At 35.2% G+C, this 144,179-nt stretch overlaps 2 protein-coding genes across 2 annotated transcripts; one reads left to right on the forward strand and one right to left on the reverse strand.

Annotated features, from left to right (window-relative positions):
* Positions 1–8,186: 8,186 nt before the first annotated feature.
* LOC148943988 (uncharacterized) lies at positions 8,187–72,898 on the forward strand. The gene is made up of 3 exons (XM_089100921.1): positions 8,187–8,277; positions 15,007–15,195; positions 72,475–72,898. Exons 1-3 carry the CDS (start codon positions 8,260–8,262, stop codon positions 72,835–72,837), a joined length of 570 nt encoding a protein of 189 aa, XP_088957047.1. The 5' UTR covers positions 8,187–8,259; the 3' UTR covers positions 72,838–72,898.
* Positions 72,899–102,566: 29,668 nt separating this feature from the next.
* Positions 102,567–113,278, reverse strand: LOC148943989 (uncharacterized). Its single transcript, XM_089101315.1, has 3 exons — positions 113,181–113,278; positions 108,991–109,087; positions 102,567–102,815 (listed from the first exon to the last, which is right to left on the reverse strand). Exons 2-3 carry the CDS (start codon positions 109,006–109,008, stop codon positions 102,567–102,569), a joined length of 267 nt encoding a protein of 88 aa, XP_088957441.1. The 5' UTR covers positions 109,009–109,087; positions 113,181–113,278.
* Between the last annotated feature and the right edge of the window lie 30,901 nt (positions 113,279–144,179).

Consider the following 144,179-nt stretch of genomic DNA (forward strand, 5'->3'; position numbering starts at 1 on the left):
AAATTATAGACCGAGATCACTTCTTCCAATTTTCTCTAAATTACTTGAAAAAGTTGTGCATGAGAGGCTTTTTTTTGTTCCTGTCTACTGGTGCTTCAACTGGAAGCGGTTCTGTTCTGTCTGATCACCAGTATGGCTTCCGACCTAAACTCTCTACTGCATGTGCTCTAGTTGACGTTACAGAATTCGTGCGTGTTAACTTAGACAAGGGTCGTTGTGTTTTAGGACTGTTTCTTGATTTTTATAAAGCTGTCGACATGGTAGATCATTTTGTCTTGCTGGGAAAACTGTCTCTACTTAAAGTTCGGGGAGTTGCTTTTGAATGGTTTAAATCTTACTTGTCTAATAGATCACAGTTTGTTTGTTATGATGGAAAATATTCTGATCTAGTTTCGGTTTACAAAGGGGTACCCCAAGGCTCAGTTTTGGGACTATATTCCTTTCTTATTTATATTAATGACCTTCCTCCATCTCCCAACCTTGATTTCCACACTATTTTGTTTGCAGACGATAGTAATTCTTTTGTGGTTGCTAATGATCTGCCCTCTGCTGTTGCTAAGGCTAAGCTCCCGCTGAACCATGTGCGTGATTGGTGCAAGCAGAACGGAATGCTGTTGAATAGCTCTAAGAGTAGTATTATTAATTTTTGAACCCGATACCACATGTCTGAACCTTCCCCAACGATCTTTGTTTTTTATGGTACTGATATAATTCCCCAAGTGCTCTTGGGTTAAACTTCTTGGTGTGCACGTTGATTGTTTTCTTTCTTTCAAAACTCATATTTCCTATACACATTCTATAATTTCTCGTCAAGTGTCTATGCTTCATCGCGCCAATCAATTTCTTCCTCCCGATGCAATGCTTTTTCTTTACTATGCATCTGTCCTTCCTTATCTTTCTTATTACTGCGCTGTATGGGGCAATACTAACGTTTCGTCTTCCCATGCTCTGTCCTACAACTGATTTTTTACAGTGGTACAAGTCTAAATGTCTTAGATGTGGTCATCAAGAAGCAGAACCTAAAACTAGTTCATTGAGCCTTCAATTTCTCGCTTCCACCATACATCATATCCTACTTTTGATCAAGCATCAACATGTATGTGCCAGACTTGGCTTCAGAGCTCTGTTCACCAATTTCCGCTGCCTAAAAGGGTATCCTCAGCAGCTCAGAGGTCACCAATTTATAGAGCAATTGCTCTTTGGAACTCTATTGCCAGTGAACTTTCTCTTCTTAAAAACTCTTCTTCCATTTGCAGAAAAATATTCTCTAAGGCTTGAAGTATTTTTGTTTTCTTTATTTGTTTATTCATGTTGCTTTATCTTTTTTTCCGCCTTACTCTGTCTTTTTCTTTGTTTTTCTTTTCTTTTTTCTTCTCTTATTATGTTGAATCTGATTAGAATCTTGTTGTTTAATATTATTATTAACAGTTTAGAATTTAAATAAATTACGGGAAATTTTCAGTTTCGAGAAAATTAAAATCTAAGGTTATTGTGTAGCATTTGCTTGTTTTTTGTTGTTTTTTTTTTATATTTTTGTTGATTTTTCTCGTATTGTGGTTATTTTCGAGACATTGTCCTATTTTTTTCTTCCCTGATTTGCTTTGTGTAGATGATGTGATTGATACGAGGTCCTCTACAAGCTATGCTGCTTGGGACCCCTAGTCCCTAAGTGTATTTATGTAATTATTGTAATATTCAATAAATTGAATTGAATTGAGGCGTCGTTCTGTTAGTACAGCGTTCGACTTCAAATTAGAGTGTCTTGCGTTCGATTCCTGCTTTTTTTTTTAAAATCACGGTTTTGTCCCTTCTATATGATCATTTCCGGCTAATTTCTCTGTTTTTGTAAATGTGATGGACTCATTTTTTAAAGCATGTCCCGGCAAGGTATTTTGTCGAGCATTTTGTTTCAAAAGGGAATAGAGGTCATCCAGTTCATGGTTTGCAACAACATTCTTAGTAGATCACTAAATCTATACCCCAAAAAAGGGCACAATTTTGTCAAAATCCTGTGTGTGTGGGGGGGGGGAAGTTGGAGCCAATTTTCTCAAATAAAGTGGAAATGCCTGAAACACGAAAAAGAAAAAAGCGAGCCAAGTAGTAATAAGAAATTTAAAGATATACTAAAGAAAACTTACCTTTGTCAGTGGATGTTTGAATTATGTAGACTTGTCTTAATTTTGACAATGTTTTTGGAGAAACTAAATTTTAGCAGGGGGAGAGAGAGGGAAGACTGGGGTATGGGGGTAAAACTGAGGTATGGAAAGGACAATTGCCCTCTCTGCCCCATTGCAAATTACCCCCCCCTCTCCTGACCCAACCCCTTGCCACTTAGGGGTTGGATAGGTGTAGGCATGTGGTTCTGAAACCACTCAAAGTGGTATATTCAAAGAAGGACTACTTATTGTTATACTTACTTATTAAAATTATTTACTTGAAACTTCCACCGTAATATTCTCTCCATACGTAAGATTGTGCATCCAAAGAGGAATAAAGACAAATGAAAATAGTTTTCTAGGAGAATTCAGATAATTCTTCCCAAATTTTTGAAATGAAAACAAACTTAAGTTTATAATACCATTTATCGTAAGTACACAAAGAAATGATCGTTTTTGAAATTTCGATTCATTTGTAAGTAATGAATGGCTTTTCTATATAGGGATAGATCAAATAACTCCCTAAGCCTAATGGCACATTTCTGTTGAGCTAGCAAAATTTTCCATAAGCATGCCGATATGCAAACCTATCCGCTTAGTTAACCTTTTGTGTCGAAGCTGCTCGCATAGAGCTACTTTCTTAAGTGCTACTAAATTTAATTTTATAAAACAAAAAATTAAACACATATTTTTTCTTCTTCTTAAAAAAAAAAATACAAAAAGAAACAAAACTATGTTTTGATTTTTTTTCACTCTAAACTTTTTCCCTTCATCTCTTGTACTCTTTTTTCGTTCAGCTCCTTAATAAGGGTTGAGGTGTCCTGTCTCCCCTATACTGGAGATGATTAGAAACTATATAAAAGAAAATGTTTTCAACTGAAACCAAGGAGCAACATTAAAACTTAAAACGAACAGAAAATATTCCGTATAAATAAAAAAGATCATGGCAGTGTTGTTTCTAAATTACATTTTAATCAAAAACGAGCAAATATTAATTTAAAAAAAAGTTTTTTCAAGGAAACTAAAGACCAAAGTTGAAACTGAAAACGAACAAAAGTTTGACTTTCCAGCCTATCTAACACATATCAATAAAACTAGTAAAACAAAATGAACTGGTGATATTTCCCTGTGTTTGTAGGAATACAGAGAACTAGCGCTTTACTGACAACGCAAAACAGTATAGGAGTTCGGTACGATAAATGTAAACCATTTAAGGACAATTTTAACGATATAAAAGTAAAACAGTTTGAGACTGTTGCTTTGTTTTTGTTTCGTATCATTTCTGCACAATTAGCTCAGTTGGATGATTGAATGTAGTTTTGGATCTGAAAAGGACATTTCATGATTTTTTTTTGTAGACAAGTTCGAATTGAAGGTATCTTATTAATATCAAGATAACGGATCCACTTTAGAATTTGTATCACAACTTGGAATTCACCTTTTTTTAGAGAGATCAAATAAAAAACAAGTTTTTTCAACTGAAAGTAAGGAGCAACATTTAAAGTTAAAACGAACAGAAATTATTACGTATATGAGGGGGTTTGCCCCCTTTTCAATACCTCGCTCTTTACGCAAAAGTTCGAATTTTTTTCGAATCACAAATTCCTGAATGACAAAGGCCGTTTAATTAGAATAGATAGCTCTCTTGAAAGTACTAAAAAAAAACTTTAGCGTAAAGAGCGGGTATCGACTATGGGGCGAATCCGCTCATAATACATAATAATTTCTGTTTGTTTTAAGTTTTAGTGTTGATCCTTATTTTCAGTTGAAAACACTTTTTTTTCTATTTAATATCTGATCGTTTCTTAAATAATTCTGGGAAATCCGGCATCCCCTTCATAGAAATGTCCCTTCCCCCAAAGAAACATCCTTCATGGAAAGATCCTCTCAAGTAATTCAAAAAAGTCAAGAAAGTGTTTTCCCTTTTTTTTTCGAAAATAAGCCAAATTTTTTCAGACTCGTAACTTTTGATGGGTTAAACTAATTTTGATTAAACTTATATATTTGAAATCAGAATAAAAATCAGATTCTTTTGATGTATCTAATGGTATCAAAATTCCGTGTTTTAGAGTTTCGGTTAATATTCAGCCGGGTCGCTCCTTACTTACAGTTCGTTACCACGAACAGTTTGAAATACCTGGATTTCCAGAGTTCATGTTACGATTGATATGTTCTTCATTTCAAGTAACACTAGATGAAACCAAAATATTACCTGGTAATTCAGGCGATACCAAAACGCCCAATAACAATACGCCCATAGCAATATGCGTTATATCGGTACGTCCGACACCAATACAGCGTACAACCCTTTCCCCAGGTACTATGGAGGGTCATATCATCACCAAAACTATAGATATTGGACCTATGAACTATTTTGAACAAAATTATCTCAAAATTTTGATTGAATAACTTTGGGGAAGGGGGACTTTCGGGGGGGGGCTAGCTGCCCTCCAATCTTTTTGGAAACTTAAAAACAACACTAGCAAATTTAGTTTCCTTTCGAATGAGGTATTACACATCTCTCTATGATGCTTTGGTCACCCCCTAGTCCTGCTAGAAAAAAAGAAAAAAAACAAAAACGGGAGACAAATCAGTGCTACCCATGCAAAAAAGTGATTTTCCTTGTTGCTCAAGAAAGGGGGGCTGCCTCTTAAAGGTTTTTGACCATTCTGATTCCAATGGTACACTTTTCATTTTGATCTGACGCCATTTTCTAGGGGTTTAAGGATTTATTCGAAATTACCATTAATTTCTTTTCGTAATAAACTTTTAATTTTAGAACCAACCGAAACAATAGTTACCATTCCCTTATCAGCGTCAAATGGCAAATTTTTTGTCACTAGGTAGCTGTTTCTAAAAGCGGCTTTAAAATTTGGTTACTATGGGCGGTGGTTCGCTCTTTACTAGGTTGCAGCTACTAATGCAACCACGATCCATGATAGTGAAGGAACCATTCCTTAGTGAAAGTTTGTCTATTCCCTTTTAACTAAAGTAAGTTATCATCATTCCTTAATAAAGCACAGAAAGTAAGGAATGAACCGGAATATTAATTTTAACGAATCATATGGGCCTATTACCCCCCCCCCCCCCCAAAAAAAAAGAAAGGGTAAAGATTACACTAAAAGAAAAAGAAAAATTGTGTTAAATGCAAAACACATCTCTCAAAAATCGCGTTTTCCCTAAATTGTTTGCTCCAAAATGATAAGCTCTTTTGAAAAAACATTAACCAAAAAATCCTTTATTCATTTGATTTGAAATTTAAAAATTGCACCCAGACCTTGAAAACCCAAGGCAAAGTCAGACACACGAGTTTATTTTAGGGAGACCAAATTCAGTACAAACTCATAAAATAGGTGAAACTTTTCAGAATTATGAAGAGCGTCTTAAGAATTTTAAGATATCCAAAAAGTCCTCACCTATGTAATTGTATGCCTTGAATAGCTTTTATCTATTTTTGCTTTAAATCTGGTAAAAATGCCTTCGGAACCCCGTCACTCAAATAGCTGTAATGAATTCAGGATTTTGACATAAATACGAATTGGTAAGAATGTGCAGAAAGAAAACTATTTTAATTCTTTCAGAATAATATTCAATTTTTGAAAACTTGATCATTTTCCCAAAAAAATACAGTTTAATTCGTATAGTTCACGATTACTTTTCCCTCGCACTAAGGGTCTTCAGGCCCTCTTCACCTTCTGTCCGAAGAAAAATTCTAAATTTTCTTGAATTTCTTGGCACATCTTATTCATATAATCGAATAAATTGTCTGCTCCCCCCACCTTGAAAAATTATTCCCATCCCCTCAAAAAAAGTCAGACATGGCATACCTGATTATACCAGACTAAATTGGTTTCTAATTGTATTACAAAACCGTTATGTGATTTTCTTTTCACAGCAGTAATTACGACAAATCTATTAAACAAATTATGTCGGAGCTATTAATCTAGCCCGTATTCCTAAAACATCTTATTTGGGTCTCCAGATAACTGGGATTTTCTTTTTTTTGTTTCTCAAAATGTTTTCTATTTTTTTTCGTATAATCTTTAATTAATTAGTATTTTCTCATTTGACTTATAAATGGGTTTATTTTAAAGATCAAATTATAACATAGTGACTTTTATATTATCTTCCCGATAGAAAATGTGTTTTTCAGGACACTCCCCCACAAACTCAGGACAAGGGTATTAAGTTATGCCCTGGGGGCATATAAGGTTTTTATTGAAGGCGTTCTCGTAGAAACTTCAAAAAGGTTTTTGATTTGTCAGCATATTTTTATTCCTTCCCTCGCCCCAAAGCAAAGAAGGTAGTGACACCCTTTTCTACATAAGTGCCCAATATATAATTGTTTGAAACTTTATTTCTTGACCCCCCCCTTTCTTTACCGATTCATATTATCAAAGCCAAACTGACATTGCTTGATTAATTCACGCCATTATGCTGTTTTTTGTATCGACACTTTCTTGACGAACCTTGTCATCTATGTTGCATAAACACACCAGTAAACAGATGAATTCTGATGAAACGGCGTAAGAGATACGTTTGAATTCGGATCTCTTCTTGGCTTTGCTTCCCTGGGTTAGATCGAAGAGTGAACTGATACAAATAGGAGGAATTAGTCGAGTAAGAATCTTCCACTTAATGAATTCTTCGGTCATAAAATCAAAATCATTTTCATTTAATTGTTCATGTATCAGGGGAGGGGATAAAATTTTTGAGAGGGAAAACCTTCATCCATCTAAGGTAATAAAGAAGCTTACATTGAGAAAAAACGGAGATATCAGACTTAAGAAGAACCTACGTAATAACGCCCTAGTGAATATATACGAATGGAATGTACCTGGTTTGCCCCTTTCCTCTTTGCAAAATCAATACCTGAACTCTTCCTACAGAACTAGATTAAGTACCTTTTATCCACTCGGTCGGTTAAGTTAACGATTCAAGTGATTATATGAAATATATCCCGGGAAGGCGTTTTGAAGTACCTACCTCTACTCCCTCTAGAGGGTCCTGAAATTTGCCTATATGACATGTAACCTATTTAAATTTTGACAACAAAATTTAACCTTAATTTTTAGTTATCAGTTTCTTTTTCTCTGGCTTTAGTTCTGAAAATGCTATTCCTGCTTTTTGAGTAGAATTTTAAGCCCATATCAATGTTTTTTTTTAATTTAGGAAATGTATTTGCATATCTTTAAAACTTTATAAGATACTTGTGCATTATATTTAACACACCGCTATACACGAAAGAAGTCAAGTTTTGGTTAACGCTAATGAAATAAAATAAAATTGGATGAAAATATATAGTTTAGAAACAAATTGGGGCTATACATTTGGACATTAGGGGGTAGGGGTAAAGCCTAGCATATATTAAATACGTAACCTAACCCAGGTACCTCCCCCCCTAAACCACAAAAACAACAGTTTAAATATTGTAAACGCGCTAAGAAATCACGCTTTGCAATCCATTTATCAAACAAATACCCGTTTGTCTGGTTTTTCTTTATACATTCTATAACGCTGTGTTTTGCACCAGTACCCCTCAGAAACGGGGATTGAGCAAAGTTACGAAGCTGAAAACAATTTTGTTGTACTTCATTTAAGCAGAAGATCTATTTTGCAAGGTTACACTTTTATAACACTCACTTTTAAAGGTTATCAATGGTAAGGACCCTCTAGATGAAGAAGGAGTGGAGATAGGTACCTAGAAATACCTTCCCGGGACATAATTTAGCCTGTTGACCCATCCCTGAAAGTTTCATTTTCCTAACCTAATCTATTTCCAAGATAGCCAAAAGTAGCTAAAGTAAAATTTGACAGAAAAGACTATTTAAACTTAAACTGTTTTTCAAGAATCTCTTAATTCTGCATTGATTGGTAGCTTAAGGACTCTTAAACAGGTCTTAAACCTGTAGAACAAAGCGACTAGTAGTACTCATAGGCAAACAATGTTGGGCTCATCTCTCATTTGAAGTTTTAGAATTTCTGTTTTCTTTTATGATTCCTGTTTTTCTTAATTTTTTACAGGTAAACTGAACCGGAACAACTTCGGAGCATTATCAATTATTGGTATTTCTATCGTTTATTTGGAAGAGATCCATCAAAAATGAGTGAACAGGGAAAGGTAAAGTCTACATTATCATTCAGTCGTTTCAGACACCTAGTTGGTTTGAGTTGATTGTTCAATTCTCAGATTTTCATGCAAAATCTATCAAATGATCGAACAGGGAAAAAAAAAATAAAAGTTAATTTGTGTTATTATTTCGGATGCTAGAAACGAAATCAACTTGCTTGATTATTAGATTTTGAGATTTTAGTCAGTCCTTAATTTGTTCCTTTAATTTCAAAACAGTTTTGAAAAAATTTTTGTTAAAACCATTCTAGCCCCGCTGTCGCTGGTTATTTGGATTGGAATGGGGTCAATGGTGTGACTGCAAGCTCACTCAGAGTTGAACCAGGTTTAAATTAAAAAAAAGTTCTTTTAACTGAAAGTAATGAGTGACATTAAAACTTAAAACAAACAGAATTTATTCCGTATATGAAAGGGGCTGTCCCCTCATCACCTTGCTCTTTATGCTAAAGTTTGTATTTTTTTTTTAAATAGGTTGTGAGAAAGTCAAACTTTATCGTAAAGAGCGAGGCGTTGAGGAGGAAACAGTCCCATTTCATATACGGAATAATTTCTGCTCGTTTTAAGTTTAATGTCGCTCCTTGCTGTCGGTTAAAAAAAACTTGTTTTTTTCAATTCGATTTCTGAACGTTTTTGAATCAATGCCGGTTTTGATTTTGGCTCACCATACATGAATAATTAAAACGAAATCTGTATATTAATTTTTATTTGGTAAAATTCTACTTTAGCTACTTTTGACTATCTTGGAAAGGGGTTAGGTTAGGAAAATGAAACTTTCAGGGATGGGTCTACAGGCTAAAGTATGTTCTGGGAAGATATTTTGAAGTATCCACCTCCACTCCTTCTCCCTCTAGAGGGTCCTGACCTTTGATGACCTTTAAAAATATGTGAGTTATAGAAGTGAAACCTTGCAAAATAGATCTTCTGCTTAAATGAAGTAAAACAAAATTTTTTTTAGCTTCACAACTTTGCTCAATCCCAATTTATAAGGTTTTAAAGATATGCAAATACATTTCCTAAATTTTGGAAATATACTATTTATTTGTCTTAAAATTCTGCTCCAATAACTGAAATTGCATTTTCAGAGCTAAAGCCAGAGTAAAAGAAACTGATAACTGAAAATTAAGGTAAAATGTTGTTTTGTCAAAATTTCAATGGGTATAGACCTGTCATGTAGAAAAATTTCATGACCCTCTAGAGGGAGAAGAAGTGGAGGTAGGTACTTCAAAATACCTTCCCGGGACATACTTTAGCCTGTAGACCTATCCCTGAAAGTCTCATTTTCCTAACCTAACCCCTTCCCAAGATAGCCAAAAGTAGCTAAAGTAGAATTTTACCTTTTATTTTTTTGGTTAAATGGCTTTCTCGAAAGTTGTTTAATTTTATTTACGAACGTTTTTATTAGTAATAAATCTATATAACTTACGAATTAACTTACGTAACGAACTTCTATATTCATAAATTTTTAATACGTATATTATGGTATTCGTCCCCTAGTGAATACATCGCTCTTCACGGTATAGTTCGAATTTTGTTTTAATTCTTTAAAAATGACCCCTTATTCACAAAGGCCGTTAATTAGAATAAATAGCTCTTATGAAAGTACTAAAACATTAGCGTAAAGAGCAAGGTATTGACTAGGGGCAAGCCCAATCATATAAGTAATAATTTCTGTTCGCTTTAAGTTTTGATGTTGCTCCTTACTTTCAGTTGAAAAATTTGTTTTTTTTAAATTTAATTTCTGATGTTTTTTTAAGTAATGCTTCATAGAAATATCCCTTTCCCCCATAAAAATTCTTCCATGGAAAGATCCTCTGACGTAACCCCCCCCCCTCTACTACCAGAAAACACCCCGCCTGAAAACGTCTGTATATTTCCCAATAGCCAATACTAATGTAAACATTGGGCAAAGTTCCATAACTTGCAGTCCTTCCCCCGGAGACTGGGGGGATTAAGTCATCCTCGAAGATATAGTTATTATATTTTTGACCAAGCTGAACAAAATGGCTATCTCAAAATTTTGATCTGATGACTGGGAAAAAATGAGCGTGGGAGGGGGCCTAGTTGCTTTCCATTTTCTGGTCACTTAAAAAGAGCACTAACAAGTTTTAATTTCTGTTCGAATGAGCCCTCTCGCGACATTTTAGGACTACTGGGTCAATACGATCACCCCTGGGGAAAAGAATAAACAAATACACACATCCGTGACCTTTCTTCTGGCAAAAAATACAAATTTTCACATTTTTGCAGATAGGAACTTGAAACTTCCTTATTAGGGTTATCTGATACGCTGAATCTGATGGTGTGATTTTCATTAATATTCTATTACTTTTAAGGGTGTTTTCCCCTTATATTGAAGATAAGGCAAATTTTCTCAGGCTCATAACTTCAGGGATATAACTATACTGGATAAACCTTATATATTTGAAAGCAAAATAAATTCCATTTCTTCTGACGTATATATTGGTATCAAAATTACGTCTTTTAGAGTTTCGGTTACTATTGAGCAGTTTGTTACCATCTGATGACTGGGAGTTTGAGGTTACTATTACAGTTTGTTACCACGAACTGTTTGAAAATGGGTACCTTGAGAAATATGGGGCGAAAAGACGGAAAGCTGGGATGATTTTGGCAATCCAAAAATCATCGAATCAGGAGATCGGTAACGGTGCAACGGCGACCATTGGTCAACATGTAAAAGTTTTTTTTTTGTATGCCTAGCAGATTACCCGGTCACTATTGGACTATGGGGTTTGCTCTACTAACTTTAACTAATCAAATTTGGATTTTTAGATTTCCTTTTAAAGTTTTATACCTTGGAGTTGATAGATTGCTATCTCATGACTCTTACAGGCAAAAAGCGTTGTCAAATTTGACTAATTTCTTGAGTTTATTTGCGTGGTTCAACGCAACAGCATCAAAATGTGGTGCAGCCCTGGATGGTTCTTAATTTAAGACCACCCAAAGAAAAAGAAGAAAAAAGGTTTTGGTGCATAGAAGACGGCCCAAAGAGAAAAAAATTGTTCTTTTTATGCTGTTGGTACTCTAGTCGTCTTTTTTTTTGGCCAACTTGGCCCGTATAAATTTTCGTATTTTTTTATACAAATTATTTTTTTTAATACAATTGTATTTTTATTCTACCGTCACGCTTTGTCTGCTTTATAAACGCTTAAAAGCTCTAATGCAAGTTCATATGTGCGTGCCTTTTGTCGGTCATGTTTAGTGAGTTATGTTCAGTGAGTCTATTTTTAGTTCAAGGAGCTAAGAAACCAAATTGATCATTAATTTATCTAGGTTCTTCTGCATAAAAACATCATGGATACTAAGCCTAGGATTTGGGCTTTTCAGAAGGAAACGTGCTCAGAAAAAAAAAAACCATACTTCATAATATGCAGAATAATTGTAGTTAACACATTTTAATTTTGGTTTTACTATATTTTAACCCTATCTCTATATAGTGCTCATATGGTGCTAGGTGTTTCCTCTCCCCCTGGACAGTTCCCCGGGAAACTTGTCAACGCAAAAATTCTCCTTGAATCCCCCCTGCAAAACTAGTGAAAAATGATACCATGAGAAACTATTATGTTCTTCATTCCAAAGCCGTATCCAAGGGAGGGGGGGGGGGGTATAAACCACCCCTAATTTTTTTTATCTTATAAATAATTAAGAGAACGCATCTTAAAATTTTTTGAAAGTTTTTTTTTGTCCCTCGACCTGAACAAATTTCTCGAAACGCTCTTGATCCTTTTCAGTATAATAGTCGTTCTTTGAGCAGTAAGCCATTAATTAGCTAATGCTTCCGCTTATGAGCAAGTTAATTTTTGTTTTCCTATTTATGGTGGAGGGGGATTGATTTACTGCGAGGCGATTTTTTTGTACTTTATAAGCTCTTTGTTCATCCCTTTTTTTTAATTGCAATGGGTTGAACCGTATTGTTTGTTCAACTTCCTGTTTGCTTGAAGAATCGTGACCGTAGGGGTATTAGACCTCATAATCTGGGGGGAGGGAATGTATACCAAAAAAGTGTAAAAACATAAAATAAAGATTTATAATGAAGATGTTCTGATTTGTGACAAAGTCACAGTCATCTGTAACTCTGATAACGGACCTTATATATTCCTGGACTTAATAGATAAACAATTTTGTACATCCACTGACTTTGCGTGATTAGCACATAAAGGGTTATTACTTTGAGAGCACTATTTGATGAACTAACCCCTTACCAAAGCAGGTCTCACACAGGTTATTGTAAGCCAATTAAGAAAGGCCAATAATCCTGTATTTTTGAAACCTGAGTGACCCTTTGCTTATCTATGAAAGTTGAAGCCGGTATGTTTGATTTCAAAATGTAATTTTTGATTTACAAGAATCTTACAAGCCGTACTTTTTTCTGAGTGACTTCTCCTAAAAAGGAGTAAAGTATATTGAAAATAGTGGCCTTATTTGAGGAGCTAAGTCACTAAGGCTAGGAATAAGTGAAGATGAAAAGGTGACGTTGGATAATGAAAAGATTGATCAAGTGGGCAGCTCCACATACCTTGGTAGTATTGTTCATGCTAGTATTTTCATAACAGTATGCAGAAAAACAGCGTGCATGTAAATACAAGTTACAAAGTGAAATTCAGGAAATTGCCCCCCCCCCTCCGCCTTCCGTACGCCCCTGCATGACTAAAACCAGAGTTCGAGATATATGAGTACATGATTATAAGAGTAATAATGAGTGTGAGTGGTGGGAGCAGTGAAGATTTTAGAAGTAGAATAGCCAAGGCTCAGGGTGTTTTTTCACAATTAAAAAAAGTTTGGAAGAATAGGAAGATAAGTCTCCAAACCAAGATTAGAATATTAGAAGCCACAGTGATGACAGTAGTCAAATATGGCTCTGAAGCACAGGTACTTCGAAAAGCGGATGAAGATTTGTTAGATGTTTTCCAGCAAGGCCGTATCCATGGGGGGGGGGGGTCACCCGGTTTGAACCCTCCGCTCCCAAAATTTTTGACCGAGTCAAAAATTAGTCGAAAATTAGTAAAACCTTAGTAAAAATTAGTCGAAAACCGATTCAAAAATTAGTACCCCCCCCCCTGAACAAAAATCCTGGATCCGCTCTTGTTTTCCAGAGAAATTACTTAAGGATTGTTCTGGGAACCCTGCTGACTGACCGTATTTCAAACAGTAGGCTGTACAAAAAATGTGGTTCAATACCGCTCTCTAGGGCTATAGTGAAAGAAAGGTTGAGATGGCTAGGGCACGTTGTGCGAATGAAGAATGACAGGTTGCCGAAGATTGTTCTTTTCGGCCACAGTTTATAGAATTATCCAGTAAGTTTATCGCAGATCATTTCTGGTCTTCATTCTCGGTACGAACGAAAAGCTCCTCCCACTTCTTTCTGCATTAGCGGGTTAGTTTGTTTCCGATTGTTACCAACAAAGTTTATTATTCGTAATAGCGGGTTTCCACTTGTTTCCGATTGTTTCGCGTCTGACTTGTTTACCCGTGAAAAGATCTGATGCCGCTTATGTTTCTATCTGCAAAAATGTTCTCTGGAGCACTCGCACCTTGGTCCCGGTTTTTGTAATGGGTGAGATAGGGAAAGATCATACTGGATAATTATATAAACTGTGTTTTCGGCCAACCGTCTAGGGCTAAACGGAAAGCAGGTCGTCCTCGTCTGGGGTGGGAGGATGTCATAAAGAAAGATTTAAAGGAAATGGGAACTTCGTGGGAGGGTGTAAAAAGGGAGGCTTTGAGTAGATTGGTATGGAGGAGCCTGCGTAGATTGTGTTGGCCTGAGACGGCTTGGTGCTGCGGTGAGTGTTTAGTTGAGTTGTTAGTAGTAGTAGTAGTAATTTATCGCAGATCATTTCTGGTCTTCATTCTCGGTACGAACGAAAAGCTCCTCCCACTTCTTTCTGTATTAGCGGGTTAGTTTGTTTCCGATTGTTTCCAACAAAGTGCATTATTCGTAGTAGCGGGTCTCCACTTTTTTTTGATTGTTTCGCGTCTGATGTTTACCCATGAAAAGATCTGATGCCGATTATGTTTCTATCTGCAAAAATCTTCTCTGGATCACTCGCACCTTGGTTCGGGTTTTTATAATGGATGAGATAGGGAAAGATCATACTGGATAATTATATAAACTGTGTTTTCGGCCAACCGTCTAGGGCTAAACGGAAAGCAGGTCGTCCTCGTCTGGGGTGGGAGGATGTCATAAAGAAAGATTTAAAGGAAATGGGAACTTCGTGGGAGGGTGTAAAAAGGGAGGCTTTGAGTAGATTGGTATGGAGGAGCCTGCGTAGATTGTGTTGGCCTGAGACGGCTTGGTGCTGCGGTGTGTTTAGTTGAGTTGTTAGTAGTAGTAATTTTTAAACAAATTGAACTCAGTTGTTTTAAATGGTATTTCAGCTCTTGAATAAATAAACCTAAGGAATTTGCCACATAGGGAGGATTATGTTTCAGGGGGGGGGGGGGGAATTAAATATAAAACATTGAAGTAGGTGAACTATTTGAAACATGTATTAAACTATGGAAAATTTCGTATTAATTCTTGATAAGATAATCGTTGGAGTAATAATAAAGAACAAAGTAATATCTTAATATGAGGGGTTCATAAGTAAAATTTATCGATACTGAAAGTAATTGAGAATTGAATTTTTCCCACTCACAATTGAATAAAACGTATCTTTAAGCTTTTGGATTATTGAGCTTTATAATATTTTTTTTTTTCAGCTAAGCCACCAAGAAGCTGGACAAAGAGGTGGTCAGGCAGCTGCTGCAAAGCTTGGTCGGGAAGGTTATCAGGAGATTGGTCAAAAGGGTGGCCAAGCAAGGGCCCAACAGTTGGGTCACGAAGGTTATCAAGAGATGGGTCAAAAGGGTGGTCAAGCAAGGGCAGAGCAGCTTGGTCATGAAGGATATGTACAAATGGGACAAATGGGAGGGGAGGCAAGAAAGCAGCAAATGTCACCGGAAGATTATGCTGCAATGGGTCAAAAGGGAGGTCTCGCTAGACAACAATAAGCTTGTCAGTTGTTTATAAGACTTTTATGATAATTTTTATGTTTTTAATATAATATATAACGCAATTATTTTGATAAGATAAGATTTATTCTTCATTAGATACACATACAATATTACATGTTATTATTCCCCCAAAGGCTCATTGGGGGAATTGCTTACTCAGAGATGAAAAGCAAAAGAAAATTTAAAATGATCACTTACTCAAATGCGAAGGAGAAGAAAAGGAAATATAGATAAAATGAAAACTATAGAAGAAATAGAATAAATAAACTCAATTAATTAATTAGATTAAATAGACTAAAAAATAGAAATAACAATAAAAAAAATAAAAACATAAATAATAATAAATTCTACGAAGCCAAAGAATTTTTAACAATTTTTTTAAACGAACCGAATGAGTAGCATCCTCGAGCTGATTCAGACAATTTATTCCAAGCAATGACACGCCATTAGAGGATTAAAATCTGACCTTATGCACGGAGTAAATGGAACTTGAACATGATTTATCATATTGCGAAGATTCTAATTATTTTTATCAGAGGTAAAAGATAGCGGAACACTTAAGGGCCGGGGGAGGTCACCATGAAGCTGAGAAAAAGTAAAACATGAACATGAGAGCATATACAGTAACTCAAGATCATTTAATGGGATGGCTAATGAATGATTAGTTTCCTGAATGAGGTGTCTAGCTTTATTGTAAACCTTAGAAAGTGGTTTTAACAGCGAAGGGAAAGTTGACATCCACACAATTGGACAGTAAGAAACGTAAGTTTGGATCAAACAGTGAAAAAGGATTTTCAAAATTGATCCAGGAAAAGTATGTAAGTTTTCTTAAAATACCGGGACTCCTGCATATCTTCATTTGAATAAAATCAGTGTGACTTTTGATTGGTTTTCATGAACAAGAATGCCCAAAAAACGACCATATCGGTCCTTCGATCTATGAATTATTCCATTTGGCTGGTGAATTTCTGATAACTGCATGGGGATAGGCCTGAGAAACGCGCTAAAAAATACAAAAACTGGACTGAAAAATTTAGGGTAAGATAATTATCATCAAGTCCAAAGATCACCCTCTCAAACCCACTTCAAATTTAATCGAAGCTCGGATTCGCAGTTTCCCAAAGTGCCAAGTGTGCTGTCATCAGCAAAACAAACAAGGACATCAGAAGAAGGCGAACCGCTATGGGCAAGGGAAGGCTTAGGATGACAGTCTACAGCAATTAATAAGTTTCTGGTCTTTTACAACATAATAAAGGTCGTTTACATAAATCAAAAATAGCAAAGGCCCTAAAACTGTTCCCTGGGGGACACCAAAATTCACTTGCGAGGGTGACCGGAAAAGTGGATCAACAGAAATTAACCTATCCTTCAAATAAGACTGAAACCAAAAAAATACATTTCCCCTTGTGCCAAAATGAGATATCTTCGATAGAAGAAGTGCATGGGTTGAGGAATCGAAAGCCTTACGAATTTCCAGGAATACAGCAGCCGGAATCAATCCCGAATCTAATGCAGAATGAATAAAATTCAAAAGGGTCATACAGGCATGTTCAGTGGAGTGCTTCATTCGGAAAGCCGATTTAAAATTACAAAGAAAACTTTTAGATTTTAAGAAAGTAAGGAGACGAGAAAGCATAGCCTTTTCAAATATTTACTAAATATTGATAAAACAGAAATTGGTCGATAATTTGCCGGATAATTTCTTCGTCCGCCCTCATACAAAATAATAATCAAAGCGCGCTTGAGAGCCTCCGGAAAAACACCACATTCAAATAAAAGATAAACAAGTTTTGCTAGAGGCAATACTATTGAAGGAAGAATAGATTTTACTAACTTAGTAGAATATGGCCCGGATGAGGACGAGTTTTTCCAGCCATTAACAATTTTAGTAATTTCACTTACTGTTACTGGCTCTAGAAAGATAGACTTAACACAAGATGGCCCGAAGTAAGATCTAAAGTCTGGCTTAGGCCGAGACAAAGTAACTGTAGAAGTAATATTCTTACCAATATTAGCGAAGAATGAAATGAATGCCTCTTGGACATTAAGCTCACCCTCCACAGCTCCATCACCAATGACCAGACTCATAGGTAAAGAGCTAGATTGAGAACCGGGTTTAAACACAGAATTTATTACCTTTCAAGTTTTACGAATATCATTGCCACATGCAGCAAAATTATTTAGATAATACAGAGATTTGGCTTTCCTATACAAGGAATTATATATATTCCGGTAGATCTTGAATTGACAAAGACGAATAGCACCTGCTGAAAGTGTAGCGCATTTATAAGCTCTCCAGAGATTATTCTTCCTTCTCCAGCTTTTGAGAAGTCCGGATGTCATCCATGGGTTTATAGGAACAATCCTTTTAGACCTATGATTAGAAGATGATACTTTACAAATGCTAAGAATAGCCTCTTTTATGGTCCCATAAAAGGACTCAAATAAACAAGAAACATCCTTATCATTATCAAACAAGCTCCACGAATTTTCCGCTAATTTGGACCCAAGAAGAGATAACTCTTTCTCAACAAACCGAACAGAATAGGAATCAAACGCCTGAGCCCGGTTACTCTTCCCCTGTTTAAAGCTGAATCGAGAATATATTGGAAAATGATCGGAGATATCACTAACTAAAATTGAGTTTTCCTTCAAACTGAGCGTAGAGAAGATATTGCCAATCAAAGAAGCTGTAACATTAGTTACTCGTGTGGGGATGAATGTAGATGGTAGAACTCCTGCGGCAAGCATGGTTGAAAGAAAATCAACTGAAGCTGAAGAGTTTGAATCTATCAAATTTATATTAAAGTCACCTATTATGATTAACTAACATGGATGTTTCAGTATAATGTCAAATATTTTCTCAAGATTCCAAAGAAACAACGGAACAGCACTACTAGGAGAACGATAAATATTGCCTATTATTCAATCAATACCATTAGATCTAATTTCTCTAGATTGTGACTCGAAAATACCTTCAAAATTCCTCGATAAGTCATCAAGCAAGCAATAATGGAAATTGCAAGATATATACATGGCAAGACCTCCTTTAGCCATCTTGCAGCTATTTATACGTTCCATTTTATAACCATAGATATCCAATAGCCTTTCATTGCCAGAATCCAAAAACGTCTCTTATAAACCCACAACATCAGGCTGTCCATCCGAAATAATTTGTCTCAAATTATCTATTGACGAGGAGAGACCTGAATGTGAAGCTGAAGTGCTGTCAGAGAATAATTTTCTTTGGTAACCTCCTCCCCTCCCTCCAAATCCGAAACATATTTACTATTACAAATAGGGTTTATATAAATCGGAACTTGATTAGCCTGATCTACAGAATTATTTACTATACTAATTACATAAAAAGGATTGTTTTCATGCTCGCAAAGGCAATTCTCATGGCTTAAAATATTCACAAAAGCAGGTTTTACTTGGAGTCCATTCAAAGTCACCAGATGAACCAAAAAGAAATCTTTACTTAAATTGATTACAAAAGAAAAACCTGTCAAAGAATTCCAAATACATAAATAACTATTTGCCCAGCATGTATTATTGCAATGAACCATTAGCACGGAAAGAGAAACATAAAGGAAAAAAAAATAAACAAGTAAAAATAAAGTAAAAAAATGAAAATTAATGACCTGTAGAAGGCATTTACAAATTAAGAAAAATACTAACAAGTCACACACTAATACATTCATGCAAATAGTTTATTTTACGTATACGAGTTTCACCCGGAACTTTGGCTAGTACTTGCCCATGATCAGACTAAACACTTCTTGGGCCAAAGGTGCTGCAAGCCACGTTTAATAAATCGCGACGCTTTTTATTTAGGTTTTCAGACACAAATACATCTGACTTAACCAACTTACTTTTTGCTGCAAACACTTTTCGAGAAATATCCAAGTTTGAAAATTTTACCGGGATGGGGCTGTTTTCACATTCTCAGCTTGAGTAGCAGGCATACGGAATCGATTAGCCTTTAAGAGGTCCATTTTTTTGGAATCTTGCAAGCCCATTATTTGGGATATCACTTCATTAAGATTATCCATGAATTCCACATTGGGGTTTGGTTTCACACCGTAGAAAATTAGGATTTCAAGTAAGGTATCCTGCTCAAGTTGGTCAACCCTGTCTTCTGTTTTAGAAATTTTATTTTCAAGCAAGTTCACAGCATTATAAAGTCTTTAAAGGATTGTTTCAATTTTTTCAAATTTAGCATTATATTCAGGGGAAATAGAATTATAGACTTCGTTAACAATATCTTCAGTAGTAAGGCATCGTGTACCACTGGATACACATGTACTTACACAAGCCTGAGGCATGGATATGCGTGTAGTTTAACCGGTACATTGGTTTACCACGGGTCAGTCACCTATTACTACGAACGTTACTTGCCTTAGCAGACGGGTTTCTGCAAAGTGTTATGGGCTTCCTTGAAAAAATACCAGTTTAAAAAAAAAATAAACACGTATCCATGATCTTTCTTCTGGCAAAAAAAATACAAATTCCAATTAAACTGGTCAAACGTGTTAATAACCTGTAAGTTATAGTTATCTGATAACTCGTTCAGTATCGCATGTATTATTAGCGGTATCAATGGTATTTCATTTGCGTAAAGCTATCTCCATTTGCCAAAACTTTTATCATTCGCATAAAACTAACTCAATTTGCAAAAGAGGTATTCCATTTGCGTAACTCTGCTCTGAATGTTCTTAATGAGGATATAAATAATATAGAATGACATTGTGACTTGACCTAGCTTTACCTCTCCGATGTGGTCTGTATAATACACAAGTAACGTTTGAAAAGTATTGTCAACTTAAAATAGGATCTAACGTTCCCTTCGATCCCCCATTTCTGAGGGGCAGGGGAGGGTAGGAGAGGGGGAGGGGAGTCAATTTTGGAGATTTCTGATAACAAGTACCATTCATTGCGATCGTAGCTCTATGTTGGCTCGTTTTAAGTACTTCATCTTGTCTATTCATTTGTGTTAAATAAAAATCTTGAATCTGGAAAATGAAAAAATAAGTATTTAAACAAATTGTACGATGTTGCTAATTAAAGAATAGTTGGCTACGCTCAGAATTGTTTGCATGAGGGTTCAGTTAAAGAGGTCTCACTTGCACGAGGGTTCAGATTCATGGGGGTTCACTTGCTTGGGGTTCAGTTACACGGGGATTCAGTTACAATGGAACCCACACAAAAAAATGGGGCACACACAAAAGCCAAAAAATGAAAAAATAAGTATTTAAACAAAATATACGATGCTGCTAATTAAAGAATAGTAGGCTACACTCAGAATTGTTTGCATGAGGATTCAGTTAAAGATGTCTCACGTGCACGAGGGTTCAGATTCATGGGGTTCACTTGCTTGGGGTTCAGTTACACGGGGATTCAGTTACAATGGAACCCACAAAAAAACGATGGGGCACACACAAAAGCCAAATTAGCCCAGTGGCCTATGAGAACTCATGGGTTGCATGGAGGGGTGAGTTGCACGAGGGTTCAGTTAAAGGGGGTACAGTTACACGGGGGTTTAGTTAAATTGGGTTGAGTTGCAGGAGGGTTCAGTAGTACGAGAGTTCAGTAGCACGGGGTTCAGTTGTACAGGGTTTCGGTTATACAGGGGTTCAGTTACATGTAGGGTTCAGTTGCACGAGGGTTCAGTTAGGGGTTCAGTTGCATGGGGGCTCAGTTACATGCGGATTCAGTTACATGGGGATTAGTTAAATGCGGTTGAGTTGCATAGTCTCATTGGAAAAAATTGGAGGTCATACTTAAACAGTTCTATTAAGAGCTATTTTTATGGAAATGTTTCATTTTTGAATTGAAACTATGCTTTTCTGACTGAAGATACACATTTGAATCAGAAAATGTGAAAATGTACACAATTGAAACAGAGAAGTGTGTTTTGACGATATTTTCTATAATTTCGTCTGAAAAATAGGAGTTCACGCTTAAAAAGTTCTATTAAGAGCTATTTTTATGGAAATGGTTCATTTTTGAACCAAAACCACGCCTTTCTGACTGAAAATATACATTATAATCAGAGAATCATGTATTGAAGATATTTCCTATAATTTCGTCTGAAAAATAGTTTACGCTGAAAAAGTTCTATTAAGAGCTATTTTTATGGAAATGGTTCATGTCTTTAGCAAAGTTAGCCATGGCTAGTTGAAACTCTGCATAAATATCTTAATTTTTAGCCTAATTGCATAGGTACTAAAGGAAAATTGAACATCTTTTGTGATGTTGTGTTTTTTAGCAAGAAAATAGGAGGTCTTTATCAAACTTAGCCATAGCTAGTTGAAACTCTGCATAAATATATTCATTTTTTAGCATAATTACGTAGGTACTAAGGGAACATTGAAAATTTTTTCTGATTTTGTGTGTTTTCGCAAGAAAATAGCTGGTCTTTAGCAAACTTAACCATAGCTAGTTGAAACTCTTCATAAGTATATTCTTTTTTTAGCCTAATTGCGTAGGTACGAAGAGAACATTGAACATTTTTTCTGATTTTGTGTGTTTTCACAAGAAAATAGCTGGTCTTTAGCAAACTTAGCCATAGCTAGTTGAAACTGTGCATAAATATCTTCATTTTTAGCCTAATTGCGTAGGTACTAAAGGAACATTGAACATTTTTTCTGATTTTGTGTGTTTTTTGCAAGAAAATAGCTGGTCCTTAGCAAACTTAGCCATAGCTAGTTGAAACTCTACATAAATATCTTCATTTTTAGCCTAATTGCATAAGTACTAAAGGAACATTGAACATTTTTTCTGATTTTGTGTGTTTTCGCAAGAAAATAGCTTGTCTTTAGCAAACTTAGCCATAGCTAGTTGAAACTCTACATAAATATCTTCATTTTTAGCCTAATAGAGTAGGTACTAAAGGAACATTGAACAATTTTTCCGATTTTGTGTTTTCGCAAGAAAATAGCTGGTCTTAAGCAAACTTAGCCATAGCTAGTTGAAACTCTGCATAAATATCTTCTTTTTTAGCCTAATTGCGTAGCTACTAAAAGAACATTTTTGTTGTATCTATTGGTATTAATTTTCCGTTTTTTAGAGTTTCGGTTACTATTGAGCCTTACGTGCCTGAAATCATGAATTAGAATATTTAATTAGCTGTTTGGGTTTTCAGACATAGTTTTTTAGATGTTCATGGGTGTTAGGTTCCTGGAGGGTTTTGTGACTCCTCCCTCCAATGAATTGAGATGGTTTTAGGACTCATACCCCTAGCCATAACTCCATTCAACCTTGAGGGAAGATAAAGAAGTTTGATGAAGTATTTGCCTACTTAACAACTACATTAATAACTTTCAAGATGATAGGACAGTATGACACAGAAGTTATCAGTTACCAAGAGTTCAATTACTCCTCCCCACAAAGACTTCCAGGGGGTTTTATGACTCCTCCCCACAATGAATTCAGATGGTTTTAGGACTCATCCCCCTAGCCATAACTCCATTCAACCTTGAGCGAAGATATAAAAGTTTGATGAATTATTTTTCTACTTAACAACTACATTAATAACTTCCAAGATGATTTGACTGTATGACACAGAATTTATTAGTTTGAAAAAATCATCTTGCGGTGTTATATTTGAATTTGCATTTTTATTATTGTCTATGGAACTCGAAGAAATTGACTGTTATCATTGGATAGTGAACTATAACATGTTTGAGTATGATAAAAGCTTGTGGAGTACTACATTACGTCATATAAACAGACTGGGATTCTACGATAGAGTGACTACGCCACTTAATAATGCTGGTCGGGAACTGAAAAATGTTCAGGAGGAAGTCAGTGAAATTTGCAGCTTTTTCGGGGTTGAAGCGCTCTACGTAAAGGGCAATGTACCTACAGATAAAGTTTTAATTCAAAAGTGTGACCCTAGGATTCCACTTTTCAATCTAGAAGAGATTAAGTGTCCTAAATTTGAAGGGGGTTATCACCGTCCTGAAGACGAGGTTAGGTTCTTCGCACAGTAGATACCTAAGAACATACCTGATCGTGATAAATCCATAAGACATGGTAAAAATTATTCTATATCATGAGACCATCGTTTGTGGATGTTTAAGAGTGAACTCCAAGTACTATTTTTATGTAACCATTTGTTATTGTGTTTTTTTTCTCAAAAAAAATCTGTTAATACGTTTAAGCAATAAATATCTTTAAGCTGAACCCGTCTTTATTCTTTAGAATAGTTCTATTGTAAGCTAGTAACAAACTCTTTCCTGAAGTCACCTCTTGGATACACAATGCAGAAACTTCATTTAAGAAACTATGAAAAAATTGTAAGTAAGTAAGTAACAAATTCTTTCTTAAAGTCAGCTCTTGGATACACAATGCAGAAATTTCATTAAAGAAATTAAGAAAAAATTGTAAATAAGTAACAAATTCTTTCTTGAATTCACCTGCTGGATACTAAGACATTTCGTTCAAGAAAATATGACAAAATTCTAAGTAAGTAACAAACTCTTTATTGTTTACATGACTTAGATACACGATGTATAAATTTAATTCAAGAAATTATGAAAAAATTCTCAGTAAGTAACAATTTCTTTCTTGAAGTCAACTCTTGGATACACAGTACGGAAATTTCATTCAAGAAATTATGAAAATATTTGTAAGTAAGTAACAAACTCTTTATTGATTTCACCTCTTGGATATAGAGTACAGATACTTCATTCAAGAAATTATAAAAAAATCGCAAGTAAGTAAATTTTTTTTCTCTTTATCACAAACAATTTTCACTTAGCTACATGATGTAGAAATTTAATTCAAGAAATTATTAAAAAATTCTCAGTAAGTAACAATTTCTTTCTCGAGGTCAACTCTTGGATACACAATACGGAAATTTCATTCAAGAAATTATGAAAAAATTGTAACTAAGTAGCAAATTCTTTCTTGAATTCACCTGTTGGATAAACAAAAAGACATTTCGTTCAAGAAATTATGACAAAATTCTAAGTACGTAACAAACTCTTTATTGTTTTCACGAGTTAGATATACGATGTAGAAATTAAATTCAAGAAGTTATGAAAAAAATTCTCAGTAAGTAACAATTTCTTTCTTGAATTCAACTCTTGGATACACAATACGGAAATTTCATTCAAGAAATTATGAAAATATTTGTAAGTAATTAACAAACTATTTATTTATTTCACCTCTTGGACATACAGTACAGATACTTACTTAAATAAACCTTGAAAAAAACGCTAGAAAGTAGCTTTTCTCTTCTCTTTGTAATCCATAATTGACAATGACCTTAACGATCCTGAAACTCCGATCAAGCATCTATGAAAAAATTCTCAGCATGTATCCCTTTTTGCATAACTACATACTCATGAATTCACAATACGAAAATGTCATTTAAGAAATTATGAAAAAATAGTAACTAAATGGTAAATTCTTTCTTGAATTCACCTGTTGGATAAACAAAAAGACATTTGTTGAAGAAATTATGACAAAATTCTAAGTAAGTAACAAACTCTTTATTGTTTTCACGAGTTAGATATACGATGTAGAAATTAAATTCAAGAAATTATGAAAAAATTCTCAGTCTAAATAGCAAATTCTTTCTTGAATTCACCTGTTGGATAAACAAAAAGACATTTCGTTCAAGAAATTATGACAAGATTCTAAGTAAGTAACAAACTCTTTATTGTTTTCACGAATTAGATATACGATGTAGAAATTAAATTCAAGAAATTATGAAAAAATTCTCATTAAGTAACAATATCTTTCTTGAAGTCAACTCTAGGATACACAATACGGAAATTTCATTCAAGAAATTATGAAAATATTTGTAAGTAAGTAACAAACTCTTTATTGATTTCACCTCTTGGATATTCAGCACAGATACTTCATTCAATTATGAAAAAATCGCAAGTAAGTAACTTTTTTTTCTCTTTATCACAAACAATTTTCACTTAGCTACATGATGTAGAAATTTTATTCAAGAAATTATTAAAAAATTCCCAGTAAGTAACAATTTCTTTCTTGAAGTCAACTCTTGGATACACAATACGGAAATTACATTCAAGAAATTATGAAAAAATTGTAACTAAGTAGAAAATTCTTTCTTGAATTCACCTGTTGGATTAACACAAATACCTTTCGTTCAAGATATTATGACAAAATTCTAATTAAGTAACAAACTCTCTAATGCTTTCACGATTTAGATATACTATGTAGAAATTAAATTCAAGAAATTATGAAAAAAATTCTCAGTAAGTAACAATTTATTTCTTGAAGTCAACTCTTGGATACACAATACGGAAATTTCATTCAAGAAATGATTAAAATATTTTTAAGTAAGTAGCGAACTCTTTTTTGATTTAACCTATTTTATATACAATACGTGTAATTCATTCAAGAAATTATGATAAAAATGTAAGTTAGTAGCTTTTTTTTTTCTCTTTATCAAAAAAAATGTTCACTTGCCTAACCGATATAGAAAATTTAGAGCTCTAATTTTGGAAAAAATTCTAATGCCGTAACAATTACTTCCCTTATATCTACTGATGGATACGCAATACGGAGATTTCATTCTAGAAATTATGAAAAAATACTAACTAAGTAGCAAATTTTTTCTTGAATTCACTTGTTGGATAAACAAAAAGACATTTCGTTGAAGAAATTATGACAAAATTCTAAGTAAGTAACAAACTCTTTATTGTTTTCACGAGTTAGATATACGATTTAGAAAATAAATTCAAGAAATTATGAAAAAATTCTCAGTCTCAGTAGCAAATTCTTTCTTGAATTCACCTGTTGGATAAACAAAAAGACATTTCGTTCAAGAAATTATGACAAAATTCTAAGTAAGTAGCAAACTCTTTATTGTTTTTACGAGTTAGAAATACGATGTAGAAATTAAATTCAAGAAATTATGAAAAAATTCTCAGTAAGTAACCATTTCTTTCTCGAAGTCAACTCTTGGATACACAATACGGAAATTTCATTCAAGAAATTGTGAAAATATTTGTAAGTAAGTAACAAACTCTTTATTGATTTCACCTCTTGGATATACAGTACAGATACTTCATTCAAGAAATTATGAAAAAATCGTAAGTAAGTAACTTTTTTTTCTCTATCACAAACAATTTTCACTTAGTTACACGATGTAGAAATTTAATTCAAAAAATTATGAAAAAATTCTCAGTAAGTAACAATTTCTTTCTTGAAGTCAACTCTTGGATACACAACACGGAAATTTCATTCAAGAAATTATAAAAATATTTGTAAGTAAGTAACAAGCTCTTTATTGATTTCACCACTTGAATATACAGTACAGATACTTCATTCAAGAAACGTGATTAAACACGTTTTGAAACTACATGCTATTTGCTTGCCTTTCCTTGGCACCTTTCCAAACGAAAGGGGATTCCCCACTGGTTCCTATACATTGCAAAAAAGTGAGCAGTACGAAAACTCCACGTTTTCAGCCAGACTGTTTTTTTAGACAACACCCATTTTTAGGGACCAATCAGAGACAGCGGAGGTTGCTCAATATACAATAACTTGATTGGTGATTGGTTACACACCACGACTGCGCATACATAGTGAGAGACATGCAAAGTCGACATAGCTTTATTTCATTTTTTTAAGGTTAATTTAGACGAGGTTACGTGCGCGCACGTAACCTCGTCTAAATTAACGTAACCTCGTCTAAATTAACGTCGCACTTAACCTCGTTTCTTGAATGAAGTATCTGTACTGTATATTCAAGAGGTGAAATCAATAAAGAGCTTGTTAGTTACTTACAAATATTTTTATAATTTCTTGAATGATATTTCCGTATTGTGTATCCAAGAGTTGACTTCAAGAAAGAAATTGTTACTTACTGAGAATTTTTTCATAATTTCTTGAATTAAATTTCTACATCGTGTAGCTAAGTGAAAATTGTTTGTGATAAAGAGAAAAAAGCGTTACTTACTTGCGATGTTTTCATAATTTCTTGAATGAAGTATATGTACTGTATATCCAAAAGGTGAAATCAATAAAGAGTTTGTTACTTACTTACAAATATTTTCATAATTTCTTGAATGAAATTTCCGTATTGTGTATCCAAGAGTTGACTTCAAGAAAGAAATTGTTACTTACTGAGAATTTTTTCATAATTTCTTGAATTTAATTTCCACATCGTATATCTAACTCGTGAAAACAATAAAGAGTTTGTTACTTACTTAGAATTTTGTCATAATTTCTTGAACGAAATGTCTTTTTGTTTATCCAACAGGTGAATTCAAGAAAGAATTTGCTACTTAGTTACAATTTTTTCATAATTTCTTGAATGAAATTTCCGTATTGTGTATCCAAGAGTTGACCTCAAGAAAGAAATTGTTACTTACTGAGAATTTTTTAATAATTTCTTGAATTAAATTTCTACATCATGTAGCTAAGTGAAAATTGTTTGTGATAAAGAGAAACAAAGTTACTTACTTTGGAATTTTTCATAATTTCTTGAATGAAGTACCTGTACTGTATATCAAAGAGTTGAAATCAATAATGATTTTGTTACTTAATTACAAATATTTTCATAATTTCATGAATGAAATTTCCGTATTGCGCATCCGAGAGTTGACTACAAGAAAGAAATTGTTACTTAATGACAATTTTTTCATAATTTCTTAAATTAAATTTCTACATCGTGTATTTAAGTCTTGTAAACAATAAAGAGTTTGTTACTTACTTAGAATTTTGTCATTATTTTTGAACGAAATGTCTTTGTTTATCCAGCAGGTGAATTCAAGAAAGAATTTGCTACTTACTTACAATTTTTTCATAATTTCTTTAATGAAATTTCTGTATTGTGTATCCAAGAGGTGACTTCAAGAAAGAATTTGTTACTTACTTACTTACAATTTTTTCATAGTTTCTTAAATGAAGTTTCTGCATTGTGTATCCAAGAGGTGACTTCAGGAAAGAGTTTGTTACTTGCTTACAATAGAACTATTCTAAAGAATAAAGGCGGGTTCAGCTTAAAGATATTTATTGCTTAAACGTATTAAAAGATTTTTTTTGAGAAAAAAAACACAACAACAAATGGTTAAATAAAAATATTACTTAGAGTTCACTCTTAAACATCAACATACGATGCTCTTATGGTATAGAATAATTTTTACCATGTCTTATGGATTTATCATGATCAGGTATGTTCCTAGGTATCCACTGTGCCAAGAACCTAACCTCGTCTTCAGGACGGTGATAACCCCCTTCAAATTTAGGACACTTAATCTCTTCTAGATTGAAAAGTGGAATCCTAGGGTCACACTTTTAAATTAAAACTTTATCTGTAGGTCCATTGCCCTTTACGTAGAGCGCTTCAACCCCGAAAAAGCTGCAAATTTCACTGACTTCCTCCTGAACATTTCTCAGTTCCCGACCAGCATTATTAAGTGGCGTAGTCACTCTATCGTAGAATCCCAGTCTGTTTATATGACGTAGCTTAGTACTCCCCAATCTTTTATCATACTCAAACATAGTATATTTCAATATCCAATGATAACAGTCAATTTCTTCGAGTTCCATAGAAAATAATAAAAATGCAAATACAAATATAACACCAAAAGATTATTTTTTCAAACCTATACATTCTGTGTCATACAGTCCTATCATCTTGGTAGTTATTAATGTAGTGTTTAAGTATAAAAATACTTCATGAAACCCTTATATCTTCGCTCAAGTATGGATGGAGTTATGACTAGAGGGATGAGTCCAAAGTTCATCTGAAATCATTGTGTGGAGAAGTCAGAAAACACCACGATGACATTGCGGTGAGGAGTCATTGAAATCTCGGTAACTGATAAATACTTTGTCATACAGTCCTATCATCTTGGAAGCTATTAATGTAGTTGTTAAGTAGAAAAATACTTCATCAAACTTTTATATCTTCGCCCAAGGTTGAATGGAGTTATGGCTAGGGGGATGAGTCCTAAAACCATCTGAATTCCTTGGAGGGAGAAGTCATAAAACCCTCCGGGAACCTAACACCCATAAACATCTCAAAAACTATGTCTGAAAACCCAAACAGCTAATTAAATATTCTAATTCATGATTTCAGGCACGTAAGGCTCAATAGTAACCGAAACTCTAAAAAACGTAAAATTGATACCAATAGATACAACAAAAATGTTCCTTTAGTAGCTACGCAATTAGGCTAAAAATGAAGATATTTATGCAGAGTTTCAACTAGCTATGGCTAAGTTTGCTAAAGACCAGCTATTTTCTTGCGAAAACACACAAAATCAGTAAAAATGTTCAATGTTCCTTTAGTACCTTCGCAATTAGGCTAAAAATGAAGATATTTATGTAGAGTTTCAACTAGCTATGGCTAAGTTTGCTAAAGACCAGCTATTTTCTTGAGAAAACACACAAAATCAGAAAAAATGTTCAATGTTCCTAAAGTACCTACGCAATTATGCTAAAAATGAATATATTTATGTAGAGTTTCACCTAGCTATGGCTAAGTTTGCTAAAGACCAGCTATTTTCTTTCAAAAAACACACAAAATCAGAAAAATGTTTAATGTTTCTTTAGTACCTTCGCAATTAGACTAAAAATGAAGATATTTATGCAGAGTTTCAACTAGCTATGGCTAAGTTTGCTAAAGACCAGCTATTTTCTTGCGAAAACACACAAAATCAGAAAAAATGTTCAATGTTCTTTTCGTACCTACGCAATTAGGCTAGAAAAAGAAGATACTTATGCAGAGTTTCAACTAGCTATGGCTAATTTTAATAAAGACCAGTTATTTTCTTGCGAAAACACAAAAAATCAGAAAAAATTTTTAATGTTCACGTAGTACTTACGTAATTAGGCTAAAACATGAAGATATGTATGCAAAGTTTCAACTAGCTATGGCTAAGTTTGCTAAAGACCAGCTATTTTCTGTCGAGAAACCACAAATTAATAAAACAAATTTCTATGTTCCTTTAGTACCTACGCAATTAGGCTAAAAATGAAGATATTTATGCAGAGTTTCAACTAGCTATGGCTAAGTTTGCTAAACACCAGCTATTTTCTTGCGAAAACATACAAAATCAGAAAAAATGTTCAATGTTCCTTTAGTACCTACGCAATTAGGCTAAAAATAAAGATATTTATGCAGAGTTTCAACTAGCTATGGCTAACTTTGCTAAAGACATGAACCATTTCCATAAAAATAGCTCTTAATAGAACTTTTTAAGCGTGAACTCCTATTTTTCAGACGAAATTATAGAAAATATCTTCAATACATGATTCTCTGATTATAATGTATATTTTCAGTCAGAAAAGCGTGGTTTTTGTTCAAAAATGAACCATTTCCATAAAAATTGCTCTTAAAAGAACTTTTTAAGCGTGAACTCCTATTTTTCAGACGAAGTTATAGAAAATATCGTCAAAACACACTTCTCTGTTTCAATTGTGTACATTTTCACATTTTCTGATTCAAATGTGTATCTTCAGTCAAAAAAGCATAGTTTCAATTCAAAAATGAACCATTGCCATAAAAATAGCTCTTAATAGAACTGTTTAAGTATGCCCTCCAATTTTTTCCAATGAGACTATGCAACTCAACCGCATTTAACTAATCCCCATGTAACTGAATCCACATGTAACTGAACCCCCATGCAACTGAACCCCTAACTGAACCCTCGTGCAACTGAACCCTACATGTAACTGAACCCCTGTATAACCAAAACCCTGTACACCTGAACCCCCGTGATACTGAACTCTCGTACTACTGAACCCTCGTGCAACTCAACCCAATTTAACTAAACCCCCGTGTAACTGTACCCCCTTTAACTGAACCCTCGTGCAACTCAACCCTACATGCAACCCATCATTTCTCATAGGCCTCTGGGCTAATTTGGCTTTTGTGTGTGCCCTATTGTTTTTGTGTGGGTTCCATTGTAACTGAATCCCCGTGTAACTGAACCCCAAGCAAGTGAACCCCCATGCATCTGAACCCTCGTGCAAGTGAGACCTCTTTAACTGAACCCTCATGCAAACAATTCTGAGTGTAGCCTACTATTCTTTAATTAGCGGCATCGTACATTTTGTTTAAATACTTATTTTTTCATTTTTTTGCTTTTGTGTGTGCCCCATTGTTTTTGTGTGGGTTCCATTGTAACTGAATCCCCGTGTAACTGAACCCCAAGCAAGTGAACCTCCATGCATCTGAACCCTCGTGCAAGTGAGACCTCTTTAACTGAACCCTCATGCAAACAATTCTGAGTGTAGCCAACTATTCTTTAATTAGCAGAATCGTACATTTTGTTTAAATACTTATTTTTTCATTTTCCAGATTCAAGATTTTTATTTAACACAAATGAATAGACAAGCTGAAGTATTTAAAACGAGCCAACATAGAGCTACGATTGCAATGAATGGTACTTGTTATCAGAAATCTCCAAAATTGACTCCCCCTCCCCCTCTCCGACCCTCCCAAGCCCCTCAGAAAAGGGGGAACGAAGGGGACGTTAGATCCTATTTTAAATTGACAATACTTTTCAAACGTTACTTGTGTATTATACAGACCACATCGGAGAGGTAAAGCTAGGTCAAGTCACAATGTCATTCTATATTATTTATATCCTCATTAAGAACATTCAGAGCAGAGTTACGCAAATGGAATACCTCTTTTGCAAATTGAGTTAGTTTTATGCGAATGATAAAAGTTTTGGCAAATGGAGATAGCTTTACGCAAATGAAATACCATTGATACCGCTAATAATACATGCGATACTGAACGAGTTATCAGATACCTATAACTTACAGGTTATTAACAAGTTTAACCAGTGTTGATTGGAATTTGTATTTTTTTTGCCAGAATAAATATCATTGATACGTGTTTTTTTTTTTTTTTTAAACTGGTATTTTTGTAAAGGAAGCCCATAACACTTTGCAGAAACCCGTCTGCTAAGGCATGTACCGTTCGTAGTAATAGGTGACTGACCCGTGGTAAACCAATGTACCGGTTAAACTACACGCATATCCATGCCTCAGGCTTGTGTAAGTACATGTGTATCCAGTGGTACACGATGCCTTACTACTATCTTCATTGATAATTTCAGAAGCTCGGCGATCTTTCATTGTGTCTGATACGACACCAGATTTGTCATTCATTAGGTTGGACATAGTGTTCATTAGTTCCTCTTGAGTTTCATTTATTGTTTCCTTTAAGGTTGATGCTGCGGAAGTTGGAGTTGACGGCGCTAGGCTAAATTTTACTTTGGTTTTAGTGGGTATAGACAAGTAAGTTTTACTCTTAGTCTTGAAAATATCACGAAATAAGCGCTGCTCTTCAAAAGCCTTATTTACATCTTTATCTGTCCTCGTACCAGCTTCTTTAAAGTGGTAATTCTAGCTGCGGGTATGAGCTTCAGGTATATTATGCACAGAGTGGGTACCGTAGCAAAAGACTAGGTATCTAGCTTGATTTTTCTGGTTTTTGGTGGTTATAATAGCTACTGATGGCCATAAGGGTTATCCCTGAAATTAAGCTAGGACAAGATCGAACTGTTTGAATTTTGCCATTTTACGATCTGTAGTCGCGAGGGGGAGGGGACACTTCAGGTAACAAACTTCAACAACTAAATTTTCCAATTTTCTACCCCAAAGTACTCACGTTTGTAATATGTGCTTTGTTTTTTACAGAAGTTCAACAAATTTCAGCCAGGACTATATCCGATTCAATTAAAAACTTATTTAGCTCTTCACTCTTTGAAGTTTGACAGTGAACTATAACTGATCCAGCAGTTCTATAGTATCGTGAGAGGGCTCGTTAAAACGGAAATTAAAAGTTCTAGTGCTCTTTTTAAGTGACCAAATAAATTGGAGGGCAGCTTCGCCCTCTTCCACGCTCATTTTTTCCCGTAGTTACCCAATAAAAATTTCGAGATTGCCATTTTTTCAGCAGAGTCAAAAACCTAATAAATATGTCTTTGAAGATGACTTATTCCCCTACAATTCTCGGGGGAAGGGCTGCAAGTTATGAACTCTGCCCAATGTTTACTTATAGTATTGGTTAATGGGAAGTATACAGATGTTTTCAGGAGGGATTTTTTCTTGAGGGGGGGGGGAGGGTCGGATGAGGGGGTTACGTGGGAGGATCTTTCCAAGGAGGATGTTTCCTTGGTGTAAGGGATATTTCTGTGAAGGGGGTGCCGTATTTCCCAGCATTATTTTAAAAAGATTAGAAATTAAATAAAAAAAACAACAAGTTTTTTCAACTGAAAGTAAGGAGCAACATTAAAATTTAAAACGAACAGAAATTATTATGTATATTAAGGGATTATCCCCCTCGTCAATACCTCGCTCTTTACGCTAAAGTTTTCTTTTGTATTTTCAAAAGAGCTATCTATTCTAATTAAACGGCCTTTGTGATTCAGGGATTTGCGATTCGAAAAGATTCGAACTTCAGTGTAAAAAGCGAGATATTGACTAAGGGGAGAACCCCCTTACCTACCTAATAACAAATACGTAATAAAAAAAACAAGCGATACGTCTCAAAAGTAATCGAAACTTTAAAAAACGGAATTTTGATGTCAATAAATATGTAAAAAAAATTGGGCTTATAATGCCGATTCAAAGTGTATAAATAAATAAGGAACTAAAAAATTTGGAGGGCAAATAGGCAGCCTCCCCCGCCCTTTTATATTTCTCATTCGTACGATCAAAATCTTGAGAAATCCATTTAGCTAAATATATATATATATATATATATATATATATATATATATATATATATATATATATATATATATATATATATATATATATATATATATATATATATATATATATATAATATATATAAATTTTGTTTTAATTATTCATATATGGTTAGCTAATTTCAAAACCTGCATTAATTAGAAAACGCTCAGAAATTAAACAAAAAAAACAAGTTTTTTCAACAGAAAGTAAGGAGCGATATTAAAACTTAAATCGAACAGAAATTATTCCATATATGAAAGGGGCTGTCCCCTCTTCAACGCCTCGCTCTTTACGCTAAAGCTTGACTCTGTCTCACAACTTAATTTTTTAAAACAATCAAAACTTTAGCATAAAGATCGAGGCGTTGAGGAGGGGGCAGCCCCTTTCATATACGAATAATTTCTGTTTGATTTAAGACCGGATGGGTGAAAACCGAAAATTAGCTATACAGAAGATATTTTGCTGTACAAAAATGGGACGCTTGTCTTTCGATGAATACAAACAGATTTAGAAGGTCGTCCTTAACTTGATTAAATAAAAACAACAAGTTTTTTAAACTGAAAGTAAGGAGCGACATTAAAACTTAAAACGAACAGAAATTATTCCGTATATGAAAGGGGCTGTCCCCTCCTCAACGCCTCGCTCTTTACGCTAAAGTTTTTTATTGTTTTAAAAAATAAAGTTGTGAGACAGAGTCAAACTTTAGCGTAAAGAGCAAGGCGTTGAGGAGGGGACTGCCCCTTTCATATACGGAATAATTTCTGTTCGTTTTAAGTTTTAATGTCGCTCCTTACTTTCAGTTTAAAAAACTTGTTTTTTTTATTTAATTTCTGATCGTTTTTTAGTTAATGCAGCTTTTATTTGCATAAAAATTTTACTTTTCTTTTGCTAAATGGATGTCTTTACAAATTAACTTACGTAACTAACTTCTATATTCGTATATTTTTCTTCTGGAAAAAAATACAAAGTTGCAGATTTTTGCAGATATGAGCTTGAAACCTATGGACTAGGGTTTTCTGATACGCTGAATCTGACGGTGTGATTTTCATTAAAATTCTTTCACTTGTAGGGGATGTTTCCCCCCTCTTTAAAAAATCGAGTAAATTTTCTCAGGCTCGTAGCCTTTGATGAGTAATACTAAACTTAATAAAATTTATATATTTAGAATCAGAATTATAAACACTTTCTTTTTATACATTTATTGACATCAAAATTCCGTTTTTAAAAGTTTCGATTACTATTGAGCAGTATCGCTTGTTTTTTTATTGCTTTTTTTTTTATTACGTATATGTTATTACGTATATGAGGGGGTTGTGCCCGTAGTCAATAACACTCGCTTTACGGTAAAAATTAAAAAAAAAATTTATTCAAAAACCCCTGAATCACAAAGGCTGTTTAATTAGAATAGATAGCTATTTTGAAAGTACTAAAAAAAACTGTAGCGTAAAGAGCGAGGTATTGACTTGGGGGAGAACCCCCTCACATACGTTATAATTTCTGTTCGTTTTCAGTTCTAATATTCCTTCTTACATTTGAGTTGAAAAAACTTTTTTTTTTATATTTAATTTCTGATCGTTTTTTAAATTATTCTTGGAAATTCGGCGCCCCCTTCATAGAAATTTCCCTTACCCCAAAGAAACATCCTCCACGGAAATATTCTCCAGAGTAACCCCCTCCTCTAGTCCCCCCCCTCCAGAAAAAATCCTTCCTGAAAATGGTTGTATACTTCCCAATAACCAATAAATAATGCTGGCAAGTCCGGCGCCCCCTTCATGGCAATTTCCCTTCCCCCATGAAAACTTCCTTCATGAACAGATCCTCCAATATTACCACCGACCCACCCTTCCCTCCCACAACGAGAAAAAAAAAATCCAGAAAACTTCTGTATACTTCCCAATAACAAATACTATATGTTAACAATTGGTAAAGTTCATAACTTTTATCCCTCCCTCTGGGAACTTCGGGGTATTAAGTCATCCTAAAAGACATATTTATCATATTTTCGACCATGCTGAACAAAATGGCTATCTCAAAATTTTGATCGGGTGACTTTGGGAAAAAAATAAGTGTGGGTAGGGGCCTAGTTACCCTCCATTTTTTTTGGTCACTTAAAAAGGGCACTAGAACTTTTAATTTCCGTTCCAATGAGCCCTCCCACGATAGACTAAGACCACTGGGTCGATACGATCACCCCTGGTAAAAAAAAAACAACACCAAACCAAACAAATAAACACGCATCCGTGATCTTTCTTCTGGCAAAAAATGTAAAAGTCCACATTTTTGTAGATAAGAGCTTGAAACCTCTACAGTAGGGTTCTCTGATACGCTGAATATGATGGTGTGATTTTCATTAAGGTTCTACAACTTTTAGGTAGTCTTTCCCCCTTTTTTTGAAAATAAGCCAAATTTTCTCAGGCATGTAACTTTTGATGGGTAGCACTAAACTTGATGAAAGTTATATATTTGAAATCAGCATTGAAATCTAATTCTTTTGATATATCTATTGGTAACAAAAACCTGTTTTCTAGAGTTTCGGTTACCATTGAACCGGGTCGCTCCTTACTTACAGTTCGTTACCACGAACTGTTTGATTCTGCAAAATTTGAATAGCAGAGTTTCTAGCTCTCACCTGATTTTAAAAGACAAAAATCGCAAAAAAGGTAAAAAGCGGACAGATACGTAGAATTTTGTTTCCCTCTCACCATTAGCCTTTAGTCAAGTTGAGGAAAGACTAGAAATAAAAAAAAAGAAGAATCAATTAAAGAAATATATAAGGACGTTTGATAAAACATTGTCAGGAAAGAATACACTTATTTAGCAAGGGCGCCGGTAGAAAATTTTCAAGGGCGGAGGGGCAGACACCAAAATAGCAGTGCTGGTTGGGGGACAGAGAATATATTTCAGGATATTTCTTTTGCAGGAATAGGTTTATTTGTAATTTCTTTTAGGAAAAAACTCTCAAATAAAAAGTGCAATTAAATTGAATGCAAAATGAAACAAAATACAGTAAATTTTAAACAACAAAGATTCCTGGAAAAGGGATCACTATTTAATCAATAATATACGTAATTATTATGCATTTAATCTTAAAAGAAAATCAGATTCAAACAAAAATTTCAAAAAGGTAATGAAATGTGTCGCCGCGTAGATGCTGGATTAGACTCGATAGCTGGAAAAATCAAGCTAGCTACGGATAAATTCCCCAATCAATTAAGTAAAGCGTCTGAACAGTGTATTGCTATCTCCGACACTATGTCCCAAGCCCCTCCCTCTCTTGAACCACAAGTGATATAACAGAAGTTCTCTTAGACTTCAAATTTGATTGTCAGGCATTTGATTCCTCCGTGAATTTTTTGTTTTCAATCATGGTTTGTCCCTTCTTATCATTACTTTTTAGATATCCTACTATTTTTGCAAATGTGATGCACTCATTTTCCCAAGCATATCCCAGGAAGACTCATTTTGAAGCTATTACTCATATTTACGTGCTTTTCATCAATTTTACCATCTATAGGTGCCATACAGCACTAAAAACGGAACTTCTGATGCCACTTCTTGAGTGGAAGTGTTTGGAAGCATAAGACGGTATCATTGCATCGGTTATGGTCCAAAGCCCTTAACTGGAGGTTTATAAGAACCCCTCACATATACTCCCCCCTCCAAACCCCCTGTGTAATTTTCATAAATCCTCTACTCTCCTAAAAAGTAAAAGATTACTGCGAAAACAAAATTAACTAAAACTAAAAACTTTTCAACTAAAAATCTACCAAAAATTAAGCTTGAATGATCAACACTTTTGAATTAAATCTTCAAACTTCACTCTGTGATGAAAGTAGTAAGGGTGTATAAGATTGAAAAGATACATGAAAAGATACATTGAATTGCACAAGAAAACCCACGCCTTTGACACTATACTTAGACATGCAAATTTTAAAAGTTGGCTCGTTACAAAGTGGTCAAGCATGTTATGAAACTAAAGTCAAAGTTTTGTTGCACAAGAAATTTCACAATTTTTTTTTTAAGATGGCACTATATAAAGTGCTCCAACATGTTTTGAGAGTATGCACGAAATTATATAACTCAAGCAAAGGGTTTTTCGAGCCAACATCCGTTTTTTATTTGTCCTTGAGATTCTGTATAAAATGTTCATACATTACGATTTAATTTTCATTATGTTCTAACATATCATAGAAAGTACATTGAATATTATCAACTTTGAAACAATGGATACTTCAATTGTCAACGTGAGTATAGTTTACTGAATTTCTTAATTTATTTCCAAATAAAAATTATTTTACCAGTAAATTCAAATTTCAGGGGCATATGCCCCCTTCCCTCCAACAATATAAACCCATACAATAGTATGAGTATACACGCTAGAAAACGCAAAGTACGCTTTTTTTTCTATTATGTAACAAACACCCATCCCCCACTGCTCTGTTTACGAGCATAATTCTGTAGTTTTACTTATCTCGTTCAAAATGTGCATTTTTCCCAATTGTCTATTTAAGATATTTCGTTTTTTTCCGGTCTAACTAAAGGCATCTGTGTTTGTAATTAAAGAAATGGGTCCCTTTTGCAAGCAAAACTTCACACGTGTCCTATCTGAAAACAAAAGCTCGGTGATTAAGACGGGTTTTGTGTAATTGTATCCAGAAACTCAGAATTGATAGGGAGCAAGATGGAACTATGCCACATTGACTGTGTGTATGTGTGTGTGTGTGTAAATCCTTTGAAATGCGATGCGTAAGTGATGTTTGAACAATGTTGTCAATTTTAAATATGGTCTAGCGTTATTGCGTACTAAAAAAAATTGATATTAAATCATTAATTAAAGAATAGTACACTAAACTCAGAATCGACTTTAGGGGGTAATTTATATTATGGGGAGATGTTTTTGAAATCTCCCTTCCCTCCAAACTAAAATTTTCCAAAATTCTACATTAGAAGCCTTTTTAAATATTTCTAAAGAGATAAGACATAGAGTGCTACAAATATCAGAATCGACTCTATATGGTAATTTATATTATGGGGAGATGTTTTTTGAAATCCCCCTTACCCCCAAACTAAAACTTTTCCAAAATTTTACTTTAAAAGCTTTTTTTTTAAATATTTCTAAAGTGCTAATAGTTATAGCACTACAAACATCAGAATAAACTTTAGAGGGCAATTTATGTGTAAAAGAGGGGTTATTATTTCCTTACTAAATTTTTCTTCTTTTTTAAGGAGGAGGAAGATTCCTACAATTACCCCCCCCCCTGAAAAGAGAACAAGATGGGGTGATACCACATCGATGCAATCTACAAGACCATCCATCATCAGATAAGCTAGCTCTATTACAAGTTCTCTGGACCAGCCAGGAGCCTCTCAGGCCAGTGTCAGCTCTGCACAAACCTCTATGCAACCTGACAGAAAATTCAAGAGGGAATGGATGCTTTCTCATAATGCATCAGCCTCATCTAGTCAAGATCGGGAGGACACTCCTCTTCATGCTTTGCCAGGGACTTCAGATATACAAGTGCAGTCTGAATTTGTAAATGTATGGATTTTAGCTCTACCTTATACGTGATTATTTACTTAAAAAATGCTAAGAGGAATTGAGTTTTGTCGATGGTATGGAAAAATGGTACTGCGCATACAGTCTTCACCGTCACCCAACATTTCAACTACATCCAGCACTTGCATGGTATTATTGGAATCTCGTTGCCCATGAGCGTAAGAGACCCCTATGGCTTCATGTATTTTAATATGATTTGAATTTGACGGATCGCGCACGTCTGTCAGTTTAGCTTCGCAGTCTAAAACATCATATTGCTCTGCAGGAGCGTGTTTTGAAAATTTTTAAAACGTAAGATCGCTCTATCTCCGCTTACTGTCTCCACAGCCTGGTATCCATGACGTTTACAGTGTTTCATGTGTTGCTTTAACTTTAAATCAGAGTGAAATCTTGAGAGACATGTTGGACAGTAATAACACACATTCCCCTTTTTAACCTCCCCCAAAAACCTACTAATATCGGTAATTGGATTAAAATGACCAATTGAATCTGAGTCTGTGGGTGGAGTGTATAGAAGCCACACCCAATGTTCTACTGATTCAATTGAAGGAGCCCGCACTGGAAATAATACACCCTTCTTATCGGAACGCTGGCCCTCCTCAAATTCTGTTTCATCTACTTTGGAGAACTTTGAACCCTCCCTACCATTAACTGCCATTTTATCCAACTTTTTCCTAGATGCATCTTTTTGAAGAGGTCTGTATGCTGCAATTAAAAATGCATACTTGAAACACTGTAGCCTCGTATCGAAACAGATTTTATCCCCCTACACCCCTCTAAATCTGAATGATATTTTAAAACTATAGCCCTCTCCCAAGCCCCACCTCTTACAATAAAATCCTTTCTAAATCTACAAATATTAACATTTAAACTTTCAATAAATAAAACCACAGCTCCACTACCCCCCTACTTATAATTTTCCCACATACTTTGAATACGATTAGCCAAAATTAGAAAAACCTCCCCATAATTTGATAAATACGGGTGAATTGCCAACATCTCTGTGTGCAAGCATTTCGAATAAACCTCACCCGCATTTTCATCTAAAAAAATATTTTTAGTGCTATTGATGCTTTTAAACTGACCCCCACCCCCCACACCCCCATCTGTTGTTAAAGAATGGCTCGAATCTTATTAGTATATAAATGTGTAATGGCCGAGGGATCTGTTATTATATCCCCCGACACTAGAGAGTTGAAGGGATCACCGAATTTGGCGCTGTAGACCTTTGTGTGGTGTAAAGGGGAGGGGGGGGGTAATTGTAGGAATCTTCCTCATTCTTTAAAAAGAAGAAAAATTTAGTAAGGAAATAATAACTCCTCTTTTACAGATAAATTGCCCTCTAACGTTTATTCTGATGTTTGTAGTGCTATAACTATTAGCACTTTAGAAATATTCAAAAAGAAGAGCCTTTAAAGTAAAATTTTGGAAAAGTTTTAGTTTGGGGGTAAGGGGGATTTCAAAAAACATCTTCCCATAATATAGTTTGCCATATAAAGTCGATTCTGATATTTGTAGCACTCTATGTCTTAGCGCTTTAGAAATAATTAAAAAGGCTTATTATGTATAGTTTTGGAAAATTGGAGTTTGGAGGGAAGGGCGATTTCAAAAACATCTCCCCATGATTTAAATACCCCTCTAAAGTCGAATCTGATATTTGTAGCGCCCTATGCCATATCACTTTAGAAATAATTAAAAAGGCTTCTAATGTAGAATTTTGGAAAATTTGAGTTTGGGGGGAAGGGAGATTTCAAAAACATCTCCACATGATTTAAACTACCCCATAGAATTGAATCCGATATTTGGAATATCCTATGTCCTAGCGCTTTTAAAATAAATAAAAAGGATAACAATGTAGAATTTTGGAAAATATTAGCTTGGGGGGCAGGGAGATTTCAAAAACATCTCCCCATAATATATTACCCCCTAAAGTCGATTCTGAGTTTAGTGTACTATTCTTTAATTAATGATTTCAATATCGATTTTTTTTTTAGTATACCATAACGCTAGACCATATTTTAAATTGACAACATTGTTCAAACCTCACTTATGCATCGCATTTCAAAGGCTTTACACACACACACATACACACAGTCAATGTGGCATTGTTCCATCTTGCTCCCTATCAATTCTGAGTTTCTGGATAAAATTACACGAAACCCGTAACGAGATAAGTAAAACTACAGAATTATGCTCGTTAACAGAGCAGTGGGGGATGGGTTTTTGTTTACATAATAGAAAAAAAGCGTACTTTGCTTTTCTAGCGTGTATACTCATACTATTGTATGGGTTTATATTGTTGGAGGGGAGGGGGGCATATGCCCCTGAAATTTGAATTTACTGGTAAAATGATTTTTATTTGGAAATAAATTAAGAAATTCAGTAAACTATATTCACGTTGACAATTGAAGTATCCATTGTTTCAAAGTTAATAATATTCAATGTACTTTCTACGATATGTTAGAACATAATGAAAATTAAATCGTAATGCATGAACATTTTATAAAGCATCTCAAGGACGAATAAAAAACGGATGTTGGCTCGAAAAACACTTTGCTTGAGTTATATAATTTTGTGCATACTCTCAAAACATGTTGGAGCACTTTATAGAGTGCCAGCTTGTTAAAAAAAATGTGAAATTTCTTGTGCAATAAAACCTTGACTTTAGTTTCATAACATGCTTGACCACTTTGTAACGAGCCAACTTTTAAAATGTGCATGCCTAAGTATAGTGTCAAAGGCGTGGGTTTTCTTGTGCAATTCAATGTATCTTTTCATGTATCTTTTCAATCTTATACACCCTTACTACTGATGAAGCCTGTGGGCTAGTTTTAATGGTAGTAATTGAGGGGAAGGGGCGTCCTTGCCCCCTAATTTTTTGCTCCTGCTAAGGTTTTGAGAAACACCTTTTTTTTGTTATTTCATTAAAAAAGGCACTTTTTTTCACTTGAAAAAAAAGGGTGGAAAACCGATAAGTGCACTTCATGGGAACATGCTATCAGGTCCAATTTATAAAAAGTGACTAGGCATAAATATAAGCTTCTAAATGCACCCTTAAAAAGCTTCATAAGTTTTCAACTGAAACTAAGGAATGATGTTAAAACTTAAAACGAACAGAAATTATTCCGTATAAATAAAAAAAGACCATGGTAGGGCTGTTTCTACTTAAATCAAAAACCAGCAAAGATTAATCTAAAAAAACAAAGTTTTTCCAAGGGAAGTAAAGAGCGAAGTTGAAACTTAAAACGGACAAAAATTATTGCTTCACAGCCTCACTTTTTAAACAATAAAACTACTATCAATCACTTTTAAGATCAATCCCTTTTAAGATAAATAACAATTCAGTTTAGGATTGTTGCTTCTTTTTTTTCTCGTTTTTTTGGTATCACTTCTGCACGATGGCTCATTTCAATGCCTGGCTGTCGCTTTGGTTTTAAAAAGGAAATGTCATGATTACTTTGTAGGCAAGTTTGAAGTAAAGCCATCTTGATAGCATTAGGACTATAGACTAGCTTTATAATTTGTGTCATAGCTTGAAATTTACTATTGTATAAAGACAAATAACCATATTTTCAGAATTCATATTATGTCTTATTTGATCTTCATTTCAAGTAATATTAAAGCATATTTCTTACATCTGAAGATTGTTTATTAATAACTATTGATATTATAGCTTATAGTATTATTGAATATTATTCCAAAATGCTACCTGACAAATCAATTCATTAATCTGTATGCTGTTCAATGACTTTGCGGTTACTAAAAAAAAAAAAAATTAATTTTACACTTATGTTTTTAAGATAATTTTAATTGTATATGGAAAGTTACTGATGTCCTAACTGGCGTAAGACTATGAAAAGCTTTATAGATTAGTTTATTGTCGTCAGGCTTCATACTCAATTTTCAATCCCAAATCAATATTCCTGTTTTTAATACTTGATTTTTGTCTTTTCAGTAAAGCGCTAGTTTTCTATAATCCTAGAAACACATGGAAACATAATCAGTTGGTTTATTTGTACTAGTTTGATTTATATACATTAGATAGGCTGTGATGCAATAATTTTTTCCGTTTTAATTTTCAAATTTGCGCTTTACTTCCCTTGGAAAAACTTTGTTTTTTTAGATTAATAACACATATAGAGCGTAAAATTGGAATTGCGTATGGGGCCGCAATTTCTTCGAAGAGAAATCTTAATAGGTTTTCACTGGGTAAAATTTATAATGCTGTCGCGGTGCCACATATATTATATATAACACCATTTCGGAAAATTCGGCGTAAAGAAGATAAATGTAAAATCCGTAGAATTTTCTTCAGATATTTGAAGTTTCTGCTGCAAGTTCCACTGAGAACGAGTAATTCGTACCTGATCCGGCGATACGCAGTAACTGATCCACTTTCTGCAGTTAATCAGTTGCCTCACAAGTATTGTGCTAAGTGGGGGGGAAGCAGCCATTCTTGGCTATCTGTACTCTCGTCACTTTGATTGATGTGTATTTGCTTTATTTGTACCATTAAGTGTATGTCTTTTGTTTTTTTCTTTTTTCTATTGTTTTGTCCATCAATTTCTGTGTTTATGATGGGTGTACAAATAAATTAAACTAAATTAAATTAAATAACAGATGTAGATTTGTCTTTACGGAATTTCCTACTCCTTAGAATAGTTTACAGAAAGAGTAGTGATACTAAAAAATCTTCCTGCCTGCTAGTCCCCGAAGCCGCGCCACGCCAACATGATGGCGGCAAATCTGTGATTTAGTATCGGCGGTGGCACGCCGCCAGGCATGCCGAAATTACTTTGGCGGCGCGCCACCGATCTATGACCGGCGGCTTACCACGGCGCATCGATTTTTCTTATTAAGAATAATAATAAAAATTCCAGTTCACCAAGCGCGTTCAACTTCAACTTGATTTTAGTAAGGATTTTTAAATGGTTGGCTAAAAACATACAAGAACAATGTGACAAAACAGGAATTTGTTTGGCCGTGCTGAAAGTGTTTATGTTCACCGTCGATCAGACCAAGTTGAATTCTCATTTTGAGCCACTAGACCCTGGGAAACGTATGTTGTGTTTATGTTTAACATCGCAATGTTCCTATGAAATCCCGTGTTTAGTCATTTTCTTCTAGTTAATTATTTGGGCTAATGTGTGTATAACTTTCAAAGTTTGAAGTTCAAACATCTCTTGTTCATCAAATACGTACGAAAAGGAAGTGAAAAAACAACAACAAGTAACAACATAAAAAAAACACTGTATACAAGTCAGATACCATTGCTTAACAACACCAAAAATTTTAAATCAGCGGTTACATCACTTCAGTTACAATTGAGGTAACAAAAGTGAGTTTGTTCACTCTGCTTGGAGCCAGTATTGATCTTTTTGCAGTCACTATCAGTCCTGTCGTGCTAAAAAATCGTTTAGCTATTGGTACTGTTAAATCAATTAACTTCTCGTAATTTTAAATTGATTGTAAATTCGTCCTCTTTGGGGTAAAGTGATAGTTTGGTGCCATAAAATGGCAGAAAACTAGACTTTCTCCTGACCCAACATGTATGGTTACATAAAAAAAGAGCTTTCAAATTACGTTCGAATGAGCTCCCTCCCGATTATCTTGGACCTTCGCTTTGATGCAATCACCCCTGGGAAAAAGAAAAAGAAATAGACATACTTCGACAATGTTTCTTCAGAAAAAAAAAACGCGAAACTCCGCATTTTGAAGATTGGAGCTTGAAACCTCTATCATAGAGTTCTCTAATATTATTTTTTTAATAAAGGGATTTTCAATAAGATGGCTCACATTTCTGGGGGTGTTCCCCCTATTTTCAGAAACTAGACAAATTTTCTCAAATTTTTAGGTGTGGGTAACAATAAACTGAAATAATTTTATGTATTTAAAACCAGCATAAAAAGCTAATACTCTTGGTGTAGTAATTGTCAAGAGGATTTTATTTTCAGTTTTGGTGAATATTCGCCCAAGTCAGTTTTTAATTCCAGTTTTTTATCGCAAACTATTTGATAAGATTCTCCTGTCGCAATTTTTTTTAACCTGTTCATTTTATTTAGTTGAATAGGCTAATAAAAATAAAAAGGATCAATTTGACAGCTGGATAATAAGTTTAAATTTAGTTTTAAATAATTTCTTAGACCACACTGCTTTTCCATTTACAAAAAATTAAACAAGAAAACGGATTTTAATTTCTATAAAGCAGTGAATACAACACATTTAATTAAACACAAATACTCCGAATATTTCGGCCCCACATCCGGGAGCCTTTCTCAAAGGAAAAAAAAAATTCTTACATAAACATAAAAAACATACTAAAAAAACAAAAGAAAAAATATAAATAAATAGGAAAAGAAAACTCAAATATTAAATAAACAAACTCCATTCACTGCCTTATACAATAGAATGTTTATATTTACACGCCTTCTCACAGAATATAAATTGACATCTAAAAAAAAAAAAAAAAAAAAAAAAATTTTTGATAGATGTCAATTTATATTATATGAGAAGGTGTGTCAATATAAGCATTCGAAAAAAAAAAAAACTTTTTTTTTATGGATGTCAATTTATATTATGTGTGAAGGTGTTTCAATATAAACCTTTGTTTTTATACTGCAGTGACTGTCGTTTGTTTATTTAATATATGTCAATTAATATTATTTGTGAAGGTTTGTCAATATAAAAATTCGATTGTATACGGCAGTGAATGGAGTTTGTTTATTTAATATCTGTAAATTTTTATTATTTGTGAAGGTGTGTCAATATAAGCATTAGATTGTATACGGCAGTGAATGGAGTTTGTTTATTTAATATGTGAGTTTTTTTTCCTATTTATTTATATTTTTTCTTTTGTTTTGTTTAGTATGTTTTTTATGTTTATGTAAGAATTCTTTTTTTTTAGTTGAGAAAGGCTCCCGGATGTGGGGCCGAAATATTCGGAGTATTTGTGTTTAACTAAATGTGTTGTATTCACTGCTTTATAGAAATTAAAACCCGTTTTTCTTGTTTAATTTTTTGTAAATTTAGTTTTTCTTTCGCTTTTCTGTAAATTTGTTAAATGTCTGAACATAAAAGGGATTTAAGTTCGAGGCGGAGATATGAAAGAGGTACATTCTACATGGCCGGTATAAAATCAATACGTGGTATTTATGCAAGCAGTAGACCCCAAAGCCACTCCAAAAAGTCGGCGGCGCGCCGCCAAAAAAAACGGTGGCGTGCCGCCGAGCTTGCATGAGCGCGCTGACGCCGCCGCTGATTCTATTGGCGGCGGCGTCACTAATAAGCCGCCGCTTTTTTGTTCTATATCTTTTTTTCTTATCGATATTTACCTCCGGGCTTCAACCGTCATCCCGGCTAATCTGTTTCTTAAAAGATTAATACTGTCATCTTGGGCTCGCCATGTATATCGGTTCATAGGAAGAAGAAAAAGAATTTTTTCTTGAAACAAAGATTCTACCCTCCACTTTGAAATTCGGTTCATTTTTCTTTCTGACTTTTCGGATGAAAGAGGTAGTTAAAAGAGTATTGGGCAATTCAGGATGTTATCATATGCAGCGCAATCGCGCTGCCTAAGTAAAGAACGATGTTGGCACAATGTATTATTATTTTTTTTTCCATACCAGGGCACTTCGTATCAAAGGGGTTGTCGTAGAAACTTCGAAAAGGGCTGATTCGATTGGAAATTGGAATGGCTAGTGCCCTTTTTAATAGTTAAATGTAATTGGAAAGCAGCTAACACCCCTTCCACACCCACCATTTCCCCAAACACATCCAATCAAAATTTTAAGATAGCCATTTTGTTCAGCGTAATTGATTTCCAGATAGAAAATATGTTTTTAAGGAGGTTTCTCCCCCACAATCCTCAGGGTAAGGGTTTTAAGCTATGCCCTGGGGGCATATAAGAACGATGTTAGCACAATGCATTATTTATTAATTTTTTTCCTTTAGACCAGGGCACTTCGTATCGAAGAAGTTGTCGTAGAAACTTTGAATAGGGTTCATTCAATTGAAAATCGGAGTGGCTTGTGTCCTTTTTAATAGTCGAAAGTTATTGGAAGGCAACTAACATCCCTTTCACGCCCACCCTTTCCCGAAACACATCCAATCAAAATTTGGAGATAGCTATTGTGTTCAGCGTAGTTGATTTCCAAATAGAAAAATATGTTTTTGGGGAGGTTAATCCCCCAGAACCCACAGGGCAAGGGTTGTAAGTTGTGCCCTGGGGGCATGTAAAAATGATCTTGGCACAATGTATTATTTTTTTTTTCCTTTAGACTAGGGCACTTCGTATCGAAGACGTTGTCGTAGAAACTTCGAAGAGGGCTCATTGAATTGGAAATCTGAGTGGCTTGTGCCCTTTTTAATAGTCGAAAACGATTGGAAGGCAACTAACACCCCTTCCACCTCCACCATTTCCCGAAACACATCCAATAAAAATTTTGAGATAGCCATTTTGTTCGGTGTAGTTGATTTCCAGATAGAAAATATGTTTTTGAGGAGGACACTCCTCCACAGCCTTCAGGGCAAGCGTTGTAAGTTATTCCTTGGGGGCATATAAGGTTTTCATAGAACGTGTTGTCGTAGAGAATTCAAAAGGGGCTCATTCAATTGGAAATTGTAATGGCTAGTGCCCTTTTTAATAGTCGAAAGTGATTGGAAGGCAACAAAATCAAAATTTCGAGATAGTCATTTTGTTCCACGCAAGTTCAAGAAATTATAGCTTTAAGCAGGGAACTCCCCCCACAGTCTTCAGGGCAAGGGTGATAAGTTATACCTGACTATAAGTTTTTATTGAAAGATTTGCCGTAGAAATTTGAAAAAGGGCTCATTTGATTTGGAATCCAAAGGGCTAGTGCCCTTTTTAATAGTCTCGAAAGTCATTTGAGGGCAACTAACCCCCCTCTCACACCAACGTTTTCCCCAAACACATCCAATCAAATTTTCTTGATAGCCATTTTATTCAACGTAGTTTAAAGTTCTGGAAATAAGATTCTTAAGGATAATAACCCCTCCACCCCCACAGCCCTCGGGGCAAGGGTTTTAAGTTTTGCCATGGGGGCATATAAGGTTTTTATAGAAAGCGATGTTGTAGAAACTTCAAAAGGGGCTCATTCAATTGGAAATTGAAAGGGCTAATGTCCGTTTTAACTGCCAGAGGGTACTGGAAGGCGACGAATACCCCTACCCCCCCCCCCCACCCAATTTCATTAATGTTATAAAATAAAATGTTGCCTTAAAATTAAATCAAAATGCACTATGTTAATGCTAATCTCAGCAGTATCCCAAGAACAACTGAGGGTATTATGTTAAAACTTTCGGGGCTACTTCTGCTCTTAAAATTTAACCAAATCAAAATAGCGTAAGTGTATCCAAGCTATCAAAGTAAGTAAATAGATTTTTTTGCAAATGGTATCAAGTTTTCCATTTCAGGTCAACTAGAGGAGGTATGAAACTAAATTAAACACTACTATTTGTGTCCAGATTTTTAAAAGGGCCTATGTTGTTAAAAATTGCAGAAATTTTTTTTCAGCATAGAAATAGCAGACCAAACTATAAATTCTTAAAAAGAACGAAAAGATTTAAAGCATTATTTTCTTTTTCCCTGAAAAGACAATGTCAATATAAAACGAACAGAAATTAATTAAAAAAAATCCACAAAATAAGTTTTTCAAAGAAAAGTAAAGAACTCCATTAAACAAAAAAAGAGCAAAAATAAAATCAAGCGTGAAACTACCACAAATCAGCATCGATAAATAAATGAAACCCAAAACGAACAGAAATTACAATAAATAACCGGGTCAAACTCAAAACGAGCAGAAATTAACATAAGTTGGGCTCAAACCCCCTATACCTTCAGAGCACAACTCCTATAAAACTTCAGAGCACACTGAAGTTGAAGTAGCCTTAAACTTTGACTTGAAACTTCATAACTCGACCACTTCTTTCAGAAAAGAATTTTGGAGGGTTATTCCACGTTGATAAGAAAAGAGGGTAAAGGTGCAGGTTAGTTCCCCCTGTAGTGTAGAGCGCAGGAGCTCTATGGTAAAGGTGCAGGTGTGTTCCCCCTAATAAAAACAACTTATTTCAGCAGATATAAAGAAGAAGCCCATTTGCGGCATTCTGTGGGACCCCAAGGTCCAATGCTAGTGTCAGATCCCGCGAGTGGCAGTTTATGCTCGTCAAGTTCTGGCTGTACAAGTGCCACAAGTTCTGGCAGTGAGGCCACAAGTGCAACTGTATTTTAGATTTCCCAGTTGCAAAAGAAGTAATGCCAAACGGTGGCAGTACTGGATTCAGCCAAGTTGATTCACTTTATTTGTAATGAAAATAGGCTACGTTTGGTGATCTGTAATTACGTATCAGCTACAATGAAGGGGGGTTAGTCATTGTCTAGGTGGGGATTGGGTAGATTCCTAAAAAAGTACTTATTAATGGACACACTGCTTACTCTTCATGAAACTTCAGATAAATGTTAACACAGGTAGAGGGGAGTCAGAATTAATTAAAATGTTTTCCTATACAGCTAAAATATTATATTCCCATATCTACCAGCACAGAGGTAAGTAAAAGCATTGAAAGCCATCCTCAGCCCCACCAGTAAATTTTTTTTGGGGTGGCAAATGCTGCTAGGAACTTAGTTTTCAGCAATTTCAAATGGTAATATTTTTCTTTTTCTATTTATATGAAGTGCTTAAATGTATTTTAAAAAATGAATGCAATGTATTTATCAACAAGAAAATCCTATTGTAGTGGTTGTGATGGCTTCAGTTGTGTAAAAGATCAAAATTCTTTCTCATCCTTAGCTCCTTACTTTTTACTGTTAAGTTTGGCTTTTGTTCAAATTTTAAAATAAAATTTGCAATTGGAAAAAAAAAATTTCAAAGCACTAAAAAACTTTTGTTTAATGAGCAGGGTGTTGAAAAGGGGACAGTCGCCTTTATATACAAAGTAATTTCAATTTTTTTTAAGTTTTAAACATGCTCCTTACTTTAGATGAAAAGTCTTTTCTATTTCTTTAGTTATATTTCATGTGACTGTAGAGAATTAGGAATGCAATACTTTTGGTAACACTGAAAAAGATCAATATTTCAATGATCTTTGTTTGAATTTTTATGTTAATCCAACAGTTCATGGTAACGAACTGTAAGTAAAGAGAAATTATAACGTACATGAGGGGGGTTTCCCCCTCTTCAACACCTCACTCCTTAAATTTTGTCCCAATTCTGTAAAAACCACTTTTGAAACACAAAGTTCGTTTGATTAGAGCAATACATAACTTTTTTTAAAGTGCCGAAAAAATTTAGCGTAAACATCGTGGTGTTGAAGAGGGGCAAACCCCACTCATATACATAATAATTTCTGTTTGTTTTAAGTCGCAATGTTGCTCCTAACTTTCATTTGAAAAATCTCATTTTTTTATTTAATGATGCTTAGAGACAAAAATTTTTCTAAAGGCAATGGAAAAGGTATGCCAATTAAAGTAAAAGCATATAAAAATGAAAAAAATAAGCAATTACAAAACAATCAAACAGTTCGTGGTAACGAACTGTAAGTAAGGAGCGACCCGGCTCATTGGTAACCAAAACTCTAGAAAACAGGATTTGATACCAATAGATACACCAAAAGAATCAGATTTTAATGCAGATTTCAAATATATATATTTCATCAAATTTAGTCCAATCCATCAAAAGTTAGGCGCCTTAAAAAATTTGGCTGTTTTTCGAAAAAAGGAGAAAACATCCCCTAAAAATTATAGAACCTCAATGAAAATCACACCATCATATTCAGCATATCAGAGAACCCTACTGTAGAAGTTTCAAGCTTCTATCTACAAAAATGTGGAATTTTGCATTTTTTGCCAGAAGAAAGACCACGGATGCGTGTTTATTTGGTTTTTTTCCCCAGGGGTGACCGTCTCGACCCAGTGGTCCTAGAATATCGTGGGAGGGCTCATTGGAATGGAAATTAAAAGTTCAAGAGCCCATTTTTAAGTGACGAAAAAAATGGAGGGTAACTAGGCCCCCTCCCACGCTCATTTTTTCCCCAAAGTCACCCGATCAAAATTTTGAGATAGCCATTTTGTTCTGCATGGCTGAAAATATGATAACTATGTCTTTTAGGGTGACTTAATCTCCCGAAGTCCTCGGGGAGAGGGCTGAAATTTATGAACTTTACCCAATGTTAAAATACAGTATTAGTTATTGGGAAGTATACAGACGTTTTCAGGGAGGATTTTTTCTGTTAGTGGGGGCAGGGGGTTGGGGGTTATGTGGGAGAATATTTCCATGAAGGAAGTTTTCATGGGGGAAGGGACTTTGCTATGGGGGGGACACCAAATTTCCCAGCATTATTTAAAAAAAAGATCAGAAATCAAATTAAAAAAAAACAAGTTTTACAACTAAAAGTAAGAAGCAACATCAAAACTTAAAACGAACAGAAAATAATACGTATATGATTGGGTTTACCCCCTAGTCAATACATCGCTCTTTAAGCCAAAGATTTTTTAGTAGTTTCGTAAGAGCTATTTATTCTAATTAACAGTTTTTGTGATTAAGCGGTCATTTTTAAAGAATTGGAACAAAATTTGAACATTAGCTTAAAGAGCAAGGTATTGACTAGGGGGCGAACTCCCTAATATACGTATTAAAAATATATGAATATAGAACTTCGTTACGTAAGTTAATTCGTAAGTTACGTATATTTATTACTAATGAAAGCATTCGTAAATAAAATTAAACAAGTTTCGAGAAAGCTATTGAACCAAATAAAAGTAAAATTAATATGCAAATTTTGTTTTAATTATTCATGTACGGTGAGCCAAAATCAAAACCTGCACTAATTCAAAAACGTTCAAAAATTAAATAAAAAAAACAAGTTTTTTTAACTGGAAGTAAGGAACGACGTTAAAACTTAAAACGAACAGAAATTATTCCGTATATGAAAGGGGCTGTCCCCTCCTCAATACCTCGCTCTTTACGCTAAAGTTTTTTATTGTTTTAAAAAATAAAGTTACGTGACAGATTCAAACTTTAGCGTAAAGAGCGAGGTATTAAGGAGGAGACAGCCCCTTTCACATACGTAGTAATTTCTGTTCGTTTTATGTTTTAACATCGTTCCTTACTTTCAGTTAAAAAAACTTGTTTTTTTTATTTAATACACGAAAACTTAAATATAAACTCCCAGATGTCTGTTCTGTTGAGCAATACCGAAGCGTTGGCCGGATATTTTTTAACAATAGCGACAGTTTTTAATTTGGTTATGACACACCAAAATATATAATGCCTTTAAACTGCTCAATGTTTATAAAAAGTAACACATTATCAAAGTAGTTTGGTCAAAGTAAAACGTTAAAACTAAGATTAAGAAAATCAAATAAAAAAAATTATTAAATATTTTCGATTTAATTTTGAATACCAAAAATCAATATATTTGACACCTTTATACTTCATAACCGTAGAAAATTAAATATTTTTCAAAGTGGCAACTAGGTAAATACAATCACTCCTGGAAAAGACACAAAACGTATCCGTTCAGGGGGAAAAAACTCCCTATATTCCGTTCAGGGAAACATTTCTGATTAAGGTGGCTTCGTATATCAGCTCATGGACACTCTTGCAATGCAAGCAAAAGTTGACGGCATATTTTTACCGAAATTGCCCCTTATTAAGTTGTTTACTATAATCATACAAACTTTCTTGTGCACTAATATCTGCACTAATTACTAATTAACAAATACATATTTAGGATCACCATAAAAAACTGATTCGCGTAAATTACGTTTATTTTAAAGGTTAGATTAAAACCTAGTAACTTTTATGTTACCACCTGTTGATCTGATGTTGTTTGATGTGGCTCCTACCCTGAATGTCCGAAATTTGAAACTTTTGACATTCACCTGTGAATGTCTGGAATACCTCTTTTTCTCCTTGATTTAGTCAGCGTTGCCACTCAACTTTTTCAGTTTAATGCATGTTTTGATGATGACAGGCTAGGTTAGGTGGGGCTAGGTTAAGTTTTTAACCCATTTCTGATGTTTATTACCAAATCTAACCTAACATAATTCAAAATAACCTATCTTTAACTTTTACCATCATAGCTTTCGTAGGACCAAAAAAGCTGACTCGCAAAGCTAATTGAATCCAGGCAGACGGTAATACGTTCACGCCGTTATGCCGTTTTTTGTATCAAAACTTCTTGCCGCCTGTGTTCTAAATACGCAAGTAAACAGATAATTCCGGTGAAACAGCGTAGGAGATACGTTTGAACTTGATAATCTGCTTCGCTTTCTCCCTTTTATTAGATCAAAGAGAGAACTGGTACTAATAGGAACTTAATTAGAAATCAAACGGGTAAGATTCTTCTATTTAAAGATTCGACTTGCCGTTAGTTTATCCAGCTAGGCTATTTGGTGCTTTTGAAATTCTTGTTTGTGGTAATATTCTACTCTAGCTACTTTTGGCCATCTTGGAAAGGGGTTAGGTTAGTAAAATGAAACTTCCAGGGATAGGTCTACAGGCTGAAGTATGTCTCGGGAAACTATTTCGAAGTACATATCTCCACTCCTTTCCCATCTAGAGGGTCCTGAAATTTGCCTGCATGGCAGGTCTATTACCTATTAAAATTTTGACAAAACATTTACCTTAATTTTCAGTTACCAGTTTCTTTTTCTCTGTCTTTAGTTCTGAAAATGTAATTCCTGCTATTTAAATAGGATTTTAAGCCATATCAATACTTTTTTTTTCAAACTTTTGGAAATGAATTTCCATATCTTTAAAACCTTAAAAATTGGGATTGAGCAGTCATAAAGCTGATAACAATTTTGGGTAAAATTCTACTTTAGCTACTTTTGGCTATCTTGGAATGGGGTTAGGTTAGAAAAATGAAACTTTCAGGAATGGGTCTACAGGCTAAAGTATGTCCCGGGAAGGTATTTTGAAGTACCTATCTCTACTCCTTCTCCCTCTAGAGGGTCCTGAAATCTGCCTATATGACAGGTCTATACCCATTGAAATTTTGACAAAACAACATTTTACATTAATTTTCAGTTATCAGTTTCTTTTTCTCTGGCTTTAGCTCTGAAAATGCAATTTCATTTATTTGAGCAGAATTTTAAGCCATATAATAGTTTATTTCCAAAATTTAGGAAATGTATTTGCATATCTTTAAAACCTTATAAATTGGGATTGAGCGCTGTTGTGAAGCTGAAAACAATTTTGTTGTACTTCATTTAAGCAGAAGATCTATTTTGCAAGGTTTCACTTCTATAACTCACATATTTTTGAAGGTCATCAAAGGTCAGGACCCTCTAGAGGGAGATGGAGTGGAGGTGGGTACTTCAAAATATTTTCCCAGGACATACTTTAGCCTGTAGACCCATCCCTGAAAGTATCATTTTCTTAACCTAACCCCTTTCCAAGATAGTCAAAAGTAGCTAAAGTAGAATTTTACCCAATTTTGTTCTACTTCATCGAAGCAGAAGATCTATTTTGCAAGGTTTGACCATTATAACAGATTTTTAATGGCCACCAAAGGTCATGACCCTCTTAAGGAAGAAGTGGAAGTAGGTATTTCAGTTCATGTTTCCATGATGGGGATAAATGTTTTGCAAGGGGAATAATACAAAAAAAACTAGGCTGAATATATAATAGTTTAGAAACAAATTTGGGCTATATATTTTAACCTTAGGGGGAGGGGTTGGGGGAGTTGGTAAAGCATAGCATATATTAAACATGTAACCTAATCTAATTTAGGTACCTCTCCCCCCCCCCTAAGCCCCCAAAAACCAGTTTAAATACTGTAAACCCATCAACAAATCACGCTTTGCATTTCATTTCTCTTGCAAATACCCGTTTGACGGGTTTCCTGTCTGGTTTCCTTGTACAGTCTATAGCGGTGTTTACCATATAATGCACAAGTACCGAAGGACCTTTGTAATAATGACTGTGAATATACGAGTGTGCATAGTTATGACAGATGGGTGAAAAGCTGTCCTATCCTAGCTTGATGGTTCGTCTCGGCCCATACGGATTAAAATAAAAACTTAAAACGAACAGCTGTTATTCTCCATATGAGGGAAGCCCATTCCTGAACCTTTGATCTTCACCGTAGAGTCTTGAAACTTTAACTTATTTCTCATTCAAATCAAAGGGATTTGTGTTTTAGCAGTCTTTCCTAAAGAATCAGGTCAGTCAAATTTTCGTATAGCAGGGGCGGATCTAGAGAAAAATCTTGGGGGTGGGCAGTGTGACAAGGGTGCCAATGAGTAAAATTTTGAGGACAATGTGAAAAAGATGCCAATAACAGGCCAAATTGACAAATTTTGTCTTAAAAAAGTCAAAAAAGTAAAGGGCACCAGAAAAATATTGGGTGGGGGTACGCCCCCCCCCCGACCCCCTGGATCCGCTAGTCTTGTATTTTGTTGAGGAAGAAGCAGTCTCCGCCCCCCATATGCAGAATAATTTTTGTTCGTTTTTAATTTTTAATGTTGCTCTTGTTTTTAGTTCAAAAAGTTTTTTTTATTTGGTTGTTTTTCAAATCCCCTTCCCTCCCCCTATAAAATTTCTCCCGGGAAAATTTCCTGGGAACTTTCCTCCTCAAGGAAAATTCTCCTAATGGAAACTTTCTCCTTCCTGCACAGATTATCCCAAAAATTCCGTTATTTCCCAACAATAAATACTATTGGGCAGATTGCACAACTTACCACACTTTCCTTAAGAACTAAAGCGTGATATGTCATCCCCAAAATATTCACAGCATCGTTTGAATACTTTGAATTCAATGACTATTTTAAAATTTTGATTGAATTTCTGAGCAAAACTGGGCGTGGGGGGAGGGCTAAGTTCCCTCTAATCTTTTTATTACTAAAATTTACCGCAGAACCAAGCCGCCTGACGCCAACACAGCTACACACGCTCTTCCTCCATTCCAATCTCTTGAAAGATTTCCTTTTTACACCCTCAGGAATTTTCCACTTCCCTTAAATGTTTCTTCAAATTCCTCCCAATCTAGCCGCAGAAGACCTGCTTTTCGTTCAGCCCTTGACGGTTGGCCGAAAAGGACAGTCTTTGGCAATCTCTAATCTAAATGGTCACTTAAATGGGGCACTATCATAAACTTGGATTTCCCTTTGAAAGAACTATCGCTCTTTTAGTATAATTGGTTGTGTAATCACCCCTGAGGGAAAAAAACGATAAATTAATATACACGCATCGGTGATCTTTTTTCTTAGGAAAGATACTACTACTAACAACTCACCGCAGCAGCAAGCCGCCTGAGGCCAACACAGATACGCACGCTCATCCTTCAGCACAATCTATTCAAAACCTTCCTCTTTAAACTCTTCCAGGAAGTTTCCATTTCCCTTAAATCATACTTTATGATATCCTCCCGCCCAACCGAGGACGACCTGCTTTCTGTTCAGCCCTTTACGGCTGGAAATTCTATCATTCTTGATCTGCAGAAAGTGCACAAGCTATCAGCTTTGATTCAATCAGGCAATTGTTAGTTGCAGTTTTGTTACTTGCAAACATTCGAACTAAGAATTCGAATATTTGGGAACCTGACATAGAAGTTACAAGGAATACTTGGGAAATAGTTTTTTTTAGGAAAATGGGTGGGCAATGTCAACTCCTTTTTCCTTCCCTTTCCTCTCCTGCGCATGTCTGATTTGGATCCTTAGCTATAGTTATTGATATGACTATAGTTATTGATATGACTATTGATATGACTATAAGTCAACCAAAATTAGAATGAGTTAAGGTACTAGTCAGTATTAGGTTGTCAGCATGGCAAAAATATTTGAAGATTTAAAGCTGTTCTTTGAAATTTGAGTTTCGATAAATATCTTACAATTGCAACCTAATTTTTGGCTCTAGAACCACTTGAATTGTGTATTCCAGTATGATCTAAGATCACTTAAGATTGTTAAGACCACTTGGATTATTAATTTGGATTGTTTATTTACTGAATCTTAGAAAAGAATAAAGCTTATCCAAGTGATCAACCTTATCCATCTTATCGTCTACCATCTTTACGCTAAAGTTTTTTATTTTTTTTTTTAAAAGAGTTGTGAGGAAGTCAAACTTTAGCGTAAAGAGCCAGGCGTTGAGGAGGGGACAGCCCCTTTCATATACGGAATAATTTCTGTTCGTTTTAAGTTTTAATGTCGTTCCTTACTTTCAGTTAAAAAACTTGTTTTTTTATTTAATTTTTGAACGTTTTTGAATTAATACAGGTTTTAATTTTTGCTCACCGTACATGAATAATTAAAACAAAATTTGTATATTAGTTTTACTTTTATTTGGTTAAATGACTTTCTCAAAACTTGTTTAATTTTATTTATGAACGTTTTTATTAGTAATAAATATACGTAACTTACGAATTAACTTACGTAACGAACTTCTATATTTCACATATTTTTAATACGTTTATTAGGGGGCTCGCCTACTAGTCAATACTTCGCTCTTTAAGCTAAAGTTCGAATTTTGTTCCAATTCTTTAACAATGACCCCTTAATCACAAAGGCCGTTATTTACAATAAATAGCTCTTGTGAAAGTACTAAAAAATCTTTGGCTTAAAGAGCAAGGTACTGACTAGGGGGTGAACCCAATCATACACGTAATATTTTCTGTTCCTTTTAAGTTTTGACGTTACTCTTTATTTTAAGTTGGAAAACTTTAGTTTTTTTTTTATATTTAGTTTCTGATTTTTTTTTTAAATGATGCCGGGAAATCCGGCACCCCCTTCATAGCAATGCCCCTTCCCCCATGAAAACTTTTTTCATGGAAAGATCCTCCCACATAACCCCCAACCAACCCATCCCTACTGCCAGAACCCCCCCCCCCTGAAAACGTCTGTATACTTCCTAATAACCAATACTATATGTTAACATTGGGCAAAGTTCATAACTTTCAGCCCTCCCCCGGGGACTTCGGGGGATTAAGTCATCCTATAGGATATATTTATCATATTTTCAACCATGCTTGAACAAAATGGCTATCTCAAAATTTTGATCAGGTGACTGGGAAAAAATGAGCGTGGGAGGGCGGGGGGGGGGGGGGGCTAGTTGCCCTTCATTTTTTGGTCACTTAAAAAGGGTACAAGAACTTTTAATTTCCGATCTAATGAGTCCTCCCACGATATTCTAGGACCACTGGGTCGATACGATCACCCCTGGAAAAAAAAAATAAATAAAATAAAATAAACACACATCCGTGATCTTTCTTCTGGCAAAAAATGCGAAATTCCACATTTTTGTAGATAGGAACTTGAAACCTTTACAGCAGGGTTCTCTGATACGCTGAATATGATGGTGTGATTTTCATCAAGGTTTTATAACTTTTAGGGGGTCTTCCCCCCTTTTTTCGAAAATCAGCCAATTTTTCGCGTAACTTTTGATAGGTAGGACTAAACTTGATGAAAGTTATATATTTGAAATCAGCATTGAAATCTAATTCTTTTGATGTATCCATTGGTATCAAATTTCCGTTTTCTAGAGTTTCGGTTACCATTGAGCCGGGTTGCTCCTTACTTACAGTTCGTTACCACTAACTGTTTGACTATACTTCAAATATAGCTAAGTAAAGGAAAGTTTAATAGAAATATTACTAACAAAATTATCAACTTGGTGAATGTGGAAGGGTTGAGCAGTTGTCTATGATCTAAGGCTATCAATCCAGGGTTGCAAAGCCCACTGGAATTGCAGTGGGTTATGACCAAGATTTTTAGGTTGGCTTAAGATGGCGAATGTTCAGTGGAATTGAATGGAAAAGAGGGCCTAAATTCGCATTGACCCTTTGACACCCACTCTAGCAAATACTTATTATATCTGCAACTTATCTTTTTTGAATATTTTTATAATATAGCCTACTTGGTAAAATTCTACTTCAGCTATTTTTGGCTATCTTGGAAAAGGGTTAGGTTGAAAAAATGAAACTTTTAGGGATGGGTCTACAGGCTAAAGTATGTCCCAGGAAGGTGTTTTGAAGTATCCCACCTACTTCTACTCCTTCTACCTGTAGAGGTCATGACCTTTGATGACCTTTAAAAATCTGTATCATAAAAGTGAAACCTTGGAAAATAGATCTTCTGCTTAAATAAAGTACAACAAAATTGGTTTTCAGCTCTACAACTTTGCTCAATCCCAATCTATAAGGTTTTAAAGATCTGCAAATATACATTTCCTAAATTAAAAAAAAAGCATTGATATGGCTTAAAATTGGATTCAAATAACAGGAATTGCATTTTCAGAACTAAAGCCAGAGGAAAAGAAACTGATGGCTGAAAACTAGGGTAAAATGCTATTTTGTCCAAATTTCAATAGGTATAGATCATTTAAATAGGATAATGTCAGGACTCCCTTAATAAAGAAACAATGAAAGTAGGTACTTAAAAATACCTTCCTTGGACATACTTTAGCCTTTAGACCCATCCCTGAAAGTTCAATTTTTCTAACCTAATCCCTTTCCATGAGAGCCAAAAGTAGCTAAAGTAGAAATTTAAAATATACTCTGATAGACAAAGTCAAAAAGGTGTATTTTCTATTTTTTTCATAGAATTCAATTTGACCAATATTTTTTTTTAGATTTTCATACATATAACGGCATTTTCAGGTGGTACTGATACCTACCTAAAAGTATTGAACTATTTTTCGGTACTGTTCTATTATCTGTAAGACACACGAAACGGCCACTCGAGAAGGTCACTTGAGAAGGACACTCGAGAAGACCACTCGAGAAAAGCACGAACAAACTACGCGAATAAACTATTTGAGCAAGATTTTAAAAATGTGATTGCCTTTGAAACGGGTTTCTCACTTTGTTGAACAATGTTTAAACTTCAGTTTTTTGGGGTTTGGGGGGGGGGGAGATACCTAGGTTAGGTTAGGCTACGTATTTAATATATGCTATGCTTTACCCCATCCCCCAATGTGCATATATATAGCCGAAATTTTTTTCTAAACTACTATATTTTTATCATATTTTGTTTTATTTATTAGCATTAACGAAACTTCACTTCTCGTGTGTCTTCCAGATAATAGAACGGTACCTATTTGTCTTTACAAGTCTCCTTCAGATATTATCAAATATTAAGCCGGTTTCTTAGCAAATCAAGTTGTTATAGACTTCATTCCTTTTGTCAGATTAAATAAAAAAAAAACAAGTTTTTTAAACTGAAAGTAAGGAGTAACATTAAAACTTGAAACGAACAGAAATTATTCCGTATATGAAAGGGGCTGTCCCCTCCTCAACGCCTCGCTCTTTACGCTAAAGTTTGACTCTTTCTCACAACTCTATTTTTTAAAACAATAAAAAATTTTAGCGTAAAGAGCGAGACGTTGAGGGGAGAGCCACTTTCATATACGGAATAATTTCTGTTCGTTTTAAGTTTTAATGTTGCTCCTTACTTTCAGTTTAAAAAACTTGCTTTTTTTTAATTTAATTTCTGATCGTTTTTTAGTTAATGTAGCTTTTATTTTGGCTAACCGTCATTGAATAAGTAAACAAAATCTGCATAAAAATTTTACTTTTCTTTTGCTAAATGGATGTCTTAACAAATTAACTTACGTAATTAACTTCTATATTCGTATATTTTTCTTCTGGCAAAAAATACAAAATTTCATATTTTTGCAGATATGAGCTTCAAAACAATGCTATAGTATTGTCTGACGTATTGAATCTTAAGGTGGGATTTCATTAAAACTCGGTCATCTGTAGGGTATTGTTCCCCCATCTTTATAAGATCGGGTAAATTCTCTCAGGCTCGTAGCCTTTAGTGAGCACTGTGAAACTAAATAAAATTTATATATTTAGAATCAGCATTAGCCTATAAACACATTCTTTTGATACATTTATTGACATCAAAATTCTGTTTTTAAAAGTTTCGACTACTATTGAGCCGTATCGCTTGTTTTTTTATTGTTTTTTATTACGTATATGTTATTACGTAAATGAAGGAGTTCTCCCCGTAGTCAATAACACGGTCTTTACCTTAAAAGTTAAAAAAAAATTTTATTAACAAACCCCTGAATCACATTGGCCGTTTAATTAGAATAGAGAGCTCTTTTGAAAGAACTAAAAAAAACTGTAGCTCAAAGAGCAAGGTATTGACTTGGGGGAGAACCCCCTCACATACGTTATAATTTCTGTTCGTTTTAAGTTCTAATGTTGCTTCTTACTTTCAGTTGAAAAAACTTTTTTTTTTATTTAATTTCTTATCGTTTTTTAATAATGCTTGGAAATTCGGGGCCCCCTTCATAGAAATGTCCCTTACCTCAAAGAAACATCCTCCACGGAAAGATTCTCCAGAGTAACCCCCTCCTCTAGCCCCCCCCCTCCAGAAAAAAATCCTTCCTGAAAATGTCTGTATACTTCCCAATAACCAATAAATAATGCTGGCAAGTCCGGTGCCCCCTTCATGGCAATTTCCCTTCCCCCATGAAAATTTCCGTTATGGACAGATCCTCCAACATAACCCCCGACCCACCCTTCCCTCCCACTACCAGAAAAAAACCCTCCTGAAAACTTCTGTATACTTCCCAATAACCAATACTATATGTTAACATTGGGTAAAGTTCATAACTTTTAGCCCTCCCCCTGGGGACTTCGAGGGATTCAGTCATCCTAAAATACATATTTATCATATTTTTGACCATGCTGAACAAAATGGCTATCTCAAAATTTTGATCGGGTGACTTTGGGAAAAAAGTAAGCTTGAGAGGGGGCTTAGTTGCCCTCCATTTTCTTTGGTCACTTAAAAAGGGCACTAGAACTTTTAATTTCTGTTCCAATGATCCCTCCCACTATATTGTAGGGCCACCGGGTCTATAAAATCATCCTTGGAAAAAAAAAAATAAACACGTACCTGTGATCTTTCTTCTGTCGAAAAATACAAAAATCCAGATTTTTGCAGATAAGAGCTCTAAACCTCTACAGTAGTTTTCTCTGATACGCTGAATCTGATGGTGTGATTTTCATCAAGGTTCTATAACTCTTAGGGGCTTTTCCCCCCTTTTTTTGAAAATCAGCCAAATATTCTCAGGCGCGTAACTTTTGATGGGTAGCACTAAACTTGATGAAACTTATATATTTGAAATCAGCATTGAAATGATTCTTTTGATGTATCTATTGGTATCAAAAACCCGTTTTCTAGAGTTTCGGTTACCATTGAGCCGGGTCGCTCCTTACTTACAGTTCGTTACCACGAACTGTTTGAAAACAATATTTGAACTGCTACTGTTTTTCTTAAGCCTCTTAATTGTGCTTTGAATGGTGGTGTAATAGCTTAAGTGGCCAAATGGGGTGCATTGCCACCATTTGAGCTTCTTTGAGGCGTTTACGTGCCAACTTTTCCAAATTGGCGCACTTTTTTGGGGACAAAGCGTTCCTTTGGCGCATTTACTTCTTTCTTGTGGCGCAACTTGAAATGAAACATCTGAGAATAATGTTGACCCCCTCTCCTTTTAAGTTTTAATTTTTCTCTATTGTATGATTCTTATTAGTTTCTTGTTGTTTACAGGTAAACCGAATCACAGCATTTTTAAACGAAGTTCAAGCATTCTGAATTATCGGTAGTTCTATCGTTTATTTGGGAAGAGATATCCATTGAAAATGAGTGAACAGAGAAAGGTAAATTCCTATTATCATTCTTTTGTTCAGAACACCTAATTAATAAATCGAGTAACTTAAAGGAAAATTTCGTTATTAGTGTCAGAAGCCAAATGGACTTACTTCATTATTAAATTTTGAGACATTAGACAAATCCCTTAATTTTTACTTTACTTTCAAAACAGTTTTGAAGCAACTTGTGTTAAGACCTCTGCAAAGGGCTGACTCGGCCCTTTCGGGGTACCTGCAAGACCAGGGATATTGCGGTTAACTCTATTCCCACTTAAGCATCGGCGCCCCTAGAGGAAATTGTAGCCTAGTAAACGACACATCATTCGCACAGGATTTTGATTATTAGAAAATGGGAACTTCCGGGGAGGGTGTAAATAGGGAGGCTTTGAATAGACGGGGATGGAGGAGCGGTGTTGGGATGAGTTGTTAGTAGTAGTAGCATACCCTGCAGACTTTACCAAGTCACTATTAAACTATAGGGTTTTATCCTACCAACTGCAACTAGTCGAATTTAGATACTTGAATTCCTTAAGTTCCTACTACTGCCCAAGTCTTGTTAAAGTATTGGAAAAGTTAAGATAAAATTAGAATTATACGCTCTTAGTTAACTTGAACGACACTGAGTAAAAAACTGTGGGTCTAGTAAGGTTCCGGGAAGTTGTTTTGTAGCTTTGTTACTACCCCTAGCCATGTAATGACAAAAATTTTGCTGAGACATCTTTGCTTAAAGGGACTCGATACCTTAAAGGATCCCCCCTATGTTATTATAAACTTAGATCTTATTATAAACTAAGATCCTTAAAGGATCTCAATGGATTATAAACTTTTTTCATTTCTAGCCAGTAGTCTTTCTATGACTTGTAGAGCTTGGATAATCGATCCGAATAAACGACAGAAAACCAAAGGCCAATATCTACTTTCCCAGAAATATCAGAAAAACCAGTTAACTTTATACATTTTTTTGTCGAAGACAGGTATTCATACCTAATGAATCTTATGTTATTAGTAATTTGTTTTTATTTAACGTAGCAGAAATTTATTTTTAGTGTTCACGACAAGTCAATCTTAAAAATTCTTGAATAGTTCAGGAAGTATCATTTTAGTAATTTGTAGCTTCGGGAATTTCCTGTTTTCCCAACTACCATGATTGAAAACCTTGCCCACAGATGATGTATATTACTTATCCTCTTTAAATAGACAGCGCTCTGCTTAACAAATAGTAAGGGATTATGCCTTTTTTTTAAATTACCCTCTCATTAGCTTTTCGAGCTGTTCGTATATTAAAGATCCCCTATCGGTTATATCAAAAGCTTTAGGAGTTCCCATGCGTTGGACAAATTTTTCAGTGAGCCGACGCCGAGTCTCGAAAAAGATTTTAGGGGATCTAATTTCCCTATAAATTCTTTTCATCGGTAGATCTTGCCAAAGTGACCCTGTATATTAGCTAGGCTATTAGCTGAACTTAGTCTTCTTCATTCAGGACTTACCGATTTTCCTAAAATCTTTCAAATTTTACAAGGAAGGAAAAAATTGCTAACTTTTAGCATTAAACTCTAAGAATCTAGATTCTGATTTGTTATGAAAGTTTTGTTGGTAGTAGAGGGGGTAGGGCAGTATTAAAAAAAGTTGACTTTGGAAGTCACCAGACTGTTTATTTTTTACGGGTGAAGTGTCACAAATTTAAATAAAAAACGTCACAAAATTTAAAAACTGGCCAGAATCGTCACAAAATTCGATACTATCAAATTTATCGCAATATGTATCACAAGATATGATACAGAATAGCAAGACATGTGACATTTTTTGATAAAGGGATGCCTTTTTTATAAGAAAACAACCTGAAAAATCAGTTAAAAAGCAATATTTGGCACCAATCATGGGAATATGGTTAGGGGATTCAGGGGTAAAGGAAAACAATTCAAGGTGCAATGGTATATAAATATAATGCTTTATAAATATAGCTTAATAAATAAGCTATAATAAATATAGCTTGATAGAATGACAAATCAGCAAAATAGCAAGATATTTTTGATAACGGGGTATCAGATTTTCAATTTTTTGATAAAAAAATAGCTTGGCGAATCAGTAAAAAAGCTATTTGGCATCAAACAGCTGAAGGTCTGGCTTTCCTCTATTAGTCTTTCAGAATTGATTTATTTCTGTCGACGGTTATAGGGTAAAATCGTCGCTAACTTTATATTAATTATTGAGCATTCGCATAGTTTAACGTAAAACTACCAACAAATATGGTGCAGCCTTGGATGGTTCTTAATTTTAGGACAACCAAAAGAAAAACTGGGAAATAGCGGTTTTTGGTGCATTTTGGTTCAAAGAGAAAAAACTGTTCTTTTACTATCTCGGTGCTTCAACATTGTTTCTTTTGATTGCAGAGTGCCTTCTGGCTTCATCTTCTCTTACATTAGTGTCAAAACTTCAAATTGTCGTCCCTTGTGACCGCCTTGATCCTTGCTTGATACTATTCTTTTTTTATTGTTACGCTTTTCATGTGCTAATTTTCCAATATTAAAAAGGTCTTTGATACAAGTTCACATGTGTTTGTCTTTTGTCTTTAGTTATGTTTATTGACTTATTTATTGTTCAGTTAGTCTTGTTTTAGTTTCAAGGCCCTCAGAAACCAAATTGGTTTTTGTTGAGAAGGAAACATGCTCAGAAAACAATACTTTATGACACACAGAATAATTGCAGTAACCAAATTTTCAATGAAATTCTGTTATACTTTACCCCGGACCCCCCATAATGTACACATATATGGGGATAAGCGTTTCTCTGTGAAATCCCTCAGAAAATTTTCCGATTAGAAAAAATCCCTTTTTAAACTTGAAGTGATTGGAGACCAGCCCCTCTTTTCTGAAACTGTTTTTGATGTGTAATCCTTTTGTTGTCCCTGAGGACACCTGATTGAGGTTTTGAGGTGCCAATTTTGAACTCTTTATATGGGGTACTCAATTTTGCCCGCGGAGCAATTTTCCACAAATTAATTATCCGGGAGGAATTTTTGGGGGGGTTTCTGAAAGGGGGAATTTCGGAAGGGAAAACGCCGGCCTCCTAATATGTAGCGCAATAATATATACCCCGGTCTCCAAATATGTAGCCCAATTATATATTTCTTGTTTCAACCCGTTCAACCATGTATAACTCTTGTTTCTACCCTGTAAACATGAATTGTATCAACTCCGACAAAATAAAGAAACGGAAAATCTTGTGGGGAATAATTAATTTGCGCAATATATCCACATTAGGAAGGGAGGTTGGGGATATAATGGAGTGAAATTTAAGTTGAAATCTTCTAAATATAATTATTCTACATATTACGAAATAAGAATTGTTTTCTTAACAGGTTTCCTTCTCAACAGTCCCAATTCTAGGCTTATAAATCATGATTCATTATAATACGTTGAAGTAGGCTATTACGCCAAGTGAACCAACATTTACTAAAAAAAAATTCAAGAACGATTCAACCTCCCCCCCCCCGAATTTTTTTAATTGTAACTTTTGGGGATTGCTGTGTCATCGGAAAAAAAAAGAATGGTAACGCACCTGCCTTGAGATTTGAGCTATGTATAGCAGTGATGGTAATAATTTTTAAATAGCACATTTCTGTCTGCCAGAAAAAAATCCAGAAGAAACTTTCGCAGGGACACGCATTGAGGGAGGGGGTGTCACTTTCCCCATCCTACATTTTATTTAGCCCCTAGATTTTGAGAGGTAAATAGGTAGAGCAGGGCTTTCCAAAAGGAGACATGCTAAAAAGTATTTTTTTAAATTAATAACTTGCTCTTTCTTATGGTTAAGGTTGCTTTTGGCAATTCACTCCCCTTATCCCTAATGGTCAAATATTCCGTAGGGGGGGGGGCGACTATTCTAATCTCACATATAGCCTTAGGCTTTGTCCAAAACTAATAAAGAATAAGATACCATTTAGATTCCTTTTTCTATTCTCCTTTCCAAAGCCGTATCCAGGGGTTTGGGGCTACCGGGTTTGAATTTCTCCCGATATGTTTGCTCAACACGAAATTTGTTTGTCCCTCCCTCCAAACAAATTGCTGGATATGTCCTTGCTTCTTACTGTCCTGACAATTTTTTTCTAATTTATACACTTTTTGCTTAGCTTTTTTTTTAATTGCAACCCCATTGATAATTAATATAATTAGTTCAAATTCCTTTTTGCACGGAGAATAAATAAGGGAGCGCTTTAGGCCTCATAATCGAGGGGCGGGTGTGATGTACTCCAGAGCAGTGTAAAAACATAAAAGGAATTTAATTACAGATTTTAAAAACTAGGGGAACCATGCCTAAAACCGCCACTGATTTGTCACTCGTACCAAAACAGTTTATATTTAAGGGCATAATTAGCCTTTTTTATGGGGGGGGGGATGAGTGGACAAAAATATTTTAAGAAACACTACTGGACAGAGAAGGTCGTATTCACACTGTTGTCAAGATGTTTTTCTCTATTTAAATGTAGATTCTTCTCTAGAGCAGACTCTGAGCTGAAGACCGTAAATTATAGGACCTGATTTATACAAGGGTATAATATTAGTTAAGGTTAAGAATAAATAAGTTTTTCAACTGAAAGTAAGGAGTAATATTAGAAATTGAAATGAACAGCACTTATTAAGTATATGAGGGGGTTGCTCCTCAACACCTCGTTCTTTACGCTAAGTTTGAACTTTGTTCCAGCTCTTTAAGAATGACCCTGAATCACAAAGGCAGTTTAATTTGAATAAATAGTTCTTTTGAAAGTACTAAAAAAATTCAGCGTAAAGAGCAAGGTATTTGCAAGGGACAATCCTCCTCATAATCGTAATAAATGTTTTAGTTTTAATGTTACTCCTTACTTTCAACTGATTTTTTTTATTTCATTTCTGATCGATTTTTGAATAATATTGGGATATCCGACGCCCTCTTCATGGAAAAGTTCTCTTCCTCCATAAGAAATTCATCAATGAAAACATCCTCCCGCGCAACACCCTCCCGCTGACCTCTCCCCCACACCCCCTGAAAACTTCCTTCGCCATAGAAAAATTATCCCTGTGGAAAATTTTGCAGAGGAAACAGGAAAACCAGCAGGAAAATTTGCCCCCCCCCCTTCACCTGAAATATGTATGCATGCTTCCCAATAGCAAATTCACGTAAACAATTTGAAAACTTTGTAAGTTAAAGACCTTTCCCCAGGGGCTGTGGCGGTCATGCTATCTGCAAAAGCAAAGATATTCTGCCTTTCAACTATGCTGAACCAAATGGCTATCACAGAATTTGGATCGGGCGATTTGGAGAAAAAAAGGGGCGTGGAGGGGACCTAGTTGCTCTCCAATTTTTGTGGTCACTTAAAAAGGGCATTAGACCTTTTGACTTTCGTTAGAATGAGCCCGCTTCTGATATTCTAGGTCTACTGGGTCGATACGATCACCCTTAAAAAAAAAAACAAATCAAACAAACAAATACCTAAAACACGCACGCATCCGTGATCTTTTTTCTGGCAAAAATACAATATTACACATTTTTGCAGATAGGAGCTTGAAACCTATACAGTAGGGTTCTCTGATATGCTGAATCTGATGGCGTGAAAAATACTTCTCATTCAACTGCACTTTGATTTGAGCAGTCTTTCTTAGAATAGTGTTAAAAACAGTTCATTTAATTTCTGACCGTTTTTTTCTATTAATGCCAGGAAATCACCGGTCTCTCTCGTGTAAAACTAACCCTAAAAAGTTCTCCCCCTCCATCCCGTGACGTTTCTCCATGGAAATTCTTCCCGCAGTCCCTCCCACAGCGAATTCTCCCTTCAATAAAAGCCCTTCTCCCTGAGACGAGGGGAAGCGTAAGCATTGAACTTTTGAACGAACTTGAATCAAATGGCCATCTCAAAACTTTGTCAGATGTTTGGGGAAAAGGGACGTGAGAGAGGCCAGTTGCCCTTTAATCTTTTTGGCCATTTAACAAGGTCACTAGAACTTTTAGTTTCTGTTCAAATGAGCCCTGTCCCAAATTTTGGAAAAAAAGATCGTTCTGTCCACCCTTGCATGGGAAAAGCAAAAACCAAACAGAGAAAAACAAAACAAAAAACACGTATCAGTGATCTTTCTTCCGACAAAAAATACAAAATTCCGAATTTTTGTGGATAGGAGCTTGAAACCACCTCTTAAACTCGGTTCTCTGATAAATTGAATCCAATTGCATGATTTTCAGAAAGACTGAAATTTTGATGGTATGTCCCCCTTTTTTTCAAAAATCATGCAAATCTTCTCAGGCTTGTAACTTTTGATGGGTAATATTCAACTTAATGAATTTTATGTTTGAAATCAGCATTCGCTCCAGGAAGGGTGCAAAGGGGAAGGCTTTGAATAGATTAGGATGGAGGAGTGTACGGAACTATGTTGGTCTCTGGTGGCTTGATGCTGAGGTGAGTTGTTAATAGCAATAGCATCTGGTGCTTACTTGCAGCTCGTAAACACGAACAGTGAACCTGCTGTGCTCATACGGGCCTTAAAAATCACATTTAAATGACAGTACGGGGGGACTGTGATTCACTCTGTGAACAGTCTCTACTCTCTCGCAAAACAACAAATTCTATTTTATTTAGTAGACTTGTTAGCATATTTATATCGATAAATTATTCTATATTATTAACAATTAAATTGAATCGTAATTAAAATTCTAAAAAGTAGCTTACAATTTATTTGGATTTTTGATCTTCAATTCGTATAAGGTTTGCGGAATAGAATAGCATAGAATTTAGTTTCTTTTTTTTTACTCATCAAGAGAAGCTCGATCTTCTGGTACTACTACCCAATCACGAATAAGTTAAACAACCAAAGGAAACAAGTTCAGGAGTACAAGGAAGAAAATGTTAATGCCCGAAGAGAAAGAAATTACTTACCATAATCATCTGGTAGAATATTTGTTGTAAATTCCTTACTTTTCGCCTGAGACAGGTTTTTGCAAGCCAATTAAGAAAGCCAAATAATCATGCATTTTTAAAACTTGAGTGACCCTTCTGTGTTTTTCTCCTGAGATTTAAACCAGAATGTTTGGATTCAAAATGTAGGGTTTGATTCACCAGATTTTACATGCAGTCTTTGTTTCTCTACGATTTATAAATTCCGGCAACAAAAAAAGGAAGAGTCAAACGGATCGCAAATAGTATCTTTAATTGAAGAGAAGGGGAAGTCCCCCCCCCCACCATATCATTTTGACTCCTGTCTTGATTTAAAAAATTCCCTCGAGTGTATTTGAATTAAAAAACCTTACTTGCGGTTTTCATTTCAAAGAAAACAAAAAAATGACAGTCTTGCCCCCTCCCCCCTAGATTTTGAAAATAAATTCTGTCCGTCTAAATTTTTCCTAATTGATGACATTGTTCACAAGCGGTAATTCAGTTATTCAAGTAAAAGTCATGCATTTTGATGTATTCCTAAGATGTGCGTTGATTTATTTAGTTCTTTAAGTAGTTCATTCTTTTACCAAGTCAAATTAGCAATTAAATGGAGTCAATTCATCCAATATCAAGTATTAACTAAAAGTACTCAGTTGTTGTCAGTTATTCAAAAGGTAAAAGTTGAAAAGGTGTCCTTTTTCACTGCTTGATCCAATTTTACGTTTCTTACTGTCCAATAGTGTGGATGTCAACCTTTCCTTCACTGTTAAAACCACTTTCTAAGGTTTACAATAAAGCTAGACACCTCCAGGAAACCAATCGTTCGTTAGTTATCCCATTGCATGATCTTGAGTCACTATACATTCTTTCAGGCGCATGCTTTACTTTTTCTCAGCTTCATGGTGACCTCCCCCGGCCCCTAAGTGTTCCGCTATCTTTTACCTCTGATCATAATAATTATTACCTTCGCAATATGACATCATGTTCAAGTTCCATTTACTTCTTGCATAAGGTCAGATTTTAATCCTCTAATGGCGTGTCATATTGTATGGAATAAATTGCCTGAATCAGCTCGAGGGTGCCACCCATTTGGTTCGTTTAAAAAAATTTTTTTAAAATTCTTTGGGTTTGTAGAAGTTATTTTTATCTGTTTTCTTCTTATTATTATTATTCATCTTACCGTCTCTTATCCCCTACACATCAAAAACACATTGTCCCCCCCCCGTATATTTGTTCGAATTCATTACGCGTACAGACATTGGGAGGAGGGGTACAGCTAAACTGGTAGCTATTCTGAAACGAATAGGTAAACATTTTCTTAATCTAAATGAATTCAATTTAAAAAAATATACTATTTAGCTAGGACTCGTAAATCCCATCAACACTCTTTTTTTATTTATGATAAAATTAACTCGCTCTGAGTTGCTTAGGGTAGCTAGAAAGTGCTATTTCAGCACTATCTTATTTTGTGTTGCACTGTAGCACGTGCTCAGAGTTATTAAAATAGTGCCAAATTAAGACAAAAATGTAATTTTTAGCCCTAATACAGTCTGTTTTTTACAATAGCACCGAAATTTGGGCAATTGTAGCACTCTAGGAACTAACCGTGGTGACTGTTTATTTTGCCAGTTGTTTATTGTATTGCCAATAGACGGCTGCATTTCTGCCGTCGACGTTTGTTTTACTGAACGTTTTTTTTTCTACCGCCTAATGTGACCGACTTAATACTATCGTATACACCTCAAGGAAATGCTCGGTGAAACAACGCTGGGCAAAAACACCAAGTGTCTCGGGCCTTATAGATTCTTTCTTTTGGTTCTTAGGTTGCATTACTAACATCAATCAATAAAGCCCAGTTGAACACCTGCTTTGAATTTAAAACATTATTCTTAATTTCGCTTCAGTTCAGTTATTTCACGTCAGCTCTTAAAAAAAATATCATTTAGATAATAATATATGTTAAATCTCTTCAGATTCAGTCCTTTTAGCTGTCGAATCAAATTAGTTATTAAATTCAGTTATTCAGTCAAAACTAGTTTTTAAATCGATTAAAACTCAGCTAATAATATAGTTTTAAAATATATTTTAACTCTTGAATAAGTAAACATAAGGCATTGGCGGTGTAAGCAGGATTTTGCTTCAGGGGGGGGGGGCTACTTAGTAAAAATAACATTGAAGTAGGTGAACTATGGGAAAAATATATAAAGCTATTGGAAATTTCTGATAAATCCGTGATAAATTAACGGTTGGAGTAATAATGAAGAGCAAAAGTATTATCTTAATGAGTGGTTCGTAAATAAAATTAATCGATGTTTTTAATATTTAAAATGTTTAAATAAAATATATTGAAAGCTATAAGGTATATAAGAGAACTGTTTATTTTCAGCTAAGCCGCCAAGAAGCTGGACAAAGAGGTGGTCAAGCAAGGGCTGAACAGCTTGGTCATGAAGGATATGTAGAGATGGGCCAAAAAGGTGGTCAAGCTAGAGCACAACAGTTAGGCCATGAAGGTTATCAGGAAATTGGTCAAAAGGGTGGCCAAATAAGAGCAGAGCAGCTTGGTACCGAAGGTTATCAAGAGATGGGTCAAAAGGGTGGTCAAAAAGGTGGTCAAACAAGGGCAGAGCAGCTTGGTCATGAAGGATATGTACAAATGGGGAAAATGGGAGGAGAGGCAAGAAAGCAGCAAATGTCACCAGAAGATTATGCTGCAATGGGTCAAAAAGGAGGTCTCGCTAGACAACAATAAGCTTCAGTTTTTCTTCTCAGACTTTTTATACTATTTTTTATGTTTTTAATATATGATTATGACGCAATTATTTTGTTGATAATTATTCGAGAAAACGACGTTTTTGTTTGTCAATATCTACAACAAATAAACAACAAATTTCAGTATGTTATATAAGAGCCGCGTTTTCAGGCTCAGCGGGTTCGAACACGGGTTGTCCTCGTCTAGTTTCAAGTTTCTAGTTTTTCGTCTAGTTTTGTCTAGTTTCAGCGGGTTCGAAGCTTCAACCCCGTGTTTGATGCACTAGATGCACTGCTGCACAATGCTTGATGCGCTAGACGCGAACAACCCGTGTTTAAAGACGGGTTGTTCACGGATCAGCAGGTTCGAACACAGGTTGTTCTCGTCTAGTGCATTAAGCGTTGTGCATCAGTGCATCTAGTGTATCAAACACGGGGTTGAAGCTTCGAACTCGCTGAAACTAGACAAAACTAGACAAAAAACTAGAAACTTGAAACTAGACGAGGACAACCCGTGTTCGAACCCGCTGAGCCTGAAAACGCGGCTAAGATTGTTAACAAAAACGCAGTTCCCTCCAATCTTGGTATTTAAAAGACTGAAATGGAGAGTTCACCTTAAGAACCAGGGATTACAGACTACCACAAATTATTCTTTTTCAGTCATACGAAAAGCAGGATGTAATCGAATGAGATCAGTGGTGGGTCCAGGTAGGGGGCGCAGGGGGTGCACTCTCCTAACATAGTAGTGGATTTGGGGCTGGGACCGCTTGCTCAGGTTGCCGTTGGGACAAAGGGACTTCGTTTTGTAATTTGTTTTTAATAGTTGAGTGATTGATAACTTTTTAATTGTTAAGACTGTTTCTTTTCGCAAACAAGTTTCAAACAAAGTTTCAGTTAGTGTGGTCTCTGATAGATTTTACTGATTACGCATACTCTTAGAAATATTTAATTAGTATAGGTTTATTAAGGAAAGCTGTCCGTATTACCACAAAATCCAACTGGGAGGCGAAAATCTTCATTTCGCAATAACAAGGTGGGGAAACTTCTAGACTATCTTTAAACTTCTTTAGGCCAGCTTCTTAAAAAAAAAATAATATTCAAACTTCCTTTTACTGTCAAATTAATTTTCGAGTCTTGATATCATTACCTTTTTGGCTGGTCATAAAATTTGGGTTACCTTTTTTTGTGAAGTGGGGCGGTTTTCACAACATTGTTTTTTAGAAAATTTGTATAATAGAAAGTAAAAGTATGAGAAATTCAAAGATATTATTGGTTTATGTTTTGGATTTCGGCGAACAAATGGTGGCCACTACTGCCCATTTTCATCCAATTAAAGCTGCGTTATATGACAACACCTCTGTTCATCCTAAAACAATACAATTAAGGCCACAGTAATAAAGGCTCGTATAAATATGCACTTAAAACTAAGTATATGACCCGAAATACTCTTTCAAAGGTCGGAGTAATCATTTAAGATAAATAAATTTTCGAAAAACTGTTTATAAAAGAAGGCAAATAATTATGTGCTTATAATTTTTTTTATCTAGTCGGTATATAGTCTCTGAATTCTCAGATTGAATCAGTGGAATTGCATCGATTTTTTTAAACATTTACTAACGAAATGTTGAAAAAAAAAATGGAAATTCACGCTACTTGAGTTAACCACGGAAACGGAATGCAACTAGAATATTTCTAATTTCTCACCTTCACCAGTTTCAAAATAGTTATGTTTTTATATTCAAGGGGTTGTATTTATTGGTTCATAAAATTGTATAAACTCATATATACCGCTCAGGATTTTCATACTTATTTTGATACATGCCATCCCACCATAATTTCACGATTAAGGGTAAATGCTAAAAGAATTTCAAATTTTATTTTTGTGCTCAGCAGACATATCTAGATTTAAACGTTAGAATTGAATATCGGAAAATCTCAAGGTAAAAAAAATCGATTAGAAATCTTCCACAGCTTGAAACCCTGAGAATTTATATCACCAATCTATAACTACGAAATAGTAAAATAACACGTAATTTTGTTTTTTGTAATGAGTATTTCGACACATATTCTTAGTTTGAAGCTCAGACCTACATGTATCTTTACTGAAGTTCAGATTATTCTGGCAATTTTGGTCGAATATATTCGAATATTTTAGGATGAATAGAAAAGGAAATCCTAACGAAGAGCTTTAAACTGATAAAACTAGTAAAGGTTCAACTAAATATTGAGGTAGACATTAACCATGTAATAAATAAATATGACGAGAGTAAAATAAAGACTTCTTATAAAATTATGAATTCTGTAATTTAAGCGAAACATATCGCTTTAAAAAGTCGAAAGATAAAGTATGTTGCTATGAAAAGTGAAATTTTGATTAGTAGATTTTTTAGGTTTTGTTAAATTTGGCACTGTCTATCAAAACCTTATTAAAAATAATAGTGATTAAACAATGTTTTATCACCTATACTTAAAACCATTGTTTTAAATGTATTCTATGTATTTCTATCTCCGCGCTATTTTTCACCTCTAAACGAACTAGTATTTAACGTTTAATACATATCTCACGAATGTACATGTTCTATCTTATGGTTTGACTTATACAGGGAGTCACGATGAATGCGTCACCTCAAAATGAAATTTTTTTTGACAGTACAAACATTTGCTCCCTCGTTATTGCCAAAAGTGCAAGGGCAAACTGAATTGTCCAAAAAATAATAAATCTTTTTTTTTATAGATGAAAAACTTTATTTTTCATGGTGGGGTGGTTTTTCTAACATACCATTTTTTGTATCAATGTTTTTATATCATTTTAGTTTCAATAGATTCATTAAAAATTTTACCCTCACCAGATTTTGATTAAATTTACGACTATTTGCACTACCTACCTATGACGCATAATTGTTAAGGTTCCCTTTAAATTTTGTTCGCTAGTTTATCGGAGCAAACTATTAAACGCTCCCCGCTAAGAAAAAACCTGGATCCACCCCTGAATGGAATAGGTCACAGTTATATAAACAGATGTAGTTGAGTGCCAATAATGTATATTTGCAATTTGCTTAGTTGAGCAATTATCAATAAAAAATAAAATTTATGAACTGAAAAAAAAACAACAACAATAAATTGACAACTTTTCGATGTTAGAAGTAGTTGATTTCTGTGTGTGTGATCTATAATATTAAATAGTTAGGGGTGTTGAAGAGTGGCTTAGACTGTAAATAGGGAAGGGTGGGATCGGTCCGTGGATTCCATCAGGGGGAGGAAGATTTTCTAAAGGATACTTTTTAAATTAGACAGGTGGAAGATTGGACACGAGTTTTCCTATCCATATATATAATTGTTTGGTCTGCGGATGGGGGAGTGGCCCTGCTCGTGAAGCTTTATTGGAAGTATCTTAAACGAATGTAAATTCTGAAAATTTTTCTTTTGAACTTTGGGATGTTAATCTTTTCACAATGGCTAAAAAAGCTCATCCCATGGGCTTGGTTATTTACAGTCATACTGTTAAGTTGGTTCCGATTTACTGGAAGCTTGGGCTTTATGACAAGCAGGTTAATACCACAGAGGAGAAAAAAAAAGTTCGCAGATGAAAAGGTTGAAGTCTCGTTTTTTTTACCGCGTACACAGAATAAAAGATTGAAGTTTCGGTTTTTTACCAAGTACGCAGAAGAAAAGATTGAAGTCTCGGTTTTTTTTTACCGAATACGCAGAAGAAAAGATTGAAGTCTCGGTTTTTTTTACCGAATACGCAGAAGAAAAGATTGAAGTCTCCGTTCCTTTTTTTTTTACAGAGTACACAGAGGAAAAGATTGAAGTCTAGGTTTTGCCATACATTATTGCCGTATTTCTTACTGTTGGACTGACAGCTTCAGCTGGACTGACAGGTTCAGAAAATCTTCAGTGGAGTTGGAATTATCTGGACAATTTTTTCGCAGGGGGAAATTGTCCGTGGGAGAAATTCTAATATGGGGTAAGATCGTTTTCATGCTAAAAAAATATCTGTATTAATTGATAATGGAAGATTTTAGTTACATGCAAACTCCAAAGTATAGGTTTAGAAACATTTGAATAGTTTCTTGATTCTGTGAAATATTGCAAAATCATTTTGATGCTAAAAAAAATACATGTATCAATTGATAATGAAGATTTTTTTCATTAACTTAATGGTGGCACACACCTTATGTAAGGTCCCGTAATGATTGCGCAACCATCACTGCCAGATAATATCATTTTGATATTTTTCACCCAAAAGACTCGAGACATTTTCTTTTTTATGGTATTTAGTTTTTTTGCTCGAAACACCTTTCATATTTTTTTCCCCGTTTTTTCCCTACTTCTTGACCCCGCCAGGACTAGAAATGTCATTTCCTTCCAATGACTTTGTGCCTTAACTAGCAGGAATAAACTGCTATTCCCAGTATTTTGTATCTGGAACCATATGCTAAAATTAACATATTGCTAAACAGCTAATATTACCCATTTTTGGCAAAAACTTAGATGACGCGTTACTCTCCCAATTTGACACGCTCCAGAAGGTATTTACTCTTAAGATATTAATAAAGGGAATTACATGTCTTACTTGTGCTAAGGAATACATCTTTAAAACATAGATATTTTTATATAAACGTATTATTATTTCAAACAAATTGACAAATCATATTAAAATCATAGAAAAAGCCCAGTTAAAAAGCATGATAAAAACAAGGCTGGAAAAGAAGATGTTCCCCCAGTTTTAAATAAGGAATGAGAACGGGATTTTATTCTCTTTTGAAATAGCACCGAGTAAAAACTTTTTGTACAACTCATTTTCGTTTTTAAGTTTACTTTGAAGTTGTGATTGTCAGACGGGACATGCATCTTTAGGGGGGGGGGGCTTGACTTTATATTTTATGTGGAGCATACATTCAACGAAAATTACCTATTCTGTTGGCGACACTTGTTTTTGACTGACAAGCTAAGACAAGATGTTTCAAAGGATTGTCTGACCTTCTTTGTGAACGCAATAGGAGTGTTTTGAAACATTTTATGACTTTGAACCTTTTATATTAATATTATCATTAGCAACTGAAGTTAAATTATTGAATGTTGACTTGGTTTTGATTTCACATTGAAGTTCTGACTGGGGAAGAGGTGGTAATGATATGAATGTGTTTTTGGTAATCTGTTATATAACTTTTTAGAAGTACTTCACTTGGGAGAAAATTTCCTTGGAGGGGGATTTCTGGGTGGAAAAAAATTCCAAGGATGGAGCAGAGTATTATCGGTCATGAATTATATAAGAATCTGGTTTTTTCTTAAAGTAAGTCTTCATCAAAAATAAAGAGCAACATTATAACTTCAAACAGACTGAAATACTATCTCTTTAAACGATCAGTATTTATTTATTTTTCGTCTACAACGGCTCCATATTTTTTTTTCAGAAAAATTGGCCACCTCGGATTTTCTGCCCTAAAAAAGATATATATAGGACAAAAGTTTGTGAAAATTTGTTTAGAACCTTAATTTTGAGAAAAATTTACGTCAGATGTCAGTGACGTAATATTTATAAATACATTCGAAAAGCATATATACATCATACTTGCCTCAGTAGTGGTTGTATAGTTTTCAGCACAATTTATATAATTATCCAGTATGTTCATCCCCTATCTCAGCCATTATAAAAACCAAGACCGGGGTGCGAGTGCTCCAGAGAACGTAGAAACATAAGCGGCATCAGATGTTTTCACGGGTAGACAAGTCAGATTTCTCTTGGACGCGAAACTTTGCTTCAACGTTGGAACATTAATTTTGAAGAAACTAATTTTAAATTAATTTATTCCAATACATACATGAAAATCGGTAGTTAGTGGTGTAATGTTATTATTAGATGTTTTTAGGAATTAAAAATAGGTTTCGAAGTCTCAAGTTGGTTTCAAAGGCATTTTGAGAAAGTTTCTGCCAAAATACGTGTTCCAGGGTAATTGGACCGCTGATGGCAGATCAAATGAGAGGAGCTGTTTGTACGCGCCGATATAAATATATATATATATATATATATATATATATATATATATATATATATATATATATATATATATATATATATATATATATATATATATATATATATATATATATATATATATATATATATATATATATATATATATATATATATATATATATATATATATATATATACTTACTTACTTGTACTTGTGGCGGGAATCAGGCGTTTCCACCTCGCCCGGCATCGATGATCTTGGAGACCTTCTTGGACCATGTTGAGCGATTTTCTGCCAACTGCTCTGCAAACGTAAGCCACTGAGTTGACCATCTGTGTCCGAACTTTCTGAATCCCCCGATAGGTTCAAGGTCTGATTTGGCCAGGTTCCACCAGTTTTTCCTCTGTCCTCCTTGGCGTCTCTTCCAGGAGCTAATAGGCTCGACTAGAAGTATTTGGCGAGGCAAGTATTCTGGCGGCTTCCGTAAAACATGGCCCAACCACTTCAAATGGTGTTCTTTAATAGTGAGCGCAACATCTCTCTGAATATTGCACATTCGACGTAGATCCGCGCTGGAGATACGGTCACGCAGCTGTATTCTGAGAATTCTTCGCAGACAGGTATGCTCAAACACCTTCAGCGTATTCTCAGGCTGTAGTTTTACCGACCATGTTTCGCATCCGTAAGGGAGAACGGTGCGGACTCGTGCCATGTAGATTCGCACTTTCGTTCGGACACTAACTTTGCGGTGATTCCAGAAGGGGTTCAGCAGGGAGGCAAAGACTGTCTTCGCTTTCTGCGTTCTCTGTTGGAGGTAAGCGTCGGAAGACACATCAATACAGATTTGGGAGCCTAATTATGTAAAATAGTTTACTTTTTCAAGCTGAACTTGATTGACAGTTAGTGTGAATGGTCCTGTGTCGTCGTTAATAGCCATGAATTTCGTTTTCTCTGTGCTGACTTTCAAGCCGATCAGGTCTGCCCAGGCCACCACGTTGTCAAGCATGTTTTGAGCTTCTACGGGGTCTGACAGGAGGCCAACATCATCCGCATAATCGAGGTCAGTCAGTGAAAGATTCTGTTCGATCTGAACTCCTGGATAGGACGACAGTGCATTTTCAAGCACCCAATCGACGCAATAATTGAACAGAGTCGGAGAGAGGACACACCCTTGTTTTACTCCGAACTCAACCAAGAATTCTTCAGTTTCTTCACCATAGACTCGAACTCGGCTCACTGACTCGTCATAGTAAGCCTTCATCAGTTCAACAAACTTCAGCGGCATTCCGTCATTCTCTAGGATCTTCCAAAGTTTCTGGCGAGTGACAGAGTCAAAGGCGGCAATGAAGTCCAGGAACATCAAGATCAGGGGTAGATTGTACCTTTCAAACTGCTGGATAATGAGGCGAAAAACGAAGATATTATCAGTACAGCCTCTACCTGGCCGAAAGCCGGCTTGATTTTCTCGGGTTCTTTCCTCCCTTGCCCCTTTGAAGCGGATCAAGAGTATGATCCCGAATATTTTGACCGCAATGTCTATAAGACTTATTCCGCGGTAATTTTTGCATTCTGTTTTATCTCCTTTCTCATAGAAAGGGAGAATGACTGATGTCTTCCAATCTTTTGGGAAAGAATTGGTCCTCCACACTTCTTCGAGAATGCCATGGAGCTGTTCAGCAGTGACCTCAGGGCATTGTTTGTACACTTCCGGGGGGAGGCCGTCTTCACCTGGGGCTTTGTGGTTCTTCAGGGTCTTGATCGCTTTCAGTATTTCGGCTCTGGTCGGTGTATCCAGCTCGACATCGTAGGGTTCTTTAGAAACGGCAGGTGGGAAAGCATCAGGGGCGGATGATGGGGATGGGTTTAGGAGGATCTGAAAGTGATCCTTCCATCTTGCTAAGTGCTCCTTCTGACAACTGATGATTTTTCCTGATCTGTCTTTGACTATTTCTGAGACAGCAGCTTTCTTACCAACGGACTCTTTCAGGATCTGGTAAAGCTTGCGGGTATCATGTGAGCGTGCTGCTTTCTCTAACGACACGGTAGCATCTCCCACATTTGGCGGTGGTCCAGACGAAGAGAGCGTTTTACCTGTCTGCGCAGCTCTTTTGTTTCTTCTTTAGGGCAGCTCATCTTTTGCCTTCGCTCACCGACTATTGACAGGGTCCTAGCGGTAATCCAGTGCTGTCGTTTGATTTTTGCTCGGCCTAGGATCTCATCAGCAGTCTCTGTCATCACTGTTTTAAAGGTCTCCCATCTCTTCTCGGGGGTTGGGTTTTCATCAGAACTGAGAGCGTCAAATCGGTTAGTCAGTTCCAAATTGAGGGCCTGCCGAACTTCTTCGTCTTGGAGCTTACCAATGTCGAATCTGGCCCTGAGCTTGTTTTTCCTCCGAATTGCAACACGAAGCCAAATTTTTCTAGCAACAAGCATGTGGTCAGACACTGACTACGAGCCTGTGTTCGCGCCGTTGTAAGAGCGAGAGTCCTGTACGGAGCTTCTCCAGCCCTTGCGTATGAGAATGAAGTCTTTTTGAACCTTAGTGACACCGTCATTTGAATGCCAAGTTAAAAGGTGGCTAGGTTTGTGCTGAATTATGGTATTGTTGACAACAAGGTGGTTCATCAAGGCAAAGTTTACCAACCTTTGCCCAATCTTGCATCTGTTACCTTGTCCAAATTTTCCAAGGACTTGTCTTGTGGTTTGGTCAGAGGGACCAACTCTTGCGTTGAAGTCTCCAGCAACAATCAAGTAATCACGTGCGGCAACAGAAGAAGACAGCTGCTGTAGCTCGCCGTAGAAATCATACTTGGTCGTATCAGCAGCGTCACGGGTGGGGGCATAGGTAGAAATTATCGACACATTTGCGGGGTTTCCTTTTAGTCTGATTCTGGAAAGTCTACAGGAGACTGGTTCCCATTCTAGGAGAGCATTTCTGGTTCTTTGGTTCATGATTAAACCAACTCCGTGGAGTCCCGAATTATCCTTTACTCCGGAGTAGAAAAAATGGAATTGATGTAACGTGTCAGGAGCTGTAATAACTATGGAGCCAGAACCTGAAATTCTGGTCTCGGATATGCAAAGTATGTCTATGTTGTACTTCTCCATCTCAAGGACAAGAAAAACTTGCGTGGCTTCTTGTTTGACGGATCTTACATTCCAGCATCCCACATTTATGCTAGATTTTGCCTGTTTAATGACTGTAGTGGGTTTTCCTAGATTTATGGCATGAAAAGGATTTTTCGACTTTGCCGCCATATTCGAAGTTGCATCGCCTGCCGGGAACGCCGTAGTATGGTTGGCTTGTTTACTTCTCGACACCCGCGCCAATACAGGGGCCGCGTCGCTTGCCGGGGACGCCGTAGCCGTTACCACTTTTCTTCTAGGTCTCAGATCCATCGATGTTTCTTGGGAATAGAGTTGACCGCAAGGTCCCCAGTCTTGCGGGTCACCCGGAGCGCGTTGGCCACCAAATCGCTCGGAGTGGAGCAAGGTGGTGTTTACACCCTTCCACCGCTTTGAGGTGCGCTAACGGATTTCTTCTGCTGCCCAGGGACGGATATATATATATATATATATATATATATATATATATATATATATATATATATATATATATATATATATATATATATATATATATATATATATATATATATACATTAGCCCAATTATATATTTCTTGTTTCAACCCGTTCAACCATGTATAACTCTTGTTTATACCCTGTAACCATGAATTGTATCAACTCTGACGAAATAAAGAAACGGAAAATCTTGTGGGGAATAATTAATTTGCGCAATACATCCCCATTAGGAAGGGAGGTTGGGGATAAAATGTAGTGAAATTTAAGTTGAAATCTTCTAACTACACTTATTCTACATATTACGAAATAAGAATTGTTTTCTTAACAGGTTTCCTTCTCAACAGTCCTAATTCTAGGCTTATAAATCATGATTCATTATAATACGTTGAAGTAGGCTGTTACGCCAAGTGAACCAACATTTTCTAAAAAAGATTTAAGAACGATTCAACCTTCCCCCCCTCCGAATTTTTTTAATTGTAACTTTTGGGGATTGCTGTGTCATCGGAAAAAAAGAAAGGTAACGCACCTGCCTTGAGATTTGAGCTATTTATAGCAGTGATCGTAATAATTTTTAAATAGCACATTTCTGTCTGCCAGAAAAAAATCCAGAAGAAACTTTCGCAGGGACACGCATTGAGGGAGGGGGTGTCACTTTCCCCATCCTACATTTTATTTAGCCCCTAGATTTTGAGAGGCAAATAGGTAGAGCAGGGTTCTCCAAAAGGAGACATGCTAAAAATTATTTTTTTAAATTATTAACTTGCTCTTTCTTATGGTTAAGGTTGCTTTTGGCAATTCATCCCCCTTATCCCTAATGGTCAAATATTCCGTAGGGGGGGGGACTACTCTAATCTCACATTTAGCCTTAGGCTTTGTCCAAAACTAATAAAGAATAAGATACCATTAGATTCCTTTCTCTATTCTCCTTTCCAAAGCCGTATTCAGGGGATTGGGGCTATCGGGTTTGAGTTTCTCCCAACATGTTTGCTCAACACGAAATTTGTTTGTCCCTCCCTCCAAACAATATGCTGGATATGTCCTTGCTTCTTACTGTCCCGACAATTTTTTTTCTAATTTATACGCTTTTTGCTTAGCTTTTTTTTTTAGTTGCAACCCCATTGATAATTAATATAATTAGTTCAAATTCCTTTTTGCACGGAGAATAAATAAGGGAGCGCCTTAGGCCTCATAATCGGGGGGCGGGTGTGATGCACTCCAAAGCAGTGTAAAAACATAAAAGGAATTTAATTACAGATTTATAAAACACAAGGGGAACCATGCCTAAAACCGCCACTGATTTGTCACTCGTACCAAAACAGTTTATATTTATGGGCATAATTAGCCTTTTTTATGAGGGGGGGATGAGAGTAGTATCTTAGGTGCTGATCCAGAAGGGACAAGAAACGAGACAAGATAATAGTGTAATAGATATGAAGCGTACAAGAAACTGGTTTTTTTTTAGATAACATTTGCGAATTGAAGATGGAGAAAAAAAGGGTTAAAGTGATTAGCAGTTAAGGTAACCCTGAAGAGCATGTTAATTCATACCTTATTTATTATAAATTTGAAACAATATCAATCTTTGGAAACGGTTAACGATGATAAAATGGTCTTATGAGTTGACCTAGCTTTACTTCTTAGATGTGTACTGTATAATACACAACTGGTGTTTGGGGCAGTGTTGTCAATTTAAAATACAGTTTAACGTTTTACTAAAAAGTTTCCGTTTTTTTTTTTATTTAGGAAAAATCTTCCACATAGTTCAAGGATGTATGGTGTTTTCGATTGCGAATTCATTGGCTTGAAAAAATCATGATGTGGAGTGATTTTTGAATGTGCGTTTCTATTGCTGACTACAGATCATCGAGAAGTCTCTTGTTACCACTGGCATATAAACTACAATATGTATGACTACAATGAAGACAGGTGGCGCAACACATTATACGTTAAAACAAAATAGGTTTATATAATAGAATGATACCTCCATCCTATAACAAAGGGAAGGATCTATCCTATGTACAAGAGGAAGTTAGAGAGATATGCTGTTTTTTTGGCGTAACAGCACTGTACACAAAAGGGAATGTGCCCACCGATAAACTTTTAATCTACAAATGCAAATCAGATATACCAATATTCAACTTGGAAGATTTTAATTGTGAGGTATTTCCGAGTAGAATACACAACCCAGAGGACGAGATTCGATTTTTTAGCAGATGGGTGCCGATAAATATTCCTTCTCGGAATATGTGTGCAAGATATCCTAGGAAGAAGAAGAACAACAGAATCCGTGATATAGATTGGAATCACACTGAGTGGATGACGAACAATGATGAATTTTTATAATAGTCATCACACCCATGACTACCCAACGGTCTTTTTAAAGACCACCAATTCAATAAACACTTCGTAACCATGGTAACATGAATCTTTTAAGTTCAATAGTCGAAGCTAGCTTCAGCAGAAGCTTAGGATAGTAGCGGTGACAATTGAGAGATAGAGATTAATTGCCCCCCTAGTTTTCGAAAAACACCTTTTTTGTTGTATTTATACTTTTAAAAAGTTCAATATTCGAAGCTAGCCTCTGCGAGAGCTTAGGACAAAAGCGGTGACAATTGAGATAGAGATTAATTGCCCCCCTAGTTTTCGAAAAACACCTTTTTTTTGTTGTTGTATTTATAATTTTAAAAATTTCAATAGGTATAGTATGATTGGCTTGCAAAAAACACAAAAGTACTACTACTAGTAACAACTCACTGCACTACAAAACCATCTGAAGTAGTCACGGCTATGTTTTATCAAGAAAATATCTGAATGCATTTAAGGTCTAGTATGAATGGCTTGCAAAAAACACGAAATTACTACTACTAGTAACAACTCACTGCACCACAAAACCATCTGATGTAGTCACGGGTATGTTATATCAAGAAAATATCTGAATGCATTTAAGGTATAGTATGAATTGCTTATCTGAATGCATTTAAGGTATAGTATGAATAGCTTGTAAAAAAAAAACACGAAAATACCACTACTAGTAAAACTCACTGCACCGCAAAACCATCTGAGGTAGTCACAGCTATGTTTTATCAACAAAATATCTGAATGCATTTAAGGTATAGTATGAATGCCTTGCAAAAAACATGAAAATACTACTACTAGTAATAACTCACTGCACCACAAAACCATCTGAGGTAGTCACGGCTATGTTATATCAAGAAAATATCTGAATACATTTAAGGTATAGTATGAATGGCTTGCAAAAAAACACGAAAGTACTACTACTAGTAACAACTCACTACACCACAAAACCATCTGATGTAGTCACGGCTATGTTTTATCAAGAAAATATCTGAATGCATTTAAGGTCTAGTATGAATGGCTTGCAAAAAACACGAAAGTACTACTACTACTAGTAACAACTCACTGCACCGCAAAACCACCTGAGGTAGTCACGGCTATGTTTTATCAACAAAATATCTGAATGCATTCAAAGTATAGTATGAATGGCTTGCAAAAAACATGAAAAGACTACTACAAGTAATAACTCACTGCACCACAAAACCATCTGAGGTAGTCACGTCTATTTTTTATCAAGGAAATATCTGAATGCATTTAAGGTATAGTATGAATGGCTTGCAAAAAACACGAAAGTACTACTACTATTAACAACTCATTGCACCACAAAACCATCTGATGTAGTCACGGCTATGTTTTACCAAGAAAATATCTGAATGCATTTAAGGTATAGTATGAATGGCTTGCAAAAAACAGGAAAATACTACTACTAGTAACAACTCAATGCACTACAAAACCATCTGAAGTAGTCACGGCTATGTTTTATCAAGGAAACTTCTGAATGCATTTAAGGTATAGTATGAATGGCTTGCAAAAAACACGAAAGTACTACTACTAGTAGCAACTCACTGCGTCACAAAATCATCTGATGTTGTCACGGCTATTTTTTATCAAGAAAATATCTGAAGGCATTTAAGGTATAGTATGAATTGCTTATCTGAATGCATTTAAGGTATAGTATGAATTGCTTGAAAAAAAACACGATAATACCACTACTAGTAACAACTCACTGCACCGCAAAACCATCTGAGGTAGTCACGACGGATATGTTTTATCAACAAAATATCTGAATGCATTTAAGGTATAGTATGAATGGCTTGCAAAAAACATGAAAATACTATTACTAGTAATAACTCACTGCACCACAAAACCATCTGATGTAGTCACGGCTATGTTTTATCAAGAAAATATCTGAATGCATTTAAGGTCTAGTATGAATGGCTTGCAAAAAACACGAAAGTACTACTACTATTAGCAACTCACTGCACCACAAAACCATCTGAGGTAGTCACGGCTATGTTTTATCAAGAAAATATCTGAATTCATTTAAGGTATAGTATGAATGGCTTGCAAAAAATACTAAAATACTACTACTAGTATCCAATCACTGCACTACAAAACAATCTGAGGTAGTCACGGCTATGTTTTATCAAGAAAATATCTGAATGCATTTAAGGTCTAGTATGAATGGCTTGCAAAAAACACGAAAATACTACTACTAGTAACAAATCACTGCACAACAAAACCATCTGAAGTAGTCAAGGCTATGTTTTATCAAGGAAACTTCTGAATGCATTTAAGGTATAGTATGAATGGCTTGCAAAAAACACGAAAATTCTATTACTAGTAACAATTCACTGCACCCCAAAACCATCTGAGGTAGTCAAGGCTATTTTTTATCAAGGAAATATCTGAATGCATTTAAGGTATAGTATGAATGGCTTGCTAAAAACACGAAAGTACTACTACTAGTAACAACTCACTGCACAACAAAACCATCTGAGGTAGTCACGGCTATGTTTTAACAAGAAAATATCTGAATGCATTTAAGGTATAGTATGAATGGCTTGCAAAAAACACGAAAGTACTGCTACTAGTAACAACTCACTGCACCGCAAAACCATCTGAGGTAGTCACAGCTATGTTTTATCAACAAAATATCTGAATGCATTTAAGGTATAGTATGAATAGCTTGCAAAAAACACGAAAATACTACTACTAGTAATAACTCACTGCACCACAAAACCATCTGAGATAGTCACGGCTATTTTTTATCAAGGAAATATCTGAATGCATTTAAGGTATAGTATGAATGGATTGCAAAAAAACACGAAAGTACTACTACTAGTAACAACTCACTGCACTACAAAACCATATGATGTAGTCACGGCTATGTTTTATCAACAAAATATCTGAATGCATTTAAGGTCTAGTATGAATGGCTTGCAAAAAACACGAAAGTAATACTACTAGTAACAACTCACTGCACTACAAAACCATCTGATGTAGTCAGGGCTATGTTTTATCAAGAAAATATCTGAATGCATTTAAGTTATAGTATGAATGGCTCGCAAAAAACACGAAAATACTACTACTAGTAAAAACTCACTGCACCGCAAAACCATCTGAGGTAGTCACGGCTATGTTTTATCAACAAAATATCTGAATGAATTTAAGGTATAGTATGAATGGCTTGCAAAAAACACGAAACTGCTACTACTAGTAACAACTCACTGCACTACAAAACCATCTGATGTAGTCAGAGCTATGTTTGATCAAGTAAATATCTGAATGCATTTAAGTTATAGTATTAATGGCTTGCAAAAAACATGAAAGTACTACTACTAGTAACAACTCACTGCACCACAAAACCATCTGATGTAGTCAGGGCTATGTTTTATCAAGAAAATATCTGAATGCATTTAAAATATAGTATGAAGGGCTTGCAATAAACAAGAAACTACTACTACTACTAGTAACAACTCACTGCACCTCAAAACCCTCTGATGTAGTCACCGCTATTTTTTATCAACAAAATATCTGAATGCATTTAAGGTATAGTATGAATGGCTTGCAAAAAACACGAAAATACTACTACTAGTGATAACTCACTGCACCACAAAACCATCTGAGATAGTCACGGCTATTTTTTATCAAGGATATATCTGAATGCATTTAAGGTATAGTATGAATAGATTGCAAAAAAACACGAAAGTACTACTACTAGTAACATCTCACTGCACTACAAAACCATCTGATGTAGTCACGGCTATGTTTTATAATTAAAATATCTGAAATCATTTAAGGTATAGTATGAATGGCTTGCAAAAAAAACGAAAATACTACTACTAGTAACAACTCACTGCACCACAAAACCATCTGATGTAGTCACGGCTATGTTTTATCAAGAAAATATCTGAATGCATTTAAGGTATAGTATGAATGGCTTGCAAAAACACGAAAATACTACTACTAGTAATAACTCACTGCACCACAAAACCATCTGAGGTAGTCACGGCTATGTTTTATCAACAAAATATCTGAATGAATTTAAGGTATAGTATGAATGGCTTGCAAAAAACACAAAAATACTACTACTACTAGTAATAACTCACTGCACCACAAAACCATCTGAGGTAGTCACGGCTATTTTTTATCAAGGAAATATCTGAATGCATTTAAGGTATAGTATGAATGGCTTGCAAAAAACACGAAAGTACCACTACTACTAGTAACAACTCACTGCACCGCAAAACCATCTGAGGTAGTCACGGCTATGTTTTATCAATAAAATATCTGAATGAATTTAAGGTATAGTATGAATGGCTTGCAAAAAACACGAAAATACTACTACTAGTAACAACTCACTGCACCACAAAACCATCTGAGGTAGTCACGGCTATGTTTTTTCAAGAAAATATCTGAATGCATTTAAGGTATAGTATGAATGGCTTGCAAAAAACACGAAAATACTACTACTAGTAACAACTCACTGCACTACAAAACCATCTGAAGTAGTCACGGCTATGTTTTATCAAGGAAACTTCTGAATTTATTTAAGGTATAGTATGAATGGGTTGCAAAAAACACGAAAATTCTACTACAAGTAACAATTCACTGCACCACAAAACCATCTGAGGTGGTCAAGGCTATTTTATATCAAGAAAATATCTATATGCGTTTAAGGTATAGCATGAATGGCTCTTAAAAAACACGAAAATACTACTACTAGTAACAACTCACTGCAGCACAAAACCATCTGAGGTAATCAGGGCTATGTTTTATCAAGAAAATATCTGAATGCATTTAAGGTAAGTAGTAAGGGTGTATAAGATTGAAAATACACATGCACTTTCACAAGCCTGAGGCATGAATATACAGTGTAGTTTAACAGGTATATTGGCTTGCCAGGGTCAATCACCTATTACTACGAAGGATACTTGCCCTACCAAACGGGTTTTTCTAATGTGACACTCATTTTTTTAGGTCAGTCGGTTAGAGAGAGCTGGCGGTCGCATTAACTTGATTACTAGTTGGAATTAGATATAAGCAGTAATTTTCATGATACTTCATATTAGTAAGAGAATTGAATTCAGAGAGAATAGTTTATTTGAGAGGCTATTAGTGGAGAAAAAATGAGTGGTGCATTTACATTATTGGAGAGTAATGATGGAACCGGCAGCAGCAGCAACGATATACGAGTACCCAATGTAGCTGTGGAAATAACCGCTGGCTTTAGACTATGTCTTGAATGGGACACTAAGTATGCTAGATATGTGATATCATTAAGCAAATTTAAGCAGGAGGAGCATCTATGTTTTGCTGGAAAAGTGAATATTCACCATATAAATAAACTTCGATCTGCATTAGATGTCCTATCGAAATATATTGATGAGAACAAAATGCATCAGTGAATATTATTATTATTGTAAGTATGTTCAATAAATATGTTTCTAAATCAATAGTATTTTTTTTCTTTCTATAGTAGACTAGCGTATATTTTCTAGAGTACAAAAAAAAATTCTGGTTAGTCTGAAGTTGGTTGTGAGAGAGTTAGGACTCTAAAAAAATGGGTAGATTTGAGATCATGAGGAATCTAGTTCTAATGGAAAAACTTTGATTCTAGATGTTGATTTTCTAGAGTTGTCTTTTCAACGGAAGAAATTTTCTCGGGGACTGCTTGTTGATATAATGGAAACTAATTCTTCCTCATTAAACTATTTTATGAAGCTTCTACGTCGTGGTCCAAATGCATTTACACAATTTATTGATATATTGATCACGACATGGCAAAATGATATTGTGGATATGCTTTTAAACATTAGTTTTGAAATTTAGGACATTTTTTCATGAGAAAGATGGTGCTCGAGGATGATTTACTCCTCTCTCTCTCTCTCTATCTCAGACAATTTTTGTTGTTGCTAGCTCAGTTTCATTGTGGTAGTGAGAGTGTCAACACATGACAAAATGTTCCATACATGTCCGTTATGTATGTACTCACTGGGCAGCTGGTCATCATCATGTGAGAATTGCACAATGATCGAGGAGTATGATGAAAAGTGTAGATTATGCAACCCGTGTAAATTGCATAGAGGATATGCTGTACAAATTAAAGGTTGTAATTCCTGTCTTGAAGAGGTGTGTGACTCTCATCCTAGCGGCCACCTATGCTCCAATTGCTATTATGATATATGTCAGCAATGGAAGAACACATAGCCAGGTATGATTAGAAAGAATCCTGACCGTGATTTTAGTTTATTGCAATTTTAGTTTAGTGATTTTAGTGAGATTGGTATCGTCGTGGTTTTAGATTGTTCTGGGAGGAGGAACCGGGTCAACGATTCAACTGTTGGAACAACAAAAGAATATGGTTTCTACGTCATCGTTGTGAAGACACTGGGTGTCAAGATTATAAGCTCACTGATTTTTATTTGGCTGTGACAGAATGTGATTCGACACTTGAGGCCACTGTTTGTGAAACTGCTTCAAATATGCAAATTGAAACATGTGAATTCTATAGAATGAATGAGAATAGTATCATTGACTATACAAAGAGATATGACAAGAGTGAAGTCAAACTCTACTGTAGAAAATGTGACCCTGACATTGCACAACATCAGGATCAGTACACTGTGAATTCAGATAATCTACCTGCACTAGTTGTTGTCGACAAATACCTAGTAGTGGATGAAATCTAAAGAGTAGAAAAGTCGTTTTATCATGTATATATTTTTTTTTATTAATAAACAATTTCACATACATCCTTAGAACATTTTATTCTTAGGGCACTAAAATCAATATTAAATACACTTGTAAGTATATTCTCCACTAGAAAGTCGTTCAATTGAGGTAAGTCAACGTAGACGTTGAGAAACTGCTTGTAGGTGTAGCCACGACATCTGAACATGAAAAAGAGTAGTGCATGAAAGCCACACGTCTTAGTCGTTAAATCCTTCACTCTTCGTTGATTTTGAATAGTGGTTTTCCCCCTGCTTTCAATAAAGTTGCTGATGTATGGAGCGTAGAATTTATACGATAGGCCACGAGGATCAAAAAATTCAATATTCCTCGCTGTTTGAAAGATGCATAGCCAATGACCGGTCTTCAAAGTCGATGGACTGCTATTAACAATGATTAGGGTATTGTTAACATTTGGAATTTTTCAATGAAGTCCGAAGGTATGCAATAGGACTTGTACTGGGACATGTATGGATCCATACTAAATACGTTGATTATTTAGTTAGTGTTCATGGTGCTAGATCTAGTAGAACACTGCCGTCGGGCGTGAATTCCCAATAGGTTTCAAATTGAATCAGTGATATTAGCATGATACTCTCAGTCAGAGCATTGGCAAATGTACACTCTAAACGTACATTCCCTGTTCGTACTATGCTCATATCCTGTGTGCCAGACAAGTCCAAAAAGAAAACTCCATGATTTTTTGAAAACATTGAATCAGTTATTCCATTTTCAAATAGTTGCGAGTCATGATCTAGGGATTGCATGGTCAACTCGTACTGAGTTCTATAGGATTTTTTGTCAAATGATAGAGTGTACAGTGGAATACTAATTACTTTGCACGCGATGCTAGATAGACCGAAAAAAATAAAATCATGGGGGGATTCAGTCCAGGATCCAACGGCACTGCCGCTCTTCATAAAGGCCAAGACCAAGATTGATGGGATTTCTCTATTGATAAATGATGAACCGTTATAGCTACGAGAGCCGGTGGCAATGTGACGTTGATTGGTGATCGTATGGGGGACAAGAAGTTTAATGTTGTTACCATTGGCTCTTAGCTTTTCCACTGCCAATGCAACAGAGCTCATAACTTGTTGTTTTCAAACGTGGAGGATTGCCGATGTGATAATGACATTTGCATCGGGTGCTGCAGGAAATGTTTTTCTCAAAATGAAATTCGATGGGGCCATCTGTAGCTTTATGTCAATCTTGACATTTGGGGGTAGCCATTGGGATATACTGAATATCTCATAATTTAATTTTCCAACTAGATGATACTCCTGGGTCACTGCAGTGGTCAACTCACCGTCAGTATCAACACCTGATCGATATTCATAGCCCAATGATTGTCCTCTCAACTCCTTGTATGCCTTTGGCGTCATCATCATAAATTGTATGTAGCTTGCATAGTTGGATAAATTATTGCTAGGGCTCACCAATGTTCCATTAATAAATACATTAATTTGTTTGAATAGGTTGTGTAGAATACAGTTTTCATAGGAGAAACCATCGCCGGCAGTTAGAGTTGTATTATCTTACTTTTTCTTCGCCGCAACATTTAAATCAATAAATGTTGACGAAAAATCAATGAAATAGTCTTCATTGAAAATATTTGAAAGTGTATATTTTCCGAGAGGGATTGTTGGGGATGAAATTGTTCATAGCAGCCGTACATGACCTGACATCAACATTTTCAGCACTGAATAGATTCAATGAAGAACTAATTGATGGATATGATTCCTTGTGGGGGAGATAAGTCATCTTAAGAGAAGAAGTCCTTCTTTGATCTAACAATCTTTTTCTTTTTCTTCTTCCTCTGCTTATTGGTCTTCCCTGTCTTATTCCTTAAAGTCCTTGTTGATGTCCTTTTCTTCCTGCCGGTCGGAGACTGATGAGTGAATGACGCGAACGCATCCTTTTCCATCCCTCCCCATTTTGTCGAGGTTTTAGTTGCTCACCAACGGCTCTTGCTGAAGATCTAATATGTTCCTTAACAATCTCCTTGAAGTTCCTGCCCGATCCCCAGTCCTGTAGTGCGGAGGCATCAAAATTTGATGCAGCAGATACAAGATATTTTCTGTCAAGGGGTAGTGCAGAACGAAACAGCCTAGCAAACCAGATACCAAGACCATAGCCAGACAATGTAGTACGCCCCTTGTAGTAGTCCAGTCCATGATCTATTTGATGTGGACTCAAATCACCAACATAACAATAGATATCGGGACAGATAAATGAAGTTCACCTATTGTTCATTTTAGGTGATTGTGATGCCTTTGATAATTGGTCTAAAATGACATGTATCACTGCTAAGCCTTTTTTTATTTCTAGAGGATCACCCAATTCACTACTTAGTGTTAACTGACAGAGTTCCAAATACGAAGTGTTTACATGAACATACTGAAGATGCTTTATATTATAGTGTTGAACAAGTTCGTGAGTTGTTTTTCGTTCAAGAACACATAGGAGAGGGACTTTTGAGTGACTAACTCTCGAAGTTTCCACAAAGGATGCATGGAAGAATAATCAAGCGTCCTAGGCAAAACCAGGTGGATAATCGGCAAAAATAACTTGATCCATCCCGTAAACGGTGCCAGCATTTTTCCCATGGATCATATTCTGTTTAAAGCCAAGAACATCTCTCAGATTATCATTGAGAATAATTGTTTCAGTGTCAACAGGTGAGTTAATGTAAATCCTATCTTGTTCCAATGAATAATTAAAAGTAATTTGCCATTCGTGCGATATGAGATTTTTCTATTGTTCGTATAACACAAATCTCCCATATTATCATATTCAATATATTTCAATCTGACATGTGGATAGTCACTAGATTTAAGTGCTTCAACCCATTCATAGTCGACATAGCCCAACCCATTCATAGTCCAATCAAAGGGTATAACTTTTATATCATACACACGATCTTTTCTCAGGATTTCATAGGTATTTTTGAGAATACAGTCGACAAGAGCCGCTTCATATGCACCGTCAAATTTGATGGCGGGGGAGAGTTTTGTCCAAAAATCACGTGTCTTATTCAAGTCATTGTAGAGAGGATCGGAAATGTTGGAAATGATTGTTAGATATAAATCATGGGTTTTTATTAGTATCTTCAACACCGATCCAAGATTCAAAATCAGAGTTGTATCCTAGCCACCGAAAAAGTAACTGTTTCTTACCCCTGCGAGTACGTGTCTTTAATATCTTTTCAATTTGATATATTTCACTAGCATTTTTAACTTTTTGTAGTTCAGAGTCAGAAAAGCCGCCGAGAATTTCTTCATCTTTGTTATCACGCAGGCGATAGGCTATGGGTTTAGTGTCTAGGATTTTTGTCACTTTAAAAAGTTCGGTGGACTATAAGTAATTCCCCTTTTCAAAAACATTAGCTGTTCTATTAATTCGAACGGTATCACCAATAATGAATTTATTTTTCTTCTTCTTCTTGACAACCGATTCATCGGCATAATGTTTAAGAAAGGTGTCAATTGTATCTTGATCAGAATGATGAACTTCCGTTGGCGTAGAGTTGGACAATGATTAATGAGGTCGTTGATTATAAATCAACATGATTTTATCAAGATCATGAATAAAATGAGATGTATTTTTTAATATACAATATCTTTAAATTAAAAGTCAAATAGTTCTTATCACTCGTTCGGCCAATACAGCCTTTATAGGACTGTGACTATGATAGAGCAGTGTACTATATTTCGCTAGTACTTTTGCAACATGGGGATTAACAAATTCACTACCGCGATCCGTTTGAATTTTTTTATATGAATCCTGTTCGAGAATACTTTCAATGGCCTGAGCAACTTCGACACCTCTCTTTGATCGCAATGGAATTGCATATGCATAGCGACTAAAAACAGTGATTGTAAGTAGGACATACTTGTACGGTGTATTGTGACGTCTTTGAAGCTCATCTAGAGTCAGGAGATCCACATGTATTATATGCAATGGGTAAAAGGCTTTAGTTTTTCGATATTGATTAGCACGAAGTCTATGATTTCTATGTAGAGTGCAAATTGATTCATTTGGTAGATAATCTTGTAGACATTTACTGTGAACACCAGTGACTTTGGAAAGAGTGGTAGGGGAACCTAAACTCCCCGCCTCAACAATATTTTCATAAATACGTTTCAGAACTTAAACCATTTTGAACGTAGACACGTTGTGTAATGTTCGCTGTCCTTTGGTAGAGGAGCTGTTGGTGGTGGTGATGGCGACGTTAATTTGAGGCATTTTTGCCATTGTCTAGCTACAATCGTTATGCTTGTAATTTCCAAAATAGATTTGACATCTTCTTCTTCATGATCATATTTTAATGGTCTCAATGTTGTTGATGACGATAATAATGATTATGACACATTTTCATTTAATTTTTTTAGAATTTTTCTATTGCCAATAAGATTTTTAGGGACCTATAATGTATTTAGAAAGTTGTATAGATGAGTGTCAAATGATAATAGTCCTTTACGATTTGTAATCATGTCATAGATTAAATCAAGTAGATTATAGCTCTTGCCCTGAATTATAATCTCTTCCCCATTGCTCTCAACTTGAATATGATCATGACCACTTTCCATGATATAGGCTAGGAGTCGTTTACTTTGTTCACGATATTAGTGGGGCATTAGATTTACAATTTTCCATAAAATTGAATCCAATTCCTCCTTCTTTAGTTGTGCTCCAGAAGCAGACTGTTGAGGAGATGATTCCTTTTGGGGGTCAGCAGCAGCAGCAGCAGCAGTGGGTTTTGAGCAATATGACTTATGTTTGTCAACTCGACGAAGTGCGTGTTGAAGTAAAAGCAGTTTTTTATCATCTACAATATTTTTATTGTCAAGAAATTTACTCAGATTGTTCTCAAAGTGTTCGACGGGGGAGAGAGCGAGTTCTATTGGAGTCAATTTATAGGGTTTTGCCATTCTCTTTCTAGAGAAAACTGTTTACAAGTCCTGCAATTATTGTCAGTAAAAGTGTGAAAAAGCTACCGCCCACCTGAAGAAGTCGTTTCTGTTTTAAATTATTTCCTTTCTTTTTAGAGGCCAATGTACGTACAATGGAACGATGTTGCTTTGCCTGTTGCTTAACTACTTCTGGCAGTTGAACATTACCCTCTGTCAAATTTAAACAAAGTTCGGATATTAGATTAATGAAATGATTGTCAATACCGTGTTTGAGTATTACTTTCCTGAGCGGAAGTTTTGAAGTGCTTAGAACTGAAAACAGATGTCTATTTTCATGTAGTTTCTTCAGTGTCATGATAGCGACTAATAGGTCTTTTTAGTGTTCACGGGGAGATATACTGTAATTTCATTGTCAAAAATATTTGTGACTACACGCAGATCCTCGGGTGTATTTTGATTAAGATCCAATAGGATGTAGCCGTAGGGTTTATTCGTTGCCTGATTGTACGCTGAGAGCAGAAATTTGGGGGTTCCTGGATAGATTTGCTTATTGAGAGTTATTACCGAGCTAGAATCAGGAACAACTCTATAGATGATATAGTAGGTGTAGTTCAATGGAAGGGATCGCATACATTCGCTCTGATGAAAGAGATTGTGTAGAACCAGAGTAACGGAAATCTGTTCATGATGAGAGCGAACACTGAACAGTTGTAGCATTTCATGGGACCATTGTTAAATAGAATCAGCCAGATCGTCAATGATCAACCAAGAGTTTGGTTCAATAATGTTGAAAATATCAAGTTCCTGTATGAACTGAATCTGCACCAAACCCGCCGTGGAACCAATTGTTTGTAGTTTATCGTATAACCCCCGCCAAATACTGTAATAATAGTCGATTTTTTTGGCTTTTCCACAAACATTTTATCGCAAATTTTAATTATTTTAGTTAAGAGTGTTGTTTTGCCCGAAATTGACGGTCCACACAGAAACGATCTGAGTTTTAAATTGATACATGTTCCCTTCAACAGTTCACCTAGACAACTAACTGTAGACTATGGCTGTCTAATGACTAAATAATTTCCCTGCTACTACTCCATTCAATAATAATAACTAGAAGAAGAAGAAGACGAATAATATTTTATTTTATTAAACATAAAAAGTTAACAATAATTTAACAAAAAATACTACATTGAAAAAGACAAATTAAACATGAAAAAAAATACACTTTTCTAATTTATTTATAATAAAAAATACAAAATTTACATAACCACTAGAAAAAAAAACACTTAAATAAATATTCTTTTTTTTTGTTTATTTAGAGAAAAAAATACAACATTTATTAGAATAAAGCACTTGTGAAATAATATCATACACTTTTATTTACAGCATTTTAAATTTTGGGATCCCCCTCCTCCCGGGGGCGGCCGGGGGCGGGCCAGGAAGTGCCGGGCGCCGGGAGCGGGGGTTCGCTGTGGCGGGCCCGGGCCGGGGCTGGCATTAAATAGTGGAAATTGATCTGCCTTGCACACACACACACACACATTGAAAATTGTTTGTGATAAAGAAAAAGAGAATTAAAAAAAAACACCTAATTACCCAAAAAACCCATCCCACCCAATTTATACTTTTTTTTTAATGAATTTAAGTTAATTTTTCTAGATTGAGTTGTTTTATATAATATAAGAAATAAAAACGTGCGCAAATTAAATAATGAACGGGTGGTAGTACCGTCACACCAACCACAAGTACAAAGACTTTGTCAGATATTGCGGACATGGCGTTTTTGTCAACTCTAACAGTGTAGTTTTTAAATTGTAAAGAGCAAATCAACATGACTTTCGCCCTTGGCACTAAACTACATTCCACACAGTTTCTATACACACTCATGTCGAAATTATTTTTTACAAAGTGTGTAGGTACCCCCTCACAAACTTGTTTGATATCTTTGCCGTGAGTTTCCAGACAGTATACCTTTAGACCAGGAAACACACCACTGGATATCAGATCGCTACCCGTTTCAGATTTTAGCATTGACAATTGATTTGGGGCCCGGCGTAGTAGGTGCTCTAGGTAGCGGGATTCGTTCCGGTGAGTGTTGTTCCTTTGTATGCCAATGTGCTGACTATATTTCGTATTATTCAATAGATTTTTAGATTTTAGTTTTAAAAGGAGTTCATCAGTGTCCCAGCAATAAACTTGAACAATTCACTAAATCGTCCACTGTACCCTACATACATTATAATAAAATGACAACATGAGTTTCTTGGATATTTCAGTTATTGCACTTCCGCCTGCAATATTTTTATTTAATACAATGGTTCTTTTCTTGCAATGTAGTAGCACCATATCAGAGTATATGATTGTAAAAGATATGACGTTTGGATCTTCACTGATTCGAGCACAATCTTTGGGGTTGGTTACAATGTCACATTGACTTCTGTTTCGTACGCTGTCGCACATTTTGCCGAAAGCTGAGTTCAAAATGAGTTTATAGACTTCTTTTTCAACTTTCGTTTTCGCTTGTGAATGCTTACTGACAAAGGTGTCAATAAACGTTTTCATGTAAGGCTTTTGATCAAATTAGAGGGCTCTATGAATCTTTGTGACCTTGAAACCATTGGACACCATCCATTTCAATAGCACGTGATGAACAACGATATTCTGTTTTGGGTTGATGTCGGCAATTAGTTTTTGTTTTGAAGGTACCCAGTGCATACTCCCATCCTCTACTAAAGACGAATTGTAGGGGTTCAGAGAATCCCTACCCACCGGTCTATTTATGCACGGAAAAACAAAGTATTTTACTGAATCATGGATTTCCATGGGTATTTCACCGTCAATTTCAAAAAACCAACCCTGTGCCCCATTCTCCTCAACACTGGCAATGTCGGGGAAATTCAAAGCACAGGGATTGTCAAGCCATTTATAATTGCCACACTGCAAACAGTAGTGATACATTGCCGATGGGTAAAGAGAATTCATATCCAAAAAAACTGCGTCAGACTTTTCATCGGTGTGCTGTCCACTCGGATCAGTTTTCATGATACGATCCCCGTGAAACATACCCACCCCTCATTGATCTCTCTACAGATGCTGATCGACATCGGCGATCAGACCTATTTCTTCTTTGCTGATTTTAAGTATCAAGTCCATCACCAAATGGGGAGTGGAAAAATAATAACCTAAATCCAACCCAAATTCCCCATAGATTTTATCCGTATTTTTGCATACAATATCCAGAAGAGTGAGCACGTCACTGGCCAAGTAAAGTTTACAATAATCCCACCCATTTTTAAACCCGCCCTTTGCCCAAACCCTCTTAGCAAATTCGTAGTCACTAGTGGTGCACTCACACTCAGTAAGAGAATTGTAAAAAGCTTCAATGGGCGGTAGTGACACCTCATCTAGCCTCGAGCCACAGTTGTAATAGTCCTATGGATATATACCCTTACACGTTAATAAATATTAACGTGTTAATTATTAACATATTTATTAATATTAAATATTAACATCATCGGGCAAGCGCTGTTTGAGGAGGGGGAAGCTATCAAAATTGTCACTTTTCTGCACCTGAATCAATTGACTTAAAGATTTGGGGAAGAAGCTGAAAGAGTCTAAAAAACGGATTTTATTCAGGCACGTGTTAACCGTATCAACTGTTTCCCAAATTAATTCTAGCAAAAGTAGCTTTTCCAAGGATTTGTGTATGGTATTATGAGAAAAAGTACCATCCATCCATGCGTTATCTACAACTCCTCCCTTGGCACTGCGGGCCATTACCGGAAAACCAAATTTTCAGTCTGAATTGGACTTGTGTATAAAAACAGGTACGAAATATTGTTGTCTAACGTTTAAATTGTATGATTGGTGTGCTACCCCTCTAAAGTTACTCCCACCCGATGTAATTTCCTGCCACAAATGATCATGGTCGATCACCTTCCTCCTCCCCCCATTCCCAACACCATCATCAAATTCCCTCTTGCAAACCAACACATTTTACGATTTTTAATGGCCACTATGTCATCTGGTGATAGGAGCATAGGATAGTTTGTATAACGAAGGTGCGAAATTGCACCGTTCGCTGTTTTGATTAGACTGACCAATGCCAAGTGCATGCAATCTTCAGCGTCACCCAACATCTCAACTACCTCTAGCACTTGCATGGTATTATTGGAATCTCGTTGCGCTTGAGCATAAGAGACCCCTATGGCTTCATGTATTTTAACACGATTTGAATTTGACGGATCGCACACGTCTGTCAGCTTAGCCTCGCAGTCCAAAGCGATCTTATTGCTCTGCAGGAGCGTGTTTTGAAAATTTTTAAAACGTAAGATCGCTCTATCTCCGCTTACCGTCTCCACAGCCTGGTATCCATGACGTTTACAGTGTTTCATGGGATGCTTTAACTTTAAATCAGTCCAAAATCTTGAGGCATATTGGACAGTAATACATTCCGATTTTTACCCTCACTTAGAACCCTACTAATATCCGTAATTGGATTGAAATGACCAATTGAATTGGGGTCCGTGGTTTGAATGTATAGAAGTCACACCAAACGTTCTACTGATTCAATTGAAGAAGTCCGCACTGGAAATAATATCCCCTTCTTACCGGAAAGCTGGCCCTCCTCAAATTCTGGTTCATACTATAACACTGTGACAACAATGTTTAAATGTGCATTAGCCCGCTCAAAAATATCTATTCCTTTTAGTGTCAGGGGATATTGACCATTTAAACAATTAAAATTTACTTTGGGGAACTTTGAACCCTCCCTACAATTAACTGCCATTTTGTCCAACTTTTTCTTAGATGCAGCTATTTGAAGAGGTCTGTATTCTGTAATTAAAAATGCATACTTTAAACACTGCAGCCTGGTATCGAAACAGATTTGTTGTATCCCCTTGCACGCCTCTAAATCTTAATGGTGTTTAAATTCAATATTCCCTGCTCCCCAGCTGACCATAAAATCTATTTTGAACCAACAAATATTAACATTTAAACTTTCAATGAATAAAACAACAGATTCACGAACCCCCGTGGTATAATTTTATTCCGTACTTTGAATACTATAAGGCCATTTTAGAAAAACCTCCCCATAATTTGATAAATACGGGTGAATTACCAACATCTGTTTGTACAAATATTTTGAATATATCTCACCTACACTTTCAATAAAAAAAATATTTTTAGTACTCTTGATGCTTTTAAACTCATCCCCCCTCCCCAAAACCTCACTTGTTGTTCAAGAATGGCTCGAATCTTATCAGTATATGAATGTGTAATGGCCAGGGGATCTGTTATTATATCCCCCGACACTAGAGAGTTTAAAGGGTCACTGAATTGGGCGCTGTAGACCAATGTGTGTTGCAAGGCAGAGTTGGAATGAAAAAAATCCGGAAGAGGGGATATTATTGTTGTTGTACTACTACTACTATCTATAGCATTAAGTGGATTGATGGAGGGTGACAGAGAATTGTCCATGACACCACCACTCCTAGTCAGTTCAATCATATCGGAAGGATATGGTATGAGGTCCCCTAGTACATATAGGGTGTTAACGGATAATTGCTCGATCCAGCCTGTATTTTTTTGTGATCGAATTTTCTTTTGAAGATCCGGCTCAGATGCACTAGTATTATCACCTAAATGTCCACGCATAAAACTATCTGTCCACTCCGGATCCTCAAGCATGTCAACATCAAGCTTAAGTCATCTAGACTAACCATTTCCAAAAACAAACCATTAAGGAACCCCAATTGCCACTCCAAATTCTCTAGAACTAGGTTAACCTCATCACTGAACTCTATTGCCGGTGAAAGAATTTGCTCTGTAAATACCCTTGCTTCATCACTCACCGGTATCGATGGTGGTGCAACTTCATAAATATATAGAAAAAAAAGTTTTATTTTTTATGTAAAATAACCATTATTTTTATAAAGTTAATAAACTATGTCAAGTTCTCATAGTCATTGTCCCACCACCACCGGAACAATTAAAAGAAGAAAAAAAAAGTTACATTGCCATATGTCTTTCATTATGACAACTGAACATGTTAAAAAATATATATTGTTTTTGTCAGGGAAAATGTAGTCTGATTCTTAGAGGGTAAGTTAGAACAAGAGAATGATAAAAAAACTAGTGGTTCTAGACCAAAACTTTTTAGAATAAAAATGCGAATTGTGGGTCCAATTCTAGTGCTTGACCCTCTTCAATATAACTCTCAATGAAATTCGACCATCGTTCAACTGACATGGTATGCTGTATGAACACCATCTCTTGATAACCTTCGTGACCCAACTGTTGGGCCCTTGCTTGGCCACCCTTTTGATCAATCTCCTGATAACCTTCCCGACCAAGCTTTGCAGCAGCTGCCTGACCACCTCTTTGTCCAGCTTCATGGCGGCTTAGCTGAAAAAAAAAATATTATAAAGCTCAATAATCCAAAAGCTTAAAGATACGTTTTATTCAATTGTGAGTGGTAAAAATTGAATTCTCAATTACTTTCAGTATCGATAAATTTTACTTATGAACCCCTCATATTAAGATATTACTTTGTTCTTTATTATTACTCCAACGATTATCTTATCAAGAATTAATACGAAATTTTCCATAGTTTAATACATGTTTCAAATAGTTCACCTACTTCAATGTTTTATATTTAATTCCTCCCCCCCTGAAACATAATCCTCCCTATGTGGCAAATTCCTTAGGTTTATTTATTCAAGAGCTGAAATACCATTTAAAACAACTGAGTTCAATTTGTTTAAAAATTACTACTACTAACAACTCAACTAAACACTCACCGCAGCACCAAGCCGTCTCAGGCCAACACAATCTACGCAGGCTCCTCCATACCAATCTACTCAAAGCCTCCCTTTTTACACCCTCCCACGAAGTTCCCATTTCCTTTAAATCTTTCTTTATGACATCCTCCCACCCCAGACGAGGACGACCTGCTTTCCGTTTAGCCCTAGACGGTTGGCCGAAAACACAGTTTATACAATTATCCAGTATGATCTTTCCCTATCTCACCCATTACAAAAACCGGGACCAAGGTGCGAGTGCTCTAGAGAACGTTTTTTGCAGATAGAAACATAAGCGGCATCTGATCTTTTCACGGGTAAACAAGTCACACGCGAACCAATCGGAAACAAGTGGAAACCCGCTATTACGAATAATGAACTTTGTTGGAAACAATCGGAAACAGACTAACCCGCTAATGCAGAAAGAAGTGGGAGGAGCTTTTCGTTCGTACCGAGAATGAAGACCAGAAATGATCTGCGATAAACTTACTGGATAATTCTATAAACTGTGGCCGAAAAGAACAATCTTCGGCAACCTGTCATCCTTCATTCACACAACGTGCCCTAGCCATCTCAACCTTTCTTTCACTATAGCCCTAAAAAGCGGTATTGAACCACATTTTTTGTACAGCCTACTGTTGGAAATACGGTCAGTCAGCATGGTTCCCAGAACAATCCTTAAGTAATTTCTCTGGAAAACAAGAGCGGATCCGGGATTTTTGTTCGGAGGGGGGGGGGTACTAATTTTTGACTCGGTTTTCGACTAATTTTTACTAAGGTTTTACTAATTTTCGACTAATTTTTGACTCGGTCAAAAATTTTGGGAGCAGAGGGTTCAAACCGGTTAACCCCCCCCCCATGGATACGGCCTTGCTGGAAAACATCTAACAAATCTTCATCCGCTTTTCGAAGTGCCTGTGCTTCAGAGCCATATTTGACTACTGTCATCACTGTAGCTTCTAATATTCTAATCTTGGTTTGGAGACTTATCCTCCTATTCTTCCAAACTTTTAATTGTGAAAAAATACCCTGAGCCTTGGCTATTCTACTTCTAAAATCTTCACTGCTCCCACCATCTTTACTAATACTACCAAGGTATGTGGAGCTTCACACTTGATCAATCTTTTTATTATCCAGCGTCACATTTTCATCTTCACTTATTCCTAGCCTTAGTGACTTAGCTCCTCAAATAAGGCCACTATTTTCAATATACTTTACTCCTTTTTAGGAGAAGTCACACAGAAAAAAGTACGGCTTGTAAGATTCTTGTAAATCAAAAATTACATTTTGAAATCAAACATACCGGCTTCAACTTTCACAGATAAACAAAGGGTCACTCAGGTTTCAAAAATACAGGATTATTGGCCTTTCTTAATTGGCTTACAATAACCTGTGTGAGACCTGCTTTGGTAAGGGGTTATGTTCATCAAATGGTGCTCTCAAAGAAATAACCCTTCATGTGCTAATCACGCAGTCAGTGGATGTACAGAATTGTTTATCTACTAAGTCCAGGAATATATAAGGTCCGTTATCAGAGTTACAGATGACTGTGACTTGAGTCACAAATCAGAACATCTTCATTATAAATTTTTATTTTATGTTTTTACACTTTTTTGGTATACATTCCCTCCCCCCAGATTATGAGGTCTAAGACCCCTACGGGCACGATTCTTCAAGCAAACAGGAAGTTGAACAAACAATACGGTTCAACCCATTGCAATTAAAAAAAGCGATGAACAAAGAGTTTATAAAGTACAAAAAAAATCGCCTCGCAGTAAATCAATCCCCCTCCACCATAAATAGGAAAACAAAAATTAACTTGCTCAAAAGTGGAAGCATTAACTAATTAATGGCTTACTGCTCAAAGAACGACTATTATACTGAAAAGGATCAAGAGCGTTTCGAGAAATTTGTTCAGGTCGAGGGACAAAAAAAACTTTCAAAAAATGTTAAGATGCGTTTTCTTAATTATTTATAAGATAAAAAAAAAATTAGGGGTGGTTTATACCCCCCCCCTCCCTTGGATAGGGCTTTGGAATGAAGAACGTAAGTTCTCATGGTATCATTTTTCACTAGTTTTGCAGGGGGGATTCAAGGAGAATTTTTGCGTTGACAAGTTTCCCGGGGAACTGTCCAGGGGGAGAGGAAACACCTAGCACCATATGAGCACTATAGAGATAGGGTTAAAATATAGTAAAACCAAAATCAAAATGTGTTAACTACAATTATTCTGCATATTATGAAGTATGTTTTTTTTTCTGAGCACGTTTCCTTCTTAAAAGCCCAAATCCTAGGCTTAGTATCCATGATGTTTTTATGCAGAAGAACCTAGATAAATTAATGATCAATTTGGTTTCTTAGCTCCTTGAAACTAAAAACAGACTCATTAAACATAACTCACTAAACATGACCGACAAAAGGCACGCACATATGAACTTGCATTAGAGCTTTTAAGCGTTTATAAAGCAGACAAAGCGTGACGGTAGAATAAAAATACAATTGTATTAAAAAAAATAATTTGTATAAAAAAATACGAAAATTTATACGGGCCAAGTCGGCAAAAAAAAAAAGACGACTAGAGTACCAACAGCATAAAAAGAACAATTTTTCTCTTTGGGCCGTCTTCTATGCACCAAAACCTTTTTTTTCTTTTTCTTTGGGTGGTCTTAAATTAAGAACCATCCAGGGCTGCACCACATTTTGGTGATGTTGCGTTGAACCACGCAAATAAACTCAAGAAATTAGTTAAATTTGACAACGCCTTTTGCCTGTAAGAGTCATGAACTAACAATCTATCAACTCAAAGACAACTGCGCCTCCAAAGGAAAGCCAGAAATTTTTTTATATAAAAAAATGGCACATGTCTTGCTATTTTGCCGATTTTTCACCCTACCAAGCTATATCTATTATAGATTATATTATTATAGCTTATTTATCAAGCATTAAATTTCTGCACCATTATTCACCTTGATTTGTTTTCCTCCGGAATCCCTTAACCATATTCCTATGTTTGGTGCCAAATATTGTTTTTTTTAACTGATTTTCAGGCTTTTTTTTCAAAAAATAAAAAATGTCACCCTGTTCTCGGAAAATGGCACATATCTTGCTGTTTCGCTGATTTTTCATGCTATCTGTTTTAAGTACCGCCCCTCTTGTTATCAAAAAATGGCATATGGAACTTTAGTGCCATGTCTTGCTATTTCGCTTATTTTTTTATGCTTTTTCCTAAATACCCTGCCCCCCGCAATTAAAAACTGTATAACAGCAAATAGGTCTTTTTAGTTTCAAATCAAATCCTAGATTCTTAGAATTTAATACTAAAAATAAGCAATTCAAAATCAACCCACATAATATAGTCAAGTTAAGGGCGACTGTAATTATAAATTACTAACGGGGACGAAAAAAAACAATGCACCCCTCCATCGAATAACTATAAGGGTTACTTTCATGAACATTCGAAATAAATTTCTGCTCTTTTAAATAGAAAAAACAAAACTGACCAATGATGTAAGTTCAATTTAATCTGAATACCTATTTTTAACATGAAACGGAAGGAGTTAAATAGTTTTTCTAAAATTTCCTGGAAAATGGATTTGCCAAGACTGTAGTAGCCAAATATTACTGAGTCATGATTATACTGTATATAATTTATAGTGTATAAAACTTTAAAAGGAAATCTAAAAATCCAAATTTGATTAGTTAAAGTTGGTAGAGCAAACCCCATAGTCCAATAGTGACCGGGTAATCTGCTAGGAATACAAAAAAAAAACTTTTACATGCTGACCAATGGTCGCCGTTTCACCGGTACCGATCTCCTGATTCGATGATTTTTGACGGTAGTGCTGCCAAAATCATCCCAGCTTTCCTTCTTTTCGCCCCAGATTTCTCAAGGTACCCATTTTCAAACAGTTCGTGGTAACAAACTAAGTAAGGAGCGACCAGGCTCAATAGTAACCGAAACTCTAAAAGACGTAATTTTGATACCAATATATACGTCAGAAGAAATGGAATTTATGTTGCTTTCAAATATATAAGGTTTATCCAGTATAGTTATATCCCTGAAGTTATGAGCCTGAGAAAATTTGCCTTATCTTCAATATAAGGGGAAAACACCCTTAAAAGTAATAGAATATTAATGAAAATCACACCATCAGATTCAGCGTATCAGATAACCCTAATAAGGAAGTTTCAAGTTCCTATCTGCAAAAATGTGAAAATTTGTATTTTTTGCCAGAAGAAAGGTCACGGATGTGTGTATTTGTTTATTCTTTTCCCCAGGGGTGATCGTATTGACCCAGTAGTCCTAAAATGTCGCGAGAGGGCTCATTCGAACAGAAATTAAAATTTTTAGTGCTCTTTTAAGTGACCAAAAAATGGAAAGCAACTAGGCCCCTTCCACGCTCATTTTTTCCCAGTCATCAAACTATATCTTTGTGGATGACCTAATTTCTCCCAGTCTCCGGGGGAAGGAGTGCAACTTATGGAACTTCGCCCAATGTTTACATATAGTATTGGCTATTGGGAAATATACAGACGTTTTCAGGCGGGGTGTTTTCTGGTAGTGGGGGGGGGGGGGGGTCGGCGGTTATATCAGAGGATCTTTCCATGGAAGAATTTGTCATGGGGGAAGGGATATTTCTATGAAGGGGGCACCAGTTTTCCCAGTATTACTAAAAAACATCAGAAATTAAACTAAAAAAAACAACAAATTTTTCAACTGAAAGTAAGGAGCAACATCAAAACTTGAACAGAAATTATTACCTATATGATTGGGCTTGCCCCCTAGTTAATACCTCGCTCTTGACGCTAATTTTTTAGTACTTTCATAAGAGCTATTTATTCTAATTAACGGCCTTTGTGAATAAGGGGTCATTTTTAAAGGATTCGAACAAGTTTCGAACTATAGCGTAAAGAGCGAGGTATTCACTAGGGGACAAATACGATACTATACGGATTAAAAATTTAGGAATATAGAAATTCGTTACGTAAGTTAATTCGTAAGTTACGTATATTTATTACTAATAAAAACGTTCGTAAATAAAATTAAACAATTTTCGAGAGTTATTTAACCAAAAAAATTAAAATTAATATAAATATTTCGTTTTAATTATTCATGCACGTTGAGCCAAAATCAAAACCGGCATTGATTCAAAAACGTTCAGAAATCGAATTGAAAAAAACGAAGTTTTTTTAACTGACAGCTAGGAGTGACATTAAACTTAAAACGAACAGAAATTATTCCGTATATGAAAGGGGCTGTTCCCTCCTCACTGTCTCGCTCTTTACGCTAAAGTTTGACTCTTTCTCACAGCCTATTAAAAAAAAACTTTAGCATAAAGAGCAAGATGTTGAGGGGACAGCCCCTTTCCGCATATGCGGAATTAATTCTGTTCGTTTTAAGTTTTAATGTCACACCTTACTTTCAGTTAAAAGAACTTTTTTTTAAATTTAAATCTGGTTCAACTCTGAGTGAACCTGAAGTCACATCATTGACCCCATTCCAAGCCAAATAACCAGCGACGACGGGGCTAGAATGGTTCTAACAAAATTTGTTTCAAAACTGTTTTGAAATTAAAGTACCAAATTAAGGACTGACTAAAATCTCAAAATCTAATAATCAAGCAAGTCGATTTCGTTTCTAGCATCCAAAATAATAACACAAATTAACTTTTTTTTCCTGTTCGATCATTTGATAGATTTTGCATGAAAATCTGAGAATTGAACAATCAACTAAAATCTACTAGTTGTCTGAAACGACTGAATGATAATGTAGACTTTACCTTTCCCTGTTCACTCATTTTTGATGGATATCTTCCAAATAAACGATAGAAATACCAATAATTGATAATGCTCCGAAGTTGTTCCGGTTCAGTTTACCTGTAAAAAATAAAGAAAAACAGGAATCATAAAAGAAAACAGAAATGTTAAAACTTCAAATGAGAGATGGGCCCAACATTATTTGCCTAGGAGTACAACTAATTGCTGTTTTACAAGTTTCAGGCCTGTTAAGAGTCATTAAACTGCCGATCAAAGCAGAATTAAGAGATTCTTGAATAACAGTTTAAGTTTAGTGTTTTTTGTAAAATTCTACTTTAGCTACTTTTGGCTATCTTGGAAATAGATTAGGTTAGGAAAATGAAACTTTCAGGGATGAGTCCACAGACTAAAATATGTCCCGGGAAGGTATTTTTAAGTACCTGCCTCCACTCATTCTCCCTCTAGAGCCTGACCTTTGATAACCTTTAATAGTAAGTGTTAACCCTGCAAAATAGATCTTCTGCTTAAATGAAGTACAAAATTGTTTTCAGCTTCACAACTTTGCTCAATCCCCATTTATAAGGGGTACTGGCGCAAAACAGCGTTATAGACTGTATAAGGAAAAATCAGACAAACGGGTATTTGCTAGATAAATGGATTGTAAAGCGTGATTTCTTATCGCGTTTACAATATTTAAACTGTTGTTTTTTTGTGCTTTGGGGGGGGGGGAGGTACCTAGGTTAGGTTACGTATTTAATATATGCTATGCCTTACCCCCATCCCTTAATGTGCAAATGTACAGCCCAAATTGGTAAAATTCCACTTTAGCCACTTTTGGCTATCTTGCAAAGGGGTTAGGTAAGGAAAATAAAACTTTCAGAGATGGGTCTAAAGGTTAAAGTATGTCCAGGGAAGATATTTCTAAGTACCTACCTCCTCTCCTTCTCTCTCTAGAGGTTCCTGACCTTTGATGACCTTGAAGAACCTGTGTTATAAAAGTGAAACCTTGCAAAATAGATCTTCTGTTTATAAATGAAGTACAACAAAATTATTTTTGGTAAATATTTACCAAATCATATTATTGAGTTACGACTAATGTGAATATAAAACTTGTTGCCTTTTTTATGCTCTTTACAAATATAATAATGATTTAGGTCCGAAATGAATTTTAGCCCCCACCCCTAGCTCGCCCAAGTATTTGTATATTGACTCAGCGTAGAGAGGTGGGGGGAAAGTAGGCCCTGCCCTATCCTGTCCCGTCAACATATCCTTACCCCCACCCCCTAATAGGCCCAGCTCCACCCTGGATTGGTCAGTATAGAGGTGGCGGCAAAATTCATTTCCAACAATAATGATTATTATATTCGTAAAGAGCATAAAAAAGGCAGTGGTATATTCACTTTATTCGTAACTCAATAATATGATTTGGTAAATTTTTACCTTGTTTTCAGCTTCAAAACTTTGCTGAATCCCAATTCAGAAGGTTTTAAAGATATGCAAATACACTACCTAAATTTTGAAAAAAAGCTTTGGTATGGCTTAAAATTCTACTCAGATAATAGGAATAGCATTTTCATAAATAAAGCCAGACGAAAAAAAAAAGGTATAGACCTGTCATGTAGGCAAATTTCATGACCCTCTAGAGGGAGAAGGAGTGAAGGTAGGTACTTCAAAATACCTCCCCGGGACACACTATAGCCTGTAGACCCATCCCTGAAACTTATTTTCATAACCTAACCCCTTTTGAAGATAGCCAAAAGTAGGCAAAGTAGAATTTTACCCCCCAAAATTGTTTCTAAACTTTTATATTTTCATCCGATTTTATTTTATTTCATTAGCATTAACCAAAACTTGACTTCTTTCGTGTATAGCTGTGTTAAATATAATGCACAAGTACATTATAAAGTTTTAAAGAAATGCAAATACATTTCCTAAATAAAAAAAAAAAACCATTGATATGGCTTAAAATTCTACTCAAATAGCAGGAATGGCATTTTCAGAACTAAAGCCAGAGAAAAAGAGACTGATAACTGAAAATTAAGGTAAAATGTTGTTTTGTCAAAATTGCAATAGCTATAGACATTGTCATATAGGCAAATTTCAGGACCCTCTAGAGGGAGTAGAGGTAGGTACTTCAAAACGCCTTCCCGGGATATATTTCATATAATCACTTAAATCGTTAACTCAACCGACCGAGTGGATGAAAGGTATTTAATCTAGTTCTGTAGGAAGGGTTCAGGTATGAATTTTGTAAAAAGGGAAGGGGCCAACCAGGTACATTATATTCGTATCAAACAGTTCGTAGTACCAAACTGTAAGTAAGGAGCGACCCGGCTCAATGGTAACGGAAACTAAAAAACGGAACTTTGATACCAATACACATCAAACGAATCAGATTTTAATGCTGATTTCAAATATATAAGTTTCAACAAGTTTAGTCGTACTAATCAAAAGTTACGCGTCTGAGAATATTTGGCTGATTTTCAAAAAAAGGGGAAAAGACCCCCTAAAAGTTATAGAACAGTAATGAGAATCACACCATGATATTCAGCGTATAAGAGAACCCTAATGTAGAGGCTTCAAGCACCTAACTGCAAAAATGTGGAATATTGCATTTTTTGCCAGAAGAAAGATCACGGATGCGTGTTTATTTCTTTCTTTTTTTTTCCAGGGGTTATCGTATCGACCCATGGTCCTAGAATATCGTGGGAGGGCTCATTGAAACGGAAATTATAAGTTCTAGTGTCCTTTTTAAGTGACTAAAAAATGGACGGCAACTAGGCCCCCTCCCACGCTCATTTTTTTCCCAAAGTCATCCGATCAAAATTTTCAGATAGCCATTTTGTTCAGCATGGTCCAAAATATGATAACTGTCTTTTAGGATGACTTAATCCGCCGAAGTCCCCGGGGGGAGGGCTGCAAGTTATGAACTTTACCCAATGTTAACATATAGTGTTGGTTATTAGGAAGTATACAGACGTTTTCAGGGGGGATTTTTTCCGGTAGGTGGAGGGGGGGGTCGGGGTTTATACGGGAAGGTCTTTCCATGAAGGAAGTCTTCATGGGGGAAGGGACGTTGCTATGAAGGGGGCGCCAGATTTCCCATCATTAATAAAGAAAAAGATCAGAAATTAAATAAAAAAGTTTCAACTGAAAGTAAGGAGCAACATCAAAACTTAAAACGAACAGAAAATATTACGTATAATAGGTTTCACCCCTTAGTTAATACCTCGCTTTTTAAGCCTAAGATTTTTTAGTACTTTCATAAGAGCTATTTATTCTAATTAACAGCCTTTGTGATTAAGGGGTCATTTTTAAAGAATTGGATCAATATTCGAACTTTAGCTTAAACAGCAAAGTATTGACTAGGGGGCGAACCCCCTAATATACGTATTAAAAATCTATGAATATAGAAGTTCGTTACGTAAGTTAATTCGTAAGTTACGTATACTTGTTACTAATAAAAACATTCGTAAATAAAAGTAAACAAGTTTCGAGAAAGCCATTTAACCAAATAAAAGTAAAATTAGAATGCAAATATTGTTTTAATTATTCATGTACGGTGAGCCAATATCAAAACCTGCATTAATTCAAAAACGTTCAAAAATTAAATAAAAAAATAAGTTTTTCTAACTGAAAGTAAGGAACGACGTTAAACCTTAAAACGAACAGAAATTATTCCGTGTATGAAAAGAGCTGTCCCCTCATCAACACCTTGCTCGTTACGCTAAAGTTTGACTTTCTCACCACTATTTTTTTTAAACAATGAAAAACTTTAGCGTAAAGAGCGAAGCGTTGAGGAGGGGACAGCCCCTTTCATACACGGAATAATTTCAGTTCGTTTTAAGTTTTAACATCGTTCCTTACTTTCAGTTAAAAAAAATTGTTTTTTTTATTTAATATTCACAAGGGCGTTATTACGTAGGTTCTTCAGTATAACATCTCCGTTTCTTAATGTAAGTTTCTTTATCACCTTAGATGGATGAAAAACGTTTTCCCTCTCAAAAAGTTTATCCCCTCCCCCGATACATGAGCAATTAAATGAAAATGATTTTCAGGTTTCTGACCGAGGAAGAACATAAAAAGCACCAAATAGTGCATAAAAAGTAATTTTATGCACAAAATAGTGCATAAAAAGCACCAGATAGACTAACTTACAATATAGTAAAATTGATGAAATAAAATTGGCATTCATAAAGTGGAAAATTCTTACTCGACTAATTCCTATTAGTTTCAGTTCACTCTTCGAACTAACCCAGGGAAGCAAAGCAAAGAAGAGATTCAAGTTCAAACGTATCTCTTACGCTGTTTCATCAGAATTCATCTGTTTGCTGGCATGTTTAGACAACATAGGCGACAAGGATCGTCAAGAAAGTATCGATACAAAAAAAAACAGCATAATGGCGTGAATTAATCAAACAATGTCAGTTTGGCTATGATAATACAAAAGTCACGGCATTATAATTTGATCTTTAAAATAAACCCATTTGTAAGTCAAATGAGAAAATACTAATTAACTAAAGATTATACGAAAGAAAATAAGAAACGTTCTGAGAAAAAAAAAAAAAAAAATCCCGGTTATCTGGAGACCCAAATAAGATGCTTTAGGAATACGGGAGCTCTGACATATTTTGTTTAATAGATTAGTCGTAATTACTGCTGTGAAAAAAATCACAACGGTTTTGTAATACAATTAGAAAACAAAATTTAGTCTGGTATAATCAGGTATGTCATGTCTGACTTTTTGAGGGGATGGAAATAATTTTTCAAGGTGGAGGGGGGGGGGGCATAAAATTTATTCAGTGATATGAATAAGATGTGCCAAGAAATTCAAGAAAATTTAGATTTTTTCTTCGGACAGAAGGTGGAGAGGGTCTGAAGACCCTTAGTGTGAGGGAAAAGTAATCGTGAACTTAACTCAATGAATTAAAATGTGTTTTTTTTTTTTTGGAAAATGGTCAAGTTTTAAAAATTGAATCTTATTCTGAAAGAATTAAAATAATTTTTTTCTGCACATTCTTACCAATTCGTATTTATGTCAAAATCCTGAATTCATTAGAGCTATTTGAGTGACGGGGCTCCGAAGGCATTTTTACTAGATTTAAAGCAAAAATAGATAAAAGCTATTCAAGGCATACAATTATCTAGGTGGGGACTTTTTCGGATATCTCAAAATTCTTAAGATGTTCTTCATAATTCTGAAAAGTTTCACCTATTTTATGAGTTTGTACTAAATTTGGTCTCCCTCAAATAAACTCGTGTGTCTGACTTTGCCTTGGGTTGTCAAGGTCTGGGTGCAATTTCTAAATTTCAAATCAAATGAATAAAGGATTTTTTGGTTAATGTTTTTTCAAAAGAGCTTATCATTTTGGAGGATACAATTTAGGGAAAACGCGATTTTTGAGAGACGTGTTTTGTATTTAACATAATTTTTCTTTTTGTTTTAGTGTAATCGTTACCCTTTCTTTTTTTGGGGGGGGGGGGTGGTGGTAATAGGCCCTTATGATTCATTAAAATTAATATTCCGGTTCATTCCTTCTGTGCTTTATTAAGGAATGCTGATAACTTACTTTAGTTAAAAGGGTATCCTGGATCGTGGTCGCAGCGGTAGCTGCAACCTAGTAAAGAGCGAACCACCGCCCATAGTAACCAAAATTTAAAAACCGCTTTTAGAAACAGCTACCTAGTGACAAAAAATTTGCCATTTGACGCTGATTCAGGAATGGTAACTATTATTTCGGTTGGTTCAAAAATTAAAAGTTTATTGCGAAAAGAAATTTATAGTGATTTCGAATAAATCCTTAAACCCCTAGAAAATGGCGTCAGATCAAAATGGAAAGTATACCATTGGAATCAGAATGGTCAAAAACCTTGTAAAGGCAGCCCCCCCCCCTCTTGAACAACAAGAAAAATCACTTTTGCATAGGTAGCACTTATTTGTCTCCCGTTTTTTTTTTTTTTTTTTTTTTTTTTTTTTTTTTTTAGCAGGACTAGGGGGTGACCAAAGCATCATAGAGCAATGGGTAATACCTGATTCGAAAGGAAATTAAATTTTCTAGTGTCGTTTTTAAGTTTCCAAAAAGATTGTAGGGCATGTAGCCCCCCCTCCCGAAAGTCCCCCTTCCCCCAAGTTATTCAATCAAAATTTTGAGATCATTTTGTTCAACATAGTTCAAAGGTCCAATATCTATAGTTTTGGTGATGATATGACCCTCCATAGTCCCTGGGGAAAGGGCTGTACGCTGTATTGGTTTCGGACGTATCGATATCTCGCGTATTGGTATGGGCGTATTGTTATTGGGCGTTTTGGTATCGCCTGAATTACCAGGTAATATTTTGGTTTCATCTAGTGTTACTTGAAATGAAGAACATATCAATTGTAATATTAACTCTGGAAATCCTGGTATTTCAAACAGTTCGTGGTAACGAACTGTAAGTAAGGAGCGACCCGGCTGAATATTAACCGTAACTCTAAAACAAGGAATTATGATACCATTAGATACATCAAAAGAATCTGAAATTTTATTCTGATTTTAAATATATAAGTTTAATCAAAATTAGTCTAACCCATCAAAAGTTGCGAGCCTGAAAAAAATTTGGCTTATTTTCGAAAAAAGTGGGAAACACTTTCTTGACTTTTTTGAATTACTTGAGAGGATCTTCCCATGGAGGATGTTTCCTTGGGGGATGGGACATTTCTATGAAGGGGGTGCCGGATTTCCCAGTATTATTTAAAAAACGATCAGATATTAAATGATAAAAAACAGTTCTTTCAACTGAAAATAAGGATCAACACTAAAACTTAAAACAAACAGAAATTATTACGTATTATGAGCGGATTCGCCCCATAGTCGATGCCTCGCTCTTTACGCTAAAGTTTTTTTTTAGTACTTTCAAGAGAGCTATCTAGTCTAATTAAACGGCCTGTGTCATTCAGGAATTTGTGATTCGAAAAAAATTCAAAATTTAGCGTAAAGAGCGAGGTATTGAAAAGGGGGCAAACCCCCTCATATGCGTAATAATTTCTGTTCGTTTAAGCTTTAAATGTTGCTCCTTACTTTCAGTTGAAAAAAATTGTTTTTATTTAATCTCTAAAAAAAGGTGAATTCCAAGTTGTGATACAAATTCTAAAGTGGATCCGTTATCTTGATATTAATAAGATACCTTCAATTCGAACTTGTCTACAAAAAAAAATCATGAAATGTCCTTTTCAGATCCAAAACTACATTTAATCATCCAACTGAGCTAATTGTGCAGAAATGAAAACAAAACAAAAACAAAGCAACAGTCTCAAACTGTTTTACTTTTATATCGTTAAAAGTGTCCTTAAATGGTTTACATTTATCGTACCAAACTCCTATACTGTTTTGTGTTGTCAGTAAAGCGCTAGTTCTCTGTAATCCTACAAACACAGGGAAATATCACCAGTTCATTTTGTTTTACTAGTTTTATTGATATGAGTTAGATAGGCTGGAAAGTAAAACATTTGTTCGTTTTCAGTTTCAACTTTGGTCTTTAGTTTCCTTGAAAAAACTTTTTTTTTTAATTAATCTTTGCTCGTTTTTCATTAAAATTTAATTTAGAAACAACACTGCCATGATCTTTTTTATTTATACGGAATAATTTCTGTTTGTTTTAAGTTTTAATGTTGCTCCTTAGTTTCAGTTGAAAACTTTTTCTTTTATATAGTTTCTAATCATCTCCAGTATAGGGGAGACAGGACACCTCAACCCTTATTAAGGAGCTGAACGAAAAAAGAGTACAAGAGATGAAGCGAAAAAGTTTAGAGTGAAAAAAAAAAAATCAAAACAAAGTGTTGTTTCTTTTTGTATTTTTTTTTTAAGAAGAAGAAATATATCTTTAATTCTTTGTTTTATAAAATCAAATTTAGTAGCAGTTAAGAAAGTAGCTCTAGGCGAGCTGCTTCGACACAAAAGGTTAACTAAGCGGACAGGTTTGCATATCGGTATGCTTATGGAAAATTTTGCTTGCTCAACAGAAATGTGCCTTTAGGCTTAGGGAGGTATTTGATCTATCCCTATATAGAAAAGCCATTCATTACTTACAAATGAATCGAAATTTCAAAAACGATCATTTCTTTTTGTACTTACGATAAATGGTATTATAAACTAAGTTTCTTTCATTTCAAAAATTTTGGGAAGAATTACCTGAATTCTCCTACAGAACTGTTTTCATTTGTCTTTATCCCTCTTTGGATGCACAATTCTTACGTATGGAGAGAATGTTACGGTGGAAGTGTCAAGTAAATAATTTGAATAAGTAAGTATAACAATAAGTAGTCCTTCTTTGAATATACCACTTTGAGTGGTTTCAGAACCACATGCCTACACCTATCCAACCCCTAAGTGGCAAGGGGTTGGGTCAGGAGGGGGGGGGGATAATTTGCAATGGGGCAGAGAGGGCAACTGCCCTATTCATAACTCAGTTTTACCCCCATACCCCAGTCTTCCCTCTCTCTCCCCCTGCTAAAATTTAGTTTCTTCAAAAACGTTGTCAAAATTAAGACAAGTCTACATAATTCTAACATCCACTGACACAGGTCAGTTTTCTTTAGTATATCTTTACCTTTCTTATTACTACTTGGCTCGCTTTTTTCTTTTTCGTGTTTCAGGCATTTCCACTTTATTTGAGAAAATTGGCTCCAACTTGCCCCTCCCCCCACACACAGGATTTTGACAAAATTGTGCCCTTTTTTGGGGTATGGATTTAGTGATCTACTAAGAATGTTGTTGCAAACCATGAACTGGATGACCTCTATTCCCTTTTGAAACAAAATGCTTGAAAAAATACCTTGCCGGGACATGCTTTAAAAAAATGAGTCCATCACATTTACAAAAACAGAGAAATTAGCCGGAACTAATCATATAGAAGGGACAAAACCGTGATTTTAAAAAAAAAAGCAGGAATCGAACGCAAGACACTCTAATTTGAAGTCGAACGCTGTACTAACAGAACGACGCCTCAATTCAATTCAATTTATTGAATATTACAATAATTACATAAATACACTTAGGGACTAGGGGTCCCAAGCAGCATAGCTTGTAGAGGACCTCGTATCAATCACATCATCCACACAAAGCAAATCAGGGAAGAAAAAAACAGAACAATGTCTCGAAAATAACCACAATACCAGAAAAATCAACAAAAATAAAAAAAACAACAAAAAACAAACAAATGCTACGCAATGACCTTAGATTTTAATTTTCTCGAAACTGAAAATTTTCCATAATTTATTTAAATTCTAATCTGTTAATAATATTATTAAACAACAAGGTTCTAACCTGATTCAACATAATAGGAGAAGAAAAAAGAAAAGAAAAACAAAGAAAAAGACAGAGTAAGGCGGAAAAAAAGATAAAGCAAAATGAATAAACAAATAAAGAAAACAAAAATACTTCAAGCCTTAGAGAATATTTTTCTGCAAAAGGAAGAAGAGTTTTTAATAAGAGGAAGTTCACTGGGAATAGAGTTCTAAAGAGCAATTGCTCTATAAATTGGTGACCTCTGAGCTGCTGAGGATACCCTTTTAGGCAGCGGAAATTGGTGAACAGAGCTCTGAAGCCAAGTCTGGCACATACATGTTGATGCTTGATCAAAAGTAGGATATGATGTATGGTGGAAGCGACAAATTGAAGGCTCAATGAACTAGTTTTAGGTTCTGCTTCTTGATGACCACATCTAAGACATCTAGACCTGTACCACTGTAAAAAATCAGTTGTAGGACAGAGCAGGGGAAGGCGAAACGTTAGTATTGCCCCATACAGCGCAGTAATAAGAAAGATAAGGAAGGACAGATGCATAGTAAAGAAAAAGCATTGCATCGGGAGGAAGAAATTGATTGGCACGATGAAGCATAGACACTTGACGAGAAATTATAGAATGTGTATAGGAAATATGAGTTTCGATAGAAAGAAAACAACCAACAGGCACATCAAGAAGTTTAACACAAGAGCACTGGGGAATTATATCAGTACCATAAAAAACAAAGATTGTTGGGGAAGGTTCAGATATGTGGTATGGGGTTTGAGAATGAATAATGCTAATCTTAGAGCAATTCAACAACATTCCGTTCTGCTCGCACCAATCACGCACATGGTTCAGCAGGAGCTTAGCCTTAGCAACAGCAGAGGGTAAATCATTAGCAACCACAAAAAAATTGCTATTGTCTGCAAACAAAACAGTGTGGTAATCAAGGTTGGGAGATGGATGAAGGTCATTAATATAAATAAGAAAGGGGAGTAGTCCCAAAACTGAACCTTGGGGTACCCCTTTGTAAACTGAAGCTAGATCAAAACATTTCCCACCATAACACACAAACTGTGATCTATTAGACAGGTAAGATTTACACCATTCAAAAGCAATTCCCGAAACTCCAACTAGAGAAAGTTTTCCCAGCAAGACAGAATGATCTACCATTTCGAAAGCTTTAGAAAAATCAAGAAACAGTCCTAGAACACAACGCCCCTTGTCCATGTTAACACGTACGAATTTTGTAACGTCAACTAGAGCACATGCAGTAAAGAGTTTAGGTCGGAAGCCATACTGGTGATCAGACAGAACAGAACCGCTTCCAGTTGAAGCACCAGTAGACAGGAAAGAAAAAAAGCCTCTCATGCACAACCTTTTCAAGTAATTTAGAGAAAATTGGGAGAAGTGATATAGGTCTATAATTTGACACTAAGATGGGGTCACCCTTCTTAAAAAGAGGGATTACTTTTGCTACTTTAAACAAATCCGGGTATACACCTTTTGAAATAGATAGATTAAAAACATGGGTAAGAGGTACAACAACATAAGAAGAGACAGACTTAGGCACATGGTTTGTTAGTCCAAGCACATCAGCTGTGTTACTGCTACTTATATGCTTGAACAAGGAGATGGCAAAATACTTCTCTCAGCTGGTGAGGATTTACCTGGTTTAGAAAAGGAAGGGGTCTTAACAGTTGGTAGGGTGGTAAAGTAAGAGTTGAAGGCATTAGGTACAGCAGCTTTTTCAATAGTTGAACTACCTGCGTTCTTGAAGGTGAAAAAACAAAATTATTTCTTTGTTTGTTTCCTACGAGATAAAGCTTCATTAACTACACTCCAAACTTTCTGTAAATTACCTTTGCATTCCTGAATTTTCAACAAAAAATAATTTATCTTAGCTAGTCTAATTGTTGATGTTAATACACTCTTATAATGCTTATACTTTGATAAATCATCAGGTTCAAGGCTTTTGCAAACCAGCTTGAAAAGCTCTGACTTCTGCATTGTCGATTTCACAAGACTAGGAGACATCCAAGGCATCTTGGGTTTATATTTACTTGAAGATTTTACTAGTGGAAATTTGTTTTCAATTAGTGTCTGCAACCAACTCATTAATGTGGTAGATGCCCAATTAACATCTTCATAATTCATTACTGAACACCAATCACTAGCACTAAGATCACACATAAGGTCGTGAACTAGATAATTTCAGAGACCACACTGCCTTTCCATGACGATAAAATAAAAGTCCAAAATAGGGATAAATTCCTTTTTAATAGATAGTGTATAATAAATTTTACAAAAAATACCAGATATTTCGGTCACATATACAGTGACTGTCATCAGTAGTAAAATTCTGTTTTACTACTGATGACGGTCACTGTATATGTGACCGAAATATCTGGTATTTTTTGTGAAATTTATTATACACTGTCTATTAAAAAGGATTTTATCCCTATTTTGGACTTTTATTTTAAGGTCGTGAACATTGCTCTGACTATAAATTCTTGCAAAAGACTTACCTTTGGCATCCTCTCGGCTCAGCACTTTTATTTTGGGAAAAGAACATTAAATTGGAAAATGGTCAGAAAGATCAGAGAAAATGATACCAGAGAAAAATTTAATATTATTTTTAGAAGACAGAAAAATGTTGTCAATCAGTAGCCTATTAATAAACAATCAGTGTCTATCAAATAATCTAATTTAATATGTTGGTGTTTGTCTTTAATTGTGTAGCTTATTAAGGGGGCTTAGAGGAGGAACATACGGGAGGTGTTCTTGAAAACCTCTAGTTAAGGGTGTTAGGCCAGAGTTATTACAATGATGATATCGTTTTATACTTCCAAGCATTCTACTTAAGAAGTGACACCAAAAGTGTTTTTTTTTAGCACTATATCACACTTACGAATGGTAGAATTGATAAAAATCACGTATTTATGAGTAATAGCTATCAAATGAGCCATTAAACGACTCTCTGAAAAGTTCTGGTAGGCCAATAGCCCCAGCTTTTCCACCTGAAACATTGTACCAAAAGTGCCGTTTTTAGTGTCATTTGGAACTTGCTGATGGTGGAATTTATAAGAAGGACGTAGATATGATCAGTATCTTTTACATGAGCTATCAAAAATGTGTCTAATGTACCTGCGATACGAATACGTCCAATAACAATGCGCCCATACGGATACGCATGATATCGATACGTCCTATACCGATACAGTGTACAACCCTTTCCCCAGGAATTAATGAGGGTCAAGCCATCACCAAAACAATAGATATTGATTCTTTGCACTATATTGAACAAAATGGCTATCTCAAAATTTTGATTGGATAATTTTTGGGGAAAGGGGCCTTTATGGAGTGGGGCTAGTTATCCTCTAATCTTTTTGATCACTTAAAAAGGGCCCTTGCAAATTTAGTTGCAGTTCGGATGAGTCATTAAACATCTCTCTATGATGTTCTGGTTACGCGCTAGCCACGGTAAAAAAAAGAAAAGAAAAAAGGACACATCAGTGCTACCCATGCAAAAAAGCGACTTTCTTTAGTGTTCAAGGCGGAGGACTGTAATTGTCCTGCTAAAGGTTTTTGGCCATGCTTTTGACCTGCCACAAATGGTTTTTGACCTGCCACAAATGATCATGGTCGATCACCTTCCTCCTCCCCCCATTCCCAACACCATCATCAAATTCTCCCTTGCAAACCCAACACATTTTACGATTTTTAATGGCCACTATGTCATCTGGTGATAGGAGCAGTGGATAGTTTGTATAACGAAGGCGCAAAATAGCACTGTTCGCTGTTTAGATTAGACTGACCAATGCCAAGGGCATGCAGTCTTCACCGTAACTGAACATCTCCACTACATCCAACACTTGCATAGTATTATTGGAATCTCGTTGTGCCTGAGCGTAAGAGACCCCTATGGCTTCATTTATTTTAACACAATTTGAATTTCACGGATCGCACACGTTTGTCAGCTTAGCCTCGCAGTCCAGATGTATCTTATTGCTCTGCAGGAGCGTGTTTTGAAAATTTTTAATACGTAAGATCAATCTATCCCCGCTTGTCGTTTCCACAACTGGATATCCCTGACGTTTACAGTGTTTCATGTGATTCTTTAACTTAAAATCAGAAAGAGACCTTGAGAGACATTTTGGACAGTAATAACACACATTCCCCTTTTACCCTCCCCCAGAACCCTACTAATATCCGTAATTGGATTGAAATGACCAATTGAATCGGAGTCTGTGGGTGGAGTGTATAGAAGCCACACCCAATGTTCTACTGATTCAATAGAAGGAGCCCGCACTGGAAATAATACCCCCTTTTTATTGGAACGCTGACCCTGTTCAAATTCCGTTTCATACTGTAACACCGTGACACCAATCTTTAAATGTGCATTAGCCCACTCAAAAATATCTATTCCTTTTAGTGTCACGGGATATTGACCATTTAAACAATTAAAATTTACTTTGGGGAACTTTGAACCCTCCCTACCATTAACTGCCATTTATCCAACTTTTTCTTAGTGGCATCTATTCGAAGTGGTCTGTATGCTGCAAGTAAAAATTCATACTTGAAACACTACAGCCTTGTATCGAAACAGATTCGTTGCATCCCCCTAAACCCCTCCAAATCAGAACTATATTTTAAAACTATAGCCCGCTCCCTATGCGCACCTCTTACGATAAAATCCATTTTGAATCTATATATGTTAACACTTAAACTCTCTATAAGTAAAACCGCCGAGCCACTACCCCCCTCGTTATAATTTTGCCACTTACTTTGAATACTATTTGCCCAATTTAGAAAAACCTCCCCATAATTTGATAATTGCGGGTGAATTGCCAACATCTCTGTGTGCAAATATTTCGAATACATCTCACCCGCACTTTCATTAAAAAAATTTTTTTTAGTGCTATTGATGCTTTTAAACTGACCCCCACTCCCCACACCCTCATTTGTTGTTCAAGAATGGCTCGAATCTTATCAGTATATGAATGTGTAATGGCCAGGGGATCTGTTATTATATCCCCTGACACTAGAGAGTTGAAGGGGTCACCAAATTTTGGCGCTGTAGACCAATGTGTGGTGCAAGGCAGAGTTGGATAGAAAAAAATCTGGAAGAGGGGATACTGTTGCTGTTGTTGTTGTATTACTACTAGTACTAGTATCTATATCATTAAGTCGAATGGTGGAGGGTGACAGGGAATTGTCAATAACACCACCACCGCTCCCAGTCTGTTCAATAGCATTGGCTGAATATGGCATGAGGCAGTCCCCTAGTACATATTCCAAGGAGTTTGAGGACAATTGGTCGAGCCAGCCTGTTTTGTCCTGTGATGGAATTTCGTTATGAGGACCCGGTTCAGATGCACTAGTTCCATCTCCTAAATGTTCACGCATAAAACTATCTGCCCACTTCGGATCATCAAATATATCAGTATCACAGCTTAAGTCGTCCAGACTGCCCGTTTACCCGACAACCATAACGGGTGTGACCCCTACGCCATTCCACATTCTCTAGAGGTAATGTAGGCTCAACACTGAACTCCGTTGGCGGTGAAAGAATTGGTCCTGTTAATACACTTGCTTCATAACTCAATGGTGTCGGTGGTGCTATATCATTAATCTGTAGAAAAAAAAGTTTTATTTTTTATGTAAAATAACCATTATTTTTTATAAAGTTAATAAACTATGTCAATTTCTCATAGTCAATGTCCCACCACCACCTGAACAATTAAAAGAAGAAGAAAAAAAATTTAAATTGCCATAATGACAACTGAACATGTTAAAAATATATATTGTTTTAGTCAGGAAAATGTAGTCTTATTCTTAGAGGGTAAGTTAGAACAAGAGAATGATATTATTCCAAAAATTTTTAGAATAAAAACGCAAAATATGGGTCCAATTCTAGTGCTTGACCCTCTTCAATATAAATCTCGATAAAATTCGACCATCGTTCAACCGATGCGGTATGCACTATGAACACTTGCTCTTCAGCTTCGGTTAATGGACACGAGTCCCATACGTCGGTTGGTGGTGTTACTTTCTCAATAATCCGAATTTTCCTATGTCTTTTGCCAACGGATTTGTTTGAAGTTGTGGACGTAGTTGACCTGGACTATTGTAAGAGAGAACAACTTTTTTTCTCCTTCTATATCAACAATTAAAGTGTAATTAAAACGCTGGATGGTCCTTTTTAGAGCCCCCCGGGAAGGAACTTTAGGAACCGGGAGCTTCCTTTGAGGTAGGAGGATCGAAGCCCTTTTGAGTTGGGATATCGGACTTCAAAACATTGTTCAAATAAAACACCATCAAATTCTTTCTCACCAACATCTTTTAAAATGCTCCTAACTGTTTCGTTGAAATAATTACTTGAAATGGGTTCGCCCAAATAATGCTTTTTGACATCACTGTGAAGAGATATTTGGAAATTATTAAAAAAACCTTTTTTCCCTGTGTTAATTGCTTATCGAAGATAGACTTCCTGTTATTTAAAGCCCACTTTGCAAGTAGCACTTAAAATCCAAATTATACCTGTCGAGGGGATTAAAAATTCAGGTGTAGTGATGGGACAATTTGATAAGCGCCGGAATGCGCAAAAGCTTAGTGCAGAAACATATACCAGTTTAAGAATGGTTGTCAACTGTGAAATAGCGAATTGTTTTTTTTTTATAGTTAGTTTGTTTAAAGGAATATTGGATTATTGCATTAGAAAACATCTTGGCTAAAAAGAGAAGTTAGAGGTAAGGTTTTTTAGAAATGCATTATAAGCTATTTCAGTGTTGTAAGTACTCTTTTATATACTACTAATTTGTTTAATGAAAGAAAATGAAATAGGATTATTATAGAATAGTTTAGAAACAAATTAAAGTTTTACTCATCAAAAGCAATGTACCTGAGGAACTTTACCTTATTGTTGAAAATAGGGATAGAAAAAATAAATTATATATATACTTAGAAATTCTGATTAGGCCTCTACACCTGAAAGTCATGGCAGAGTATGAAGCGGGTCAACCTCACGATCTTGAGTAGGCTGGGCTGAGGCATTATGAGAAGCAGCCCACTCTCTTTTCAATTTCCTTCCAGCTTGCGTAGAGCTAACACTGGTGTGAGAGGGCCCTGGCATTAAACGTTGTGTGGTTGTTGGCTGGTCCAAAGCATGTGTAATTCTACCAGCTTATTTGATGATGGAGGACTTTGCAGCTTGCATGAAAGTGGTTTCGTTCGACCTTGGTTTCTTTTGCAGAGGATGATAATTGCAAGAATTCTCTTCCTTAAAAAAAGGCAAAAGTTAGCATGAAAAAAAATGCATTTTGGGTTTGGAAAATAATTCAGTTTATGTTAGGTATCTAAAGTAGTGTGAAAAACATCTTGATTTCAAAATCAGGGGTTTTCAATTACTTTTTTGAGCAACTGAATCTTAATTCGACAAAAACTGGGTTTACCACGAAATTTTACAAAACCTTACTTGAGCCTTTTTAATTAACGCAACAAATTTTCTTATGGGGTTTAGTTTATCATTTGGCATTTGTTAGTCAAAACGCTTTTGACAATTTGGGTATTGATTCTTAATCTGAGGGTAATTGATTCTAGTTTAAGTAAAGGTTAAAAATCGTCAAATATTTTGCTGCTATAATGTCAGAAATAAAAAAAAAGTGGAGTGGCTGACCCACGTTGATCTTGAAATCATATATACTGAAGATTGCCTTATTCTGCTTCGAAAAAGTTGCAACATGCTTATCTTTCTGCTAAAAAGCTGGCAGGGGAGAGGGACAATGGGTCCATTTTGGTCCTTGGGTCATAAAGATTAAGAATCCACGGATTATTCTGATTTAAACAGGGTGCAATATGTGCCTATTTTTGCATTAAAAACTGGTGTTAAATAGGGGAAAGAAGGGGAGCTGGAGGATGTTTTTATTTATTCAATCAAATAAATATTTATATTTTCCTTTATTATCAAAATAAAATACTCATTGTTACAAATCTAGATTTTTTAGATAGATTTTCAGCTCTTAAACTAAGGTAAGCAGCATAGATTCTAAATTGTTTTGGTTCTTCTTCTAAAGACCAAAAGCACAATTAGGCTACTATGATCTAAGATATCACTGAAATAAATTTTCCAACAGTACGTGGTAATGAACTATAAGTAAGGAGCAAATCGGGCTAATAGTAACCGAAACTCTAAAAAGAAAGCTTTTGTAACAATTAATACATTAAAAGAATACACATTTTATTCTAATCCCAAATTACCGATCGAAAGAGAAGAACTTTTAAAATTATTTTCTGATTTTCAAAAACATTCCTAAAAAGGCCACTGATCTTGATAAAAATCGCACCGTAAATTTCAGCCAATAAGACAACTATGTAGAGGTTTCAGCTCCTAAACAATAGGCTTCTAAGTGCATAAGTACCCTTAGTTCTAGTGCCTGTCTTAAGTAGTCAAAAAAATTAACCACTTGCAAAGTGGTTGTTTCTGCCATTTTGTGGTAGGTTACCAAACTACGATTTTTCCCAAAGATGTTTTAAGCCACAAAAATATGTAATTTTGCATTTTTTTTTTCCTCAAGAAAAAATCAAGGATGTGAGTTTAGTTGATTGCTGATCTTTTGGTTTTTTTTTTCTATGGGTGATCGTATCTAACCAATAATGCTAGAAAATTAAGAAAAGCCTTATTCGAACAGAAAATAAAATTCTTAGTGCCCTTTTTTAACCAGTCAAAAAGATTGGCGTTTGCGGCTATTTTGTCATACCAAACCAGGATTTTACCTCAAAGAGGGTGATGTTGCTAAGTATTGACAATTGAATATTAGTATTGAATATTAAATACATAACCTAACCAAAATATCAGATATAGAATGAAATTGTACTCACATTGAAAATTGACAAATCCATTGTTTTCAAAGTTAATAAAATGTAATGTACTATAATCAATGTCTTAAAACATAATGAAGATTGGAAGTTATTGTGTGAACATCTTATAGGGTTTTTGCTCGAGTACATCATACGTAGCCAAGTTAAAAAAAAAAAAAAGTAATCAAGCTACTCCATATAGACTAACCACCGCTATCTCACCGATTGACACTAAAAAATGGGTGTTACCTCATAAAAAACCCGTCTGCTAAGCCAATGTACCGTTCATAGTAATAGGTGAGTGACCCTGGTAAGCCAATATACCGGTTAAACTACACTGTATATTCATGCCTCAGGCTTGTGAAAGTGCATGTGTATTTTCAATCTTATACACCCTTACTACTAAGGTATAGTATGAATGGCTTGCAAAAAACACGAAAATACTACTAGTAAAAACTCACTGCACTACAAAACCATCTGAAGTAGTCACGGCTATGTTTTATCAAGGAAACTTCTGAATGCATTTAAGGTATAGTATGAATGGCTTGCAAAAAACACGAAAATACTACTACTAGTAACAAATCACTGCACCACAAAACCATCTGAGGTAGTCAAGGCTATTTTTTATCAAGGAAATATCTGAATGCATTTAAGGTATAGTATGAATGGCTTGCAAAAAACACGAAAATATTACTACTAGTAATAACTCACTGCACAACAAAACCATCTGAGGTAGTCACGGCTATTTTTTATCAAGGAAATATCTGAATGCATTTAAGGTATAGTATGAATGGATGCAAAAAAACACGAAATTACTACTACAAGTAACAACTCACTGCACCACAAAAGCATCTGATGTAGTCACGGCTATGTTTTATCAAGAAAATATCTGAATTCATTTAAGGTATAGTATGAATGGCTTGCAAAAAACACGAAAATACTACTACTAGTAACAACTCACTCCACTACAAAACCATCTGAAGTAGTCACGACTATGTTTTATCAAGGAAACTATTGAATGCATTTAAGGTATAGTATTAATGGCTTGCAAAAAACACGAAAGTACTACTAATAGTAACAACTCACTGCACCACAAAACCATCTGATGTAGTCACGGCTATGTCTTATCAAGAAAATATCTGAATGCATTTAAGGTATAGTATGAGTTGCTTATCTGAATGCATTTAAGGTAAAGTATGAATTGCATGTAAAAAAAAACACGATAATACCACTACTAGTAACAACTCACTGCACCGCAAAACCATCTGAGGTAGTCACGGCTATGTTTTATCAACAAGATATCTGAATGCATTTAAGGTATAGTATGAATGGCTTGAAAAAAACACGAAAATACTACTACTAGTAACAACTCACTGCACAACAAAACCATCTGAAGCAGTCACGGCTATGTTTTATCAAGAAAATATCTGAATGAATTTAAGGTATAGCATGAATGGCTTGCAAAAAACACGAAAATATTACTACTACTAGTAATAACTCACTGCACCACAAAACCATCTGAGGTAATCACGGCTATTTTTTATCATGGAAATATCTTAATGCATTTAAGGTATAGGAATAATGGATTCCAAAAAAAAACACGAAAGTACTACTACTAGTAACAACTTACTGCACCACAAAACCATCTGATGTAGTCACGGCTATGTTTTATCAAGAAAATATCTGAATGCATTTAAGGTCTAGTATGAATGGCTTGCAAAAAACACGAAAGTACTACTACTAGTAACAACTCACTGCACCACAAAACCATCTGATGTAGTCACGGGTATTTTTTTTCAAGAAAATATCTGAAAGAATTTAAGGTATAGTAAGAATTGCTTGCAAAAAAACACGAAAATACTACTACTAGTAAAAACTCACTGCACTACAAAACCATCTGATGTAGTCACGGCTATGTTTTATGAAGGAAACTTTTTAATGTATTTAAGGTATAGTATGAATGGCTTGCAAAAACACGAAAATACTACTACTAGAAACAATTCACTGCACCATAAAACCATCTGAGGTAGTCAAGGCTATTTTATATCAAGAAAATATCTATATGCGTTTAAGGTATAGCATGAATGGCTCTTAAAAAACACGAAAATACTACTACTAGTAGCAACTCACTGCACCACAAAACCATCTGAGGTAATCAGGGCTATGTTTTATCAAGAAAATATCTGAATGCATTTAAGGTATAGTATGAATGGCTTGCAAAAAACACGAAAATACTACTACTAGTAACAACTCACTGCACTACAAAACCATCTGAAGTAGTCAAGGCTATGTTTTATCAAGGAAACTTCTGAATACATTTAAGGTATAGTATGAATGGCTTGCAAAAAACACAAAAATTCTACTACTAGTAACAATTCACTGCACCCCAAAACAATCTGAGGTAGTCAAGGCTATTTTTTATCAAGGAAATATCTGAATGCATTTAAGGTATAGTATGAATGGTTTGCTAAAAACTCGAAATTACTACTACAAGTAACAACTCACTGCACCACAAAACAATCTGATATAGTCACTGCTATGTTTTATAAATAAAATATCTGAATTCATTTAAGGTATAGTATGAATGGCTTGCAAAAAACACGAAAATATTACTACTAGTAATAACTCACTGCACCATAAAACCATCTGAGGTAGTCACGGCTATTTTTTATCAAGGATATATCTGAATGCATTTAAGGTATAGTATGAATGGATTGCAAAAAAACACAAAAGTACTACTACTAGTAACAACTCACTGCACCACAAAACCATCTGATGTAGTCACGGCTATGTTTTATCAAGAAAATATCTGAATTCATTTAAGTTATAGTATGAATTGCTTGCAAAAAACACGAAAGTGCTACTACTAGTAACAACTCACTGCATCACAAAACCATCTGATGTAGTCACGGCTATGTTTTATCAAGAAAATATCTGAATGCATTTAAGGTATAGTATGAATGGCTTGCAAAAAACACGAAAATACTACTACTCGTAATAACTCACTGCACCACAAAACCATCTGAGGTAGTCACGGCTATTTTTTATCAAGGAAATATCTGAATGCATTTAAGGTATAGTATGAATGGCTTGCAAAAAACACGAAAGTACTACTACTACTAATAACAACTCACTGCACCGCAAAACCATCTGAGGTAGTCACGGATATGTTTCATCAAGAAAATATCTGAATGAATTTAAGGTATAGTATGAATGGCTTGCAAAAAACACGAAAATACTACTACTAGTAACAACTCACTGCACCACAAAACCATCTGAGGTAGTCACGGCTATTTTTTATCAAGGAAATATCTGAATGCATTTAAGGTATAGTATGAATGGCTTGCAAAAAACACGAAAATACTACTACTAGTAATAACTCACTGCACCACAAACCATCTGAGATAGTCACGGCTATTTTTTATCAAGGAAATATCTGAATTCATTTAAGGTATAGTATGAATGGATTGCAAAAAAACACGAAAGTACTACCACTAGTAACAACTCACTGCACCACAAAACCATCTGATGTAGTCACGGCTATATTTTATCAAGAAAATATCTGAATGCATTTAAGGTCTAGTATTAATGTCTTGCAAAAAACACGATAGTTCTACTACTAGTAAAAGCTAACTGCACAACAAACCCATCTGATGTAGTCACGGCTATGTTTGATCAAGAAAATATCTGAATGCATTTAAGGTATAGTATGAATGGCTTGCAAAAAACACGAAAATACCACTACTAGTAACAACTCAATGCACTACAAAACCATCTGATGTAGTCACGGCTATATTTTATCAAGAAAATATCTGAATGCATTTAAGGTATAGAATGAATGGCTTGCATAAAAACACGAAAATATTACTACTACTAGTAATAACTCACTGCACCACAAAACCATCTGAGGTAGTCACGGCTATTTTTTATCAAGGAAATATCTGAATGCATTTAAGGTATAGGAATAATGGATTACAAAAAAAAACGAAAGTACTACTACTAGTAACAACTCACTGCACCACAAAACCATCTGATGTAGTCACGGCTATGTTTTATCAAGAAAATATCTGAATGCATTTAAGGTCTAGTATGATTCTCTTGCAAAAAACACGAAAATGCTACTACTAGTAACAACTCACTGCATTACAAAACCCTCTGATGTAGTCACGGTTATGTTTGATCTAGAAAATATCTGAATTCATTTAAGGTATAGTATGAATGGTTTGCAAAAAACACGAAAATACTACTACTAGTAACAACTCACTGCACTACAAAACCATCTGATGTAGTCATGGCTATGTTTTATCAAGGAAACTTCTGAATTTATTTAAGGTATAGTATGAATGGCTTGCAAAAACACGAAAATATTACTACTACTAGTATTAACTCACTGCACCACAATACCATCTGAGGTAGTCACGGCTATTTTATATCAAGAAAATATCTATATGCGTTTAAGGTATAGCATGAATGGCTCTAAAAAAACACGAAAATACTACTACTAGTAACAACTCACTGCACCACAAAACCATCTGAGGTAATCACGGCTATGTTTTATCAAGGAAACTTCTGAATTTATTTAAGGTATAGTATGAATGGCTTGCAAAAAACACGAAAATACTACTACTAGAAACAATTCACTGCACCATAAAACCATCTGAGGTAGTCAAGGCTATTTTATATCAAGAAAATATCTATATGCGTTTAAGGTATAGCATGAATGGCTCTAAAAAAACACAAAAATACTACTACTAGTAACAACTCACTGCACCACAAAACCATCTGAGGTAATCAGGGCTATGTTTTATCAAGAAAATATCTGAATGCATTTAAGGTATAGTATGAATGGCTTGCAAAAAACACGAAAATTCTACTACTAGTAACAATTCACTGCACCACAAAACCATCTGAGGTAGTCAAGGCTATTTTATATCAAGAAAATATCTATATGCGTTTAAGGTATAGCATGAATGGCTCTTAAGAAACACGAAAATACTACTACTAGTAACAACTCACTGCACCACAAAACCATCTGAGGTAATCAGGGCTGTGTTTTATCAAGAAAATATCTGAATGCATTTAAGGTATAGTATGAATGGCTTGCAAAAAACACGAAACCACTACTACTAGTAACAACTCACTGCACCACAAAACCATCTGATGTAGTCATGGCTATGTTTTATCAAGGAAAATTCTGAATGCATTTAAGGTCTAGTATGAATGGGTTGCAAAAAACACGAAAATTCTATTACAAGTAACAATTCACTGCACCCCAAAACAATCTGAGGTGGTCAAGGCTATTTTTTATCAAGGAAATAACTGAATGCATTTAAGGTATAGTATGAATGGCTTACAAAAAACACGAAAGTAATAGTACTAGTAACAACTAACTGCATGACAAAACCATCTGATATAGTCACGGTTATGTTTTATCAAGAAAATATCTGAATGCATTTAAGTTATAGTATGAATGGCTTGCAAAAAACACGAAAATATTAATACTAGTAATAACTCACTGCACCATAAAACCATCTGAGGTAGTCACGGCTATTTCTTATCAAGGAAATATCTGAACGCATTTAAGGTATAGTATGAATAGATTGCAAAAAAACACGAAAGTACTACTACTAGTAACAACTCACTGCACCACAAAACCATCTTATGTAGTCACGACTATGTTTTATCAAGAAAATATCTGAATTCATTTAAGGTATAGTATGAATGGCTTGCAAAAAACAGGAAAGTGCTACTAATAGTAACAACTCACTGCACCACAAATCCATCTGATGTAGTCACGGATATTTTTTATCAAGAAAATATCTGAATGCATTTAAGGTATAGTATGAATGGCTTGCAAAAAACACGAAAATACTACTACTAGTAATAACTCACTGCACCACAAAACCATCTGAGGTAGTCACGGCTATTTTTTATCAAGGAAATATCTGAATGCATTTAAGGTATAGTATGAATGGCTTGCAAAAAACACGAAAGTACCACTACTACTAGTAACAACTCACTGCACCGCAAAACCATCTGAGGTAGTCACGGCTATGTTTTATCAATAAAATATCTGAATGAATTTAAGGTATAGTATGAATGGCTTGCAAAAAACACGAAAATACTACTATTAGTAATAACTCACTGCACCACAAAACCATCTGAGGTAGTCACGGCTATTTTTTTATCAAGGAAATATCTGAATGCATTTAAGGTATAGTATGAATGGCTTGCAAAAAACACGAAAATACTACTACTAGTAATAACTGACTCCACCACAAACCATCTGAGATAGTCACGGCTATTTTTTATCAAGGAAATATCTGAATTCATTTAAGGTATAGTATGAATGGATTTCAAAAAAACACGAAATTGCTACTACTAGTAACAACTCAATGCATTACAAAACCATCTGATGTAGTCACGGCTATATTTTATCGATAAAATATCTGAATTCATTTAAGGAATAGTATGAATTGCTTTAAAAGAAAACGAAAGTGCTACTACTAGTAAAAGCTCACTGCACCACAAAACCATCTGATGTAGTCACGGCTATGTTTGATCAAGAAAATATCTGAATGCATTTAAGGTATATTATTAATGTCTTGAAAAAAACACGAAAATACTACTACTAGTAACAACTCACTGCACTACAAAACCATCTGAAGTAGTCACGGCTATGTTTTATCAACAAAATATCTGAATGCATTTAAGGTATAGAATTAATGGCTTGCAAAAAACACGAAAATATTACTACTACTAGTAATAACTCACTGCACCACAAAACCATCTGAGGTAATCACGGCTATTTTTTATCAAGGAAATATCTGAATGCATTTAAGGTATAGGAATAATGGATTCCAAAAAAAAACATGAAAGTACTACTACTAGTAACAACTCACTGCACCACAAAACCATCTGATGTAGTCACGGCTATGTTTTATCAAGAAAATATCTGAATGCATTTAAGGTATAGTATGAATGACTTGCAAAAAACACGAAAGTACTACTACTAGTAACAACTTACTGCACTACAAAACCATCTGAGGTAGTCACGGCTATGTTTTATCAAGAAAATATCTGAATGCATTTAAGGTATAGTATGAATGGCTTGCAAAAAACACGAAAATACTACTACTAGTAACAACTCACTGCACTACAAAACCATCTGAAGTAGTCACGGCTATGTTTTATCAAGGAAACTTTTGAATTTATTTAAGGTATAGTATGAATGGCTTGCAAAAAACACGAAAATATTACTACTACTAGTAATAACTCACTGCACCGCAATACCATCTGAGGTAGTCACGGCTATTTTTTATCAAGGAAATATCTGAATGCATTTAAGGTATAGTATGAATGGATTGCAAAAAAAACAGGAAAGTACTACTACTAGTAACAAATCACTGCACCACAAAACCATCTGATGTAGTCACGGTTATGTTTTATCAAGAAAATGTCTAAATGCATTTAAGGTATAGTATGAATAGCTTGCAAAAAACACGAAAGTACTACTACTAGTAACAACTCACTGCACTACAAAACCATCTAAAGTAGTCACGGCTATGTTTTATCAAGGAAACTTCTGAATTTATTTAAGGTATAGTATGAATGGCTTGCAAAAAACACGAAAATTCTTCTACTAGTAACAATTCACTGCGCCACAAAACCATCTGAGGTAGTCAAGGCTATTTTATATCAAGAAAATATCTATATGCGTTTAAGGTATAGCATGAATGGCTCTTAAGAAACACGAAAATACTACTACTAGTAACAACTCACTGCACCACAAAACCATCTGAGGTAATCAGGGCTATGTTTTATCAAGAAAATATCTGAATTCATTTAAGGTATAGTATGAATGGCTTGCAAAAAACACGAAACTACTACTACTAGTAACAACTCACTGCACTACAAAACCATCTGAAGTAGTCACGGCTATGTTTTATCAAGGAAACTTCTGAATGCATTTAATGTATAGTATGAATGGCTTGCAAAAAACACGAAAATTCTACTACTAGTAACAATTCACTGAACCACAAAACAATCTGAGGTAGTCAAGGCTATTTTTTATCAAGTAAATATATGAATGCATTTAATGTATAGTATGAATTGCTTTCAAAAAACACGAAAATACTACTACTAGTAACAACTCACTGCACCACAAAACCATCTGATGTAGTCACGGTTATGTTTTATTAAGAAAATATCTGAATGCATTTAAGGTATAGTATGAATGGCTTGAAAAAACACGAAAATATTACTACTAGTAATAACTCACTGCACCACAATACCATCTGAGGTAGTCAAAGCTATTTTTTATCAAGGAAATATCTTAATGCATTTAAAGTATAGTATGAATGGATTGCAAATAACACGAAAGTACTACTACTAGTAACAACTCACTGCACCACAAAACCATCTGATGTAGTCACGGATATGTTTTATCAAGAAAATATCTGAATTCATTTAAGGTATAGTATGAATGGCTTGCAAAAAACACGAAAGTACTACTACTAGTAACAACTCACTGCACCACAAAACCATCTGATGTAGTCACGGCTATGTTTTATCAAGAAAATATCTGAATGCATTTAAGGTATAGTATGAATGGCTTGAAAAAAACACGAAAAAACTACTAATAGTAAAAAATAACTGAACAACAAAACCATCTGATGTAGTCAGGGCTATGTTTTATCAAGGAAAAATCTGAATGCATTTAAGGTATAGTATGAATGGCTTGCAAAAAACACGAAAGTACTACTACTAGTAACAACTCACTGCACCACAAAACCATCTGATGTAGTCACGGTTATGTTTTATAAAGAAAATATCTGAATGCATTTAAGTTATAGTATGAATGGATTGAAAAAACACGAAAATATTACTACTAGTAATAACTCACTGCACCACAATACCATCTGATGTAGTCACAGCTATTTTTTATCAAGGAAATATCTGAATGCATTTAAGGTATAGTATGAATGGTTTGCAAATAACACAAAAGTACTACTACTAGCAACAGCTCACTGCACCACAAAACCATCTGATGCAGTCACGACTATGTTTTATCAAGAAAATATCTGAATGCATTTAAGGTATAGTATGAATGGATTGCAAAAAACAGGAAAATACTACTACTAGTAACAACTCATTGCACCACAAAACAATCTGATGTAGTCATGGCTATGTTTTATCATGAAAATATCTGAATGCATTTAAGGTATAGTATGAATGGCTTGCAAAAACAGGAAAGTACTACTACTAGTAACAACTCACTGCACCACAAAACCATCTGATGTAGTCACGGCTATGTTTTATCAAGAAAATATCTGAATGCATTTAAGTTATAGTATGAATTGCTTATCTGAATTCAGTTAAGGTATAGTATGAATGGCATGCAAAAAAAACACGAAAATACTACTACTAGTAACAACTCACTGCACCGCAAAACCATCTGAGGTAGTCACGGATATGTTTTATCAACAAAATATCTGAATGTATTTAAGGTATGGTATGAATGGCTTGCAAAAAACACGAAATTACTATTATTACTAACAACTCATTGCACGACAAAACCATCTTATGAAGTAACGGTTATGTTTTATCAAGAAAATATCTGAATGCATTTAAGGTCTAGTATGAATGGCTTGCAAAAAACACGAAAGTATTACTAATACTAGTAACAACTCACTGTATAGGAAAAAAACACGAGAGTACTACTACTAGCAACAACTCACTGCACCACAAAACCATCTGATGTAGTCACGGCTATGTTTTATCAAGAAAATATCTGAATGCATTTAAGGTCTAGTATGAATGGCTTGCAAAAAACACGAAAAAACTACTACTACTTTTAACAACTCACTGCACCGCAAAACCATCTGAGGTAGTCACGGCTATGTTTTATCAACAAAATATCTGAATGCATTTAAGGTATAGTATGAATGGCTTGCAAAAAACACGAAAATACTACTACTAGTAATAACTCACTGCACCACAAAACCATCTAAGGTAGTCACGGCTATTTTTTATCAAGGAAATATCTGAATGCATTTAAGGTATAGTATGAATGGATTGCGAAAAAACAGGAAAGTGCTACTACTAGTAACAACTCACTGCACCACAAAACCATCTGAGGTAGTCACGGCTATTTTTTATCAAGGAAATATCTGAATTCATTTAAGGTATAGTATGAATGGCTTGAAAAAAACATGAAAATACTACTACTAGTAACAACTCACTGCACCACAAAACCATCTGATGTAGTCATGGCTATGTTTTATCAAGAAAATATCTGAATGCATTTAAAGTATAGTATGAATTGCATGCAAAAAACACGAAAATACTACTACTAGTAACAACTCACTGCACTACAAAACCATCTGAAGTAGTCACGGCTATGTTTTATCAAGGAAACTTCTGAATGCATTTAAGGTATAGTATGAATGTCTTGCAAAAAACACGAAAGTACTACTACTAGTAACAACTCACTGCACCACAAAACCATCTGATGTAGTCACGGCTATTTTTTATCAAGAAAATATCTGAAGGCATTTAAGGTATAGTATGAATTGCTTATCTGAATGCATTTAAGGTATAGTATGAATTGCATGAAAAAAAACACGATAATACCACTACTAGTAACAACTCACTGCACCGCAATATCATCTGAGGTAGTCACGGATATGTTTTATCAACAAAATATCTGAATGCATTTAAGGTATAGTATGAATGGCTTGCAAAAAACATGAAAATACAATTACTACTAGTAACAACTCACTGCACCGCAAAACCATCTGAGGTAGTCACGGCTATGTTTTATCAACAAAATATCTGAATGCATTTAAGGAATAGTATGAATGGCTTGCAAAAAACACGAAAATACTACTACTAATAGTAATAACTCACTGCACCACAAAACCATCTGATGTAGTCATGGCTATTTTTTATCAAGGAAATATCTGAATGCATTTAAGGTATAGTATGAATATGGAGTTAAAGTTATAATTATAATTATAGTTATTATAATTATAGTTATAAATATAATTATAGTTATAATTAAAGTTATAAAGCACAGTTTCTGTCTTTGTCGGTTTTTACGTCTGAATCTATACTCTCTCTCTCTTTACCGTTGTGTCTGGTTGACTGTTTGCTTATCCCAGTGCTTGTCATTGTCGGTTTGTATCTCTTAATCCATATATTTGTATGTGTTTTTGTCTCTCTCACTCTCTTTGCCCGTGTATCTGGGTGGGTGTTTGCTTCTCTCAATTTTTTTCTTTGTCGGTTTGTACACCTGAATCTATACTCTGCACCACAAAACCATCTGAAAATATGATGTTTCATAGTATATGATGTTTTATCAAGAAAATATCTGAATGCATTTAAGGTCTAGTATAAATGGCTTGCAAAAAAACACGAAAGTACTACTACTACTAGTAACAACTCACTGCACCTTAAAACCATCTGAGGTAGTCACGGCTATGTTTTATCAACAAAATATCTGAATTCATTTAAGGTATAGTATGAATGGCTTGCAAAAAACACGAAAACACTACTACTACTAGTAATAACTCACTGCACCACAAAACCATCTGATGTAGTCACGGCTATTTTTTATCAAGGAAATATCTGAATGCATTTAAGGTATAGTATGAATATGGAGTTAAAGTTATAATTATAATTATAGTTATTATAATTATAGTTATAAATATAATTATAGTTATAATTAAAGTTATAAAGCACAGTTTCTGTCTTTGTCGGTTTTTACGTCTGAATCTATACTCTCTCTCTCTTTACCGTTGTGTCTGGTTGACTGTTTGCTTGTCCCAATGCCTGTCATTGTCGGTTTGTATCTCTTAATCTATGTATTTGTATTTGTTGTTGTCTCTCTCAGTCTTTTTGACCGTGTGTCTAGGTGGGTGTTTTCTTTTCCTAGTGTTTGTCTTTGACAGTTTGTACGCCTGAATCTATAGTCTCACTCTCTTTGCCTATGTGTCTGGGCAAGTGTTTGCCTATCCCAGCGCCTGTCTTTGTTGGTTTTTACGTCTGAATCTATATGTTTGTATGTATTTTTGTCTATCTCTATTTGCTTGTGTGTCTGGGCGGGTGTTTGCCTTTCCTACTGCCTGTCTTTGTCAGTTTACATGTCTTAATCTATGTGTTTGTATGTGTTTTTGTCTCTCACTTCGATTGCTTCTGTGTCTGGACGGGTGTTTGCTTATCTCAGTGCCTGTCTTTGACTGTTTGTATGTCTGAATCTATATATTTGTATGTGTTTTCGTCTCTCTCACTTCCTTCGCTTGTGTATGTCTGGACGGGTGTTAGCTTGTCTAAGTGTCTGTCTTTGTCGGTTTGTATGTCTTAATCTATATATTTGTATGTGTTTATATTTATCTCACTCTCTCTACCTATGTGTCTGGGCGGATATTTGCTTCTCCCAGTACCTGTCATTGTCGGTTTGTATGTCTGAATCTATGTATTTTTATGCATTTTTACTCTCTCACTCTCTCCGCCTGCGTATCCGGATTGGTGTTAGTCTCTCTCTCAGTGTCTGTCATTGTCAGTTTTTATGTCTGAATCCATACTCTCACTCTCATTGCTTGTGAATCTGGGTGGGGCTTTGCTACTCTCAGTGTCTGTCTTTGCCGGTTTGTAGGTCTTAATCTATGTATTTGTATGTGTTTTTTTGCTTCTCTCACTTCCATTGCTTGTGAATCTGGGTTGGTGTTTGCTTCTCTAAGAGTCTGTGTTTGTCGGTTTGTATGTCTTAATCTATGTATTTGTACGTGTTTTTTTGTCTCTCTCACTTCCATTACTTGTGTGTCTGGGCGGGTGTTTGCTTATCTCACTGCCTGTCTTTCTTGGTTTTTATTTCTGAATCTATATGGATGTTTTTGCTTTAGTCTCTTTCACTCTCTTTGCCTGTGTCTGGGTGGTGTTTGCTTATCTCAGTGCCTGTCTTTGTTGGTTTGTATGTCTTAATCTATATATTTGTGTGTTTTTATCTATCTCACTCTCTCTACCTATGTGTCTGGGCGGATTTTCGCTTCTCCCCGTATCTGTCATTGTCGGTTTGTCTGTCTGAATCTATATATTTGATGCATTGTCGACTCTCACTCTCTTTGCCTGTGTATCTGGATGGGTGTTTTGCTCTCTCTCAGCGTCTGTCATTGTTAGTTTTTACGTCTGAATCCATACTCTCACTCTCTTTGCCTATGTGTCTGGGCGGGTGTTTGCTTCTCCCTGTGCTTGTCTTTGTCTGTTTGCATGTCTGAATGTATATAGTTTTATTTGTTTTAGTCTCTCTCTCTCAGTCTCTTTAATTTTGTCTCTGGGCGCGTGTTTGCGTGTCCCAGTACATGTCTCTGTCGGCCTGTATGTCTTAATCTATGTATTTCCATGTGTTTTGGTCTCTCTTAGTCTCATTGCCTATGTGTCTGGGTGTGTGTTTGCTTCTCCCCACGCCTGTCTTAGTCGGTTTGTTTGTCTGAATCTATGTATATGGCTGCGTTTTTGTCTCTCTCTCTTTAGCGTACCCTAGAAATAATGGAAATATAACAAAGTAATAGATAACATATTTTAATAGATAACATATTTTTAATGAAATAATGGCATATGATATTAATATAAATATATGGTAGATACATTATTATACATTATTAATATCAATGATCAACTTTCGACATTTTGAATCTGTTCCATAAAATAGTTCTCTATATTCTCTCTTGATATTGTAGCTATTGTCTTCTCTTAACTCGTAATCGGTAGAATAATCATTATTCCATTTGGAGTCATACACAATATTTACTGGTGTGTCACTGACAGGTTCAATATGCGTTTCGTCTTTGGTATTATTTGATTAATTGACTGTTTGATTAATGGTAGTAAAGTTTGCTGGCACTTTGTTTTTCATCGATCCATCTTTATATTCCTTAGTGATATTTTCTACCAATGCCCTTTTTACTTTTCCGGCAATTTCACTGTTTATTACAACATCACTTTTACAAAGGTAACAGTTCCGGCACGTAGACAAGATATGGTTTATGATATTAGTAGAAGAGTAGGCCTTTATTTTCCTCTGCTTTCATTTGAATGCTAATACCCAAAAGCTGACGATAAGGTTTAAGACTACGTAACATGTTGCCACAAGCAATAGCAAGAAGATACCCCTCTTCATCAACTATTATTTTTATGTTGGCATTCCCTTTGAATGCAATCATCTCCGGAGATCTCAATCTCGCATATCCACCTTCATAACAGTTGAATTTTTCTGGTACTCCAAAGAAATTTACTTTTCCAATAGTTCTACCATTTGTACTAGTTTCATAGTTGAAATACTTCTCCTTGTTAGCATTCAATGCTACAATAACACTATCATGTGAACACACTTTCTCAAAATCCTTCGTTTTCACTTTTTTAAAGATATGAATTATGTGTTTTTCCTTCCACTGCGTAAAAAATACTGATTAATACATGCAATAAACTAGATAGTGTCGATAATCCGCCATAGAATACCAGTAAGAAAGCCGTGTCGCGTCTATGAGCAAGCTTAGAGTACGATTGGTATAAAACATCCATACAAAAAAAACATCATTAAATTAAACATGGATGATAGCCCGCATGTATGGTAACAATAAAAATCCTTACATCCATAAACATAAAACATCCATAAAAAAACATCAAATAAAACATGGAATGTTAGCCCACTTGTATGGTAAACAATAAAAATACTAACATCCGTAAATATAAGACATCTATACAAAAAAACATCATTAAATAAAACATTGAATTATAGCCCGCTTGTATTGTGTACAATAAAAATCCTTAAATCCATAAACACAAAACATCCAAACAAAAAAAATATCAAATAAAACATGGAATGATAGCCCGCGTGTGTAGCGATAAAAAAAGGCTTGGACTGTGACAATTGTGGTAATAAGGATTGACCGCGTCAATGTAATATTACGATTTAAAGCTGTGGCGATTAAGATGCGCCTAATGAGGCAATGAAGTCTAGGGCCACAAATGTAATACTAAGATTTAAAGCGGTGTACCAATCGCGCCACCCGCTGAAAGCGAGAAGATAAAATGCATAGCTATAGTAGGTTAGAAATTCCCTAATTATCAATCAGGGAGCGTAACCTTGCTTCCTCGAGTTATATCTTCGTCAAATACCTCTAAAGTTAACTAGAAATCAGATCCCTGGGAACGTTACCTATGGAGGCATACGAACTAGTTACCTACTGTGCGATTAGATACAGACGTATAGATAAAACGAACACAGATAGAAAAGCAATAGTTTTATTGAGACTTACATTTAGGTGTACAAAGTGCTTTGCTGAGAAACGACGACAATAGTGGCTGAGATAACAATAATTGTCCAAATCTCTACAATGACTGCCTCACAATAATAATTCTGATCAACGAATGCCCTCATCGAAATGCCTCCATAATAATCACTATAATAATGACCCAAAAAACACTTTTCTTCACTATATCACACAGATATCGCTTCTGCGTTCTACTAGCTTTTTCACGATTGGCCCAAGTCCTCTGGAGGGGGCCGCTATCTTTTAATTATGTTCGCAAACTCACTTCATTATGCTAACTCTCTATCCAATAATTTGTTTTAAATATTTCGATGATTTAAACGTTCATACTGCTCTTATAATTTAAACTTCCTGAGAAACATTGTTTCTAGCATCTTTTTTATTACCAAATATCTTAGCGAAATTCAAAACCGAATAGCGTTGTTGTTTGGCTGAGGCCAAAACTCATTTTCTATTTTTGCTGATTAAGAATTTAGACTCTTGGAAACGGGATTTGAACTTAATTAGGGGAAGTTTAATTTATGTCGGAATTATCTTTAGAAGGAAGGAATCTTACTTTTTTTGTATTTTAAATATATCACATACTACTCACGGTACACTTGTATGGTGAACAATAAAAATCCTTGCATCAATAAACATAAAACATCCATACAAAAAAAAACATCATTAAATATAAGATGGAATTATAGTCAGCCTGTATAGTGAGAAATAAAAATCCTTACATCCATAAACATAAAACATCCATACAAAAATAACATCAAATAAAACATAGAATGATAGCCCGCTTGTATGGTGAACAATAAAAATCCTTATATTCATAAAGATAAAACATCCATACAAAGAAACATTAAATAAAACACCAACCATATAACAATACGAATAATCAATCATAAAGTAACACAGATATTCAGCCATATATTAAAACCATCCCTGCAATAACAATCAGACTTTCATACAATAAAACATCAAATATAACACCAATACAATGAACAATAAAAATCCATAAACATAAAACACCCATATACCTGTCTTGTCCCTTTAATTGATACAGTGATTTACCTGTCTTGTCTCTTTAATTGATACAGTAATTTCTTACCTGTCTTGTCTTAAGTTCAAAGAAATTAAGTAAAAAAAAATTACTACTACAAATAATATTTATCTAATAGTAAAAGTCACGACTAACATTTCTATATCATTCTCATTTTGAATTTGGAAAATATTAAATGTGATTTTTTATGTTTTAAGTATGTTTCATGTCATTCTAAGACCTGTAAAAAAAAACAAAAAAGTTAAAAAAATACCATGTTTAAAAAAAAGGGGGGGCGGGGGGCAAAAAGTTGGAGGAAAGGTCCCTTGGAGCTTGAGGGGATGAGGAGGCTTCTGAGGTTGATGTCCATGGTGGTTAGGGTCAATGGTGCTTACGGTCCTTGATGGTTTATACCCATGATCACCTCACTACTGGATTTCCAAGGATTCCAAGGATTTCTAAGGATTGTTTTTTGAACTGAGAAAATAACTCATCATCAGAGTTTTTATACCCATTTTCAAGGTTAAACATAAAAAAAAACACGCCTAACATAATGCCTAGAATTTCGTAACCATCAACTTCATTTAGCCATAACATGAAAACAACCATCGATGTATGATAACAGCCATGACTCTATCAGAAACATGAAATTTAATACAAAATCATAGTACCGTGAACGGTACGAATTTTCATGGTATGCTGAATATAATTACAACATAAAAAAACAACC

This window comes from Artemia sp. Qi Xiang Cuo, chromosome 15 (genome assembly GCF_049724085.1).
Source record: "Artemia sp. Qi Xiang Cuo chromosome 15, ASM4972408v1, whole genome shotgun sequence".
NCBI classification, from domain to species: domain Eukaryota; kingdom Metazoa; phylum Arthropoda; class Branchiopoda; order Anostraca; family Artemiidae; genus Artemia; species Artemia sp. Qi Xiang Cuo.

Coding starts and splice junctions, on each gene's coding strand:
- LOC148943988 (XM_089100921.1), top strand. Junction 15,196..72,474: donor AGCTTGGTCATGAAGGATAT/GTACAAATGGGA, acceptor GTTTATTTTCAG/CTAAGCCGCCAAGAAGCTGG.